General features: G+C 42.3%; 1 protein-coding gene across 7 annotated transcripts; it reads left to right on the plus strand.

The window, feature by feature from the left end:
- The first annotated feature begins 28,682 nt into the window (after positions 1 to 28,682).
- nlgn3a (neuroligin 3a) lies at positions 28,683 to 119,890 on the plus strand. 7 transcript variants are annotated; one of them, XM_041048025.1, is made up of 7 exons: positions 28,683 to 28,803; positions 29,877 to 29,936; positions 38,937 to 38,996; positions 48,755 to 48,904; positions 81,250 to 81,435; positions 108,487 to 109,276; positions 119,032 to 119,890. In XM_041048025.1, exons 1-7 carry the CDS (start codon positions 28,698 to 28,700, stop codon positions 119,888 to 119,890), a joined length of 2,211 nt encoding a protein of 736 aa, XP_040903959.1. In that variant the 5' UTR covers positions 28,683 to 28,697. The 7 variants fall into 7 exon arrangements, with proteins under 7 accessions (XP_040903959.1, XP_040903964.1, XP_040903963.1 ...); XM_041048030.1 differs by lacking the exon at positions 38,937 to 38,996 and adding an exon at positions 106,412 to 106,438; XM_041048029.1 differs by lacking the exon at positions 29,877 to 29,936 and adding an exon at positions 106,412 to 106,438.
- The last annotated feature ends 2,006 nt before the right edge of the window (positions 119,891 to 121,896 follow it).

Raw genomic sequence — 121,896 nt, forward strand, 5'->3', positions numbered from 1 at the left:
TCAGATCGTTTTGGGCTTGCATCTGTGATTAAAGAAATCACGTGTTGTCGACACAAGGCAGTGTGACCGTCTCTGCACCATCTTGTGGAAGTTTTGGCCTGGGGATCCTTTTTACTCATAAACTAAAGGCTACAAGCGACATCTACATAATATACAGTAAAGAAGGTTATGATCAGTTGTTTTAGCCTCAAAAGTGTCAGTGTAAACTGTGAATGTGTCAGTTTCCTGCTTGTGTCTGCTTGGTGCTTTCATTTATTATACAGAGCCTCTCCTCGTCTTTGGAGATCCCAGACATATTACTTTATTTAGTCCTTTGAGAGCACCTGACCACACAGCAGCAAGAGCCCAGGGCTTTATCTGTGATCACTAGCAATTTGAAGCTGCATTATCCTGCTCATTATGTAGCCACTTATCAAACATATTAATCATTCCACACAAGATATCGATTTTAATGATTTTATTACAAGCTGAAGTAAATTATGAGCTTCTGGAGGAAAAGGGAGTTTTTTTTTTTTTTTACCATTTGTACCATTTTTATATTATATATATATATTTTTTACAGTTACTGTAAAAGCCATTTCTGAATTGTTGTGCATGAAAATTGATATATTAGTCTTATCGAGGCAAGCATGTCAGTATTAACTATTCAAATAAATGTCAGGAATGCGGGGGGAGGACACCAGCACAGAGAGACACACACACAGAGGCAGATAGATGTTTAACAGTAAAAAGGTCTACTGAAAACCACAGGCGTCACAAGACCCAGGCACAAGGCTGAGCTTGAAACAATAAACTCCATTGCTAGATTAGTAAATTAAACTCATCATAAACTCCCTACAGCTCTAGAAATACCTAGTGCACCTTAAGAGTGTTTCTATGACTAAAATAGTTTTAAAACAGGTGAAAGAGAATAAGCAATCACTCTCGTGATTTAAAGAGGCTGAGTCATGAAATAAGATTAGCTGGTTAACTTTGGGTTAATCTCAGGTTTTCTTTGAGCATCACAAAGATGGTTCACATTTCACTTCTGTAGATCACTGTGGTAGCCCGTGCTGCTGGTTAAGTTCAGGGCAGAGGTCAAAATCTGGGGAAAGCCTGCTTTCTAACCCATCGGTTCTTCAGAAAATCATAATAATTCTCGCAAGGCTCTGATGTGGATGAAAGCAGTGCAGTCACATTAAAGTGACAACAAGCCCATAGCAGCGGGGCATTGTAAAATAAAGCGTTGGAATCACTTTGCTTTCTATGATAATTCATCAGGGATGTAATAAATGTCAGAAGAACAGGCCCGCTCTTTCTATAAAACATGCTTCTAACAAATAGCAAATAGTTGACCACAGCCTGTTAAAATTGTTCTCTCAGCAGTGATTACTTCACTGTAGCCGCTGCCGTCCTGTTCTATCACTGTGCAACACGAGGAAACTTTTTGAACACAAAATCTTTTTCTACGCAGTTCACGATTGTGCTATACCCACTTTACCCTCACGACAGGCTGTGATGAAGGGGAAAATCATCGGCAGGCCGCACTCTTTTGATCAAATGGTTGTTTTTTTTAAAAAAGTGAATCACGTTTTTGTTCATTAGGGATTGTCACAGGCGCAGAATGTTTATTCTAGGTTTTGAAGTTTTGTTTTTCGTCCTGGGGCCTAAGTTCAGCATAGGCTGTCTCTGCATTACCTGGCTTCATTAAGGCCAGAACTGTGATCCCAGAGCCGGTTTACAGATTGCTGTTTTAATTCAGATTTTTCAGTTCAAGTCCAGCACTGTTGAATGAAATATGATAAGCCATCTGTCCTCTTGATGAAGTAATGTTGCAGCAGCTAAAGAAAGTATATTATTAACTTAGGTTACAGATAAACATACTGTAACTGAACATTATAATAGTTCACAATAAAAACAATAATGCTACAGAGGCAAAGAATGACTGAAGAACTCAGCTGGAGAGTAAATAGTGGTCTAAATTTGCCAGCTTGAGTTTCTGGTTTCTTCTAATCTGAGCATCAGAAGTGTTGAGAATGTCTGTGGGGGTTAAGACATTAAAAAAAAAAAAAGTAAAACAAAAGAAGGCTCATTAAGATAAGGTGATATACACCAAAAAATGATTTAAGGAACATAATGATATCACTGGACATCATGTTGTTGCCTGGGCACTGTTTTTGTTATTTGGTTCCTTAGGAGGACAGTGTAAGGGCATTGTCCCCATTTGAAGACACTATCAAGGTGCCAAACAAATGGAAATGATGGTCTTATCTGACTAAATTTCATAATGCTCTAAATTACTTCCTTTACTGTGCGGTTGAAATGATTGATGATTGACATACAGTGGTGTTCATGAGAATGTCAGATGTCCTCTTCGCTGTTGTGCTGATTCTCTCGTCCTGCTGACCTGTCTTATTTATTTATCTTTTCCTTCTTGCGTTTCCTGCTTGACATTTTGCCTTAATCTTGACTGTACAGTATTTGACAGATCTGAGCTTTGCTGTTCCATGTATGGTTTTTCTTGGTGCTCTGCTTTTTCTGCTTTTCTACTGTGCATCTTGTAGCTTGTGTTGCTATGTACCTTTATGCTTCATGACTACTGTTGTTGCCATTTTTAACACACATCATTTTAACTTCCCCTTTAAGCATCTGGCCATAGACAACTAAAAAGATGTGCCATTTAGATCTCATATAACTCCATCTCATTTACATATTTATTGTTCATTGGTGGCCACTGTCCACAATAAACATGATGAGAAATTCTAATACATGGCATCCAAATATGGAATTCTTCCTTAGCAAACAAAATTATTTTCCTGGCAGTATGTCCTTGTTTTGTATGTTATTTTCTAAATGGTATAAAAGCACTTTAAAGTAAGAGCAATTTCACCATCAATCAACCAAGAAGCAAAATCACTTCCAAATTTATCCACTACTGCACCCTAGAAAGTATTTTGCATCTGTAGTCAGTTCCACCTGTTTCAAACGTTCTGCCCTCATGGGTGTTGTGTTGATTGATTGAACACTATAAAACAGGCAATTTTTTATGGGTTAGATTTTTTTTATGATTTATGATTAGGATTTTTTTCTTCCATTTTTTTTTGCGCTCACAGATCCTTGTTCTCACTTTCCTCGTGGGCAAATTAATTCGGGCTTCGTGTACAGCAAATTTAAACATCATCGTTCAGTGTTTTAAAACTTAATACTCTAAAATGCTAGATTTCATAATGTGTCAGAGAAAGGTTGCGGCACAGTGAATGGGGAGCTGACATGCCTGCATTTTGAGATTGCGATGCACACACTGACTCCGAAGGCATAAATATTATTCTCCAGCATGCTTTTGAACTAACCCATCCAGTCGCCTCAGGCATGGCATTCATCTGTTTGTGACTGAGCTGACTCTCTCCTTGAGAGAAAAATTTTCCTTGTGAGTATGAGTGACTCGCCTGTACCTACCTGTAACAACCTAGGCCTTAACACAACCCACACGTTGCTTTTGTGCCCCTCAACATTTGGCATCAAGGCCTAGGACCACTTTTGTATACCCCTGCAGTGTCAGCTTTTATTGTTTTGTGAGTTTGTTTGTGACGCTATTGACTGTCGATAACTCCTAAAGAGTATGACTAAACAACCAAGCTTTAAGTCAAAGCAATCCCTGATGCTTGAGCTGTGACACTTTCTAACATTGGAGGCATTTCCTTGTATAAGTGAGTAGTCTCTACACAGACATACCACTAACAGTCATATAGTGTATGTATGGTGGTTTGTGTTCCAAACACTACATTTGAGTTCAGTGATAAACACTCTGACACTCTAACTTAAATGGGGTGTGAGTGGCAGCAATAAATGGCTGGTTTACAAGGACCCTAGCTCTGTTTTGACCTGTGCTGGACACTTGTTATGACTTTTTTTCTGTGGTATATTTTTATATATAGTTTAGTGGTTGAATTGTTTGCTTAAACCTTAAATCATTGTTGTTATCATTATTGCATTTAAAATGTCCTAAAATGCATTTGGTATAATGAAGTTTATTTTATCCAGATCTTGATGAAGAGCTCCGTTTAACTCTGCAGGTAATTTAAAAGGCTAGCTGTGTAAATTCACTGCAAAAGCGGTGTCAACTTTGTATGTAGAAGAGGATGTTTAAAAACAAATGGTGCTGACTAAATTGCTGGACAACTTGGGTAAACAGACGAAAAAAATGAAGCACATCCCAAAAAAGTATAAACATAACAGAGCAGACACAAGAACAATAGAGGAGCCACGCAGAAAGACAAAGCACTGATGATACAGTATCGATTTCAATTGGATTTAAAGGCCAAGGAGAAGAGATGGGTTTTCAACCAAGATTTTAAAATGTCAATATAGGGAGCAGACTTATATAGTATGGAGGGATAAACTGTTCCATAGTATCATGTGGCTACTACAGGTTTAAAATTACATGTTACAACATGTTACATATCCACAATGCAGTGCTGTTTCAAGGAGCTATGTTCATAAATGTCTGAGAGCTGTTTTCATATAAATTACAGAAAGGTTAATTAAAACGTTTCTTTAGTCTGTATATAAGATGATTACATATCTGGGCCTTCTTGTCTCTCTTGTCTCTCTCCTGATGTTTTCCTCTTTTCCCTCCATTCGAGTTCTTTTTTTTGTTGTGGAGTTTTTCCCATATTTTAATCAAGGACCAAAAAGACAGAGGGTGCCATATATTGTATAGACTGTAAAGGTCTCTGAGGCCAAACTGTGATATGTGATTTTGTTACATAGATGAAAAAAAAAAAAACTGACTTGAAAGACTGAGGGTGACATAGGTTTGGACATTGGTCTGACCCTGTTTCAAGACATAATGCTCCTGTTCACGCTCTGGCACTGGTAAAATCAAAGTGAAGCTGACTATTTAATAACACAAATTCACTCTATGTAAAGTGTACTGAGACTGTCAAAAATCAAGCACAAAAGCTGTAATATAACGATTTTAACAAAACGTCTGAAAACCCAGATTATCCCCCAACTGGCTGATGTGTAATCCTTTTATCTCACACTCAATTTTTAAATCAATTTGACATTAAAGGGGCACTTCACCAATTTAAAGGCACAAGGAACAGTTTGCTAGTCATGTGGAGTACCACTCAGTGCATGAAAACGTGTATAATGACATCTGAGAAAATTACTGTAATGATCAGTCAAGAAACCGACTTGTGTTATGAGAAATGTAGGATCTAGTGTTTTTAGAGCCTGATGCACACTTGGGACAGAAAATCTCAATATCTCTGCAGCTTTGACTTTTGACCCCCAACTTTATGGAGGGACAGCACATCATGACTGGTGTAAGCTAAGATGAAAATGCTTTTGGAATAAAACTCATTTCTATTTTCTCACCTATATTGATGAGTCTCATGTTGCTGATGCCGAGGAGTCAACTGTGACTGGCATGTATCCCATCAGGCAAAGCCTTGATTACTTTACATTTCTTTACTGGTTCATAAGGTGACCATGAACGTGGAAAATAACGACTGTAAAGTAGCTTTAAAAGACTAAAAATTATTCACTGAGTGAGGAATGCAAGATCAACCTCAAACTTCATTCCTGCAAAAAAAACTGCTCAGCAGCTTATTAGGCCTTTTAATAGCCTATTCAGCATTTAAGGAACTTTTCTACTGCCTCTTTTACATTCATTAATTTTCCTCAGCCTCATAAAAGCCCTCCTTTCTGCTCTTAACCTTGTGTCATCTCAGTAAATAGCTTATCTTGAGTAGAATTTATTCTTGATTTTAAGGGAACTTAGTAGAATTTTTTTCTTTCTTTTTTTTTCTTTTTTGAAAAGAACCACATCTTAGCCCTGAGAAGAGTGATGCCTTTCAGAGAATGATATAGGGTTTGTGATGTAGACACTAAAGTGTGGTCCATCATTGAAATATTAAACGCCCATTTTTGATGAGCTGTCAAAGAAGGCAGAGGAGAAGGGCAGAGCATAGTCGGAAGACATAAATCCTTCGCTCCTTCTCATGTATGATGCGTGTGCCCTTGGTTACCTAGTAACTCTCCTCTCAATATCCAATCGGCGCTCCCGAATATCCAACCTCGGGATCGAGCTTGCGCGCTCCCGCGAAGCTCGTGTTGAGCCCAATTAAGAGTCAAGGCAAAAGCGTCAAAACGCACCAGGACTAGGAGGAGATCTTCCCGCTGAGAAAAAAAATAATAACATGGGAGAAATCCATTGAAATGACAGCGGAGCGAGGATAATGAGAGCCGTTATTGCTTCACAGGAAGGTCATTTCCGAAAAACAAGCAGTGCGCAGACTATACGGATATTTGGAGTACATACTGACTGCAAGTGAAAACCCCGAAACAGTGAAACATTGTCCCGGCTTTTTATTTTTGCAGAAAACGAGGCATGGGGGGAATTACATCTCGACAAGGCAGGTGAGTCATTTCATGATACTTGATGAGCAGCTGGGGGGGAAAAAAAATCTTAAGGCTGTCTGCGTGGTGAGTGACTTAGGAGGTTGCAGGAGAAATAGGCGCATCGGGCTACTTGGATTAAAAATTATAAGACATATTTGTATTGTTTTCTAAAAAGATAAATTGTGAGGGTATTATTATTATTATTATTATTTTTGTGTGGCGCTACATCGACGCAGCGCTGCAAACCGGCAACGAAGCACGTATACTTCCAAAACGCATTTGGATTTTGTGACTTGAACGGACTACCCCGAGTCTTATTAGAGGCAGGGATTTGGATGCTGTGTAACAGTGTATGTGTGTGTGCTTGTGTGTCTTTTGCCCACACGGGCATATGCAACGTGTTACAACACCACTGTACTGCAAACGTCAATGCAGAAAATAAAAGCTTGTGATAATTGTTTGTTCAGAGCACTTGTTACTTGGGCAGAAAGACATCTTGTGTGCGTGATGGAGCAGTGACGCGCGAGCTCTCTCTCTCTCTTTCTCTCCCCTCTCTCTCTGTCTCTCTCTCTCGCATTGCTCCTCTCCTCAGAACAAAAATGAAATAGCCCGTTGACTTGCTTTTGTCCAAATGAAATTGCAAGCTCTAAAGTTTACCGGAAATTAAAGGAGGAATTGCTGAATCAAATCGGCCAGGATGACACCGCACCAGATCTTGGATTTTTTTTTTTTTTTTTTCCTTTGGTCATGCGAGTGGGATCTGTCACCAGTTTGTAGCAATATATACCTCCATCTGTTGTGCTGAGGGGCAGAATAATCTGCCACAGGCATACGTGGGGATCCCCATTTAACGATTCCTTTCTTCCCCTTTAAGTTTTGTTCATGACTTGATTTCTTTGGAAGTTTATGGATGAATATATGGCTTGCTCAATGTAAATGCCACATTGTGATACATGAGCTTCAGTGAGAGCTTGCCTGGTTATTCAAGGGTGTTTCTTTCTGTCGTTTAGAGTGACAAGAAGAGTGAACTCAAATGAATATATTTTATACGTGCATGTAGGGATTATTTCCGTGTGCATCACAGAAAATTCTTTCAGATGCAGCAGCCTGTAAATCTATCTCTTTTCATTACATGATGGCATTGATCTTTTAGACTTATCCCATGACTCTTCTAAAAAAAAATGTAGTAAACAGCCTCACTTTTAAACCTTTATAATTCCCATGAAAGCTGCAGAAAACACATGCAGAAATTGCTTGTGGAAGAGAAGGGTTTAGTGCTAAATTTAAAGCAGTGTAATGATCCTGCAGGCCACTCATGTCTCCTTTCTCACATTGTGAAACTCCTGAACACATGGCGCAAGCCTAGAGATAAATAGTCTCATTGTAGTCAGTGGTAGACAGAATAATTAACTGCGAGAGTTGAATTCAAAAAGGGAAGAGGGAGTAAAAATGTAAAGCTGGAGTTGTCATGGTGATTGGTTGAATAAGAAATGTGTCCCTGAAACCTAAGCATTTAGGAAACAATCCAGCATTTTTATTTTGGCTTGCATACCACACTATTGATGAAATAAGTCCTTAATGGGTTATAATAACACAGACACAGAATTCCTAGTTTTTGTTGCGCACATTTAAAACCCTATGAAATTTGATTAGGATTCTTTGGATTTTGATTTGATTTGCAGGCAAATTGTGTTCATTTATATTGTATGTGCGTCTTCAATATCATGTGAAGGATTATGCATGCTGCTGCTGCTGCTACTGCTGTTTGTGAATTCTCTCTCAGACCCTTCAGTGTTTGTATTCCAGTCCAGCAAAGTGATATTTTTCAAGTTCCCTGCTGTTTTAATATCCATTCTTCACTTTTTTTTTCTTTTTTTTTTTAATTTTTTGGGTTGCATTTGAGCTGTTTAACAATCACAGCGGCTTAATTTGTGATAAAAACACAGTTGTAGAATAATTACAGAGAACACTGCCCGCTGACTGTGTTCATTTGCAAGACAGATTAGACTCGAAGGGTTGGGACATCAAGAAGTGGTCAACACATGATCACTGACAAGCACCACACGCTAACACACTCCTACACACACACATTTCAAAGTGCAGCATTGAGTCTGTTGTTTACCCTGTGAGTCTTAGGACCGCTCAAGAAAAGCTCCATGAGACTCCCTGTCTGCTGCAAAGGTCAGCAAGGCTTCTTCCTGACCTAACGTGAATACACCTGAGTATGTCTCGGCCTGACTTAACATGGATGAGCTTCTCATTGGTCTCTGGCCCAAGAGGCCTCTTGTTCTTTAGCCTTCAGTTTCTCTTTTCGGTGTGCTCTCGTTATTGCTCTCACATCCAGACGCATGGACCGAGGTGTGTGAGAGCGTGTGCTCCTCTGTGTATACGAAGAGGTGTGTTGTTGCACATATGAGAAAGGCCGTGGAAGCTTATTTGTGTTTTCTAATATTCTTCATTGTGTTTGACGTGCTGTCTTGAAGCAGCAGGAGCAGGAGCTGAATAATTTCCCAAATGGATACCTCTGACCTTCTGAAAATATGTCCCATCCCTATATCCTGCAGCCGAGGAAAAGCCTGTCATTGTTCTAGCACTGCTTTCATAGCTTTGCAATGTCATATGCACGAAAACAAATAGGCAGTTGTGGAGAATTTGGATTTAATGCAGATTAGATTCCAGCACATTACCAAGCAAACAAGATGATTGCGCTGGCCTTGATGGCTGATGTTCATAAAAAAGACACACACACAGTTTAGAAACGTTTTACCAAACCAACATATAGTTTACTGACTTTCTTTAAACTGTCTCTGCCTCTGTTGGTGCAAGAGAAGAGAATTAATTTAGAAATTGAATCCAGTCTTTATGTCGTTACCACTTACAATGTAAATGATTCAAAGTCCTTCAGGGTCTTTTGTTGCCCTACACAATAGCAGCCGCGCAGAGAACTCTGAAAATTGATGAGGCAACAAACAGCAAAATCTTTTAAACCAAAGTCAAACTGTGTATCATGACTTGTCAGCTGAGTTCTTTCATAATCTCCCTATCCACAGACTCAGATGTACAGTAACTAATGAAGGAGGATAAAGCTGCCTCTTGATATTTGCTCAGGAGGATGAGCTTTCATCATCATTAAATCACACCTTTTGTGGCAGAATTGCCGAAAAAATACCCAGATTGTCCTTTTGAATATAACTCGGGACGAGCGACAATTCACTAGATACACTTGTGTCATATTCGTTTTAATAATGAATAAGACGTATTTGTTAAATCTGTGAATAGATGAAAGTGTCTTTGTTTGACGAACAAAATGGTTTTGGCCTGAGGCACAAAGATGCGCCTCAAGACTACTGCACATAACATATTTAACAGAGATTTTACATTGTTCGTGGCCCAAAAAACATCCCCCCTGACTAACAGGTTTCCCTGCCAAAGACCAATGTCTGCTTAGTAAACAAGATTCTTTTGGACATCGCCATTCTAACTACAAAGCAGATGTCACACAGTATGTCTCCACTCACTGTCTGCCAGAAGTTCTGTATTAATTATTTATTTATTAATTAGATAATTTACACGCAATAACACACAGACCGAGGACGAAGCCGACTGAGTTAAAGTCAGGGACGTAACCAAATATGCGACAGCAGCGGTGAGGAGCTATTTTTGATTGTTTTCCTTTTTAAAGGAGACTTTTTAAAAATGCATCACATGGAGAGAAACAGCGAGGGGGGGGGGGGGGCTGTCATGAGAGAGAGGGAGAGAGAGAGAATGTGTGTCTCTCAGCTGCAAAGCTGTACTTTAGACTAACATAAGCTTAGACTGGGATAAAACTCACCATTCATGTGCAACATGCGAACGACATGAATGACCTTTTTATCTCTGGAATACAGGAATCAATCCATTCAAGCAGCTGGTGCAAGTTTGTTTACCTTTAATTGATTTTTATTTTGTGAAGTGTTGCCGATATTTGCAGACTATTGCTATATATTTGCATGCCGTGGTGTTATTTGCTTTCTGCTTGCACATGCGGTATGCTACGACAAACAACTAACTCTCAGTTTTTATGTACAGATCTATGTGCATTTGACCGAGTCCTGTACTTTCTGTCCTCTAAAAGTCCACATCTGTAGCTCGCAGGCTGATTTAAATTTTAAAGTGTCTGTCAAAAAAATATTTAATGAAAGTCTGACAGGAACAAAGAAACAGTCATTCTGTCCTGACTTTGTGGCTGACAGGGGTGAAGCCTTGCCTGTTTGTTTTTGCAAAGTTCACCTTAATCCGTATGATTTAAATTGCATTTTATTTCGCTTAATCCACCCTGAAAATATACAGACAAGTGACAGGGAATCAACACTTTTTAAATCCTGGGGATGAACGTTACTGTCCAGGTAAAGTTGATGTGGCAGAGTGTGCCTTTCGCCCATCAATTCTCCAGCTTCTTATCCAACTAAGCAATCACAAATCCCTTTTCTCTCCTCGTTTTCTTAACACGGAGTGAGTATTGTGTGGGTCTGGCAGGACACAGAAGCGAGGGCCCGTCTAATTCATGGGGTAAATTAGTGGAGATAAGGCCTGAGTCAGTACCTCCAGCCTACCATAGATCCCCTGGGGCAGGCTCTTAAGGAGCTTAGTAAAAGCCTGTCGTATGAAGACATGACATGGAGCTGGCTAAATGGGCTACGTTGGAGTGTCTTCCATCAACCTAATATTCATATATGGGTCACTGTCGTTCAGGCTTTAATCCCATTCAATTTATTCATTCTTGGTTATTAATTCAGAGTTTTAGGAAAATATGGCACTATGTGTAAGAAAGGTGAAAGAGGGCATATTAGTGAGGCTCTAATGCAGCTGTTCGCCAAACTGACAAAACACTTAGGCCCACTCATAAGACCATGTTGTGTAAGACTATGAGTCTGTGCCACCAAATCAATAATGAATGCTGGTTTACTCGTAGTAAAAGAACAAGGAAGTACTCCTCCAGAGTCACTGGGTCACATACGCTGGGGAAACAATTAGAAGCTTCCTTGTGCTTCACAGTGCCACAGCTTTTTTTTTTTTTTTTCCCAGCTGCACGCATTTCCCGTAATTTTTCTCTAGGGTCCACCAGCATGTCTCTGCCACTGCTGAGAAATTGCAGACACCGGCCACAAAGTCTTTTCCAGCCAGAAATACAAAAGGCCATGTCAGGTCCTTGTGATATATGTGGGGCCATGTGAAGTGGAAAGCATGGTGACGGATAGGACACCAGTCTTGCGGGTGTGTGTTAACCTCATAATGCTGACAGATTACAGATTTAAATATTTTAAATCTCACAGAGCACATGCTACTGGTGGTGAAGAGAGTGGGAATGACTGCAGTAATGCAAGAGATTAGTAGAGAGCCTTCTACTCTCTCTCCCACACACACACACACACATACACACGCACACACACACACACACACACACACACACAAACTCATCACTGCCACCAGTTGGCCATTGTATACTCACAGACTCCTATGCCACAAGTAGCCCCTTGTCTAGAGTTGCTCTCTTTTGTGTGGTCTCTTCTTTCCATTGTCTTCTTCTTTTCTCACTGCCCTTGCCTGTGTGTGTGTCTGTGTGTGTGTGTGTGCAAACGGACACACATCCACCTCCTTGGTAAACAGATACCGAATATTTTTTTTATATTTTAGATTTAGCCAAATCAGTGCTGACACTGAGTCCAGCGTCTGTGCCAGGCTGCTTTAGCTTTCTTTCTATCTCAAGGCAAGCTGTAAATAATGTAGAAGTGTTTATTTATATCCTTTTTTAAAAATCTGTTTTTAGGTAGTCTGGCACCACACTTTTCACCTGTATCTGTGAAAATGTGTACACAGATAAGGCATTAGGTACAGATGTGAGTTGTTCAAAGCTCTGGCTGACTGAGGTATTGCCTATCTAGCTTTCATTTTTCGTCTTGCTATTTTGACTCCTGAGGATCCTGGAGAACAAATAAAATATTATGTGTACCATAAATGTAAAGCACAGGATTGTGATGGCTCAGTCATTTTTGCCTCACAGCAAAAGGGCATTCAGTTTGTCCCTGTTGTGGATTACGTTGTTTTTCACTCTGGGCTGTAGCCAGAATTTTTATAAATACTGCAACCCTATCCCCTTTAGAAGTTTTGACTAGTTTTTTTTCTCTGTATTTTCTTTCTTCATATGTGTTAAAAAATACAGTACATACAGTACATTATAAATGAATTTCTTTTGAAGTGTTGTTTCAGAGCCTTTTCCCCTATGAATGCAGATACAACTCCCTCACACAAACTAAATTGCTTCATTTTTCAGAATATAAAAAAAAAATACTAGACTCAGCCGTAAAATCTCATGTGTGTAATTTATGTGTAATTGTAGACTATATAAACTCCTCCTCAGGACATTAAAACCCCCAAATTCCCCAAAACAATAGTGCGGACATGTCCTTGGTGTCTTCAGTGGTAGCTGCTGCTCAGTCTTTGCTAGAGCTCACACTTCCTCCCACATTCCACATACATGCAAATCAGGTTGACTGGAGACTGAATTGCCTGTAGGTATGAGGCTGAGTGTTAGTGGATGTCTGTATGTTAGCCCTTTGATGGGTGTCCACTGTGCCCTGTTACAGTTGTAATCTCCAGCAACCTGAATAGGAATTCATGCTACATACAGACACAAAACAATATATGGATCAGTAAATGGTAAGCAAGCAAATCTAATCAGAATCTCTTAATAGCATTAGTGTTTTACAGTGTGAAGACTTTTTAAATGCAACTTAATGGCACTGTAAACCTGCTACCTTAATAGGATAGCACCTGCTTTGGGATTAGTTTATTTTGGTGCTTTCATGTAGACCTGCTCCTGACTGTAATCTATTTATATCTCTAGCCAGTTTGCCAAAGTTTCCTGATTGCCTTTGGGGACAGAGAAATTCCTCCATCAAGCTCAGGACCCATCTGTGCCCATATTCTACCCAAAAAGAGCCATCCTCCACAATTATAGCTTTCTTCCAATGATACCATTATCATGCCATCACTCTGTGTAAGAACAGGCTCCAGGAAATTGACTTGATATTAATCTGACAAAATTACCAAGAAAGGAAATTAGACAGGGGAATTTTCCCTGGCATTGGTTGTGTTTTAAAGGTGGGATGCACACTTTGGCAGCTAATAGAAAGAAATAATAGAAATTTTTGCTTATTGATGATTCGAAATATTCTCTGACAGAACACGTCAAGCTTTAAAACCCATGTTAAATAGTTTATGTGACCCAATATGTTCTGTTTGACTTGCTGGAGCTCATTACATTGATACGGATCCAGATTCACCTGAAAATCTGGGTCATTACAGAAATAGCCTTGTGGCTTACTCTCCCAAGATGGCAGCTCTGATGAATTGGTGGCTGTGGGTCACTATGATAATGGATTGAAGGAAAAAAAAAAGTGAGCACGAGGGGAGGCGCTCAAGGTTTTGATGAGTTTCCTTGTTGGTTTGAGGTTTTTAATCTTGAAAAAGTTTTGTTTCTGTGGAGTTTGGTGATGTGGGCGAACACATAAGACCAGAGGGACCCTCTAGGCGTTTCTCTGATCCTTTAAGTAGCACAGATTTGTGGGTTTTGCTAGAACTGCCCAAATTATGTGCCCAAGAATCCATAATCGCATATTATTTGTGGAATGAATTAACTATGTGGGATGCTATTTGAACCATGATTATTAATATACTGTATTTTCACAGAGTAAAAGTGACATTTTGAATACATCTTGATGTCTTTCTCATCCAGTTGAAGCTGGGACTTTGACACATTTTGTCTCTTGAGTCTCAACAACAGGAAGGTAAATTTGGGATGAGAGACTCCAGAGTTGTAGTTTCTCTCATTGGCCCTTTTGGCCTGTGCCCACTGTGAATATCAACCGGGTTTAAGAACAAGTGTTGAATGACATAATAGTGGTGGGCAGTTCGGTCCTGAAGCTGAAGAGTGAAATGATACTGTTAGATAGAAATGGTTCTCTGAGTGTAGCAGGAATGGAGAAGGGATCAGAGAGGATAAGAGCAAGGACAGAAGGAAGAGGTGAGATTGAAAAGAAACAAGAGGAAAATGGTTAGGTTGGAGAAAGGTAAGCCTGGATAAGCCTTTTGACAAGTGAGCTCTGGGCTGGAGAAAGCCAGTCAAACAAAAATCTGCCAAGTTTGTTTTATTCATGCTGTGGACAACTACAGCTTTACTATCTATTTTTTACAGCGATACACAAACAACAAGCAGAATACAAATGCTACTGAATTGTATCCTGGAGTTTTCTGCGCTCCCTCTTTTATGTTAAGATTTTTGATTGAGGCAGATCTCCCTGCCATGTTGAAAATTGCTAAATGATTCAACGTTTTCTGACACCCCAGAATTTACTGGCATTCTCATCTCTTATTCTCTTTAATCACATCCTCTTTCAGTCCAAACCTGCTTCACACACATTTCATGCATTTAAAATTCCCCAGAAGCCCTAACTCCACAGCAAACAGCGACAATAAGCATTTATTGTTGAAGCTTTTTGGTAGCCTGGCACCAATATGTTAACTAATGGGATGTCGAATGGAGTTATTTGCTTTTGCTGCTGGAGAATAACAATTCACCAAACAGGATATTGAATTTACATTCTTTGAGAGCCTCTTCTTGATTGGTATGACCAAGCTATCTCCCAAATCTACAGCTAAAATAAATTATTGAAAGGAAGAAGTATTGTGTGTTTTGCAGTCCAAAATATATCAGAACTGTAAAATATATTTCAGTAGGGCTCTGAAATTGCTCTACTACACATTATTTGATTGGATGTTGAAAGAATACCTAAAGGAAAGTCATTAGCCAGCACACACACACACACAAATTTACGCGCTGCACCCGAAGACTCCTCGGGGTTGATTCTAATGATACCCATGTGATTTATCCAGCAGATCCATGATCAGTGTGTAAAAAGGGAATCCAGAACTGACCTAATAAGCCATATCTTTGCCTTTCTCTCCCACTGTGCTTTTTGAAAGAAGACGTTAGGAAGCACAAATGAAGAAACCTTATCACAAAAGACGTTGGAAATGTGACATATTTCCTCGGGGATAATTGTGCTTTGTGCCTCAGTGGCCCACTTTTCCTTCATATTGATGCTTTGCTGCACACGAATGACAAACAGCTGCATCACATGTAAAGGTCTTTCTAGTTAAATCCATTAGCAAAGGTCCAGAGCAGAAGACTTGAGAGCACAGTATCCTCCATTGAGGAAGTGTTGACTCTTTGCGTTTAATTGTTGAGCACAGTGTGAAAGGACTTGTCAAATTGGGTTAAATGAGGATCCTCAGTTTCCTTTTTAATCTGAGACTTGCACCCCATACCCACGAAAAAAGAAAACGCTGCCAAAGATAAAAAGCGACCAAAACAGTAGAGCTTGGATATAGTGGTGAATGGCTCATAGAGGATATTTATGTAATCTTGGGGCACCAGGGCTGACTCAAACCCGACTCAGAGCCGCTGTTGCAGAGAGAGGCCCAAGGACAGTAGCACATTTTCTAAATCCCTGGTAGACACAGAAAGTTAAAACAAGCAGTGTTGCAATTAAACAAAGCCCAACCCATTTATCTGAGCATCCCACACAACCCCTGGCCCAGATTTACAGCCCCGGGCATCCAGAGCCACCAAATCTTTTGGCAGCCACCACCGCAGATATTGATAGGAAGACAGAGAATCCCACCAAGGAATTCTGAGCTGGAGGGACTAACTTCCCAAAACATGAGCTGTCCCTTAATCGTTCAGAATCACACACTATACACACCAATAAGTACGATATTAAGCATTATATACTATAATCACATTGTAAATCAGAATGAAATTGTTTCTCATTGATTTTTGCCTTTTCCCTGAATTTGTCCAGCAAATATCTCCTTACTATGTGGCATTAAGAGTTTATGGATTGTTTGACAAAGCCAGGTCTTTGATGAGCATTTGTACCCTCCGGAGACAGAACACAGCCGCTTTTCCATCAAGAACAAAATGCCTGTTTGAAAACAAATAAAAACAGGCCCTCTCTCATCATCAGATCTAAAGCACTTAATCCTGCGCAGAGGCGGCTCTCCTCTTCCACTGAAAACCTTTTCTTTGTATCCATCACCTATGGATTTCCTTGGTGGAGTATGTCTGCATACCAAGTTGCTGACACTAACCTCCGAAAGTTGAGGGCAGCTGTCGCCATCATGGCCCTTTTTAGGTTGCCCCAAGGGTGCGGCTACAGATGCTTTTTAAATTATTCACAAGATTTTAAAATAGTGGCGAAAAGGAGTCTATCACTGAGATAGAAAAATACATTAGTCGTAGTAACAAATGCTTTTGTTCCTGAAAACTTGAAGCATTGCAGTTTGGTTCTGTCATACGTACAAGCTTTGAATAAAAGCCGTATTTTACTCCTGCTGAGTGAAAATCTTCTCTTGATTTATCTCACCCTTTTTTCACTGCCAACTCATAAAGCACAAAAGGGATAATAAAAATCACCTACACACACATAAACACAAACTGAGACACACCTACACCAGTATTTGTGCCAGCCAGTCTCTCTGTTCACCTCAGGGGTAAATGTTGGTAATAGGTGACGTGCTACGTGGGCTCTGAAGGCTTTGCTTTTAGTGCATATGAAAATTGTTGGAAGGCCTTGTAGTCACATGAAATTTTACAGCAGGCATGGAGGCACTTTTCATTGTTGTGTTTGCTCCTCGCAGAAGCTCCAAGGCTTTCAGTTAGAAAAAAAACAATGGCCTTCTTGTTCCGTCTCCTCTACATTCATGCCTGGTAAAAGGAACATAAAACTCTCTTCCCCTCTGCGAGCCCCTGCTAGTTGCACTCGTATCGGCACAGTTCAGACACAGAGGAATAGTTTTCAAAGTGTCACCGTTTAGGGCATGGTTTGGATGTCAGCAGTTAAATGAATAAATAATGTGCCCTCAAGTTGCATTTGATGTAGCGGGATCTGATCTGATATGACTATTCATTCAAGCTAGCTAACATCCAGATGTTAGAGGAAAACCCTTTTTTTCCCCCTCAGGTTGCTAATGAAACATGGAACAGGGAGGATGTTTGTAGTTGTTCCACTGACAAAAACATAAAGAAGAAGGTTGAAAAAAGGCAGATAAGAGCAAAATTGATTTGGAAATGTTGCACTGTGTGCACATGTAGATGCATGAATCACACAGTGCAGAGCATGAGTGCATATACCATATCTATAGTATGTGTTGTGATTGCTCTTGGCTTCTTTGGTGCAAAGTAGGTACAGAATAGGAAGGCAGATACAGTAGTAGCTTGCAGTTCGCGTTGTGTGCAGTTTTTGAAGAAGTGCAGACAACCCGAGGCCAAATTTGCCTGCAGTGGTTGGACATGGCCTACTTCTAAGCGTGCAGTCATTAATGTGGTCTTCTACTCTGTTTAAAGTACACAAATGGGATTTTAATTCAAACCCAGAGTTCCATATGCAGAGTGTCTGTGCTGTGTCTTTTCATTCCATTAAATCCAGTGCTGTAGTTTAAGATAGTGTATGATCTGGATAAAATATTATGGATTTCAGAAAGTGGTGACATCCTGTATGTGTGGCGCCTCGCTGTATGACCTTGAATACCCACAGTAAGCTGCAGTGTCTGAGGATGTGTGTGTTTGGTACCGTAGTGGCCTACTCTTGTCTCATGGACTTTGTAGCGCCTGTGCGTGTTTGAATAATGTCCTGCAGGAGACACTCTAAGTGCAATGTCTAGGACTCAGGCGTCAGCAGTAATCTCAGGGCAACCTCTCCTCTCCTCTCCTTTGTGTGCAATGGCATGGGGGATATTACAGCATTAGAACGCATGAATTATAGCCATATTGTTAGCTCAATGTCAGGGGACATAGATGTGTTTCTGGTACCACCATGGCATCAGTCAAACGCTAGAAAAGGAGAAATGGAGATTATAAAATGTGTTTTAAGTATATCACTGTGCACACTGTGTTTGGCTGTGTTGATAAATTTAAGCCAATTTCACTCCATAATACTATATTGAATAAGGATGCCACATTTGTCACAAACTGTTGTGAGCTTAAGGCAGCTCCCCTGTTTGATCTGAAGGCTGCTGTGCTATTATAGCACCAGGTACGACTGAGCATTCTGTATCATAGTAAATGGATCTGTGCATTTCCCAAAGACGTGGTGGGGGGGGGGGGGGGGGGGGGCAGGGGGTGGGGGGTACCAACCGGTGCAATAACAAAGGATGCATTACCTAATAGATTTGGCAGAAATACAGAGTTCAGGGCGGTCTGATAAAGCTGGGTTACAGTACTTTAATCAATCACTAAGAACACGAACCAATTTAGGAAGAAGCCTGACATTCAAGATAGGCTTTCAGACAGGATTAGAAATAGTGAATGGAGAGCAGACATATCTGCCAGGGCGAGCCGAAAGGACTGTTGTCAGGGGACAGTGTTCCCTCCTCCATGTGTGATATTGAGGCATGTCTCTGCCTCACCCGCACACCCAACCACAACCATCACCCCCCACCCCCCTTTATATTTGAAAAGTCACATTCTGTCTACCCAGCCTTGCCCCTCAGTTACACTTGTTTTTGTTTTTTTTCCATGAATGCAGATGAGAATTAGTAACAAGACAACGTTGGTTGCCTCTGTTGTTTACTCTCTCCCTTCAAGAAAGGGCACTGTCATTTAAAATGTCCCTCGGAGCTCATCATCAGCAGGATTCTCTGGCCTGCCTAATAATATCTAGAATATCAATGTGAACATGCATTAAGCAGAGTAAGACGGCTGATTTTCTAAACAGACAACTGGGAGATGCACTGGAGGAACAACAGCTGCTTTCTTTCCCTCCAGGACATCTTTCTGGTGTCTCTTTTACCTAGTCACACACAATCCAGCCTGTTTATCTAGTCTCTAGCACTTCCAAATAACTGGATTCCAGGATCTTGGTTGAATTTTCGATTAGTTGTTTTCAGAATATGAGGATGAACCTGACTCAATCCTCAAATTTTGAAATGAAATTATCTATTTTCTGAAGCTTAAGGATCCCCTGTAGGGAAATCCTAGCCTTTAGCTCTAGCTCCAGCCCTATAGCCTGTGCTGGATCAATGGGGAAAGCAGCCAGGGACTGTGATGGTGCTGGATAAGGGGATGGTTCAGCTGTGGTGATTGATATCACCTCACTAATCCCTCTACATCTCTTCTAAATCCACCTGGCTGTAGCTCTGAATGAGCCTGTAATGTGATAAATTAAGATTTAAATCCTCAAAACCACATTTACATTTCCGATTTTTAAATGCAGATTATTCATTATTGAATTGAAATGAAAGAATTCAGGATCATTTTCTGGTATTTTGTAGGTTTTTATTTACATTCATACATCTGTATTCAGCCTCTCCTGATGCTGAGTACGAAGCATCTCCTTTTTAGGATTGGAGCGCACACCCCAGCCAACCACACTTCTCTGAAATGTCAAAGACTGTGCGTTATATAGTCCTTTGAAATATTACAGTGCTATTAATTTCTTAAACTCCTCTTATTAATGGCTGATAGAGGCCATGTGGTGCAGCATGTGTTTGTTTGGTCTTTGTTTACACTGGAGATGAAGGTCACCCCCTCATTAGTGCAGCAGCATCTTTTTTGATGTTGTGATATACATAGTAATCAAGTGCGGCTCACATCGCTGTTTACTGTTGACCTTTAGTTAAAAGCACATCACTGTTGGGTCGGTTCGAAACTTAATTATGCTCCCATAAAACTCCAGGCATCATGTACAGTGGACAGACCTCATTTAATCTGTTGTCATTAGGCTATAGTAACCCTTTGCTCCCTCTGTAAATAGGGCCCACACCATAATGCTCGTGACTCCATTATGCCTTTTTTTTCCCCCTTTGTATAAAAAGTAGATGCTGTGGGTTTTGCTGTGTCAAGCGCACTCGTGTACATCTCAGCTTTCAGCTATGTATTCAGAAATCCTGCTTGTCACACAACAATACACTTTGGCACCTCTCACTTCTCTGCAACTACAAGGCATTTGCATGTCAATAGCATCATTCTACCACTGTGCTTTTGGCATTTGTGAATACCCTGCAAGGAAGCCAAGTAGTCGAGGTCTTTGAAAAAGAAACATCAGAATAAAGTGCATTGCTGCATGCATTAACACGTTATTTTTCTCAAAATCCGTTTTGGCTTAATTGATCATCAATCACAATTAAGGACTCTTAAATCTACGATTCGGGGCCGTTTTAAAAGTACAACATTTAAGTGCATGCCTCAAGGGAAAAGAAGAAGCTACAAAACTGCTGTACTCGATGCAACAGAGTTCTGCTACGGAAAAACACGCTGTGATACTTTTAGATCAGAGCAAATTAATTAATTTGTGTTCTTACATGAAGTCTAGAGTCTAACACCATATTTTACCTGAATGTGGAATATCTGTGTTTGCACATTAGTGTTACTGCTAAGGCACCTAATGCATTATTAGCTCATTAATTTTACAGGCAGCATCTGGGTCATGTCTCTGCTTGGTATATGTGTGCTTCTGTGGAGCCCTTTCACACCGAATGATAAAGCTGATCTTTCAATTTTCAGTGAGAACTGCAGCCTACTTACCTTAAATTAGAGATGTTATTTAGCTTATTAGGCCATGGAAAGATTCATTTTCTCAGCATACTTCCAGTATATATTGTACATGCCCACACATACACATGTGCAAAGCTATTACATTTCACAGTACAGTCCCAACAGCTTTCATTTTGTTGTAAAAAAAAATGTAATTAAATTAATTTCACATTCTTCTGGACAAGTTGATCTGAATTTTTAATCTTTGTCCGCAGAAAACATAATTCAAAATGCAGTGGATGAAAGTGGTGAATTACATGCATTCAGTGCAGGGCTCCGCTGCTTTTTGAAATGATGCATAGCTAAGTGTTGTCCTCAGGATGATCAGCTCTTCAAAGGTCTGGCTTTGTATGGTTTATGAGGATGCTTCTGTTTGTGTTTTAGTTTCTGTAATGGGGGTGGTGTGTGGCAAGGAAATTACAGCTGCAAGAATTACTTTTCTCTGTTCCTACCAGAAAATTCCCACCAAATTGTAGACATTACTGCATTGTAAATTACCCACATAATCCCAGTTTTAGATGTATGTTCTATGCTATTCTTTGCAAACACATTCTAAATCATGTTATCTTGAGAACCATTCTTCAGGGCCAGAGAAACTCTCTTTGCTCCTTTTAAATAATTGCTCACCAGTGTGGGTTACTTTTAGCTGCGTATCTGCATTTGATGCTGGCTCTGCAAATGGTTCTTCAGGCCAAGGACAACTGCATGGTCTCTTTAACCCAAAGTAAAAGAGTCAATACTAGCCATAGGACCTGATCCATCTAAGATTTTATAATGCAGTGCCAATGAACTTGGAACCCTGATTGTGAGAGTATCAAATCCCTGTTGTAATTACCAACCAGACCTCAATTAACTCACAGCAAACCCTGAGTTCAACTCTATATATTTGTAAAGTGTCAATAGCTGCTTTAAGAAAAATGTTTCCCCCACTCCCATCCCTGTCGTTTCTTTGGTATTTGTGATCCACTTCGATCAGTGTTCAATGCATTGCATATTGTTAGATACCTTATTTAAAATGACACACTTTAAGCATTGAGTATAGCGTTTAAATTGGAAATAAACCATATATTCCAAACTATACCCTCATTAATCTCACACTACAATCAATCTGTGTAAATGTAAGTGAGTTCTGTTTTCAGGCAGTAACCCTGATAATTGGCGGGGAGCTCCATGACAAGCAGCATTTAGACCAAAGACTGCAGCAGGAGTAATACACAGCAGTTCACATTTGAAGTGATTGTCATAAACTTTGATTTGCTTTATATACGTAGTGCCATGCCAGCACTGTTCAGGTTCCATGCACTTGCCTGAATTTTATTAGCGATGCATCCCAGAAGGCTAAAAATCCATCCTCCTCTCCACTGTAAGCCAGAAATTGATGTTAGTGCTGCCATGTTATACGTGCTGTCCTCACAGTGGAGGAGATGAGAGGAGCTGCTTGAAATATTTACTGAATTCTCCTTGGTAGGCTTGAGTGTATCCTCTCTAGGAATTCAATCATGTTTCACATGTGCTTACCAAGTCCAATCAAATGTGTTGCCACTTGACAGATGCAGGATGATTTGACCAACAACTAGGAAATGCAGTATTCAGAAAGGTATCTGTGTTTGTAGTCCTTACATCAAAAATCTGATTCAGCTGAATTGGCACTTGTGTGATAATACATCTGATGAATATGCTCTTTTAGTCTATATATATGCAGTCGCAGTGCTGAATATAAAACATGCAGAAGCCATAGAAATTCTTGTCTTCTTCTTTACTCTTTTTTTTTTTTTTTACTCTTATTTCTTACAAGCACTAGTAGCTCTGTGAGGCTGTAGTTAAGCACTTGGTGCCTTTAGATAAAAACTAAAGCCAGCAAGCTATCGTGCTCATAATGACAGTGTCACCATGGCAATGTTTATATTAGCATGTATTTGCTAATTAGTTTAGCTGATGGAAATTTCATTAGGTTTTCTGGTATTTTATCACAAAACAAAGTAAGTTAGTAAGGTTCATCTTTTGAGGATCATAATGACTGATTAGTCAAAAATAATTAGGCTGAAATACATAATAAACAAATACAGAATTTGTTTACTCTAATTGAAAATGTTTGATTGCATGATAGGTCAATGGATTGTAAGCAGCTTCAGACACTGCCCAGATGAAGGCAAGATAGTTAGGTAAATAAAGCATGGTGTACTATAGAAGAATTGTGCAACGTGTTTTAAATTTGTGGAACATCGATGGCTGTGCAAAATTTTTGGTAATCCATGCAGTAGTTGTTGAAGTATTTCAATCCAGACCAAAGTGGTGGACCAACCATCAGACCGACAGAAAGGCATAGCCATCCTTAGGCTAAAAATCCTCCGAGATACATGACATATTTATGTTCAGAGTTACTGTATGGTTGAGAACTCCAGTAATGTAATATGTGTATTCAATTGGGAACGGCGTTATGAATGATGTTAAATGTGTAATATAAACAAACTCACCAGCTTTTAAATAGCCTTGTTTATGGTCAATGATTTCGTCATTTCTCCCTCATTGTCTTGTGCTCTTTGGTTAGCCACACTTTAGAGCTGTGCTGGCAGGGTGATGGAAATTAAACACAAAACACTTCGTCAAGAGAACAGATTCCACCCTGCAAACGGCATCTGTGGGAGCCTGGATAATGAGTATGCCATGTGTAAAGCCGTAATGTGTTTACATACGGCTAGATTAGAGACGGACCCAATACTTGCCCCTGCGGTTTCTCAAAGAATCCCTGTGGGCTACTTGAGTGATTAGCTACTTTGAGTTTTTTCAGTAGGAGTGTCTAGTGGGACTCTGCAGTGGATCAATAGGCGTTTGGATGATGAACTGTGGGGGAAATTTCTTTATTTATCATTTTTTAAATGTAAGCTCCTCAGTACTTTTCCATCTAATTGAGTCAGTTAGATTTGATTAATATCCTCGTACCCCCACATATTGTATTACTGCCTAAACTGTATCTGACACTCACAAGCATGCACTCCCAGTCAAGGGAAAGAGAGGCAATATAGATGCAGGAATGGGCCGACTGCCTCGAGTTGCAGCTTTAGGACTTCTAGATCAAATCTGTCCCTATCATTTTAGTCACAAAGAGCAAACAGTTGTTTCAAGCACCGTCAGCAGTTAGCAGAATGGCCATTATTTATTTGCTGTGCAGTCTCAGAATTCATCTCAACATGTGCTCACCTGGAATCCGTCTTTATTTGGCCTGCCAAGCTCACCTCTCCATGTTTCCTTGGCCGTTTGGCTGGTAATGATACACAAGCCAGCCTTTATCCAGCACCCAGGAGAAGGGGTGGAGACGCAGCTTAGCAGGCAGCCACAGCAGCAGCACCGTCATTTCTCACCATCTCCCTTTTGCTTCTTTAAAAATATGTCAGCATCACCGTGGTGATTAGCAGTCAGAATGTGCTGCGTCTTTGTCCTTGATTTAATGCCAAATCTCCTAAGTAATAATGACTGCACAGGCTCTGAGTCTGACGAAAAAGGCAAAGAAAAGGAAGATCTGGCCCTCATCCCTCACTGTTATAGTGGCACTGGTTCCCAGCAGGAGCCTTGTAACGCCACAGTTTGGTTTTGACATTTTGTGAATGTTGTTTCTGAAACATGCCAATCTCCTTGATTTAAAATGGCGTGCTGTTGTTCATCAAGCCCAGGAGCTTATATAAAGAGTGTGCCTGTGAGGGGAGAGGTGCAGTATGTGTGTACATTCATTATTGATTTTACTGTATGTTGAAATCCACGTTTGCCTATTTGAAATGAGAACGTGTAAGCATACAATTAACAGATACATCCTCCACATTATTGACACAGAGACCTTAGAGCAAGCCTATCATAAGTTGAGCTTATCTCAAAATGGAGTCTTTGCACTGACGCAGATTTGTGTCTTTCTGGAGCACAAATGGAAGGCGAAGACACTAAATTAAGTTTTTGCCTTTGCCTCTCACATTTTAATGAGTTCAGCTGAGGTAACTGCCCGAGTACATAGGTTTCTGTCTTCTGCTTCCCGTCTTGTTGCTTGTCTCTTATCGTTTCTATAATGGCGCTTTCAGCCTTGGTTATAATGTAACAGCACCAGAGGCATTTGTAATCAGTGATTACACTCTCTCAGGTCAGGACTGCTCACTTCATTTGAAGTTAGATGTTCTAGTGGACTAATGCAGCTTTGTGAATGCCTTTGTTGCAAACTAGCTACTATAATAACAGAGTGGGGAGAGTCAGAAGCTCCATCTACTCAGAACTCTTATTGGTTCCTTTTTTATCAGAGTCCATTCAGCCTCTCTCTAAGGGATGTTGGGGCGTAGGAGTACATTTGGCTCTGTGCTCAGACTTTTATTGCGATGCAGAGATCTCTCCGCTGTAGGAGAACAAAGGGTCTTCTACAGTAAGTGTACATGGCTGTGGGCTCAGACCAAAATAAAGAGGAGGAAAGTCTATGTATTTTCCTCTAAATATGGGAAACTGCATGGGGACAACTCTCATGTTGTACCATTGGTGTGCTTTTGAATAATGATGAATAGGGACTGGAAGTTCAGAATTTAACATGTCCTATTAATCAGGGACCGGAGTATTGGAGAGGAGTGTGTTTAACTGTGTGTACTTGGTGGACTGCACCTCACCCACCACCCAACCCCTCCCTCCTCTCTTCCCCTCCCTGCTTCCATCACCCCAGTTGTATTTATTATGGGCTGCAAGGCCACGGTGATGAGACGATCAATATTTCTGGGATGATGAGGGAGAACTCATGCAATCTCTCTCCCTCTCTCTCTCTCCCTCTGTTCCTCCCTTGGCAGCGCTTCAGCAGGTAGAGAGATCAAAGCAGAGAGGACCTCTGAGATGGTGTTGGAGGGGAGACTGATGAAGTCCTCTGTGCTGAGTGTCCTCTAAACACACACACTCCATCACACTGTCCTATGTCCTTGCTATGTCCTGATTAAAAAGTTTGACCTGATGTATTTTATCTTGACTAGAATTAGTGTTATCACATTTATTCTGCTGCCGTGTGCACAGATCTAAACAGAAATGGCTTCAGCTAAAATAGAAATGGAAAAACATGTATCTGTGTATCTGTATCTACAGGGAATTGTAAGGTGCCCTTTTGAAACAGACATCTTTCTCTGTTGAGGGGGATCAATATGCGGAACTCTTCACCCACAGATCTCATAATGGATCATAAATGTGATCAATTTGAATTCAAGCTGAAACTGTTTTTGAAGAGGCCCTGGGCAATCAGGTGCCTTTCATTAGGTTTTACTGGTGCTTTTACATTCACCTAGTTAAAACTAATGCAATCCAATACCAGAGTTATGTAACATATCCTACCTTTATGAAGGCCATAATATGGAGGTGAGTTTTTGCTGAATATTTTAATAAGATTTAGTTACTGATGTATTGTAAAGGGGGTGGACAAAATATTAGAGACACCGGTCAGATTAACACAACACAATTCAACAGCACCAAAAACTACAGCCTCTAAAATGACAATAAAGTTGAATCAACACCTACCAGTTACAAAAAAACTGAACATAACATAACCTTCAAAATAGTAGTATATAGTGCTGTGTTGTTGTATTACACTGAAGTAGTTTTGTATGTATTGTATTACTGTTTGTGTTTTATGTTGTTTGAAGTTGTTTTCTTGTTGAGCTGGCTGCGTGGATTGTTGGAAAGGTCCATCTAGGTTCAAGCTTTTCACAGTAGCTGAGTCTTTTAAATGCTTTTGTATGTGGCGCTGGCAGATGCTCTGTGCTCGTCTTATATAAGAAACAATCAGAAATGAAATACTTCTAACACTAAATGGCACAAATGTGTGTTAGGTTTTCTGCCTCAGCTAAAGGGATCCTAGTGAGCTAGGAAGGGACTTTGTCAGTGTGACTTTTCTAGCATTTTGAAGCCTTTGCCAGCCCTTGGCCCCCAGCAATGCATGCCTTTTAGTCCCAAGATTGGATATGGATGGCTTTTCATGTATTATCACTTAGCAGGTGCTCAGTGTGAGTCCCTGAACAGAATTATCCACCACACACGTTCACATTTACACAGGTATTGGCAAAGGTGGCCTCGTCTGCAGTATTTACAAAATGTATATATGTGTTTATGATATGAAGTGAGGTCTTCAGCGTATACATGTGCATTCCACTGGCAAGCCCTCCTCTGATCCACGACTGTAGCAGATGGAAATAGCCGCCTAGCAATAACAGCACCTCCAGGAACATCAGGATTGCTTTCTCTCAGTGGTTAGTGGCCCTCCAAAGGCTGCTGATACATTATAAATCATTTACACAGTAATTTTGGATTGCAATATCCTCCTCTAAATGCAGGCTTTTCTTCTCCATTGTTATTAGAGGGTACCCTGCAGTGGGAGCACAAGGCTGAGGGGGACCCAAAGCCAGAGAAATTGAAAATTGATCAGGCAGTGTGGGAAGGTGTTGTCGCGGGCACCACTGGTTCACCCTGGGACTGTTGATTAGCATTTACAGCACTGTCACTGGAGGCTCCTGTTCTGCCTGTAGCTACATCCTCCTCTGCCCCTTCTTCTGTTCATCCAAAAGTGATCTCTTGTAAGAGCAAACAAGGGAGCTGAAATTGAAATTCTACTTTGTTCACGTTTCTACCAAAGGGAGATGTAGGGAAAATGCTGCATGACATTAAGCGGGACATTAAACTTTTATTATGTTATTATGTTCTTGTGTTGCGACTTAACAGTGCTATTCCTGTAAACATTGCTATTCTTTAAATATTAATGTAAACATTAGCCTTTGAAGTAGAGAGTAATTAGTTACTGACAAATGATGCCTTTCACATTTCAATTATCCCATTACCATTATTAGGCACATCTTGACAACTTGTCCAACAGTTAATTGTCATATCCAAGTCAAAGGCAGGTTCTTGATTATGTGGATTGATGAGAGCACTAAGAGCTCTGTCATGTTTATGTGATCTGTTTTATATCATGTCAGAAAAGGACTTCACAAGTCAATAAAAATGACTGACTAAAAATGGGAGTAAACTGGTGTGCTGTCAGGGAACTGTCATTAATTTTCCTGTCCTCTTCTGTTGCAGCACGGGCTAAAAGATCTGACGAGCGGAAAGAGGACAGTGAATAAGGACCTCGCTGCGGAGAGGAACTGCATAACTGTGACGGTTTCTCCTTGTCTGCAAGCCGGCGGGCTCCAGTATCACAGCTGATGACTGTCCCTCAGGTGGCTGGACTGCAGGGCTGAGTGGGAAGCCTGTGTGTTTGCTGAGGGGGCGCCCCGGCTTGTATGTTGGTCACTTGCAGTTGCACTCGCTCACAAGGACCATGTGGTTTTCTCCAAGGAGAAGTCGTCTCCCCTCGCAGAACTGGAACGGTGCCCACGGTTGCACCAATTTCAGCGTGTCCTTGTGGGTATTAAGTTTTTGTTGGTGCTTCGCAGCCGTGAGAGGTCAGAACTACCACCCCACTGTGAACACGCAGTATGGGAAACTCCGAGGGGTGAGGGTGCCACTGCCTAGTGAAATTTTGGGGCCGGTGGACCAGTATCTGGGGGTTCCATACGCCGCCTCCCCAGTGGGAGAAAAACGCTTCATGCCCCCCGAGCCTCCTTCTTCCTGGTCAGGGATCAAGAACGCCACCCACTTTGCTCCTGTCTGCCCCCAAAATATTCACAATGCTGTGCCAGAGATCATGATGCCAATATGGTTCACCTTCAACCTGGATATAGTTACCACATATATACAGGATCAACACGAGGATTGTCTTTATCTAAACATCTATGTTCCAACAGAGGATGGTGAGTGTGTCGAGTATCCAGGAAAAAACCAAACCTCTTTTCCTCCTCCTCTCTGCCTCCTTCTCTTTCAGTCTTTTCTCTAAAATTTTGTGTCACCTCTGTATTTTGCGCGGAGCATGACCTGTTGTCTGGCGCATGCTGTGTCCGTGTCCATCATCTCAACCTCCCATCTTGACTTGATCTTTCATTTAGTCTTTTCATCAACTCTCCCCTTCCATGCCACTGTTAGAGGTTCCTCTTTTGATGACTAAATGACTTATTAATATGACTGAATAAAAAAGAAAAAAAAAAGAAATCTAATCATACAAGAAACAGATTGGAAATACTTGGTGCACCTTCCTACCCTCACTGTCTTGACTGTTCTGGGGATATTAGCCATTAGTGATTAGTAGCCTGCCTCATAAGTGAATGATCTACTGTAGGGTTGGTGAAATATTCTGTCTGGTACACGAGAGGCCTGTGGCATCAGCCTGACCTATGTAAGACCCTTTACTCTCCTGGCTTTGTCCAGTTTGTCCTTGCACAAAGCTGAATACAAGAGCAGGTTTTGTGCAAAAGGCAAACATAGATTGGGCTCTACCATGACTCAAAGTCCTAAAAAGTTTTAAGATTTCTATGTTGACTCTCTTAAAAGCACCCCCATTATTTGAAGGAGACACACACAGGAAAATGGGCTTGAAACATTACTTGCTCTGAGAATCAAATGGGCAATGTCAACTAACACTTCCACTATTGAGATTAGAATGTGAACAACAAAACTTTAAATCTGTAGTCTCTCTGCCTTCTGTGTGGCTGTAATGGGTCTTAAATAGAAGTGCATGTGAATATGGGCTTCCTGTGTCCCAGGATGCAGCAAATTCATTCCACCATTTTGGAATATTTCTGCAGCAACACCCCAGTTACTTTCTCAACAGGTCCTCTGTTGTTCTTGTTGTTGATGATGACTGGGAGGGCGGGAGGAGGAGGGAAAGAGGGTGAAGAAGGGGGTCTGACTCAGTCTGAGTTGTTGCATGTCACATGCGATCTTTTCCAGAGCTCTCTGTTATTTTGTAGTTTTTCCATTCATTTTACAGTCAAAAGAATATCCAAGGAATGTGCCAGGAAACCCAACAAGAAAATGTGTAGAAAAGGAGGTATGTAAAACAAAAAAAAAAGAAAAAAGAAAAGAAAAAAGCCAACATGGAGCGAAAGAGAGGAATTGAAAGAGTGAAAGAGAGAGGAGAGTGATGGGTGCATCCTCCCAAAGCCGCCAATATCACCACCTATCAACTCCCAAATCAAAGTGCTAATTGGGATGAACGTGGGACTTGTGACTCAGATCAACCTTGACATGAGTGTGAGAGATGAGTGAGTAGTTTTGTTGCGTGTGTGTGTGTGTGTGTGTGCGTGCGTGTGTGTGTGCGTGTGTGTGTGCGTGTGCGTGCATGCTGTAGTGTGATTTCACTAGCAGAGTGAGTGTCAAGGAGCAAAAATGCAGGTCCCTAAATAAATAATGAAGCTTTGTAAAGCAACAGATTGCAGTGTTTAAGAGTAACATGTTTTTGTTTTTGTTTTTTACTTTATTGTATGGCTTGTTCCTGTTTACTGTAAGTGTTAAGATTTTAAATTCAAATCCAACTGTTGATTAAATCAGAGGCATGAGTGCTACTTTGAAATACTAGAACATAAAAATTGACTTGGTATGCAGAGAACTTTAGTCATGTTTCAGACTGCTCTGACAGCACTTAAGACACCAGCTTATTGGAAGTATTTGTCAAACACGACACCTGAAAGTGTCAGAGCCTTAGCCGTTGATTAAATTTACACTAAAAAGTGGAGGGCCGCCTTTCTCTTAAATTTATTATTCACAATTGTTCAAATAAGGAGGTTAGTGGGGTATTTTATTGGCATGGCAGGTTTTTATCTTTCCACGTGGCAAAATGCTCAAACACGCTGTGATAGGGAAATGCAGTCCAATTTCATTTGCAACAGCAAAAAAAAAAAAAGTCTCACTGTTTGGAACAACAGAGCGCTAATTTTCTAAGCCTGCCTAAAGGCACTGGAGGACTTTAGAGTAGCCTTAAGACTGTGATCCTGAGCATATCTCACTGCACAGTGTAAGATTCAGTTTCAGCTTTGAGACCTCTGCTGTTGATTTCCACGGAGGCAGAAGGCAGCTATTGGCCTCACTCTGTGCGCTCGTACATTCTGCTTTGGTAAAGCAATTTTTGTTAGAGACAGACTGGCCCTCCAGGCACTTCTGCTTCTGAATTAGTCCCAGTTGTGGAATATACACAGAGATATCTCTTTAATATTCCCCTTCCACTTGGAATTTTTTCAATTATCTTCCCCATGTTTGGTAATGAGAAAATGGTTTATCATAAGTTTCATATGTTGGTTTTGTGACACATTATTGTGCAGAGAGGTGATTGTTGCCCGGTTCCTCTGTTGCTATGAACATGAAGGTTGTAATTTTCGGTCTCACTGGAAATTCTCTTTTTATTTCAATTGCACCTTTTTTTTTTTTAAACTGCCTCTACTAATCTTGGCTTATGTTGAATTAGCAGTGCAAATGAAGCATAATTTATCCTTCTTAGGCAATGTAGAAATCAACCTCTGAAGTATACTTTGGTTTTGGTTAAATGTTTCTAACAAGGAAGTTAAAGTCTTGTTTGACAAATTCAGAGTGAATTTAACAGTTCATCAGTTCCCTCATTAAAGATTTTAATTGGTGTCATTTCCATAGTTAGATCTGTTCCATAGAGTTGTAAACACTAATGGGGTTATGTGTTTTCTACTTAGAAATTTGCAGAACTTCCAGTAGAGACCTGTATAATGCAGCAGAGTCATACACACTGTGCATATTCAGTATTAATAACATCTCCACTACCAGCTTTACAATCTGTATCTCAATGAATGTGGTTCCTCTGAAGGAAAGAGTGATTAATTTAAAAAAAAAGAAGTATGATATTTGACTCTTGATGAAATGGTTGTGTGACTGTTGCCAAGCAACAGTATTCAGTTGTGACAGGAGCAGAGTAAATGGCCCTCTTGCCTGGCGTGAAGCACCTTTGTTGCAATGGTAATGCCAATCAAATACATGACCCATGAACCCGCACCACCCACTTGATCTTCATTAGGTTCTTGTGTCTTGTGGCGCACGAGTGAAGTGCATGTGTGAACACAGAAGAAAATCTTCAAGTCAGAAGAGTTGAAGTAAGAAAATATTTATAGAATTGGGTTTTAAAGGATTAATTCTAATCTTACAACTGAGGGAGTCTCTCTTATAGATCCTGTGCTATTAGCATCCTACTGGGCATTGTGCAGGGAAACTACTTGAAGCACTGATATCAAAGATGTGTCTCATTTTCCTCCATGAGCAGGAGGAACGCCTCGCAGACCTTAAACCACACAGTAGTGTCCTGACAAGAGATCAAAGACAGACTCATTCAGAAAGGGTTCAAGAAAAAATAGAAGTTTTTTTTTCCCCCCCAGTATGGTTGGGTGCTATTTTGAGCCAGCGTTGTTGTGTGGCTAATTTTGGCAGTCTCAAATCAGCAGAGCTCTGGTCTTAGTTCAGACAAAATTTGATGTTTCCACTGACTGAAATGTAATGTAATCCCTTCTCTAGCGCAGCACTGCATGTCCAAGATGTCAGAGCGGGTAGCACCCGAGGTCATGTGAAGGTGATCTAATGTGCAAGATCAGCACCATAGCCCTCTGCCCACTCTGGACTGACTGGCCTCACAGAGTGAGCACAGAGCACAGAGCAGTGACAGAGTTAGAAACGCTAGAGCCTTGGTTATATCACTCAGTCATTTTCTCTGCTCTGAGTCAGAGTGAATGGAGTGAAGAGAGAGGTAATGATGTGCGGGGACACAGCTAAGCACTGTTCAGCCTCAGAGTGGTAGATTGGCTTGAGATGGGTCAATTTTGTAAGGACAAACCCTGATGAGGTCAATCTTTATCTTTAAAAGTGGTTTACATTGTTAAATTGATTGACAAATTTAAAAGATGTCTATAAAATCACATGCTTTTGATGAGATCTTCATTGACGCAGAGTTCTGGTGATAAGGTGCCCTCATTGTGCTGCATTCTGTCTGTTTATATAATATGCACATTATTTTCTACAGGGTTTTACGGCATGTCTTTTTCACTGCTTGTAACCTGCTTGTAAAACCTGTCCTCAGAGTCCTTCACTCTGGTCTCTCTGAATAACACAGCTTCGGTGAGACACTCTGAGATCAACCTTACTGACTCCTAAATTCGTCCCTCATCATGAGTCTATTTGAGATAAGTGCAGAGAAATCTGTTGTACGTTTTGGCTTGATTTGGACCACTCAGCTATCATTCCTATGCAGCCCTCACAGGCAGCAGGCTGCCATGTGTTATGCAGCCTGGTGCCAGTAGCGAACAGCCCCGATCAGTTGCCAAACCTGTAGATTAACTACCCCAGCAGAAACACTGGTCATTTTTTTTTCTCTTACCAGATGACCTCCAGATGCTAGAGAGCTGTGAAAACTGTGAGAGAGCCCCAATCCTGGTTAGACTGCGTCTGGGCCGTGGTAGACAGTAACACACCATGGTAATCCCGTTGGTTGGCCGACTCAACCCTGACTCGGGGAAAGGAGGGGCTACTCCCTGAGTGCTGCCGAGGAAATCTGTACGCCAAGCAGACAGGGCAAAAACTTTCCAAGAAAGCAAGAGCAAATATTGGCTTGTGCGATTGGAAAACAGAGCAGATGTCCGCCTTTGTTTGGTAGAAAATTACTTATATGATCTTCTATGATCATCTATCTGGGACAGTTGATGACCCCAGTGAGTGAAGGCTGCAGCCAGCCAGCGGCGGATCCAGTCACACTGAGTTGAGATGCAAGACGCGACCTAAGCAGGAAGTTCCTATTCAGAGGCTTCCTGCTGCTGTGCTGTCCAGCTTCCACAGTCAATCCAAGGCTCAATATCTCTGTTCTGTTCTTTGTTTATCCCAAACTAAAAAGGAATAGAGGACACAGCCTGTGGAGTACTAAAGCTCATTTAAAGGGGAAAACACAATTTATTGCATCTAGTATCTCTTCCAGTTTAAACCTAGCCTCTTGAGCCCCTTAAATTTAGCCTAAATTGGAGTGAATTATTCACACCCATGTTTTCATGGCTACACCAGAATATGTATCATTTTATACACATTTTCTTCAGCCTGACATAGTTGGTGTTTTTTGTAAACTTTATTTAATCATTAAGAAAAACATTAGGATTTTCAGTTTGCGGTTTTAAACGGTGCTTTGCCACGCACAATGTATTCGTAATGATACACCTGTCAGTGCATTTGGCAGGGATGAAGAGTTTAAAGGTGTCTTGTGGAGTTTTCCTGCAGACAAAAAAAAATTATGGTCTTTATTTCACACCAACAGGCATTGCATTGTTTAAATCCACGTTTGCTTGCTTGCCGACTTCTTCTTCACTGCCGTTGTCGGTGCTTTGCCACCTTTTTTGGTGTGTTATTGCCACCAAATGTAGAGTAATGTTAAACCAACAGCGGGATGTTTGCCCTTGTGCACCTGCAGGATGCAAACAAAGTGGGTACCCACTCATGAAAACACCACTAGTGGCAAAAAACACACCCACAGGGTGCCTTTAACCACCTCTGTCCATTGTGGTCAGTTTAACTTTTAAAGCATCTATGAGAGAAATATTTAAACTCTTGAAATTGTTCTCGTAGTGTAAGAATGAAACGCTACATACCTGCATTGTTCTTGGCTTTCAAAGGCTTTGAATGAGTCTGAAATCAGCAATGATGTGTATTCAAACTGTGGTGCAGCACTAATTTAAATAACTGTTGTTCTGACAGATGTTGAAGAAGCGTAAAGCCTGGTGAGTCTTGATTGTTTTTGTGAGATATTTGTGCAGTGCAGGCTTTTTCATTTAATATGGGGAGTAAATGGTCCATTAGGGATCAAGAGTAGAGGTAAGGGACCCCAGTGTGAAGCCTGTGGTCTCTGTTAAGCCTGTCTCTTTCCATTATTGAGCTGTAGACAGGCAGAAAGACAACTTGGCTGCCTTTTATTTGTTTTATTTTATTTATTTATTTTTTTATTTTGGGAACAGCTGAAGCGCAGTGTGAGTTTTGGCTGTCCTTTACTGCAGGATTACAGCCTCCTTAACCTTTTAGCTGCATTCTCCATCATTCTCTCTTATGTGTCCCTCCCAAGCTGTTCCTTAACCTCTACACTGGGAGACAGATTGAGGGAGATGGAGATAGACAGAGAGAGAGAGAGAAAGACACGGAGAGCAGAAAGACAGGAAGAGGAGAGACAGATCTCGACTCGCTGAAAGAGAAAAATGGCCACCTGAGGATTAGAGACTGAATATAACTGCTCTAAATTGTCAAGGCTGCAACATTTCACATTTCACTAAGTCCCTTTCCACATTCTGACCTTTCTGATATTTAACTCCAAGGCCCATCTATTGTCAGCGAACCTTTTTCCAGCAAAGGAAAGGCAGTTAACATTCAGCCCTTCCAAGATGTATTGAGTGAATTGTGGATTCAGTCAAGAAGTCTCTAGAGTCTGAGAGCACTCTATATCTGTATGCATGTGTGTGTGTGTGTGTGTGTGTGTACATATGTGCACATGCTTGGGTTTGCTCATATAAAGCTCTACAGCCAACTACTAAACAATTGTTTGCGATTTCACCCTGTTGAAATGTTAAATTTCAATACCCTTTATGTAACAAGTAAGCCCATCAAATGCTGTTTCTTTGAACCTGATTTGATAAATGCGACAGGTTTCTATTTTGCTTGTCAAGGAACATGAATAATAGCTGTTATTCTAGATGCCGCCTGTTTTGAAGTGATGCAAATGTTGACTCCTGGAGGCCGGCTATGCAAAAAGAAACTCATCAATTCATCGTAGTTTTATTTTAATGTCACACTCTTTCGCTGCGGCATCACTTTAAAAGATTCAAGGTCAAATATAGGCTCGTTTGCTGAGTCACTGCAGATGTCACATGTTTGCAGTGCCTATTATAGATCCAACGTCTGACACACACACACACACACACACAGGCTCGCAGACAATGCGATTCAAAGTGACAGAGCTTCCCTGTCGACACCTGCCATCCAATCTATGCCTGTCTGAAGCACTATCACTCAGTAATCTCACTGTTTTAACATGTCAACTACACAGTGAATGCTAGAATAACCGTGATCGCTAACGTGCCATAAAGAAAGCTGTCAAAGCATGTGAAACCTTTTTGTTTGGGTGCTGGCCGACATTCTGCTAAAACATTTATGTAGGTTCCCATGAGGCCTTCATGACAGAGACTTGAAGAAGATGCTGTTACTCACTATACCTCCCAAACTCTTAAGACAAAGGCCACTGCATGAAAAACTGGAATTCCCTCATTCACTTCAGTCGCTGTGTTGGCATCCTCGCTATGACAGCACAGAAGGCTCCCACCAAAATGATCCCCTGGCCACAACTTTCCAGAACTGTAACGGCCTTTACTCACACAATTATAAACCACTGTGCAGTGTTTTGGCATCTGATAATCCTTCACAGTCTTTCATCTTTTACACAGACTGGCCTCGCTGAATAATTTCTCATTTCATCCTCTTGCTGTGTTTTAACCAGTGTTGTTTTCAACCGGTAACTGACATTAAATTGAGATAAAATTTACAACACACCAACAGCACTAATTTTACCCACCAATGTCCACATGAGGGATGTCTACTGTTTGGGAAACATTAAAAAAAATTTTTTTTTTTTTTGGCCCGATTGTCATTTTGGCAAGAGAATATAAACGTTTTATTTATTATTTTATTTATTTTATTAATTTTCGCACCACATGTTGTTAAAGAATTTAAAAATTAAACATTTTATAAATTTTCATTACATTGACCAATGACTCCACAAGAAGTTCCACAGCTGTATTTCAACATCAGTCCAATAACCTCTCATTGCCAGAGCGACACAAAAGTTGCATGCATTTCCACTTGACATTGTTATATTCATATGATTATGTTTACATATCTAAAGCTCATATAGCAGTCAAGCCTGTACAGACTGCATTATTTATTACATCCGATAATGCAAATGTGATGAACAGACTGAACAAGGTCATAGTGCAGGCTGTGGAAACAACAGATTCAAAAAGCTTCTCCACTTTGGAGCTTGAATGTACTCAGTAAATGTCATGACACTCAGCTTATTTCATTATGCAGTATATTGCATCTATCAGTTAACAATGGATGAGGGTTTCAAATATGGCAGTGCATTCATTCAGATGAAAGCTGTGTAACGTGTGCCTGTGCCGAAGAGATTTACATTGCTTCTGACTCCCGTGTCCATACTAGTGTCTCTCTCTGACTCCTCCTGACAGAATGACAGAAATAATTTCTTAACAAGAGTCTTTGTGACCTCTGAGCAGATTTTGGAGGCAGAGAGGTTGACATTGTTATTACTGAAAGAGTCTCTTGGACCTGAGTGCATAATGTGACTTCCAGTCTGGAATTCGGCCACTACAGCCAACAATTATCGCACACACTAAAAAGCCTTGTCTGTTGATGCTTTAAACATCCTCTAGGGACCATGAGCACTCACAACAAATTTAATGGTACTCAGGCGTTTAGCTGTCTTGAAGAAAAACTTGATAATTTGCTCTGGAGGCAAGTTAACTCAATCCTGATGTATTTTGTCTCATGATCAGTTTAGTTAGTAGATGATGACTTAAACAACAGCCACACTCATGAAATGTATGGCATGTGCTGTGCAGAATAGCGGCTCCACTCATTTATTAAGGCTTTATTTCATTAACCAAAAAAAAAATATTCATGATGTTGGCAGCGCTGGTGTTTGTTGCAGGTAAGGGTCAGGCTTCTCTCTGCTATAAAACACTGTAGGAAATGCTAGACACCTGATCTTGGAACCAGGGCTCAGTAAATCTCATAACAATCAGCCTGTTAGAATTTGATATTAATTCGTATTCATACTGGCCTAGTGATTGCACTAAAGGGTCCAAGTCCAAGGTCACCAGAGACATGAGGAGTTACTGTATCAGGCATTACTCAAGAGGAAAATCTGTGCTGACAGTGGTGCTATATGAAAGGTCAGGGTATCACTGAAAATTGTGAAATTCTCCAAAAATACCATGTACAGCATAAATGATTATACATGGATATCAAACTCTAACCAGTTTATAATGCCACTGTGTAACTGGTAGGTCAAGATAGGGCTTGTGCACTATATTTGTACATGGTGTGTAGTTGCCCTAGGGGGCTAGATTTTCACATTAACATGTAGCACAAGGACAATAGCACATTACTTACTGTTTGGGGGCAAAGGGACAAGCTGAAGTAACGGCACACATGACTGAGTATACATGATACACGCAGTCTTGTGATTTATTCAGATCTCAGCACCTCTGTGGAGGTTACAATTCTGCACATGCTTTTGCTTGTAGTTTAAAACCTGTTTTTCCGACAGTTTTCTGCATCCTGATTTTTTATAATATTTAGCTTGCCAGTAACCACACTTTCTGTTGATATCCTTTTATTTGCGTTTTTATGGTCTATTTCAGTTAAGTTAGAAATTGATGTCAGGTGCATATTCCAGAGAGAACAGAAAGTCAGTAAAGTCTTGTTTAAATACACTAAAACCTTGTTCAAAAGGTAATTTCCAAAATATAATTAAAAAAGAAAAATTCTGAATCATATGCTGTACAGTAGCTGTTCTTTTCTGCTGCAATCCTTTAAGCTATTGTTACCCAAATGTATAGGATTGAATTCCCTGTATTTTTTTTGATAGATCCAAGGATTTTTTTTCTGAAAATGCCAGTGGTGTATGACTCTGCTCCAGACTGATTAGTATAACAATGAAGTTTTGTTAAAGTTTCCTTCTGCGAGGTGTGTTTTTATTTTTGTTACTCTGTGTAGTGCTTTTTTTGTACATTATTTTAAAAAAAATATTTATTACTCTTTTCTCTGTCTTAATATGAACATTTTATGGAAATTACATATTTAAATGAACATTGTTATTATTCACATGTGGTCTCAAGTACTGCTTTTTATTGAATTGCCTCTTTTCCCCTCCCTGTGTTGCCAAAGATGCTATTTTGAATTTCCCTGTGCCTCTCTATGTCTCTCCCTGCTTCAATAACAGGGGCCCATGCAAAAAAACAGGGCGAGGATTTATCGGATAACGACGGTGATGAAGATGAAGGTACTTTCCATGGTGAACAAAGATGGTGCATGATTTTTTTTCTAAAAATGTCACTATTTTCTGATCACGTATGTTTGTTTTTTTTTTTGTTTTTTTTGTTTTTGTTATTTAGTTTTGTTTCTAATTGCAAATGCAATCATCAAGCACCCCTGTCACATTACAGTGTGAAGAACAATGTTGTCTTTGAGCAAGTGTAGAGTGTGTGTGCGTGAATGTGAGGTCTCCTGTTCCTAAGCATCGAAATTCAGGCGATGAGTGGAGTGTTTGGCTTAGGAGTCAGATGGGTTCTAGGAGCTGTCTAGATAACCAAGCCCGGTATGGGTCATTTTAATATCTCACACAGCGATTGGAGCAACTGTTATTACAAGGGCAGAAGCAGCGGTGAGAGCCCCTTCTTAAGGTGTGGCCAGCAGCTGTATTGGTGGCGATAATGGCAGAGCGAAAGTGAAGCAGCAGTGTAATATCAGACTGTTCACCAGGTCTGCCAGCAGATTTAGATGAGGAGCGGCAGTTCAGGAGTGCTGCTGGAGAGGATTAGAGGCGAGAGGTGTAGAAAATGGGAAGTTGCTGCTCAGCAATCGCATTGTTCACTTTCCATATTTATCTTGGGATATTCCTGGCTCAGGGTGGATCTCTGCCGAGATTAGAATGAGAGACGATTCTTGTGCTGCAACAGAAACGGCTTAAGTCTCTGAATCCAAATCAAACCCCTGATATCGCCCCGCCCTTGTCTTCCTATGCCACTGCAGCGCAGGTGAAACAAGCATGATGTTGGATGTCAAGGTAAAGCCCTTGATTACTCCATTTTATTTGATTACTCAGTTTTTGCTTGTTTTTTTTTTGTGCATGTCTGGAGCTAAACAGTTTGGGACCTTAGCACATGTTTAGGGCATATGGACCTTCTATTTGGCAGGAAAACTGAGATGTCACACTAAATTGCCATATCCTTTCACATATTTGTCTTGAATGTTGGCACAACGAAGAGCAGCTTAGCAGCAGGTCTTGCGTTGGGTTTTAAACCCAGCTGAGGCCGGCTGGCCAGGGTTCTTTCCAGATGTTTAAGGGTTTGTCGGGAAGCTCCTTCCTCTTTGCCAGTGGGCTTGTCTCTCAAAAAGAAGCCTCATGCTGGCCTTGATCACAGAACAGGAAGCATTGCCATGGCACCACTTTGACACACAGGTGTTTCCTCATTCATGCCCAGGGCGAGCTGTTGCAACTGATGCCAAGTTGCCTTCAGTGTTCGGCTTGACTGTGTGTATACGTGCGCACATGTGTATGTTTGTCTTCCTTCAAGCAAGCCCACATGTGTCAGTGTATGTAGCCCTAAGTCTGTTTAGAATTGCTGACAAGTGCCGATCCCTTTGTCTGGCAAGTCTTTGCATGCGTGCACAGTGGCTTGGTCTCCAAGCTGTTGTGCAAGACTAGCCTCACTGAAAATGTGACAAGTCTATTCTTTACTGAGCGCAACTAATGCTATTTACAGAGCATCACCGTACAAGCACAATACGGTCCCAGCAGAATCTCTGTCACAGCACTGTAACTAATGCATGTGTGACAGAGTTGGCCATCAATCCCTAAACATGATCCAGAAGATTTCCATTGTTCTGGTGAATGTGTCTGTTTTGAACTTTCATGGCCTGACACATGAAACCAATGTTCAGGGACACCCGTCTGTTTTTATGTAATCCCCCCACCCCACCCCCCGCAAAGAGAGCTGCTACCTCTATGAAAACAAGACTTTCCTCGCCGAAGGATGGTTGAGTGCACTGCACAAACACAAAGTCCTTGTAAGATGTCTTACATGCTACTGCTCTCGCAAGTGAGTGTACTATTATTGCAGAGAGTAGCAATCTCCTTGTCTACAGTAAATGCACTGCGTGCAATACCAATGAAAATCAAACATTTGTATTACTGGTGAAAATCAAACATTTGTATTCAAGTTAAAGGGCAAGTAGAATCAGAACACAAGCAGAACTCCCACTCTCTCACTCTTTAGCTGATGCACCTCTTATCCACATATTCTCATTCAGTTCAGAGAGCTGCTGTCTTGTCTGGTCTCTCTGTCTAACCCCCTCCATCTCTCAGTCTGTTCATCCCAGCATTACCATGCTGTCTCAGTTGGCAGTCTGTCTATCCTGGGCTAATTCCCTCCCTCCTTCCACCATATTTGAGCTGCCCCCCCCCCCCCGTTATAACTCTCCAGACACGCTCTTAATTCTAATTCAAATAAGTTTTATTGGAACAATAAAGGATTTCTCACATTGCCAAAGAAATGTAAGTAACATATGTAATGGAATAGTAATATATAAAATTATAATAAAAAGGGCTGTGGAGCGGCCAATAAAAACATTCAGCTGAGACGACGAGATAAGCAAAATGAAATATGTAACGAGAATATAATGACCTTTTTATACTGTATATCTCTTTCTGTCCACTGGCCGTCCCTGAGGCTCTCCCTCTTGCCTTTCTGTCAATTTGTCTCTTCCAATGTCTTGCTGTCTTTCCCTTTGTGTGTCCACCTGTCTGTCTGAGCAACAGTCAGCCCCCTGGCACCCCCAAAGTGCATTCAAATTCTACGCAACACTCCCTCCAGCAACAAGAGCGTGTGGGCCAAGTTGCTGTGATTTACGCCGGCCCACAATCAAGACTCAATTTTACAGAGGCTGTTATTGAACTGTAAAAGGGAACGCAAGCTTTCAATCACCTACCTGCGGCTGTTAGATAAAGGTGGGCATGTAAATAGAGGAAGTGAGGCTGCGCAGGACCTAAATCTCCCAGGTGGAACATGGCAGTGGTGCTGAGATACTGTGCCCAGTGTTCGGTGGAGAGAGTCAGCCATCCCCACTCCACCTCTAGAGTGTCTCACACCACTGCTGCCTCGGCCCTCTCCCACTGATGAAAAATAGATGTGTGTGTCTGTCATTTGGCTCTTTGAGACTCTAGCTCTAATCAGGAGGAATGCTTCCACCCAGGGTGAGTGTGCGTGCACACACAGACATGTGCACCCACATCCATTAAATCAGTCAAGCATGCACACATGCACACACTCGTACACGCAAACAATGCTTGCTTCCAAGCTCTAGGAGCAAGCACTGAAGAAGAAAACACACATACATACACACACATACAGACCCCCGCCCCCAGAGTAGCTCTCCATCGTTGCTGTGCCAGGGAGCAGAGCTGAGCTCCACCTGCCTGGGTATTACCATTAATTCCATTGCAGAGGCCTGACTGGATCCCCATCCAGCAAAGCCCTCAGCTCAGCTCATGCAGCCTGGAGAGTGGTGAATCGACAGCGGGGGCTATTCACACGCCATTCTCTCCATTCTGCCACTATCCTATTCTCTCTGATGTGCCAGGGATGAGGAATCATGCCCCTTGAAGCCCATTTATGTAGGGATATTTGGAATGCTGCTGCTCAGCTTCTTTCCAAGATAAGCATTGCTGCTAATGGCTGAACTACAAGGGCATCATTTGAGCCATTTCAGAGGATGGCAGAGCCAGACTGCTCCTGTCATCTCTTTTTTTTTTTCCCGTCTCCTTTACTCTTGAGTGGCATGAAATAATTGGCAAGGCAAAAAAAATGTAAAAACATGCTGCTTTTGAAAAATCTAGAGAATGGAACAAGAGTGGTGATAGGCTTTGAATCAGTTCACTGAGGCACTTTGACCCTTTGCTTACGGTTTTTAGCTGTCTGCACTTTTTTTAATGTGTTTATCGGTGTGCTGTCGTCAACCCTTCAGTGTGTTTGTACAGTATATCGTCAGCTTTTGTGGCTCGCACCAGGGACAGCAGGCTTCCCTGAAAGACTAAAGGGTTAGTCCCCTTTCACTTGGGGAGCAAACAGCTGTCTGTGAGTCTTAAGGATGACAGCACCGCTACAGCTTCCTCTTCACATCTAGATCCAGGCCAGCTGTACGAGGCTTTGGTTAATAGCCTTGTAGGCTTCTTACTGTGTCTTCCCTTTTATTTTACTCATCCAGTGTCTATCCCTGTCTCTCTTTTCTTTCTATCTTCTTACATATACACACCCCTTCCTGTCTGTCTTGTGGCCAACATCATATTAAACACGCAAACACACTGACTAGGAAGCAGGTCATCACCTTCACACAAAGGTCATTCCTCTCATTGATTCACAGTAGAGGCACACACTTTTTTTCATATGCCCAATTCTGTGTTTTCTTTATATACATAAACACATATCTCAGTAATTCTCTTAAATGTCAAGTGAACACTGTGGAGTCTGACATACTCCCAACTATGAGGTGCTCTTTTCCTGTCCATCCCATCACTCCTGATGATGTGCAGGCTCTGAAAGTCCACTGGCTTAAAATAGCAACATCTATTTCCAAAATAGAAAATTTCTTACTGTTGTAGGGCCTCCTGGGACTTCAAAGATGAATTCATTCATGTTTTAAACTGAACTCAACTTCCCAGAATTCCTCAGGTCTCACATCTTTACCTGGATCCAGCAACCAGCTACCATTGGTCACGAGCCATGACGTCGCCATAGGTCTCTCTCAATACAGATTACGCCAAGGTCAGAGTCCTGTACTTGTGAGTTTGAACTTGGCAAGTTCAACTCAAGTCTTTACTCCTTAGTACAGGAGGACTATTTGCATTTGGAACAGCAACATTCTTGCTAATATCAGCAGCTTGGCTCAGCAACGGTGATTACACTTCAACACAACTGTGCCTGGCTGAACCGTGACAAAATAATCTGAAAGTCCAACTGTCCAACAAGTCATGTATTTATTATATATTCAGTTTTATCTTTCTCACACAAACTAGTAAGAAAAAATATTATATTTTAACTCTGAAACCAAATTTAATTTTCCAAAAGAAATTTTAGAATATCAAAACTCTACAGACAACAGAGCCAGCAGTGAATTGCCAAAGGGCTTGCCCAGAAAAGATTGTTCTCCTGAGATGACCAGCTGGTTTCATCCAATCTTAGTGATACTCACCTGAAAAAATATGAAAACTTAATGAAGGGATTTGATAACAGTCCTAGGACAAAAATTGAAATACAGCTTTAAGCTTGGCTCAAAATCTCCACCACTGCTGCTAGTTGGCGTGTAGATGCCCCAGGTCCATACAACTCAGCTGGACTTTGTACTGGAACAGTGTTTTGCTTCTCTTCTCTGCAACATGAGCTGCCACTCTCTGACCTCTGACCTGCTTGGAGCAGACCTCTACACTCAACCTTTTCCTAATCTGCAGCAATGCAAGAACCTGTCTAAGGTTAAGCAGTAGCAAACAAGTTTAATTAAGCGCCACTGGCTACGACACAAAGACTGCCATCTGATTTTACAAGCAACAGGAGCCACAAAGCAGAGTTGGGGTCGAGCAGCTAACTCTGTAAGGCAAGCAAAGGAGCGATCAATGATATCCTCAGGAAGCACAGCCTGCACCCCACCACGAACCTGAAACTCACTGGACTTAAAGCAACAGGCCCGAAGACATCTCCCTCCAAGGACTTGGTAATGTTAACTGGGCACAACATAGCATAGCATAGTATAGCATGGCTAAGCACAGCAGTGTTTAACCTTTGTCAGTATACATGTATTGATTTGGTTTGATGCATTCACTGAGCTTTATTGTTATGAAGCCTGTCTTAGCTTATTGGATAGCCACACTGCTAAGCTGTCAGCATGTTTCACACCCTTATTTGTAGGATTGGAGTTAAATGTCTTGCATGTAACCAACTAACCTCTCTTTTAACCTGGCACTTTTTTCCTACACAAATTGGCCCTAAATGTAGACACACACACAAACACAGGAAACTCAAAGTTCCCACCTCATACACTCCGTTCTTAAACCTCACACACACGCCATATGGTCCCAGCTGCCACTTTGAAACAGCCATTTTATTTTGTTTGCTTTCCAACACACACACACCTGTATATAGGACCATTCATTAGGTTATATATTGTATGTTTTTTCACTTTTCTTATCCGTGAAATAAATGCGTTGGAATATACCTTCTGGTCTATTTGATGTTGCACAATAATGATTGTTGCCAACCTCTTTGGCCTCTACTTTGCAGAACTTCAACCTCTACTAGCTATTGATATGGTAATTTTTGTTTCAGTTACTAATATAACCATTAATCAGAGTTCCGTAATTTGTATTTTTTTTATTAGACTGAGTAAGTGAATTGGCTATCCTTTCCCTCTTTAAGGGTGATTTCCCTGAGTTGGATTTAATGTAAATTAAATCCTATTACTTAATGTAAATGAATTATTTCTGATTGTCAAACGTTGATAAGTTGTTCCTCCTCCAAAATGCTTACACTGTGTTTTCCTCCACTTTAGCTTTATTTCCTCAGAGGCCTGGCCACACACAGTGCTAGTTCATTTGACTCTGTATAAAGGGAATATTAAGCAGACATTCAGTGACATTCAGAATACTGTCACTGACTTGTACAACAGCACAAACTGCCGTATAATGCGATGTAATTACACTGCCTGTTTTGCAAAGAGCTTCCCAGATGAACTACATTCAGTTCTTAAACATGAACATGGCCAGTAATGGACTTGTCATGAGCGAAGCGTGAGGCTTGGCCTGACATGAGGACTACAGTAGGGTGCATGTCATGTCCTGCCACATCAGGACATTGTCACCCGTCCCCCCCACCCCACCTCAGACTTTACTGATAGCCGCTGACAGCCACCATGTTTCACCAAGTGTTGACACAGTGAATGCCACCAACACTATCTCCCCTCGCCTTTGTCCTGTCCCACTTCGGAGTGTCAAGGCCGGTTCTAAGGGCGCTTAACGTCAGATATATGGCTGACTGTTTTCAGTGGAGTGAGAGGCAAAGGACAAAAAGGTGGAGGTATGGGGGGAGAGAGAAAATAAGATAGAGGAGAAAGAAACGAGGGCTCCTAGCCCTCCTGGTGGGTTTAACTTGCTGCAGCAACACTTGGAGGCTCAGCTCAGGCCTGAGTTGCCTGAGCCTCCCACTGATACTCCAATCAGTCCAGAACCACTGTGATTCACCTATGAGAGGTTGTGCTCCTCAGGTCCTGCTAAAATTCATGCTCTGTGATGTATTTGTAGGTGTGACTATCCCCAGCCCTTCGATTTAACTGGAGTGAAGTGCAGTGAAATGAAAACCTCTGATTTATTTATTCATTTACGGGGCAATTTTCAATTTATTTTCTCTACTGCGATACAGTTGTTTGCTGTTCGTAGAGTGTGTGCTGGGAGTGTGTGAGTGTATGTCACTGTATAGTAGATGCTGCATGTTCTCACTTGTCTGGGTGAGACAAATATGTGAGAAAATGATGTGCTACTGTGCATAAATTATGCTTCTGTTCAGCTCACTCTTCATTGCACATCAGCCTTCATCTACATTTCTATCATGCACAAATTTTATTTTTGTTCATCTCCAAAACATGAGTTTATTGTCTTTTTTATTTTCAGCTCATTGTGCATGGAGTTGTATTGCAAATATACTTGTATGCGCATTAATGAACATGTCTCTGTTTCTCTCCTAGCACAGAGCTCTGTGCTACATTTCGATGCTATGAACATGTGTGTTGATGTAACAATATGTTTGCCTCGGAGGAGTAGTGAATCAGAAAGCAGCTTTTCGAGGTAGCCACTTAGTCACCTGTTTCACCAGATTAGTCCATCCACAGCGAGTGATAAGGCTTTGATCTGATTGGTTAAGAAGAGCTGCTCACCTCATTACCTCCAAGTCAGGCCATGCTGCAACCCAGATGCGGATGTATCCAGAAAGGGTTATTAATTCTCACCGTAAACCAAAGTCCAATTGGGATCAGCTGCATGCACATTTTCCTCTGACACAAATCAGTGTCAGTGAGAAGTGTATATCACATCTGTGTGACACCTCCCACATCAGATCAAGTCAATAAATAGATTAGAACAAGTGGAGCTTCAGCGTCTTGTATCGCTCTCCCAAAGGGATTTAACTGTTGTCATGGAGACACGATGTGAATCAACAAAAGAGGTGACTGATAACATTGACATGACTAATCTCTTTTTCTTATTTCTGCCCCTGTTCTTCCTTCTTCCTCTTTACCATTCTCTTTGTATCTGTGGCCCATTTGTTTGAGTAGCTTGTGAAGGATACCGTTGCTGTTTTTCTCCCTTTATCCCCCTGCCCCAGCCCCTTCCCCTCTCTGACTGTACCTCTCATGCTTCCTCACCCCATGCATCCTCTCCTCCTCTTGTCTAAGATCAGTGTGTGCATAGAGAAGTGTCAGCTATAAATCACATTTCACTGTGTAGCCTTCTCAGATACCAGCAAGATAAAGAAAGCCATAAATAAGGCCACATCATGTACAAGTTATTGCTTTGCTTTTAAACGTAACGGGGCCATGAATAACCAAGGGAATAATGAAAAGAAAAATGTGAATCAAGGCTGAGCTCTGCTATAGGGGTTACAGAAAAACCGTGTCTCTACAAAATGCATTTAAGTAGTTGTCCTCGGTGTTGAGCATGCTAATGCGATGGGGTGCATAACGATGAGCAGTGCCTGCAGATGGATGCAGATTGGGCTGTGCAGGATGTGGTCGCGATTAGCTGTTCTTGAGGATTTTGAATTTTGGCTCTCAGTCACCATAGCAACCAGAATACAATACCACCCTTTTAAATCTGAGCCCATTGCTCTCTCTTTTTTCTCTCTTTCTTTCTTTTTATGTCTTTATTCTTTCCTTTTTTTGTTTTCTTCCTTTCTTTCTTTCTGTCTTTCTTCTCTCCCTCCTTCCTTCCGGTCTGTTTTTGTGTCTCTCTCTCCCACTGTCTTCCTCACTCTTTTTGCCCTCCCACCCCCTCTCATTCTCACCATTCTCAGGGCTTGGGAGGGGGGAGAGGCAGGGAGTTGGACAGAGATGGAGGGAAGGCGGGAGAGAAACAGGGAGAGACAGGGGAGAGTCTGTGAGTGAAAGCGATACAAAGTGAGGGAGGGGAAGGCGAGAAGCTACACAGAACGCGGGGGGAGCAGGAGTGAAAATGAGAGAGAGTTTCTTGTCTTGTCTCCCAGCTCTAGCTAGCCAGTCAGTAATTCAGTCTATTCCTCAGACAGAGGCTTTTTTCTTCCCCCTACCTCTGGATGTGCTTTATCTGGCTGGAGTGTCGCTCCAGCTGGGTATCAAGCCCTGGTTCGGGAATAAAATAAACAACATTTTACCAAAACTGAAGCACAAATTTAACTGCCCGCAATGCCAAGCAAGACCGTGCAAATAAATTGTTGCACAGAGATAGGCCTGTGAAAAAGGGAGGCGCGTGGTAGCATTGTGTAATTAGCCGGTGCGTTTTCCCTATCACTGTCAAGCCAGATTAGCCTTCTCCCTGGTTAGGAGATGTGTCAGAGTACCTCTCTCTTTATTGTGTCTAATGGCTTCCTGTGTGTCTATATTGGGAAGTGGGTCTGCCTCCTGGAAGGCAACACAAAACCAAACACAACCCTAATAGTTTGGTTTATATGAGGTAAATGACAAGCAACATTTTCAGCTGAGATGGCCAATTACTATAATAGAGTTGAACTCTACATCATGAGTGGACATTAATTTGTTTCTCATGGAGCAGATATGATAGAATATTGCTTCCATTTCCATTAGGAGGCCAGCAGACTGTATCCTTACAGCTGGTATCTGGGAGGTGACCGTCAGCTTGTCTGTTTGTGGCCACCGTGTGCTGTATCTGCTGTATCTGAATCTGAGCTGACCCTTGATTGGAGTGGGTGGACGACAATGTGAATGTGTTAATGATGGCCGCTCTTGCAGACATACGAGACACTGGTGCCAAGCCCGTGATGGTCTACATCCACGGAGGATCCTACATGGAGGGGACGGGCAACATGATCGATGGGAGCGTCCTGGCCAGCTACGGAAATGTCATCGTTATCACTCTCAACTACCGCGTCGGAGTCCTCGGTAAGCATCTTTTCCTCTCTCTTTTTTTTTTCCTTCACCTCCTCCTTCAAGGACATTTTTCTGGGGCATCTTTGTAGGGCAGCTAGGTGTAATGAGCACTGCTGATTGCCACATGCACTCCAAATAAGGCAGAGGGAAAAAAACACAGCATCGTAAATACAAGGACTGGTTCCTTTGCTTGTTGTTGATGTGGTGCTCGTGTATCAAAATCACAGTAATTGAGTGTGCCGAATGTGGGTTTGTTGTTGTGACTGGGGTTTAGAATAAATTAAGAAATTATTGTAATGAGATTGAAAAAAATGATGAGATGGGCGTGATGCTAGAGAGATGGAGGAGAGGAGAAGAGTCTGTTAGAGAGAACGAGGGGTTCTCTTACTGAGTTGCGGTTGGTTGCAGATTGACTCACACAGCTGAATCCTCTTTCAGACACTTGTGTGTATGTGTGTGTGTGTGTGAAAGAGAGAGAGAAAAAGAGAGAGGGGGAGTGGAGAGGCAGAGAAAGAGAGAGAGCAAAAGAGAGTTAGAGCAAGCTCCATGGAAACAGCTGCAGCAACACAAAATGGAGTTTGTTAGCACACTACCCAAGCTTTGTACCTTTTCCATCCATCTCTCTGACACAGCTGATTTCCCTCCTCACACATTTTTTTACATTTAGAGTGGTTGTACCGACGACAACCACTTTGAATCTGAAATGAAATTTTCATGTTGTTGTTTGCGTTTGTTTTCATCCAAATTGTTTGCAACTGTTAACATACAGGATATTGCTTGGGTTATTCTGCATGTTTCTCTTTCTGTCAACAAATCCCATGACAAGACCAAAACCGACAGTTTCTAAGTCTTCTTCTCAATACTTTCAGACCTTCCTACCATGTTGGGGGCACTTGGTCTGAAGGCCATTGCTTCCAACGCAAGATATTTTTTTTTAAAAATGGGTCAAGAATATGCAGTTTAATTTGTTTTTGTTTTTCTTTTTTTAGCTCAAGTAATTAGCCAAAAAAAGCCAGGCACTGCAGGTTTTAGAGACTCAACGTGAGGCAAATACTACGTTTGTCCTAGTGTATGTGAAACAAGTGATCCAAGATAATCATAATGAAGGGGCACGTCACCCAGGGCAACAGTGTGGCTCAGTAGTGCTGATGTTTTTAGATGTTCTTGGAGAACAAAAGAGGTCAGTGGCACAAAGGAATAAGCTACAACCCCTGTGGGGCTATTTGATAAATCTTAGGGTCACAGGGTAATTAACAAGATCAGAAAGAACAGGAAATTTTTCTCAAATGGTTTCTCTTTTCTTGTATGGATAGTTTTACCTGTTCGAGTATTTCAGTTAATTCAAATGAAAACATTTGAGAGGGGGAATTTCTCTTTGGTTGAAGTTCTCACAGCCTGGTCTTTTATACAGCTTGTGATGAGGTATTATAACTACACGTGGCTTTGTTTTAAGGGGTCAAAAGTCCAAACAATTTGGAACCACAGAGCTCTGTCAGGCTTTGGTTGGTCTTTTTCTGGCTTCTGTTAACCATGAGAAAAATATAGAATATCACCAGCCTTATTTTTAAAAGAGCAGTCTGCCTCACCTTGCTACTCAAAGAGCTCCACATGTCAAGAGCAGGAGGGTGACAGAGGAGTAGTGCTGCTTTATCCTCCAGGACATTGAGATGACTGCTGTGGTTGAATCACAACTACAGTCATCCTGAGCTTCTCTTTTTGATGGAGATGAGAGTGCTACGGCCTATCGATTTTGTCATCAGGATTGCTCGCCTTGAATGCGCTGTGTTTTCCTCTGTCATTTTTGTGGAGTATCATTTTGAGCGTTGTAATCAGCCTTCAGGGTGGTAAGGTAGTCGGAGTGCAGCCTGGGCATGCTGCCTCGTGCTCCTGCTGCTGGTTTAAAGCTGAGCACGTAAGCCTAATACAGATTCATGATCATATTTCTTTCATGGCACTTCAATTATGAGTCAGATGTTTCTTCTCCCGCTGCCACATTTCGCTAAATGTCATTCTACATGCATGCACACACACCCTCAAAACAGCACATACGAGTACTCTGAGCATGTGCACGCTGACACACATGCCAGGATCCACACACAACACACAAACCACGCAGACACATACAGAAGCGGTCCGCTCACATGCATGAACACACACACACATAAAACATAAAACATGCACACACGTACACACAAATACAGCTCACAAAGCAGTTCGCTTGGTGAGCTCCCCAGCAGCCATTCTGAGAAATGACCAGAGAAGAAATGATGAATGTAGTTGAGCGATAATGTCCATCGCTGTAGCATGGTCTGATAATCTCCCCATGGTACGGCTTTAAACTGTTATTACAGACACACTCATATAAACCAAATGAAAACCAAGGCCAGAGAGAAATCAGACCATGATGGGCCAATTAACACTAAGCTGTCTGAAGATTTTCAGTCATAAAGTGTGAATTGCTGTACTCAGAACACGAATAATTGTAATTACATGTCTTCCTTTTATTTTTGTTTGCAGTTTTTTATTGAATATGAGTGTCGCTAACAGTTTCGGCATTAATCTAGTATAAACAGCATTAAGTGGAGCAGATTAACTGTTTGTGTTGGACACTGTACATTAGCCACTGCACTCATGGTTGAAAGCCACACGCTTGCAGTGTAATATCAGGTCATCTGACAGCAAGATGAGAGAAAATACTCCAGTTTTTCGCTTCTTCTGTGACTTAAGTGCTGTACAGCAAGAGTCCCTTCATTTAAATAATGAAAAAAAAAGAATCTTTAATTTAGATTCTGCGCAGGGGTGAAGCGGTTTCATGTAGAAATGCAGAATAAATAAATAAATAAATAAATAATAATGAAAAAATGAAAGCTCTTTTAATTAGGCTGCTTAAAGGGATGAGGGAATAATGGAGGCAGAGAGAATTAGACAAGATAATGAGTTTAAAGTGAAAGCAGACAAGGCAACTCAAACTACGCTTTCTGACACTAATATAGCTCCCCCACTGTCCCTGGGCAATCTGAATGTGGCATTAATAATGCAGTAAACACCTTTGAAATACACACAACAATCTGAATATTTAACTCATTTCACAGAAACAATACGCCTAAACTTTTAGGCAACAACATCCCTCACTAACAAATCTGTACTGAAAGCATTTCTAATGTGGAGAAAGAAAAACATTTTCTCTAGCAAATTTCAACAAATTGGACAGCACCGAACCTCAGTAAATGTCAGTGATGAATGTTTTATTTATCTGCTGCATTAATTTCATTTTCGTTACACAATTTTTTTTTCTTTTTTGCCATAACACTTTTTCCATTTATATAGAGCTTTTCAACATTTCACTCAAATGGAGCAAAATTATTGAAAGACGGTGCTCAGTGTGTTATGAAATATAGATTTAGCATTTGTTTGGTGTTTTCCAAAAGACAGGCTGCAGTGGATTTAATCTATATTTCAGAGTGGTTTTATAATATGTGCACTGCAGCTGCAGTGAAACACAAACTGAGAATAGACGCAGAGAGAGAGAGAAAAAGAAATAGACTGAGGAGAGAGGACAAATACTGAAGGAAAAAAAGAGGTAACATGGAGGAGAGTTGTACAAATTCTATTCGGAGACTCTGATGTGTCGAGCCGCAGCCACTCCTGTTCCAATTAAAGAGGAGTCCACTAAGTTTCTACTGCCGTTCTATCATCCCCCTGCAGCTCTTAGCCCTACGCTGCTGTAATGGTAATTATTGCTTCAAAGGGTGGACCACAATCCTCCTGAGGCGCCTTTTGGAAACTTTCATATCTCAACCTTTCACTATTTAGATGAATGAGAATTCATTTCAGATTTAATCTTTAATTACGTATTGACCCACCGCAGTACGATTATCACCAGATGAGATATGGTGAAAAGAGTTTCATACCGTCCGGACAGTCCTGTCAGGACTCGTCTCAGGTCAGGGACCTGAAGAGCAGAGTATGTTTACCAGAGAGAGACAGTGTTTGGATTTCTGCTCATGGACGAGTATGTGTGTGGGACAGAGAGAGAAAGAGACAAAGTGTGTGACTTGTCTGCCCATGTGCATGTGGGGGTGTGTGTGGTCGGGGCACATGGTGCGCGTGCATGTGCCTAGTTGCCGCACCTCTCTAATGATGTGTAATGAGTCCCAGTCAGAGGGGAGTATCTTGTATCACTGCTCTTTACAAATATAATTACTCACTGGCTCTCCAGAGCATGTCAATTTCCCAGTCCATTGGGGGTGGGGACTTAATTACTAGTTTCCAAATGCATTAAAAATTAACAAAGGCTGCCTCTCTTGCCAAAACCCAAGGTGAGAGTCTTCCTCTCAGCCAACTGCTCTAAAAAGGAGAATGGTCAAGTACAGTCTGTACTTGTAGAGAGTTTTCACCCTTGACAGGGTTTATTTGTGACCTCTGATGTCTATCTCCCATATCTCTCTGATCACAACCATTTTATAGTGGGACCACCTCTGCTGTGGACTGTCACCTCCGTCTACCCAAGTTATTCGGGCCTTCAAAAGAATAGTTTTAGATCTAATCAAAATAACCTCAACCTACTGTATGAATGTTTGTGAAGCAGCGCTGAAGCAGCAGCGCGGGTGATTTAGCATTGATTTGTTGAACTGCCAGAGTTATTCTGTGTGCGGTAAGTGACTCTGCCTTTCTCTGTTATGTCCCTCTCCTAAAGTAAAGCTGGTGACGGTTGGTAATTTAGCCAGGGATTTGGGGAGCGGAGGATGTTTGTGGCTGTGTGTGAACAACATTTTAGAGCAAAATATAGTCCATCACACAAGTTTGTATAGTTGTTGTTTTTTTTTGCTACAGAATAACAGCTGAATTCCACTGAGAGCTGAACAGCACCCAGTGTGTTCACGGCCTCCTGACCCGGACGCTGAACTCTGCTGGATGTTGGTTAAGTAGTAATACTATAGCCTGTCATCTGGACACTTCTTTCTGAGGCCATGTGCTATAAAAGCATCGGCTCCATTTACGCTTGTCGTTTCAAGCGTATTGTATGGAAATAAAATCTAGACTTTTATTTTCACGTGGCCATATATACAGAACTGCACAAAGGTTTTATGCATTGCAGATGTTTAGATTCTTATCCATCGCATCTTACCACCAGAGAGGCATCTGCTCGGTCCCAAATTAATCTGCATCATGACAGACAGCCAGAGTCATAAAGAACTATCTTCAGAGACAAGAAGAACAAGGAGTTTTGCAACAGATGGTCTGGCCCCCACACAGCCCTGATCTCAACATCTTGGAGTCAGTCTGGGATTATATGAAGAGACAGAGAGCACAGGGGCAGCTTAAACCCACAGGAGGACTGTGACAAGTAGCTTGAGAAACAGTGTGCAAGTGTAGCGAGGAGAATTGGTGCTAATTAAAGGCAAAGAGTGGTCACACCGAATATTGATTTGTTTCAGATTTTTTTCTGTTTGTGACACTTTGTATGAAGTTAGCTTGTAACAACTATTCATGGCATTGTTTTTGAAAGTAACCACATTTTACTTACTTACTTAGTGACTCAAACATTTGCACTGTCCTGTATGAGTCCCCTTTGCTCATATCATAAATCTGATTGCAATCCATCAGGGTTTTCCCAAGTTATGTGCAAATCCGGTTCAATCCATCTCCAGTTCAGAAGGTGTTTCAGAAGGAATGCACCTGGTGCTGTTTGGTAACTGTGGAAAACAGCAAGATTGTTCTGCGCTTTAGTAGTTTAGCTAAAAAAAAGTCACCAGTAAACGTTAGCTAGCTAACAACTATTCATAACAAATGCATGGATGAAGATGAAAGTTTTATGGTCTTCACAGTACTCCCTCATCCATAATAACCAGTGCTCTATCACCCACAGAGATCATTCAATGGTCAAACTCATCAGGGATCAGATAAATACCACTACAGCTCACAGCTCATTTTAATGTTGTATCTGGCTGCAGCAGAGCAAATTTTTCTTGAATGCTTCTTTGGAAGACTTCAGACTTAGTGCCCAAGACAAGACAAGTGTAAACAGGGTCGTTGTGGCCTATTTGTCTTTGGTTGTCCATCATTTTATTATATTCTTGTATGAAAAAATATATATTTTATATGAACTGAAGTTCACGTGCAGGATATAGTCTGACTGAGTGCATCTCATTTGTCACATCGGATGTCTGGGATCACAAAAATCATTCTCTGAGTTACTGCAGAATAAAATTCGACATGACAACCTCCTGTGTGGCGAGGGTGAATCGACTTAAAATAAACCTTTCCTATAACACGAGCCGCCTTCAGTAAGTGTTCCCAGTCTCAGTCATTTCAGTTATCATCTGATATATGAGCTCGGCGCCGAGCAGAAGAATTCTCAAACAGTAGGTGGAAGAAAAAACGAAGGCAGAGTGAGTTCTCTTTGTCTTCTATTATCAGGAGGGGGGCTGAGATGGATATTTACTTGTTTTCATTGCCATTTGGATGAATTCATCCAAATTAAGCAGAGAACAAAAACATTTATTCATCCTATTAATGTCAGGGAGTGAGGGATTGAAGTAATGGTTTTCATGCTCCAGTCTGCAGCAGCTTGTTGATGCTGCTCTCCTACAAATCACTGCCAGGAAATTAACTCTTAAGCTGCTCTTGCCAGACACACTGCAACAGACGTCTGGCTCTGCAAGACAGGGCCGAGATGGAGCCTATTGTTTCTCAGTGCTCAGCTTTTCACTGTCCCAAGAGGACGTTTCCTTTCTAGTTTAAAACTCTTGAAAACTATTGATTAAAAACTGAAAGGGGGATAATGCTGACTAGGACTGAGCCCCCAGAAATAATGGCATCATTGATGTCAACCAGCACTTACACAGCAGAATATTCTTAATATATGATGATGATTTTTAAATATAGCGCAGCTCAAATATTTAAAGGTCCCATAGCATTAACTTTGCATGGTTGTTTTTGATTACGTTGTTTCTGGAAAAACTTGTGTGCTCGGTGATAATTATTCCTGTATTTCTTCATTGCATTTGAAAATTAAGTTCTCAGTGGCAGCCTGGCGCTGGGTTTTGATTGGCACCCAGCACAATCTCCACCTCATCCGGAGAGTGTGTCGTTTCGAATGCTGGAGACCTCCCTGATTGAAAGAATGTAGTCAGTTGTTAAGGGAGGGGAACCAATCAAGACTAATTGTGTTTTCACAAGCTGATGGGAAAGTCCAAAATCTGGAACCACCAACTGGGTTGTCTCGCAGCATTGCCTTCATGCAGTGTTTTGTTGACATGAAACATAGACTGACATTTTGAAGCTTAACAGGCTAATGCAACTGAAGTTCTGATTATAAAGACTTTCAGGAAACCAGACCCTGTGTTTGATCCACTGACGTATGATTTAGGCTTTTTTTTTTTTTTTTTTTTTTTCAGCAGTAGCCGCCCAGTGTATTTATATTCCGTGATTACTTCACCATATAGTACTGGGTCATTTTTAGTGGTAGGGTCCACCATTGAAATTATCTGCCAAAACAAGATTCACAGGAAACAATGCATGTACATAATCCAGCATTACTGTTTCTAATATTATTGACATCATTGATATCGTCCTCCCTGGGTTAAATTACTGCTAATGCAAAGCAAATATTTTCTACAGCCATTAGCTCTTGCTAAAAGCACCTAACTAGCCAAACAGGGGGTGGCTTGTATGTGAAGCAGTCACAGGAAATGCAGTGTATTTGTCACCTAGATGTGCGCTGACAGCGATCATTAATCAGAAGGGCGCCTACATAACAAAACACTTTTGAAGGGGATCAGTTTTAAATGTGGTCAGGTAACATGACAGTCGGCATAGTGGATATTCTGAGTTTATTCTCCCAAAAACAGTTACCATCTTATCATGTTGAGCTGACAGCTGTGGAGAATTCATTTGTTTTCATTTGGTCTCATTGTCTGCATCTGCTGAAAATTCACAGTTGCTAAATTAGAAAGTGAAATGTGGATTCAGCCATGCAGCAGAATTAAAGAAGTCTTTTAGGTAACTTCTTTTTTTTTCACCTTTGATCACACACAGTCAGTGTTTATAGGGCTGAGTTTATAGATTTCTGACTCAATTCCAAATTTGATATGGTCAGCCCAACCCCATGGCTCTGAGACACAGAGATACTTAATTAATTTTTCCATTTTCCATTTTCTCCAACATTCAGATTCTTCTGATGTCAATTTCGAATCAGAAATGTTTTTTTTATTTTTATTTTAATATGTCCAGTTGCAACAAATCATAACCATCTGTGATATTTTGAATGACCGGTACATGAAATATCTTCAAGATGTTTTGAGGTATTGTTACCTGAAGTCTAACCACCTGCTCAGAACCATCATAACAGCGTTGTATTAAGAAGTCCTGCACTGAATGAAAAAAAAATTCCCCTCACTGTTGTGACTTGAACTCAGATTGCTGATGTATTGTTAATGAGAATTTGTCCTTCTTTTTCATCTTACAGCAAATGGAAACAGGAACAAAGCTCATTATCTTTCATAAGCATGACATTTCAGAAAACTGTGACATTAAGAAATCAATTTCTACGGTACTGTAGTGCTTTTCACTATGCAGAACAAGCTTTGCAGTAGCACTGCCCTCAGATGAAAACATGTTTAGATGATGCCAGTACTTTCACCAAAACAGTAAATATGCATTACAAAGACATCAAAGAGCTAACCCGACAATTACTTTCATCTGGTCAAGGGGTCCTCGGCAGCGTCTCATGCAAAAATGGAACACTTCACCCAAAGATGGCAATATGTAGAGCACAGATGGAACAGTTCGCTGAAGGAAAATGTCAACCATGTGTCAGTGTTTGTGGTTGAGATGTTTTATTGCTGGATGTTTGACCTTTACTGTTAGTGATGGAGGATGTGCTTCTTGTGATGCTTTCATTTGCATCCTCAACCGTTATTTCTATTCAGTCCAGTGGCACACAAAAATTTGAGTTTTGCGGGTAGAGATTTTTGAGTGGCTCCTCAAAGACAGAAGACTAATATTTACAGAGCAGCTATCTTGCTCGCGCTGACATGGCATGGTACAGCAACAAGAGATGGCATTTCCAATTCCACCTCAGCACAATCTGACCTAATACTGATTCAGGGCTAGAGCTGCAATTTCCAGGTATGACACTCGCTGCCAAAACTTTTTTTTTTTTTTTTCATGTTTTCAAGTGGCCCTTAAATTGAGTGTATTTGAGTGTGAGACTCAAATAAAGAATCCAACAGGCAATTCATAATGCAGTGCATGCACAGTGGCAGGTGTTGCCAATGCAGTGATTAAGCTGTTCTTTCACCTTTGGTTTTTGTGGCAGAGGCTATTAACTTGCACAAATAGATGTTGCAGAGTTTTGTGTGAATCCCTGGCTGGCCTTCGTCTGAGCTTTCAAAGCCAGATGCCCTTTAAATAGCAGCACCAGTAAATCCCAAAATATATTCACACCAACTGGGGCTTTTTTTGTGACCTCTTATACTTAGTCATGTGTGGACTGGTTTATTGCCCAGCTATTGCAAAATGACCTTGGTTTCTCAAGGATATAAATTAAAGGTCCCCTCAACCTTTAATGTGTCATTGCATAACATATCAGCCATATAACATCACGACTGTGAAACATGTGGCTGTTGCAGTTGATATGTTATCGTTGTCCCATTCTCCCTGGGTCACTCTAAACTACATAAATACTGAACTAAGATTTCTGCCTTTTCTGTCTGAAAAGTTTTAGATGCAAATAAAAGAGTAAATGGATCAAATTGTAGCATTAAATAACGTAAAATCATTAGCATTGCCAAGCTAAAGTGCATCGAGGGGCACAAAATGCCACAGAAAAAAAAACAGTGCAGTCTGGGTAATGGGAACTGCAAATTACTGTTTTGTTTTTCCACTGAGATATTGACACAGGGACCAAAAATCAATTAAATGAAAACAGTACATATCACTGTATCAAGTCTTTGAACAAATATCACTCTGTCAGAAGATGGCATGGGCAAGATATATTGTATACCCGAAGGTGAATATTTGTATTTCTGAGACTTTTATAACTTTAGTCTATTCCCAACTCGTATTGGGCTTCTTGTTTATGGCGCCTGAAAGATCTATCTGTGGTGATTCATTGCTTGAATGCTTTGTTTTTCTTTATACTCTGCTCTAGGAGGGAGTATGGGGCTCCTAATGGCAGCACAGCTTTTCTTCTTAGTGCATTTGTCCTTGAGGGATTTTTAACTTCACAACCAAAAAACACACAGGCGCTTCTTCTTCCTCAGGGCAAAATACATACAGGTAACAGCCTTATCGAACGGAAGCCAGCATGTACACCTTCCAGATGAGCCCAATGCGGCATGTTTGATCATTCAGAGAAGAAAAAAAAGTGTGAGAATCTAAAACTCCCTCCTTTCCAGTTTTTTTTTTTTGTCCTTTACAGCAGCATTGTGAAGGAATGGAAGGAATGGGGAGGATTAGAGAGCAGGTACATCAAGAAGGAGGACGGAGGTTAAGATTTGTCCATCATCAGGTGTGTCCTGAGACAGGAATGATGTGTGTAAGAAGATATATATTGGCCAGGCAGGTGGAGGTACTTGCTTCTTGTCTTGTAGAGGCATTAATCATAGCAGCGGCCAAGCCTAACCGCCAAGGTCAGCAGTCCTCACATGTGTGGGAGGCACTCTCCACAGCTGCCACCTCAAAGTGCTGCTGCAGAGGGGCTAACAGAGGCGGGAGGCAAGAGTCTGGAGAGGGTGAGGAGCAGGATGTTGAATTGACAAGGTGAAAGTAGGAGGAGAAGAACGGTGAGATGAATAAGGTTGGATTACTGATGGCCTCGGGGGCGTGGTTGGTAAAGAGTGGCACTTGAGGTGGTAGTGAAGGGGATTGCTTAGCAAAAGTAGGTGGACATTTTGGAATAATGGATTAAAGCGGGCAACACAGCAAGGGGGCGGCTGGGGGGGTAACAGCATGTGATGCACTGGTATGGAGGGTGGAACTGTACCAATCAGAGGGAGGAATATTGGGAGGGGAAGCATGTGAACAAGGTCTGGTCACAATGCTTTTAATCACAGCACTCAGGTAGGAGTTTGGTATTATTAAAATAGGACAGAAGTGAGTTATGTCCATTCAGGAAGAATCGTGACTGCTTGGAGCTATGAGCAAGATGCCAGATGATAAAGGTGCTGATAATTTAGCAGAATACCAAACCAGGTATCCAGTGTAGTGTTAATATCTGATACTTATATTGCGCATCAAGCAAGTACCATAAGTCTCCTACGAGAGCTAATAGGGTCATATGTGGTTTTGAATGTGTCGTAACCTTAAGGAGGTCTATCAAACGTGTGGGAGGGCATTTCCACTTAACTGTTATGAAGAAAATACAATAAGTCTCTGCTGCGGTTTGAAACAGAGGTGCAATATATCCTTACATTCTGTAGTGAAAGAAGCCGTGGCTGCAGTCCAACTCAGTCCAACTTCATCTCCTTTACTATTTAGGAGCCTTGATTGGTATAAAATTGATCCAAGAGGGATTTTCCACCATCTCCTTTTCCCGTCCATTCCTTTCAACCCCATGTAGAAGGAGATTCTCTGGAGGGAAATGTAGAGAATTAGAACACACTGGAAGGGCTTTGTTGCAGTAAGCCAGTGTACAAGGAATTCTTCGGGCAATACCTTTGCCTGACTGCCTTCTGCTTATGTAACTTTTGCAGTCATTTCAGGTGGGAAGGAGGTTGTAGTCTTTACTCTGCGCCTGTCTGTAGGCATTACAATGTTTTGTGCTTCATAAGTTTTCTTTTCAGTGAAAAAAAAAAGTGGATAGAAACTTTGAATCTGGCTTCCAAAGAAGTCCTTGTACCTGAATCACAAAATAGGTTGTCTGTCAGTGTCTGATAGGACAAAGCCACTCTAAACTGCCAAATTAAAGTTCAGGACAAATGACTGTGGTTATGGCTGGACATTATGATGGAGGTATGGTTACCATTACGCAACTAAATCTACTTGGTTAAGGTTAGGTACAACTAATACTCTACAACTAGTTAAAAGAGACCAAAATTAACTATTGATAAAGCACATGATGTAACCGTGGTTTTGGCATCAAAGACTAACAACATGACAGTGTTTCTTCTTTTGCCTTTGAGAGAGGCTGTTTGCATGTCACAAGAGGCCATTTGAACCATTTGAGGTTATTTGAACCAGTATAGGACTGGCACGTAAATGGCTCAGATGTCAATGCGTAAAGTTATGAGGGGGATGGTGGCTACTGAGGGGGAATTATTGTAGAAAAAAGAGCTCAGACTAAGAGGTAAAGAAATCCTTTGGGTACAATTCAAAATATATGAAAAGGAAAAAAAACATGTAAATAAGTATGTATGTAAATAATTTCCTCCACTTGGGATTTACAATGTGAATGTATGATTTACCAAATTAGAAGGCATTTAAGGCAAACAAAGATTCTTTGTTTGCTAAAGTCAGTTTGTATAATAAGTGTTCAGTCAATTTAACAGCTTTTTCTAATATTCGTTTTCTTTGTAAGATAAACTCAGACCAAGAAAATCTGCTGCCAAAATGAGAAAACTCATTGAACTGCTTCCATACTTGGCCAAATATGAAAGGAGCAGAACAAACCGAATAATTCTCTTACATGTGGCAGAAATGACCGGAGCTTGGTGGTGGTGTCTCCAAGAATCAGCAACTAGGAGACACAGAAACAAGGTATACAGAGTGGCAGCCCCAGGTTCAGCACCTTGGACAGCGGTCATGACATTTAGTGATTTAACTTCACCAAGTGGTGGCTACACGTTTGCATAAATTAAGATTGTAGGTATGTGGTAGAGAAACAGAGGCACTGGCAGTCAAGAATGTACTTGCATTTGATGCTTTGAAACAGGTCGGTGTTAAATGCTTTTGAGAGAGCTTTCAATATTTGATTATCGAAAGAAACAAGGAAATGCACTCTGTGGTCCCTCCATCTGTTCTTTCTGTCTCTATTAACTGTTATTTCTTCATATTCTGTTGATAATCTTGGTTAATTTGTGAATGTTTTAAAGTAAAATACTTATATATTGCCCCTGTCGACATATTGCCCCTCAGGAAAATTTTAAATTTAATAAAAATGTTGATTCAGAAAACACTGCACCAATTTTCGGAACCAGCAGAAAGTACTTGAGTTTGATAGTTTAATAGCTGTGCACAGCTACACACCTGAATCTCATTCTGCCTTTGGTGCTTCATGACCAGAATTTCAAATTTCTCATCAGTGTATTGCTGAGGATTGATTTGTTTTGATTCTAATGTTAGCAAACAACAACAACAACAATAACAAAAGAAAGTCAAAAGCAGCCCTGAAGAGGGGAGAATTGAAATTACAGCATGACAAAGCAGCTTACACAGGAAGGGAAGTAGTACAGATGTTTAATATCTAACAATTCATTTGAAAATTACATATTTACAGATTAAGTCTGACACAGTTTGCCTGTAAATAACCTGGAAAAAACAAAGGGATACAAATTAAAATACCATCATAGCTTTTTGTTCATTCAGTATAAACATAACACCTTTAAAAGGTTGGTCACCACAAACACAGCTTGCATTTTGTAAATTACAGTCTACAGTCACAATAAAAATGTTTGTTGATGAACTGATATATATTGAACCAGTTATCCAATTTCAAATAAAAATACAAGGCACAATGCAATGTAAAAATAGTAAATTACATATGCAGAATTCAACTTAATGGAAGAAAGACTTAAAAAAAAAACTATTTGAGTCAGACTTTCATGCTGTTGGATTTGGCTTTTCTTTTACAGTGTCCATTCTGTACTGATTTTTCAAAAACTGCGCAAGGTAGCTAATCAACAACAGGGCTTAATTGAGATTAGTCTGTAGAACAGAAAGAGGCTTTGTTCCTCACAGGCAAAAGAAGTTCAAGGGATTCTTGTAAATATCATGCGGGACTGATGTGAGCGTCAGGTGCTGCCGAATGCCAGTTTCCTCATGAATAATAGCAGTGAAATGTGTTGATAAATCCAGAATGTCTTGTTGGAGTTGTGTGGCTTCAGGTGTTGGCTGACATTCTCTCTGTGGAGCTGCCTGTCAAGCCGATGCTGGGCCTGTGGAGCGCCGTCTCTGTCTCTTTACCTGATATTTTTTCAATAGCACAGTCGTTGCACTTGAATATCCTGCCTCTCTCCTGCAATGCAAGTGTAATACTGAAAATCCACAACCTCACTAGCATACTGTACCAAGATTGCTCCCCTCATATTCTGAGACCTCATCTGTTCCTGTTTTGTTTACACAGATATGAGCCTTGCTGTGTTTTCCCATATCAAACTGTATTAGTTTCTGTCATCGCTAACACGACGTAGCAGGCTAATAAAAGCATCAGTGAAGTGTGCAGCACATGGCAGCCGCTCTGGGAATGGTCGCTCCAGAGTAGCAGCTCTCATCTGGTTTTGGAGAAGTGTGGGTCCTGCTCCCATATATTGGCCAGGAGCCCATGTGAGTTGTGACCCCATGCCACTTGTCCTTTACACTCACTGGCTGCATGCTGGCAAGTTGACCTTTATCATTAACCCTGCTGCGTGCCTGTCATTTGAAGTCTTTATTATTCACGCTTCCCTTTGGGTATATTGTATACCAGGGAACATGGAGGAGGGATGCAGAGCTAGTTAGCACATTTACACTCAGCAATTATATCACTTAGCTGCTGCAGAGAGAAACAGGCACAGAATTTTCAAGAAGCCAGAAACATGAAATAACAAAACTGAGCATTTTCTACCCAGTTACAGCCATCGCAACACACCAGGGGAAAAACATGCTCACTTTACTTTATCTTGTTTACCACTATGCACACCCACATACATTGGCTTGTGAGCAAGATTATACCATGCTTTGAAAAGAACACAAAAGTACAAACAAACCGAACCATCAACTCCACAATTTTTTTTATATTATTGATTAGTTCCATCTCTTTACTATAGTCACAGCTTCTTTCACACAACAACATTTGTTCCATTTTTTTGACTTTGATGTTTAGAGCTCAACCAGACTTGAGGCACACAGTGAGACTGAGGCGCTGGTGATATTCTTTGGAACACTCGTCTTTATCCACAGCAGCGTTAATCAGCAGCCGTTCTAATTAAACTCAGTTTGCACTTGAAATGCTTTAAAACATGTTCAAACACTTTTGAATGGCAACTGTTTGATAGGACACATCGTCGCCTCCGTCCTGTTCACAGGTGATAAGAGCAACGTGTGCCAAAGGAGTCGGCAGGGACATCTTTTTAAAGTGCAGATTGTCTGTGCGTAATCAGACCAAGTCAATCCAAGTCGCACACACCTCTCCTATGATATTATTCATAAATGTTTTTCACCCCGATCCCACATCCATTACATCTTTATCACGGCTGTTTTCATTATCATCCGACTCTGCCACTTGCCTTCACTCAGCCTCATTCTGCTGCGTGCTAAGTCAGCAGTCTCCCACAAAAAAAGTAATCCACTGCCTTTACTGATGGGCAGAGATATAGCTCTCATCGTTTCACTGCTGTGGCGACGGCTGCAGAACGTGACAAACAGGCAGTTGACACCCCGCTTCTGCTCCGTCAACTATTCAATTTGAACAGAACGGGATCAAATTGAATCCTATCAAATTACCTGATTATATTATACATCCAATTACAGTGTTTTGGTGCAGCTATCACCAAGGCATTTCCATTTGCGAGGGAGGTGAAATATCAACTTTGTATTCTGAGCCAAATGATTAGTTGTGCACACTGTTTGCATGTGTACTTGTTTGTAGTCATGTCAAAGCCCTAACGGTCCTGTGTACCATATTATGTAAAAAGTTAGCCAGAGGACAAATTACAAAATGCTTTCGCCTCGCAGAATTTTTTATCATTAAAAGCAGAGTGGAGGAATGCTATTCGGATTACAAATAGGAAAATTGCAAATGCGTGTTTTTTTTTTCTTCCTCTCTCCTTTACCCTGTCTGAATCAATTGAACAAACCGGCATGATATTTGATGGCCTGTGAGCTCCAATTATTAGAACAATATTATGGCTGGGGTAAGTCAGGGGCACTCCAGTGGAATTCCAATAGTGTTTGGAAGCTATTTGTATTGGTGCTAGTCCTTCAGGGCCTGGAGAAGGGCATACAGCTCAATAACTCAATTCTTAACAATTAGCCCCTGACATGTCCCCCAGAAAACAGATAGAGAGGAACCTAATGGATAATATTTTCAAAAGTATCGAGATTATTGTTTCAAAGGCCCAAACAGCATTGCAAAAGAAGTTGTGGCTCTGTTTTCAAATTATACATGCCACCTGATAAGATCGGAGTTGATAAGGACGTAATTCTTCATCTCTCAACAGTTTAGGTGGCTTTTATTTTGTCAGCATCAGCATGAAGCTCAGCACAAGCACTGCCCGCTCACACTGTACTGTGTAAAAAAAAAAACAAACAAAAAAAAAAAAAAAAAACGGCTACCTGTTCTCCTGGGTCACTAATTATCAACAGCACACTTGCAACATTTTAAATGGCACAGTCCTTATCACTCAATTACGAAAGTATTATAGTGTAATTGAAGGGGCTCCTGGATCGGGGAGCACATCTCATCTAACTGGCCGTGTGCTTGCTTGCCGTTCCCCTCCCTTCCTCTGAGCACACCTCCTCAGCCGTGGACCCGGCAGAGAGTGACCTTGGACTAGGGCCGACCTTGCTGCACCACCGCAGTCTGATGTTATTAGATTGTCGAGGAAGGAGAAAGGTTGAAAAAGCAAACGCAGTCCATCTCGCTTTCGTTTGGTCTTGGGTGCACTTTCACAGGGATAGGGAGAACAAATAGAGCTGTCTGAGGGTGTTTGACTTTTGTGTGTGTGGGTGCAAATGTGTGTTTGATGTTTGATTGACACAAGAGCTTGTGTCTGTGCAACCATATAAAAACATGACTCGCAGACAGACATGGAGGTGGCATTTGGAGTCGTCTGCTCAGGAGAGCGCTCCCATGCCTGAGGGGATCATACTCACTCGGGCTCTCCTTTGGGTTCTGATGGGCCGTGCGCCATGGTCTGATTGTAAAGAGGTCATAGCTTTGTGAAGGAAGCCCCAGAGGCCAGCTAGAACAATTAGAAATATGTGTTTCTGGGTCACTGGAGCACAGTTACAAGTCTGGTAATACTATTCTCTTTCCTGACAGTGGAGGCAGAGGAAGTGGCTTTACTCTGGCTTTTGTCTGATGCATGATGCAATATCTCTGTGCTGGGAACCCAACGAATGCTGCTTTGTTTGAACTGGTTTACGCTCGCAACAATGCCGTAGATTTTCAGGCTTTAACTTTATACAGTATATTCTAATCTTGCTCTCCCAAACCCTGTAGTCCTTAAGTCAACAGCAAGCTGTGCAGCAAACATAGCAGTGACAATACCAATGCGCCAGCAGTAACTCAGCTACAAGGGAGCGAGGCCTAATGTAAACATGGCCATCATTTTACATATGCACAGTACAGCATGCACCAATATATCCATGAAAATAGACCTCAGTATTCCATAAATATTTGATGAAATCAAAAATACAGGGTCTGTAGACTACAAAAGAAGAACACGTGAAATTTAATTCATTTTTCCTGTAACACTGCAGTGAGCCTCACGCTTTCATTGGAAGTAAATTGCCATGGGCGACATGCCTCTCTCTGAGGCAGCATATCTGGTGCTTAATATAGCAGTAAACAAGTTAACAATGCTTGACAGGGATTAAAATGGATATGGATTCGTGAGTGGCAGAAACTCAATGACACAGATCATATTAGTTGAACTGTTAAAATGTCAGACCCTGTAAGTTGAATTCAGATTTCAAGTTGCGTGTCACCGTTTTTTCCTGACTCATACAGGAACTGTGTAATCCTTTGACTTGAAACGTCAAGATCGCCGGAACTGGATTTACAAGGTTTTCACCTGACAGCACTAATATAGGGAGAATGTTTCTCCTTTATATTTTTCTTCATGAAATATGAAAGGGCCTTGGCGGCATGACTCAAGCTGTGCCTGTGATCAGTGGATCCAACTGTTATGTATGAGCGAGAATATGGAACCATATGAATTATCATAAGTGCTATAAGGCTGCATCAAAACAGATTATCTTCTGACTCAATAATTTTGCAGGGTTGTATCACACCAGTCTAACTTGATCATCGACCTCCATCATTTTAGACATGAATTGTGTATCAATTATCTCCCCAAGCTCGAGCAGGCTGGGTTCTGAGCAGAGCCCACTATGATTTGGTATCCTAATTCTGGCATCTAAATGCATGTTGCATCCAATGGTAACATTTTTCATGCAGGATTATAAAATGCTGACTGTATGCTCTGCATACTGCATGCTGTATTTGCATTTTAATGTAAACCCCCCATTTACAGTTACTAACAATACCACTGTGCTCAGAATTGTGGTTAAATTTATTATTAACGGTAATACCAGCAACTGGGTGAGAATAAATAATTTGGAGTGGGGGAAAAAAATCCCACAAGGCTTTTAAGAACAGGGAAAGTTCCAGCCCTCAGAGATAGAAAGCTAACACGTTTTTCTATGCAAACAAGTCAGGGTCCAGTGCCATTTGCTGGTAGCACCACTGTTCTAATGTCTGTTCCACCCCACGTTGTAAAAGGCTAAATTAGCCTCCTCTGGAGCCAATTTAGCTGAATTAAGGAGCTTAGAAAGGTCATACTTACATTTCATTTGAACTTAATAGACATTGCATTGAGAGTGCTTTTCTATGTTTGCCTACATCACCAGCAGACACTTTCAAATTTGATGAGACCAAATATTCTGTCATTACTCCTGATCCCTCATCATCCAGAAGCTTTACAGGTGGCTAGGGCAACAACCTCAGGTATCCAATATCTTCATGGCATTTTCCCAAATTAGGCCTCCAATCCACTGTATGTTTGGCCACTGAGCTACCTCGTTAAGTTAAATAATGAATGAATTGCACGGGTAATTATGAAAACTGCTCACAAGCGGGACTAATGCTTCTGCTGGTTTAATTAGAGCAGGAGCCTGCCACTCAAGGCTGCTCCCCATGCCAATCCGGAGGACAGAATCGTGGATTCTCAGGCTGGGGGAGATAAGGCTCAACTCAGGAGCTCAGTATGGTACAAATCTGCCACCACTGCACTGGCTGCTACAGGTAGCAAGGGTGCAGGATGTGCAGCCACACATAGGGATGTTACCAACAGTGAGCCGCAGCACACAGCCTGGTCCAGTTATCCTAGGCTTGAGACAGGAAGAGCAGTTAACCACCTGTTTCCCAACGTGGGAGCTATTGCAGCGTAGTTAACCTGTCAGAGATGAGAGGAAAGTATTGTAATCAGCATATGTCTTGATAGCACCACAGAGAGCATTAACAGATAGTGGAGAACATTATCCATAGCATAGCCAGTTAGTGGTGGACACTCAAGTGAAGGAATAGATGTGGGGTGGTAGGATGGGGGGATGATTCAATGAACACAATTGGCTTTATTTCTGTTCTGCACCTGCTAGCTGTTTGCTGCTGATGCTATCATAGAGCCAGAGGGGCTAGTGGAGCATTGACTGAAACAAGATGTCCTGCTAATAAGATTCAGAATCCTTCCTTCCATTAGAACATGTCTGTTTCCCTCCCATTATTGACATTGTTGTTGGGTCAGTAATCCAGCCTTGTAACCTCTAGGCAAGCTGATTCTTAAGGATACAGAGTTAACAACAAAGTGTGTCAGCTCGGCAATAGCGGGCGGCGGCCGCGAGACAAGGCAGAGATGCCCGTTCACTGAGGACAGACGGAGGAGAGGTGACATTGGCCTTGACTGCCCAGAACCACCACAAAGCAATCTGTATAATGAGTGGTTTCCCCTCTGACTGAGATGATTTGTCATTCCATTCATACGTCGTAGCGCGATACATCCTTCCCAACTCTAGTCAGCCTTCTCAAGCCTAAGGGGAGAGGAGAAGACAGTGGGGATGACATAAACACAGAAAAAGATAAAGAGTTCACCAGGGGGAAAGGGAATATACACTGTGTACTAAATATGAAATAAATTGTCAGATTGATTCAGTTTCTTTGATTGCAATTGCAGAGTAACCGTGTTAACTAAAATATGAGAATTTAGTGTTCTAAGTTTTTTTTTTCTAAAATGCTAATACAATTCCCTCAGCACACTTGGCAGAAATTGGCTACACTCATTTACGTCCTTGGTGTATAACAAATGTCTGAGCTCATGTTGTTGTTTACATTATGTCTGTTTTGAAAAGTATGAGCATGTGCCCCAGATAAGCCCACAGGCTTATGCAGCATGCAGCCATGGTTCAAACATACGAACCCATAAACGTCTGCTATCAAATAAAGCAAAAGAAACTCAATTAAGAGAAGAGATCTGGTGGGGATTGCGTCAAATTAGGTGACTGACAAGCCCAGTAATCTGGAGCATATAGCATTTTTCATCTAATAACACTCCGAGATGTCCTTGGAAAAATGGAGTATGTGGCGATGCTCAGCTGATAGAGAGGGAGGACAGTGGAGCTGCCGGGGCGGGGGTCATGTTCGAGTACAGTGACAATTTCTTCCGACAACGTCCCGTCATATTTTTGCTTCGTCAGCACACTCTTTAAAGCAGGGATGTCATATTTAATCAAATTACCTGCGAGAGCTGCTCCTTCTTTTATTAATTTATTGAGGGAGGAGGTGAGGGGAGTCAGGGTGGGTGAAGGAGCACGGATGAGCTCCTTTGGGATGAGTGTGTTTGTGCTCTCTGGAACGTGAACCAGAGAGGGCTGAGCTAACAGGAGCTGACAGCGGCAACCGCCCTAGTGCTCGGCTGTGAGAGGACCAGTCGGCTTTTTCGCTCGAGCCTCGTTAGGGAAACAGTGAGAAGAGTCATCTGAGGCTCAGAGACAGGAGCTGGGTCTGGTGCTGCTGCTGTTCAGAGAAAAAACGTTTGACTGTAGATGTCAAGAGTTTGAGGCTCAGAAGCTGTTATGCTAAGTGATGGTTAGGTTAGCGGGCTCTTATCCAATCCACATCTCCTTGTAGCGTGGAAAGATGCTGAATTAGCACTGTTGATGGACCATATATGATCGGTTTGTAGTTTAATCATTTAGCTCTAAGGATAAAACCTCTAATCTAATTGTCCATCAAAGCTGATTTTGTCAATGAAGATTAAAAGCAGCCAGTTAACAAAATGTGGCAATGACACAGGCAGAAAAATTAATAAGACTGGATGCCGTTCGGTCTCCACACCACCTCTTTCACCCCGCTCCCACTCTGCTTTGGCCTTCGAGCTCTCAGGTGTACAGTGCGTCTGGCCAGCCTATAGGGCGCGTGGAACAAAGCCATGGTGACATTTTATCTGACGGTAGCTCCTGTGGGGCCTGAGCCATGCTGCCGAACTGTCAGGCAGATTTTAGCGCAATGAGGAGGGAGGAAAAAAGCCAAACAAACAGAGGCCTGGCACAGTCTCCCATTGCCAAGCAGTGCAGACGAGCGCAGAGAGACGTCCCTGGGGATTGCAGGAGGCCGAGATGAAACAGAAAGCGAGATCTAACCTTTTTGTTGTTGCTGGAACCTAGTTCTTTAGTGCTGCTAGATTAAAAGGAAGAACAGCGAAGTGAAATGAAAAAGGAATCACTTCAGCTGTTTGAACGTGAAGACCCTTACTGGAAACAGGACTTCAATATCAATTGAAAGGGAAGAAAATAAAGCAAACATTGTCATCCTTTGTAGGACATGGGTACAAGTATCTTTTGTATAGTGCATGGCCTTTGTGTTACATGCAACAATACATGACAGGCACACTCCCTCTATTGTAGAAGTGTTATGGTAATCATACGCACTATTTCAAAAGCTTTTCATCCATTTTTCATTTCCCACTGTTCTCAGGGTGAGAGAACAGGCATGTTTCATCAACAAAGGAATATGTGAAGCCAAGCAAGCCAAGCACCCTCACAAGGTAGAAGGTAGTAAACTCTGCATATGTAGAAACCCAATGGTTTCAGTATCTATGAGACAGAAAGACATCATACTGCCAATACTGACATATTAAATATGTTCGGCGTTGGTTAGCATTGTTAACAAACCACACAATTACAGATTTCCATTCCCATGTCACCCACCTTGATTGCTTTTCTTAGAGTTGGTGGCACACCAGTGACATATCTTCTTTTATATAATGAACGAATGAGCTCTTGATCACGGCTCACAGAGGGGTTGCTGCACTGACACACACACACAGTAGTCTCACACAAGAACTGCAATTATGGAACTTCGATCTTAAACGTGCTTTGTTGTTTTTCTCCAGCTTCAGGTTCGGTGAGGAATCTTTAAAGTGGATTTAATGTGCTAAATGCAGATGTGGAGGGGTCTAATTAAATATGTGGCACAGTGAAGTCCCTCCACCCTCTCACTGCTCTCTATAGGGTCGGTATTAACCTCCTGATTCTTTCACCGGCAGATGAAGAGATACCTACCACTGATGTTAAGCTGGAAATAGAGCTGGAGCCCCAGGAGGCTATGATCAAATCCTCAACTTAGCGCTCCACTGTGCACTGCACAGGCCTCACGTGGCCCAGCCTGCCCTAGCTTATACCAAAGTGATCCTCTTGCACCATCTTCCTGGTGTGAAGAAGAGTTGGATCACCACAGAGAGCCACAGAGATCAGATGTAGAAGAGAGAAGGAAGGAAGCAGAAAGCAAGAAGGTGCAGGAGGAGTAAGATGGTGATTGATAGGTACTTTAGCATGGTTGGCTTGGAGGAAAGTCCACAGCATAGCGAGGTCTTCCAATGTCAAAGTTCATTCAAGACAGGCAGGAGTTTCAAAGGCTCACTGCCTCCGGTTAGCAGCATCAGACCTTCGAAAACTGGGCTTAACACTTCTTTTATAGGTGACAGACACTTTAAAATCAGCCCTGGCTCCATTAGTTAGCGGTGTCAGGCTTTTAAGATCAAGGCTATAAACAACTAGTGAGGACCTTTTATACCTGAACTCAGTTTGTCAGAATTGCTCCTCACTGTGATGGCTACTACAGATCTTGTACCTTTTTTCCACATGAGAGAGTAAATGCATGCTATTACCATTGGCCCAAGCAACTGCTCACATTGCCATCGTTCCGGCACTTCATTAAATTGATATTGTGGGAAAACACGCGGGCAGTGCCCAGTCTTTAGTTCGTAAACACACCCAGACTCTCTGCCAGTTCCCACTGGCTAGTGTGCTGGCCATAGACCTAGTCAGTGCGCTTGGCTGATATTATGAATGGTAATGAGTGACTGGCTGCTGGGACTGAAAGCAAAAGTGCTGTCATAATTGAGTTAGATTAATTAAAGGAGCTCCACTGTATTCTTACAGATCAGTGCATCTTGTTAGAGGGCTGTGCTATGGGTTGGGGCACCAGAGGGGGTTGCGTTTGTGGCCAAAGTGTATGTGTTTGTGCCTGTGTAACCTGCAGATTGTGGGTTAGGTGGGTTGTTGTGTGAGGAACTAATTGAAATGAGAGGCGATGTGCGAGTCTCAGCCAACATGGCCGGTCCATTTGTCAGGGTGACATCACTGCACTCACACCCCATCCATCTCCGCCCGGCGCCACAGAACCATGCTCCTCCTGGTGATTAATATCCATACCTCCCTCACCGCACTGCATAACCCGCCACCCCCCCCACCTGCACCTCCCACCACCCCAAGCACTTGCTGCTCCACGCGCGCACCCCCACAAACAAACAAATACTCACACACACTCTGTTGGAAGCCCTCCTCTTCACTTATGCACACACTGGCTGCACACTCACCCACACTCAGTTCCATGGCACTCCCATTTACTCTCTCAGACACACATGGACAGAGCCCAGAGCCACACCAGCTATACACATAAACTTCCTAATTGTTCCAAACACAAACTGTTCTTGCTCTTTGGTAGGTTAGGGTATCGGATTATACTCACACTAATTGATTCTCTTGGTTCAAATATTAGTTAGCTCATATTTTTAGGTAGGAAAAGAAACCAAAATATTTTGAAAACAAAATCCATCTCTGCTTGATTATTTTAGGCTTAGCCTGCTATCATGTGCCATAGCTTATTCTGTACTTTGTGATTCTTGTTAGTTTTCCCCCATTAAAATAATTTTTAAGCAGTGATTAGATTTTGCTGTATCACTGTACTGTCTTTGAGAGGCTTAAAGGATAAGGCTGGTGATATTCTGTATTTCTGCTACTGACAACAAATCCTATGAAAGGGCTAAAACCAACAATGTACTAGTTCATCTCTCAGTACTTTCCGACTTCTCAGCCCTGTCTGTGGCACTCTGCCACAAGCCTGTTCGTTCCTACTCAAGGAAACATCTGGGCACTAGTTTTTATCAATCGTCACTCAAACAAGAGCATTGCATGTGTTGTTGTTTTTTTTTTTTTGCTGTGGATTTGGTGCACTGAGGAGTAATCATGGCAGAAGCGTAGTGTGTGTACGCGAGATTGAATCTAAATAAATTACAGTGTTCACTGTAATGAAGGAACATGTCACCCAGTGCAACGTTGTGGCTGATTTATGGGTTTTTCATAGTTTTTGAACAACAATGGAGCTCAGTGACACAGAAAAATATGCTATATCGGTCTTTGGCTCCATAGGGAGTACATAGGATCAATTTATAGTTGGTTTTGGTCTTTTCGTGGCATTTGTTGTCAATAAAAAAAACCAGAATATTTCCAGTCTAGTCTTTTACCCTTTTTGAGTGCTTATTATGGTCTGCCTCATTGGAAACGCTGGACAGGTTCTTATGCGTAACCAGCGGTGAAGATAAAAGTGGAGCAGGTTAAAACTTTTCTTTCAGTATGTGAGGAGCAGAATCAAAAAGCACGTTTCCTAACAAATCCTTGCTTCTTGCAAATTTGGAGCCGGTTCCAAATCAGAACACAGCCCCACTGGCAGCAGCACCACTTTTTGTAGCCAAAAAAATATGATACCCTTCCGAAGACAAATAAAACATCACTCACACAGTAGACACCGCAGTGCTGAACTTCAGGAAAATACATGTTCATTTAAATTGCTGCCTTTGATTTGCAACTAAAGTTGGCAGGGTTTTACAACTGAACAAATATAAGAAGGCAGGATCTATAGAATCAGGAATAAAAGCTGCAGAAAGGGCTTCCCGGGCTTGTTTCACCAGTTCTCGTGAGGGAGGGTCAACAAAATGTAAGCTCATTATGGCCAGCTATCAGAGCTACTTCAACCTGAGGAGAAGAGGAGTTGGGCTTTGAAGATCCTCTAAATGATGACCTTTCTCTCCCGCTCTGCTCCACTGATGTGCTTTGATAAGCCGGGCTCTGATCTCTTCCGTGGTATCACAGCGCATCGCTGCACTCTGCCCCGTCCTCCCTGTGCTGGGTGGTGCTAAACTTTCTCACCACGCCCTCAAATTACATCACCCAGGCTTGATGTCATGTTTCACACCATGCCTTTGAACTTATGCAGCCGTGGGCCAAAAAGTGAGACAGAGCAGTGTTGTTTTATTCAAAGAAAGGATGGTGAATATACTGTAGGAATAGTTTTTTTTTTCTTTTAAATGTCAGACTTAAGTAAAGGCAAATTATTGTTCATAAAATTTCTCCCTACGATGCATGATCCTCCAAGTGGAACCAAAGTGCTGCTTAACCTCACAGTTGTGACTCTCCAACACCAATCTCTCCCTCTCCCTCTGTGGGAGCATGCAGGCCCGCCTCCGCACCAGCTGTGAGATGCAAAGCTCCCCTTAATGTAAAAGCATTTCGCTGTCTTTGAGAATCCACTGTCTGTGCTATTCACTGAAAGGAAAGATGCTGAGAGATACGGAGAGGAGAGAAGGTGATAAGTAGTGGAGAAAAAAAAAAGATGGAGGCATATAGAACAGAGGAAGACGGCGAGAGCACGGGGAGACAGGAGACATGACAAAGAGAACCCGCAAAGGGAGAGATGTTGAAGGAAGGGTGGGAGAGAGGCAAAGGGGAGCAACAAAGCTGAAAGCCGACAGCCGCTATGGCCGATGTGTGATTGATTGAGTGGCGTTCAGATGCCAGGGGTCATACATATGCAAACTGCTCATTTGTAGTTGCTGCCAGGGCTGCTGTTCACCAGAGCCCTTGAATAGCGTCGCCTGACCACCGGGACACATCACACAATCAGATTAAGCAGCCCCGAAGTCACATGCAGGACAACCAACAGCTGCCACGTGCACCACCAGCTCTGACTTACAGTGTCTGTTTTTCATCCCTGTCTGTTATAACAGGCCATTTTCTGTCTGTAAGAGATCTGGGTTTTAGGGGCTCAAATATATGTCAGATGGGTTTTGGTGTTTGTGCGGCTCAGATTTTCTCTCTTGACATTTTGTTGTTGTTTTTTTGTTTTTTTTCCAGTGCTTTGTTGCACACAAACCACATTTTCCATTTGAGTGGCTCAGTCTGTATAAAGCAGCACAGTATGCATGATGCTCTATCTTCAGCATCAGGCACCAGACTATTTAACTACCTTCCAGCGCACAATATAGCAGCAGTGTTGGTTCATGCTGCACACTCTGCATTTATCTGTCATGATAGATGCAGAGCGTCTGAGACTAATACTCCAGCCTAAAGTATTTGGGTTTCTGTTAGTCATCAGCCTATTCACATTTTCAGCAAAGACCTGCAGTTTATCGAACGTGTTCAGTGTTCATTCAGTTTGAACTCGCCCCGTGTCGAGGGAAAGATCAGATGACTTTGTTACCATCCAAGGCCGATCCGATATTTTCTTTAATTATTGATTCGTGATGAGGCCAGCATGAATCAGGGGCTCATACATAAATTCCTTTTCACCATTTGATTCTACAGCCATGATTGATTCTGCAATCATGTTATACTGATTCGTATGAAACCTGTCATTTCTACAGGTGACAATCCAAAAAAATTTTTTTTTGCCCCGCAAGTCTTTATTTTCTCTTCCATCAAAACAAGGATGTGGTGTTGGGTAAAAGGCCTTCAGTGTTCAGGCTGCCATAAAGAAGCTTTCTTGTGCTTGCCTGCACTTTGCTCTTTCTCGTTCTCTCTCTCTCTCTCTCTCTCTCTCTCTCTCTCTCCCTCTCTCTCTCTCTCTCTCTCTCTCTCCCCCTCTCTGTCTTTCTGTACCTATCTCTCTTGCCCTCCTGTTCTCAGATCAGACTGCACTCTAGCCATGCTATTGGGCAGCGAGCTGTAAACAGGAGCTGTACACTGATCCAAATGGCAATCACCTTCTTTCAGGCCCACCACGCCCCCCCTCCTACCCCCATCCCTTCAACCAGCCTTTTTTCTTAGATTTTTTTTTTTTTTGAGTCATGCCAGTGTGCTGAAATCTTCAAACCCCTCCCACCTCAGAAAAAAAAAGAAAATGATAGCTCTTCTGGGAATGACTCCCTGTATGGAGGATGAACTGCTGGGTATGTCCCTTGCTCATCGTGAGCTTGACACACAGGCCCTTTATGTGGCTGTATGGAGGGTGGCCCCCTTTCCTCCTCTGCTTCTCATCCACACCCCAGAGGCTCCCATTCAGCCCAGGCCTGGCTGGGGGGAAGTTGGAGCTCTTTTGTAGTGGGGGATTCTTAGGGGAGGCTGTCAAGGCTGCGACTGTGTGGGCCTTTATTTCCCTAGAGAAGAGAAGGGGGGAGAAAAGATAGAGGGAGAGGGCAAGAGGGAGACGGGGGGAGTACTAAAGGAGAGTTTGGACACAGACGGCCTTGTTAACCAGCAGCCCCAAAGAGGGAGAGGATGAGAGGGAGAAAGAAACAGGGAAAAGGCGAAGTAAAAGAGAGAATGAATCCAACAGAAATCTGAAAAACTTTCCCTCTGTTACGTCACACGCTGTTATTCCCATCCTCCTTCTCCCCCTCCTCCTCCGTCTCTTTTCCTCTACACCTCCCTATCCTCTCCCTCCATCTGTCCATGTGCAAGCTCACTCTTCAGCTCAATAACAAGCTTTTGCCCTCCCCCTCACCCCTCCTCGCCCCCTTCTCACCCTCCGCCATTACTTTACACACATTCCATTATCTGGGAGACCAGGCTAAGAGAGATGTCTAGGGTCGGAGCGATCATTATCATCACCTCTTTCCGCTACACTGAGTTATAGCCCACCGTATAGGAAACAGACATTTAAATCATAATCAATAGAGCAATATCAATGCTGAGAGGCATGGCTAAAGGAAATCACTGCCGCGGCTCAGGAGGAAACAGGGACGCACAGCTTAGACTGAGATAGCGGCATGTGTTTATTGACAAAATATGATCAAGCCACAAAATGCATTATGTGACATCACCCTCTGCACTGCTTTTCTAGAAAAATAAACTCTCTTTCACTGATATTAAGGTGACGCCATGATCGTGGCTGGTGTGTGAAAATGTGTGGAAACGGAGAGGTGCTAGATTTGAGCAGCGATTTCCTGGTCTCCGAACATCAGTGTCTGCTGCTCACGTACCGCTTCCGGCACAGTGGCTGAGGCTCAAACACTGCAGAGAGGGGACATTGTCAGGCTGTATACATTAACTGACCCTCTGATCATGTTAAGGTGACAAGGGCAGCTAAGTTCCTCACAGGGGGAGCTGTACCACATAGGCAACAATGTTTTGTCCGGCAAGGACGATGCAAGGTGACAGGTGCGACCTGACCCGGCTGCGAGCAGACCACGGTCACCGCTGCCACTCCGACTGAGATCAGGACTGAATCCCTGACTCTGTGCCTCCACAAGGAGAGAAAATACCAGTTCTCCATACAGCAGACGTGCACCACATCACTGTCAAGGAAGAGCAGCTTTGAGACGTGATACAAAAACACATCATGTAATCAGTCAGGACAAATTACAGCTCTAACATGCAAAGAAAGAGAACAGAATCACTGTGATTAACTCATACAGTCTGTTTGCAGTGAATAAGAGACGCTCTTGCAAATTCCACATCTAATCCATGTGCAGACAGGTTAGACTCCATATTTGGAGGTCTTTGTTTCAACCGTTGAGACAATTTGAGATGTTATTTGCTGACATGACCTTTTACAAGTGATGCTTATATAACCAGTTTTCTAAGCAGATCTTATTAAATACATTTTGGATTTGGCATGCATGATTTTAGAAGGTTGACTCAAATAAAGATCAGTTATTTGATTCCTTTTCTCCAGTGTAGTTCAATGTCAGGGCATTTTTTTCCTTTTCTTGATGCTCAACTTCCTTTGTCTAAACAAACCATTTCCCACTGAACCACTTGAGCTTGACATCCAAAGCAGCTTGTTTTTAAGAGAGGAAAACATCAGGCAAACCGTATATGACATTCGTATTCAACTTGTAGACATAAGGCCTGCATGTCATTATTGCAACTGAATTGAAAAATATCCCACAGTTAATCCACAGTTTGTTACAGAACTCACAACAGGCAGAATTAATAATGTCACAGAGAAAATTAAATTACTTCAAATTAATTGGGATGCACTTTACTTTGAAAGTATATGATCAACTTGAGCTATTTGCTGTTTAATGATTATTTTATGTGTGTTGAATTAACTTGACAGGGACACTGCATTTGTGCATACTGTTTGTGCCCAAATTAATTGGTCGGATCACTTAAAAGAGAATTTGCATATTGATTTGAATTCAGGCAGCTAACACAGATGAATATTATTTGATTACCGTTTATGATTTAATGCTTATTGTAAAGCAGCACCTAGTGTGAATTAAGAATCTCAGTCGAATGTCAGGTTGAGTAGTGCAGTCAAGCACAAGACCAAGTAGTTCAGAAGCACAGAGCTGCAGCCCAGAATCCCAAGGTCCTGTGTAGGTGTGAGCTGTGAACAGATAGTGCACTGCACATCACAGTTCATGTGCAGCCAAAGCCCACGCAGCGCTGATCAGACGGGGATCATCTGCTAGATCTGGAAATCTATAAACCAGTCCCTGGTGAGAAAGGAGAATTTTAGATAACTCAAACCAGAGACAAAGCGAAACTATATGGTGTATTATGGTGTGTCATTTTTTTGAGTAATCAGAGTGTGCATTAGGTTAATAATATGTATATTTTTCTGTGCGTTATTCTAGAAAAGCAGACTGAAAGCTCAGAGGTGATGCATAGGTGAGAGACGTAAAGAAATATCCACAAAACAAAAATTGCCAAACACCTTCAGAGCACATGCATAAAGACAATGGACTGCTATAAACATAAGAAATAGGGGAAAAAACTGTGCATAAAAACAATTATTTTGCTATCTTAATTGCTTTCCAAAGAAAATTCTTTCTGTCACCTTTCCAATTAAAACATAACCAGCAGCTATATTAGATGTATTTTTAAATGGTGCCTGCAGCATGTCTTGTCTGAGATATTGGATTCCACGTCTACATTTTAATGACCAGTTTCATTTATAGATGCAGAGGAATCAACGTGGCTAAACAAAAAGTCGCAACAGACTAGAGCATCGAGCAGTGTTTTATTCTGCCAGCTGGGGATCCAACTCTAATGATTTACATTTTGTCATTTAGTAATACCTCATGTTGCAGTGCCAAATGGATAATGTTTACTATATCTTTTCAATTAGGCTAACAGTTGCACAGAATCCCTTTTACATGCCAGTCTCCTGACATTGCTTAACCCATCTGACATACACTTGGTGAAGTGTGAACCATTTCACAAATGAGGGTTATTCTGGGAGAGTCACGTCTCCTCTCTCCCCACAGCACCGGGGCGAGGGTTGTAAAAGCTGTTGTCCTTTAGTTATGACGGAGCGCGAGGAGCAGCCGCAAGAGAAAAGGAAAAGAGGAAAAGCTCTTCAATTGGAGTCCTCCTTTCTCCTCTCTGTCTGTCTCTGTTCCACTGCCTGTCTCTTTCACTCTCTCTCTCTGCATGTGCCCTGCTGCTCTGTCATCCTCAGGGATGCGTCTGAAGGAGACCATCTGTTGATCCATTTGTCTCCTGCTTTGCTTCCTGTGCCACCGACTCTCTCCTATCGATGATCAGGCCTGGCCTTTCCCCTGCCCACCCTCTTTGTCGCTGCCAACAGGCACTCGGGGCGAAGCGGGTGTGCTGCCGGGGGTGGGGCAGGAGGTTGTGCCCTCCACAGACTCTGATTCACACTCTCACAAAGAGAAAAAAAAAAAAAAAAAACAGGCACTGGCAGACATGTGTCCTTTTTGTACATACATACCATAAACAGCTAATTAGCCTGAAGCATCTGCTTTCTGATCTGTGTTTATCTAAAGTGAGCATCACTGTGCTGACCTGAGTCAAAAAACACAGAGATTTGATCTTTTTTTTTTTTTTTTTTTGCAGTGCTGATATCAAAACTATCCCCTTTCCCCCCTTAGGACTTAAACACAGAGAGCTCATCATTATATGGAGGCATAGGCCATGAAATAGATGTTAGAAACAATGCTGAGAGACCATCACTGGAGGCTTGTGAACATTCACCACCAACACATTTATTGCTTGTGAAGTGTTTGGCGATATTGCCACTAAAGAGAGAGAGGTCTCGGTTTCCACGCATGTCTCCCAGCTGTCACCTCGTATGCATGTTCAGGAGTTTGATGGACACTGAGTCCACCGTGGGGACTTCAGGGATTGCTTGCCTTTGATCTTCTCCCGCGACTCTCAATTACCCATCATTCAGCAGGGCTTAGGCCCTGGAGAGCAGCTGGGAGAGGGTGGTGAGTTAACATGAGCTCTGATGTACCCAAGAGAGGCTCACTGTCCAACTCAGGCATCATATAGCAGATTACACAGACACGGAGGAAAATGTGCCCGGATAGTGTCTGTTGTGAATGTTTAGGCTGAAAGTATGTGGCACTACAGAGTGCGAGAGAGAATCCAGACACTGTCACAGGAAGATGGTAACCCTGATAGGAAATATAATGAGGTAGCAGTCCATACTGAGGCGTTTGCAGCGTCAAAATGATTGTAAGTCTCATTGCCACTTCTTTTTCTCTCTCTTCCCTGTCCGTGGAGTTCTCATAGATTCGTAAGGTTTTCATCAGGACTGCTCAATATATCTGATGATAGAGGTACACACCTGGGGAGATATGCCATTGATTTCCCATAAGGTGCAGATGACATGTGGTCACACACACTCCTATTTTACCAACAGCCGTGTCACCTAATAAGTCATGATTTCAGCGCTGCTGTCACCTGGCGTGATGGTCATTCTGTCCAAATCGGGGTGTGGCTAGCCATTGTGGATGACCTTTTGTGTTCCAGGTGCTCATGGAAAATAAACGCCTGCATTTGCAAGTTGCAGGCTATCTACTTGTCTGTTTCAGTTCTACACTGATTTCAGCATCTAAGACAACGTTTTTTAAGTGATTAGCCTGCTCAGTGTGAGTTTTAAATCCCTGTATGTGTTGCAGGTTTCCTCAGTACCGGTGACCAGGCTGCTAAAGGGAACTACGGGCTCCTGGACCAGATCCAGGCTTTAAGGTGGATCAGCGAGAACATCGGCTTCTTCGGCGGAGACTCCAACCGCATCACTGTGTTTGGTTCTGGGATCGGAGCTTCCTGCGTCAGCCTGCTCACCCTCTCCCACCACTCTGAAGGTACAGCACAGCAGGGAAGGGAAGGGGGGGATGGGTGATACAGCTGTGGAGCTCATGCCTGCTGGTGTGTAGGCTGCTTGATATTAGAAACTGGCGATGCAGGTCACAAGTTACTGAGTAATGTATTCTACTGTACTGTGCAGTATAGCGAATGTTGAAAAGAAGCAGGTGTTTGCATTTAAATTACTGTGACGTTCATTCCCATCAGGAAATTGAAACTCCACGGCAGATTTCAAACCACATGTGGGTCTTGATATGCTCTGCCGGTTTGCTAGAATCATGTATGCCAGAAATAAACATGTAGGAATAATGTGTCTTTGTAAAAGGACAGCGTGTACCAGGAAGAGCATTTTAGTGGCAGCCACAGTCATGCTAAGTGACATGTACACACTCACACTGTTCTCTTTGCGAGAAATGTTGTTTATCTACTGGCTACCTTAATGCTACTTCATGATGATTTACTGCCCAGGTTGGCCATGCCTTTAATACTAAATGCAGCACGCGCGCTTAACCTGGACATGTGATAAACATCCCTCATACTCGTGCTCCTCTCTAATGCATCATTGAATTAAGATGGAGCCCTGCTGCCTATACACAGGTTCTTGCAGGAAGTGCTTTTGGCTCATGTGAATGAACTGCTGCTTTGAGCTCCAGCCATGAATGTCAGCCTCCAACTGCACCCTGCAGAGCCAAATGGACACCGCATAATTCTTAACCTGAAATTATTACCGTCATTCATGTATTCGCCCATCCGTTTACAAGCTGGCTTTTTTCTTGCATGTAATTGATAGCAGTGTTGTGTACACAACAACCAATCAGGATATTGAGGTGTTGTTGTATAGCAACAATTATGTTTTTCCACATTGTTTATGTCGTGGTCATATTCCAAATGAGAAATCTTTACGTTCTGCCACGCTCACAGTAGGCTGCTCGTGAACATGTTAACAAGCCACAAACATTCTGCTTTGGACACACATGACTGGAAGTGTAACACGGGGCTTTTACTGTACATTACGTGGAAGTGAGCTGCATTAAAGAAATCACTCTTGCATTAGAGAGAGGCCTGGTCTTAGGCAATACTGTGGTCAGGAAACTTTTAAGTAGCAGAGCCGCAAACACCACACTCAGACTAGTAGACCAGCGTGCGTTTAAAAGAGGTCATTTGAGCTGTTCTTCTCTGGGCCCCATTACAGTGCCAGGGATTTGTGATTTGTTTTGCGTTCTCCAATTTGCATTAAAGTGTTACTAATTGCCTTGATTTCCTCCGATGAATGATGACTGCTTTTCGATTGAATTTTTACCATAAATGCCTTTTTTATTCATACTCCATAATGCTACGCTCCATGTAGCATGTTATTATACTGCCAGTGAAACCATCTCCTCTGCCTTCCAGTAAATTGGATATTACCGGGTCTGTTTTTTTCCCCTGAATGGAAATGTATGCCCCACTGATGGGATAAAAAAAAAGAGCCAGTAAAACTTGAGGGATCCTAGGAAATTGAAACAGGAAGCCTTCTATCACGCCAGGATTCTTGCTGTGAATGTTACCAATGGCAATCAGATTTCACACAGTCTCTCTCGGAGCACAGATTGTTGTAATTATATAAAGTTTAGGACTGGAGTGGGCTGCAGGATGTGACAGGAAATCCAAGTGAAGAAATGTCTTTTTGCACCTGCTTTCACAACCTCCGCTGTACTCTGCCCCTCCTCTCCTATAGTCATAACTGTTGAAGTGAAAACTGGTAGGATGTTCTTGTTGCCAAGACAAAGCAGTAAACAAGAGAGGAATCAAAGTGTCTGGATCCACATAGTGGTGAAAATTGAAGTAAAAATCTATAATCAAATGAATTATACAGTGCAGCATGAGCACACCTGGTTTCAGGTGGCCTCTAGTAATGGATTTGTGTAATGATTTCCTATCCATGTTAGCAGACTGTTGCATCTCAGGAAAAGCACCTTATATTGAGTTTCCTACTTTGCACTCTGAATGGAAATTAAGTCAGGAAGCAAAATTGTAAACAGTGCATCATGGCTCCTCCCTCATCTCCCTGATTTGACTTTTTGTTACGATGCGCTCGCAAATGAAAATTCATACACTCTCTCTGAAAACAGAGGTAGCCGTGTCACACTGAATGTGGTGTGCGTGAAGTTTTGGGTAGAATAAGGTGGGATATTACAGCATAGGGTAGAATTCATATTTCTACATACACACACATGCACCAGCTCAGACACCAACATTTTCCTTCACCTGCTGCTCAGATGTAGGAAAGCGAGGCCCAGGTTAAAAAGAGAAAGTAAATCAGCGTTGACACACTGTTCTGGAGCTCCCTGGTGTGTCGGTGTATTTAATGACAGTATTCCCACTCTTACTGTACACAGTCTGTCATCACTGCCTACGGTGCATAGACTTTCCATCTAACAGGGGCTCCTTTTATGCCTGTTGGTGGCAGAGTGACAACTTACTTCAGATGCTCCATGCTCCTCCTGAAGCCTATTTAATAAGCTGGATCCTCCTATATCATCCTAGCCTTCCGGCCTCTCTCTTTGATTGCCTGCTCCTCTGGCCTGGCCTTGGTGGCGTCTGCATGTGGGCGTGCCGAAGGGCTCCAGTCACGGGGTACATCCATCACCGAGCTTCCCCCTTCTGGCCTGTGTGGAGGCTGGCCTGGACGTCCTCCCGTGAGGGCTGGATTTTTTAGACCCCGGTCCGTGCCCTGCCTCCTCCATCTAATCTCCTCCTCACTGCACCCATCTGTCTCCCTGCCTTCACAGACAGTAAAAGCATGCAAGGGACACATGCTTTCTTTCCATGTGCCAGTGTGCGTCTCTCTCCCTTTCTGCCTCCCTGGGTTTCTGCTCCCTAGTTTGCAGCATGTGTGGCACGTTGCTATTAATAAGATGGCTGCCTTGTCTGCTATGTGGCAAGCAATCTAGCTGCACATCTGAGACTTTGGAAGCAGAATGGTCATTAAAAGCGCAGTCTCTCTCAGCAGGAGAGTGTTTTTGACCAGCTTATTAAATGTAGCTCAACAGTTGTGTTCCCACAGAGGGAAATCTCTGTCCCCATCTTCTTTTTCTTCAGCTTCAAACAGAAAACGGCTGAAGAAGTTCAGAAGCAAGGACATTAGCCAGTCCCATGTATTATCTATCTGGCATTGCACAGGCATTAATTGAACATGCAGATTTGGCTTTTTCTCTATCTCCTAATAATCATTATGATGTAAAAAGTGAGATGGCTTCTCGGCACGTGAACAGAATACCAAGTACCCAATGACTCAGACGTGTATTTATACATATATTCCTTCACACACTTGTATAAGAGAGTCGATATGTGCTTCACCCTGCACAACCTACAGGAAACATACTGCACATCTACACACGTGTCTGGATCAGTGTGCGTTTCTCAGTTGTCCACGCATGTGCGAGAGCAGCGGTGTCTATCCACGAAGCACACATGAGGGAAGGGCTAGTTGTAGAGGCACTGAAGGTCGTTTGGTTTCCTTTTTTTCCCCCCTCTCTCTTCCTGTAAGCAATCAGGATAAAAGCTCCGCTTCTGAGGAAGTGCTCCCCTTTTAATGGAACATCTTGGACATTAAAGACAGCTAGTGTGGAGGATCCTTCATGCCAATGTCAGCTTTCATTTTTATTAAGACTTCTGGGTTATTGAGGACCATAAATGTGCATGTTAAATGCTTGGGTTTTATTACAGCGGCGCAATGAGCACCAAGGCTTTTTAATGCAAGACACCACCTTTCAAACATTGAAACCCCTTGAACCATGAGTATTAAGAGGGCAGAGTGACAGGTACTCAGTTTTCAGGAAAGGGTAACAAGTTTTTGAATCTATTTAGTGTGAAGGATAGCATAGAAGGTGATTAAGTGAAGCAAAGCATCGTGGGATATGTAGAAAGAGAGGATCAGCGAGATTGAAAAAAATCATATGGCAAGGCAGGACATTTTTCTCAAATCAAATCCGAAATATTAACTTTATTAATGGCTGCTCTTCATAGTGAACTACTTGCTGTGGATTTTCTGACGAGAATTTATGATTCATGTAGTCTTGCAAAGGATGTGACTTGGAAATCATGGGATATGATGCATTACTGAACAGTTTCCTTCAGATGACTGGGTGAGAAACTAGAGCTTCAGTTAGAGTTGACTTAAATGTGATGTGATGACATGGAGACACAAACACTTTACTAATCTCAACTAAAATTACACACACATCTTGGTGAATGTGGCAGTACATTCACTGCTGTACATTATAAACAGAAATTTAGATCTAAGCTTATTAGAAGATTTGTAAGTCAAATGATAAGATGAGTTGATGGAAGTTTAATCTAATGGATACACGTGTTCTTACATTTTAACTTGATAAACACTTTATTTCGTAAACACACGTTTACCTTCATTTGATTAACTTAATAATATTTCATCATAAATCTATCAACATTTATCATTCGTACTTGTGTATTTTTGTTTTGTTTTTTGCTTTGTTTTTTCTAAAGCATCTGTACTTGTCAGTGCTACACACAGCAACAGTCATCACAGTTTTGTTATTTCTGTTAAAACACCTTTTTATCCCCAGCACCACCCTCCCCGGGACACAAGACTCCTTCCTGTGTCGTGTAAACAAAACAAATATTTCATATAGAAATAATACTGATAGACAGAGGCAACAAGTGAGTAGAAGAAGCAACAACAACAAGATTAACAATGATAATATTAATAACAACATGTCACAAATTAAAGGATTGCTTTAGGGTAAAAAAGAAAAATCATAATATAAATATATACTACTGAACCCCAAGTAAATTAAATTGTGAAATATAAGCTTATCATGTCATGTCAATTTGCTTCATTAAAACACGGGTACAAACACCAGACAAGCAGTGTTCAGATTCAGTCTGATGGTTCAGGAGTCATGCTTCAAAGAAGGACTAATCAACACATTCTTATAATAATATTTATGGTTCACCCCTCATACCTTGATTACTGGGGAATATAAAGTAAAGTGTGTTTAATTTGGTCATTTTTATTCACTTTAATCTATATATTAGCAATATATTACTGCGAGCACTACGTATAATGTTCAAAGCACTACATGTATATAATGTTTCCAGTATGTATGTAGAGCTGACATGTCAGTTAAATCAGTTAAATGTAATGGAAACTATTTTGATAATGACTAGATAATTTAAGTAGTTTTTTTTTTTAAGAAAAGATGAAGATTTTTTTTTTTTTTTTGTATTTTTTTTTTTTTGACATATATTTTGTGGACAGATTCATCGATAATGAAAATAATTAGTTTCCACCTTACTTTCTGCACTCCATCCTTCATCGAGGGGTGAATTATTCTTAATCATTTTAATAATTATATTGGAGATGCTTAATATTTGGAGGATTAATGGCATTCAGAGTGATTCCACCTGCATGACTTCACCAACTCGAGAGGAAGGTTAGGGAGCAGACATTCTTGTAATGTCTTGTCTGGGGCCCCTCTGGTGATTTCTCTGCACTATCTGTGCAAATGACTGCTGTGCTGTGTTTCTGGCATGTATTTAACTCATGGACCTATAGAGGAAGGAAATAAGACTGACAACAACGTTTATTGGACCTCGAATCAATCTGCCTCTGTCAATCTTGCTGATACAGTGCTCCCGTTGTGGGATTCAAAGCTTGCGTTGCCATGAGCACCTAACCTCTGCTCTGACAATCATTTACCATGTACGTGCAGGCTTGTAGCGGGACCAACACAAACTACTGTTATAGTGCTGCTGCTGCTGGGAATTGTGAGGATGTGTTGCACTTGAGAACTCGTGCACTCATTCATTGCCATATCTTGAGATATATCGACACATGATCTAAGGCTAATACAAATGCTACTCCAAATTACCCTATCTTACAGAATGGAGAAGGGAGTGTAACTCTACAACACTGCTTCAACTGTAATGTTACATCTTGCTATGACCTTTGAAAATAACACGTGTGAGTTGCCTCTCTGAAACGAGACCCATGGGAGGTTTTCCTTGTGGAATGGCCTAGAGGCCTGCACACCCCCCACTCCATAATGTCCCTATACTGAGCTCTCACCGTACAGATCTGGAGGTGCGATCCATCCACACTCAATGTCAACTTCATTTCTGTGGGCTCAAGTATCTTGTAGCAGCCATCCATCGCCTGTGGAGTTTAAGAATTAAATAAAGGCACCTTCCAAGAGCTGGAATGTGAGTTTGAGTCACCGGGAAAGATAGCTGCATAACCACATCCCTGGGATGTTATTCAAACACGATGCAGCTGCCATTGTTGTGCAAATGTCTTGTGCTTGAGAAAAACCAGGGACAATTGTCGACGTTGAATAGACCCCATTTCTCAGGTGTCAGAGGCATTCATCTACTCGACACTGTAAAGTTACCTGGGTGTTTGGGGCAACAGAGTGCCTCCATCTCAAGGTTTGATTTGGCTGTTTGCTGAAGGGTGTCTGTGCATCTCAGGGTGTGAAAAAGGCCTATGCGAGATGAGAGAATGGGGACGCGCCTTGTCAGGTGCCGTATTCTTCCACTGCGATTGACAAGAGCGATAATTAAACCAGGGGGATGCCATCTCTGTGGAGCAAGAATGCTTGTATTTATTTACGCTGACTATTCAGCTTTGTTGTCTGCCGTATACTGTGGCCGTCATTGTGTGGAAGAGGCAAACTGATGTTAACAAGTGGCCTATGTGGCATTTTTTCCGTCACTCTTTGAATGGCAATGTCTTTGACTTTGTATAGCACAGGAAAATTGCTTTATTTATACAAAACAAAGATAGAGGATTACCCACCTACTAAAAAGTATTGCTCTCTTTTGAACTTGAAAGAAATTGGAAATGGCCTAATTCAGGCAGCAAATAGGTTTTTTCTCTTCACTACTCAGAATTGCAAAGAGAAAATGAAGCCAAAGTTGTATTGAGCACAAGAAAAAAGGAGGCCCTGAGGAATAATGTGGAGGTGGAGGGGTGTTATTAGGGTAAAGATGACTCCACTGAGGTCAGATAGCCAGTTTGAGGTAACACTCTTGAAAATAATATCCTGTTAGGCTGTCCATCAGTGGGAGGCAGCTTTACCTATCCCTAGCCAGAAGAGAGCAGAGGAATGAAGAATTGACAAATGGCCCGAAAACGGTGAAGGCAGTTCATTCAGGTAGTCCAGCCATCAGTCTGTCTGTGCTTGCAGCAGGCATTTGAGCCTATAAAGCATGGAGTTATAGGTGTTAAAGAGCCGAGCAGCAGGTCAGAGAAAGAAGCAGGGGATAATTGAGTACTTTAGTAAATCCATGCCTCCATCAACCACGGTAATAGCTCAGTGCATTGCATATACCTGTAGCCCAGGATCCACAGCTGTACCAATGGGCTTCGGCAGCTTGAGCGACATGTGGCACACATGGGCTGTCTCAGCAATATTCTCCAGGACAATACAATGAGACCCATCTGGTGATGTATCGCAGAGATTGCTTTTGGAATCTAATCGTAGCTGATGAACGAGGTGACTACAGAATATGTCATCTGTTGATGACCTGCAGTCCCCCAGTGAAGACGCTGGCAAGTCATTAGTTCAGGTAGATGCCATCTATGAATCATTTTTGATAAATCATTGTCAAGGGCGCATTTATACACCTCCTAATGGACAGTGACAGTCAGTCATGGTGGAAGGGGAACGGTGGCTTCAGATCCTGGCTGTGCCCCACCATTGTTTGATCCTGTTGGGCTTTAGATCAATTAAACCAATAGCTGCATCATATTGCTCCCAGACTGTCTCGTCTGTTTCCTCTCTTGATTGGTATAATGACTTGATGGAGGTTTCTTTCTGTCTGTCCGGCTGTCTGTCTATCCATTTCCCCGCTCCAGTTGCCTCGACCCCACTGCCTTAATCTCCAAGGCATTTTCTTCAGCTCCTTTTCCCTGTTCCTCATAGCAGTTTCTTTCTTTTTCCAGTACCCACCCTCCCCCATGTCTCTCTTTCGTCTTCTCACCATGTCTCCCTCTCTCTGCCTCACTCTTTCTCTCTCTGGCACCAGTGTAAAGCATCCATTATAAAGCGATGCATGGGTGTCTGTGTGAGTGGGAGAGAGGGACTTGGCACTCCTCCTGCCCCACCTGCAGAGGAAGCACTGACAGCTGAGCACTGGGGGCTCATCTCTCCCCCTCCTCCTCCGCCCATCTCCACATCTCAACTGACCTCCCTCCTCCTCTCACACCTCCTCTATCTCTCTCTTTCTCTCCCACCCTCCCTTTATTCCCTCTTGTTCCACACATATTGGCCCAATTTCTGCCACCGCTCACTAGTTTCCCGTACGCTGTTTTCACATTTCATTATGTCCATCCATCTTTTCTTTTTGCACTGTCTGTTCTCTCTTTTTGTCTTCTTCACTGTGCATTTTTATTTGTTTTTTTATTTGTTTTATTTTTTTTTACCTGTGACTGTGTAAGACTTCATTCATTAGGCATTCGACACCAGGCAACACGGCTGGCTAGATGTTGAACCGTGTGTTGTTAAATAGATTGTTGTTTCCTTGTTTGTCTGCCAGAAGAACAACTACGGTGTAATTAGCTGAACTTTGCCCTTTAGTGATGACCACCGGCACTCTGTGTTTGCTTGTTGTTGCTGACAGCTCACCTCTGTGGCTAGCTAGGTCAGCCCTTCAGTGTCCGTACATCTGTTTATCTCTGCTGAGAGAAAAGCACTCAATGCCTCTGCATGAATAACAGACAGATACTGTGGAGCTGCTATGAAGCCACGCCATGCTTGAGAGCACTGTCACATTCCTCATCCGTTTCACAGTTTTGCATAACATGTGGTTTATATACATCTTCTGCAGTGGGAAGGAAACATTACCAGGTGTTTCAAACTGTTTTTTGTTTGATGTTTTTGAAACTTCTAAGTTATTTCTGAAATAGGAAATGTATGACTTTGTGCTCACTTAATTCTGGTATAACTGCTTCATTTGCATGGAGAGGAAAAATATTTGTTTACTGCATGATTATAGGCATCCAGGAATATATCATTTCTGTTTACGTAGTGCCTGCCTGCTACAGTCACTGCTTACAGACAGAGTGATTTGGAAAGAAAATTGTTTTTTCAATGTGTGATAAGAAGTGACGCAGAGGAAAAACATCAGTCCAATTACTTTGCTGTAGGACTAAGCTGGTGTGATTTGTTTGGTGAGAGCCTATAACAATGTGATACAGTGAACGGTATTCATGTCTGCCATCTGGATGGCGACCACTAACATAATGCTCTGTACATTTTAACTGTCCACTGTGTGTGTGTGTGTGTGTGTGTGTGTGTGTGTGTGTGTGTGTGTGTGTGTGTGTGTGTGTGTGTGTGTGTGTGTGTGTGTGTGTGTGTGCACGTGCAGTCACAAGCTGTAGCCTGCCTACCAAGACGTTCACTTCTGGGCAGTGCAAATGCATTAGCCTTAGCTGCGAAATTTGCATAGTCTGAGCACAATGAAATCCCCAATGAGAGGAACTTCAGCAAACATGCTGACAAGCAGAAACCTCGACTATAAAGGGCCAACATTGTGCAACCTGACAAAAAGACTAAATCTTTAGCTCTCAGGCCTGCAAGGCTGTAATAGATTTTTAGCTTAGAGAGGTAACATAAGCTATAGATCCCTTTCAGTGGTAAAAGAGAGTGACTCACCAAATCGAATGCAACTGTTAGAAAACAATGTTGCCAATGTGCTATTTCACAACCTGAAGACAATTTTCTTCTCCCGGGGAGGAAATTCCACATCAAGTAACCATGTTCATATTTGGTTAATATCTGGACTGAGAGGCCACCTGTTGCTACAGGCGGCCAAAAATGCAATTTGACTTGGACTTTAATAGACTTTAATAGCATGTGCACGTTACAAATCAAGTATTACTCGCAGGTGTGATTTTAACAAACTAGCTTGTGCAACCACTACGTGACCATCATTCAACCACAAACTTTTTTCCAGTATAGCTAAATTGGAGGTGGGGTGGGAGGGGGGCACTGTTTTTCCTTATCAGATAAGAAATGTCACTATCTTCTGTCTACAAAGAAATGCCAGAAGAATACCAAGCTTGAACACCATTAACACTATTACAAGATCAGTCCACAGAGGCTGACCTTAGAGAATCAACTCAACACTTGCTGCACCTGCTTAACAGAAAAAAAGGCTTCCTGAGTCACCTTAAAGTCGTTGAAGCTGAGGAACAAAGCTTATACGATCACCAGAATTATTTTTTGGCATGCTATAATTACAGAAAAAGTCTACAAATGGGTCAGCATTTAAGTTTTCAGTGTTTCAAACACCCAGTATCAGCATATTGGGTGTTTTGGTCTCACATGATTTCAGTAGAAAACAGACTCATGTGATTGGCACAGATTGATACAGCAATGAAGCAACAAGAAAAAAAGGTTTTGGCTAGAAGATTGACCCATGAACAGCTGGAAGGCTTTTATTGTGAAGCAGCTGTAGGAAGAGCTGAGGAAAGCGTTTGCTGACAAAGCACGGCAATGAAGTAGATCAGAAACCAGTGAGGCGTCTATCTGTTAGATAAAAAGTGAGAAGAATGTAGGAGTAAAACAAAACTCCCAAAGTGACACCTACATTATCCATGAGCTAACAAATGCAGATCAAAGCAAACACTAAAAGGAAATGTTTTCCTCGAAGCTGTTCACGAGGAGTAGTTTAGTATTCAAGACAATGGCAGAAGTATCTGTGTGAGGAAGGAACAGAGGAGAAACTGAAAAGCGCTCAAAACTCAAAACTCACACCTAAAAGCGCACCTGGCTAATTGCTGCAGAACACAAGTGTAGACTTCGAGAATCTCCCCACCTCCCACCTGAGCGGTGACAGAGACCCACGTTCAGATCAGCCCTGCATTTAAAGCACGCAGCAGTCTTGACAGCTAAAGCAACTGTTCAACAAAGGAACAAAAGAATACATGCAAAGTAAATCTTTACCCATGTATCATTAGAAGGTGACCCACGCTCCAGCAGACAGTCAAGACTTTTACAGACTCAACATTTAACCAAAATAAAATACTGTGGGGTTTTTTTTGCCAGCCAAACATAAAGCAGCATCATGTTTTTGTTTTATGTCTTTTGTTTTTTTTTTATAAAATGAAAAATAGGCATCACCCCTGAAACATTTCTCCTTGTTTAAGTTAAGGCTGTTTGGAGAGCATGCATCCTCCGCAGGCTTTCAGATGTTCACAAACCCATATGGCATGCCACTAATCTTGATCGATGCCCACCACTGTGAACACTGCTCACACTGTAGAGGATAATGAAATGTAGCGATGCAACATTTCACAAAAATCATCACAGTGATCTGTGTGTTATCCATTATGAAAGGCATTATGACTTCTGCCGTTTTCCAGTTGGAATAAAACAATGCAAAGGAGTGTTTACTTTCTAAACACAGAGCAGCACGGAGTGCTCATAAAAATGTCTGCGCTTACCCAATGTGCTATTCTTAGGGTTCCCCTTAGAGCCACTATCTAATTGGAGCCCTATCGGTGAAGCTATCCTCCACACAGACTTTTTTATTAGGCTTGTGAGTGACTGAGATTCCCTGTCTGGGTATCCGTGGTTTTTCTCTGGCATGTCCCGGGACTCCTGCACATCGGTGAGGGCTTCATTAGCCGGCGATGGGAGGTGGCAGCAGAGAGAGAACAGCTGTTTAGCTAACCACTTGCATTGTTAGCCAGCCTTCTCCGTATGCCTAACTGCCTAAATCCGTCCCCTAGCTGCTAATAGAATGCTCATTAGGAGAGGGGAGGGAGACTCGATGGGAAACAGCGCCACTGCGCTACAACATTACCAGCCTCTGCTACTCCTCCTCTCCCTCTGGTCTCTATTAAAGAGCTGTATGGAATAAACCTTCCCTCAGTGGATCAACTACCTATCCAGCCCATCTTGACCTCTGACCCTGACCTCTTGGGAAAGACAGGGGGTGTACAGGTACCTGAGTTTTCCTTGGAGACAGGCACCAGCCTCTGTGATACCAGAAACATGCTCCTCGCTTGAGATACACAAAGATACAAGATTACAAAATCCCAGAGGACAGATGTATGATGCCTTATGCTTCAAACCCTGAAGAGAGAGGAGGTTAGTTTGGTGCATTGTTTTTTGTTTTTTTTTTTCCTTTTGCAAATTCCCCCCCAGCAGTATTGTGTTAAATTATTCAAACACTGTAGATTGTGCTGCTGTAATTTGTCAGGAACCCAAAAGCGCAAGTCTGTTTCTCTGTGTCAGAACTGATGAAGCTGGCGAGGGGGACGGAAAGCTGCGACATCAGAGATGGCACTGTGAATATCTGATGGTGTTCATGGGAACAGCAATAGATCAGAACCAAAAACAGTGCACCCCCTGTCAAAGCCAAAACACATCCCTGGCCGAAAAAGGGTGGCCCATGTTTGATTAAAATTCAAACAGGAAAACATGTTACCATGGAAGTAGTTCACTGAATTCACACAGGCCAGTTGCAAACATTCCCCATGCAGAAATGCAGGCAAACAAAGTGCACAGCGAGGGGGGGGTGGGGGGGGCGAGACTGACAGAAATCAATGTGTGGTAGAAGTGATATGCTCCAAGCTATTTACAGTAAATGACAGCAACTGTAGACTCTGCTGTCATGTGGAAATTTACTCGGGAGCAGTGTACACACAGAATATTAAATATTCTCACCTGCAAAAAAATAACACATTAGCCCTTTAGTGATGAAAAATATGAGACAACTATGATGACAGTGCCCCCATGTGCAAAAGCTGTTTGCTGATAAACTATTTTGAAATATAAGAATAATTCCATATAAAATCAGGTAGACACATTTATATATCTTGCATCTTTTGAATTGAGGACAGGGAATATTATGATATATACTGAGAGACCAACTGTTAGAGATGCAATGTTGCAAATCAATAATCAGGAACATTTTCTGTCAAACTGCATTTTTATATCATCTTTGCATCCATTTGATGAAGTACCTTGATTTGGCAGGTATTTAATTTGCTAGATTAAACACATTCAAGTCTTTAGCAGACCCAGTGTTAGTACCTACTCTGCTCCACATGCTTATATACCTACAGTATAAGTCAATTACAGCAGAAAAGATGGCTAAAATTAAGCTTTAATAAGCTATAAGATAATGTTGTTCAGATCATGAATATTGTCAAATTATTGTAAAACCCCTTCTACTAATCTACAACATTTAAATATGTTCAAGTAATTAAAATGAGTGTATGTATTGTGTTAAAATGTCACCTTTAGCCTTTAATAAACCCCAAGTGAGTTGTTGGTGTTTGACAGCCAGTATTAATAAATATTCCCCACATGCAGAGAAACCTGTAATCAGGAGAATGTGTTATTTAAGATATTTCATATTTTCAAACTTAAGAGCCAAAGAAAGAACTCAAGTGTAAATTTCTAATCTAGGTGCAACAGACCAGACCTGTGTGTCATTTCTTTACGTGGTGATGGGAACTGACAATGACACATACTGTAGTAATGACAATAGGCTCACCGATGCCACTCTGAATGTGTGCTGGAAAAGGATGTCTGTGGGTGAGATATGTGTCAAGTGTTGTGATGTTAGTTGCTGTTGAATATGTGCTAGCTTGACATTGAGAAAGTGAAGCGTGCCAGCGTGCAGCCCAACTGATAGACGAGCACACTCAGTCGCATGCTCACACACTCACATATCCGCACACACACACATAAGTCATCTCCACCGCCTCACATCGATACTGCTCAAACATGTGCGTACGTGCACAAACAGTGGCATATGCATTCTGAACACACAACACGCACACACAGACGCACACACATGTACGTGCAGCCCTGGCCATAGCAGGTCCAGACCCGTGGGATTGACTGTCATTAAAGGTTGGCCTGCGTAAATATTCCCCCCTCCCATGCTCAGCTCACCTCAGCTCAGCTCTGCACACATGCAAACATATACACACAAATACACACACACACACAGAGTCCATGTGTACATGTAAGTCCACATACTCTCGCACTCCGGGGGATTTCATGTGGCTACAGCTGTGTGCCTACTGGCACTGGCAGCAAGAGACACAACAGAGAGAAGAGAATATAGGCGAAGATATGAGAACGGACAGATTGCAGTGAAAGGCATGTTACCATGGAAAAGAGGACAAAAACATGAGAAAGGAAACTGTGCACTCTCTCACACAACCATAATATTATTTCTTTCCTTTTTTTATTTTCTCTCCTCCAGTGCCTACAGCTTGGTTTGAATGTAAAAGACTGATAATCTGAAGTGTGACCGCTGAGGCGGAAAGGCGACTATTGAATGCCTTTCTTACCTCAGTGAGGCACACAGCTCCACAAGCAGCACGAAAAGCTCACCAGAATGCAGGCGTGTGGATACGCACAAGGACCCATGCAACATGAGCAAATAGAATGATGACGGCGAGCACGGGCAGCATGCTCGCACATGCATATACACACACACATACAGACAGACACAAATAAATAGTGAATGAGGCAGCCAGGGCGGGGACGCACTGTTCCTCACTATGGCTCAGCTCACAGCTCTCTGCCCTTGTGCCGAGACCTCGGCCTGTCACTCTGCGTTTTACTCCCTGCACCACCACTCCAGTGTAAGCAGCCAACACAATTTTGGGTATTGAGGTGGTGAAGAAACTGTCCACCACTACCCATTTGGCCTTTTCAGAGCTTGACAGGAAGGACCGGAGGTAAAAATACACTGCATTCTGTCCTGCCAAAATTGAAAACTGGCTGGAGCGCTGCTGTGAAAGGGGAATGTATATAGTCCTTGTTATTAGACCGGCCAGTCTGAAATGAGGTTGACACGGCGCCAGACATTGAGATGTTTGCTGTCACTTCTTTTTTTTTTTTTTTTTTTGTTTCATCTGAAATTCAATATGATACATTAATGTCCCAAATGGAGACTGCGCAATAGATATTAATTACTTGTCCATTACGGTTTGTGACAATATCAATCTGTTATCAGCTGGCTACACCAGTGATTGAAATTAACTGTCACTTCTCAATATCAGCCAAGTCATCTCCATGCTTTATTGCCTTCATTACAATATTCAGTTCTTAAATGGTATCCTCATGAGATTGGAGAGTAACCAAGGCGTTGGCAAACGCTAATACAAAAGACGGATGTCACGCCGTTTTTGTCAGCGCAAAGTGGGTAAATATCAAAGTAAATGTCAGTGTCAGTATCAAGCACCTTACAAGGAACAAAAATGTGTTGTGGACTTGAGGAAATAATGGGAGTGCAGCCATATCATGATCTCCTGAGGTTCATGTATATTTGATAGGGCCTGCCAGATGTGGCCCTGGATGTGTGGCTGTGTATCAGCAAGCAATCTCTCTCTCACTGAGCTCACAGAAATTAGATTTCATCTCGGACCCCAAATCTAATACACAGGCTTATATTTACTCACACTTGCAGAGCATCATAAGCCAATATGACCCTATAGAAGTGTGGCAGAGCTGCGCAAAATACAGTTAAATGAAAATGCTTTGAGCAAACTGTTCCGAAAGCCATTGAATCTTCTTAGCTGTGGACTAGCTCAGAATGTAGTTGTTTTTCCACTACATGGACTTAAATGCTCATAAAAATAAAGCCACTGAAAGCCTGATGAAAAATGAAATAACACCATTATTTTAAGGTTCTATTACTGTCTTAAGTTCAATAAAAATCAAGTAGTTGGTGAATATGTGTGACAAGAAAATAGTTCATATAGTTCTTCAATTCCAGCGATGAATGTGACATATTTCTCTAACCCATGTAGAAATATCTTGGTGTTAAGAAATTGAATTCAACCAAATCTCACACTGAAATTGTTTCAGGGCCTTTGTATGGAGCTGAAGAACAGCACACATAGGAGATGAAATGGTTGCATGAGTCATCCAGTGCATTGAGATGCCTGTGTCTTCCTCACAATGAATGCAAAGTCACAGTTAGCATGCGGAGTGCCATTTTCCTATGAAGAGAGCCTTTGCCTGCCTTGAATGCTCTCCAGGGACAATAGCACCCACTGAGGAATTTTAAGAGTCTTCTCTCTTTTTTCTCCCCCCCCTTATCCTCCCATGACCTCCCCTTCTTTCCTCCCTCCTCGCTCCGTCTGTGGCACAATGAGAATAGATGTCAGCAGCTTAGTTCATCCATATGTCTGTCTGTTTGTCCTGCTAAGATATATTTTCCAGTTTGTAGCGCAGATAAATGTGTAGTCAGCACACTTTTGTTCGGTGAAGGATCTCAGATTGATGAACCCTTTGGTCACCACATTTTTAATCTCTATTACTAAAGTCAACATCTCAGCAACTCGGTGTATTTCCTAATCAAAATAAAAACATTTGAATGGATTGATTTAAATTAGTTTTGCAGCAGATCGATGCTTCAGCGGCCGAATGCTGAGTTCAGATAGGCTGCACAAATAGCTCTTAATTGTTGGGATTTCCAGTTGACTTGATTTGTTCAAGTAGATATTCACGGAGCCGCTGCTGCCAATGGAACTTTTCCAAGCATTTTTTTTTTTTTTTTTTTTAAGGCAGGACATGTCATAACCCAATTGTCTCAACGTCCACTTACAGTAAATGGCCAGGGTGGCTAAAGAGTCTGCCACAGTAATTGAGTCAATGGGAGTTTACAGTATGAAGCATGAGGCAGGGAAGGCAAGCACAGCGCTCTCCGGGGATGGGCTGTTGTGACAGTGCTGCTATCTCTCCACTCTCAGCACACAGCATGCAAGGCCACTCACACACAAACAAGCACAAATGCACATATAGAAGCATACAAAGTCACATATGCTCCATAATTGCACAAACACAGGAGCCCTCCTCAGAGCAGGTAATTCCACAGTCACGTTCGTAGCATCCTCCCCATCCCAGACCTGAGTTTTGCTCTCAATCTTTAATGTGTGCCCAAGAATGAGGGCGAGGCGAGGGCGACGCATATCCATCCTATTTTTGTCTGCTGTTTGCATGGTGTGCCGCCTTGAATTAGACCGAGCTTCTGTGGCTTCTGGCTGCAGGGCTACTGGCACAATGGGCAGAGCAGGGAACAGTGGTGTCAGACGCTGTGAGAGAGGAACACACAGAGTGACATAGGCACAGCTAGAAGAATATGTTTACACTGCTGGAGCCCGCGTCCAGCCTGGCACATTTGTGCCTGGTACAATAGTTAATCAGCTCGGACTCGGCTGCTGGTGTGACCACTGACCCTAAAAGGCATCGGTAATAGAGGGAGTCTTTCTAATAGGAAGAGCACTATAATTTCAAGTGGGGCGCTGGAATTACATTGCATCAAGGGGAGCATTTTTTTTCTAACATGTCCTCTGGTTCTGGTTCATTAATGGTGGTTTAGATTAAAAGAGTTGTTGATGTTCTTGGTCAGAGAAAAAAGGTTGCTGCCTACTAGGTGCTCTGTGTGTGGTGCCTAATGAGCTTCCTGAATTATAACAGTGTGTGTGTGCATGTTTGTGTTTGTGTGCATGCACACTGGTAGCATTTATGTAGGTGGATAGTATAGTGTACATATATTACATGTTACTTGCAGGTATTTTGTGTGTAAGCCAGAGTAGGTTTGATTTGACTTCCCTGGAGAAACAGTTGAATATTTAGAGAATGCACATGTGCAGCCAGGCCAACATGTTTATGCTCTGTGTGTGCGTGAACACCATGCACATTGTTTGCCTTCGTGTGTGAGCTACAATCAGATGTAATCGGGGACATATCCTTTTTTGAACCAGACTCAAAGGCTTGTAAGCTAGTGATCTGCTGCACTGGAAGACTGTGAAAAGGGCTAGGGTAAGCAGTAAGCTTCCACCCACCTCCTGCTTTTAGCCGGGATGTGCATATCCATCTCAGTTTCACCTCCCATACCCCTACAGCTCACAGCTAATTTGTTTCTGCAAGACTTAGGCACTTAGACTGAGGTCTCTCTCTCTCCTCTCTCTCTCTCTCTCTCTCTCTCTCTCTCTCTCTCTCTCTCTCTCTCTCCTCTCTCTCTCTCTCGCTCTCCTCTCTCCTCTCTGTCACTCTTTCTTTCCTTCTTTGCTCTGAATCCCTCTGATTCCCCTCAGGGGGGTGTACACCCCTTGCGATAATTTGTCTGTCACAAATGCAACTGCGCCCTCTCCGTGGCTTTCCTTGGCCCAAAAATGAGTTTCAGCCATCCCATCTGGCTGTCACAGGCAAGATGTCGCCAAGAATAGAAGCTTCCCATCCTTCCACATTTCATGGCTGAATTGTCATATTTGTGTGTGACTTATATCTTTGACCCTCCCGTGCTAGACGTATTTTACATCTGATTTGTACTTATGGAGCTTTGCTTCCTTGAAGTCAGTGCACTCTTTGTCTCCAGCTGTCGCTGCTCACTGCATTTATAAAAATGAACCAGGCTTTGGGGCTGCTATACAATGCAGATGGGGTGTAAAACATGGTGAATATATTTAGAAACAACAGGAGTCAGATGTTTTTCACTGTTACTACACAGCAGCCACTTGCACCCTTCTCCCATGAAAACCAGTTTCCGTGGGAGCTAAAAGCACTAATCATTTCCTCTCAGCACACTGATCTGAAATCTATTTGTGGACACAGTAGGAGAAGAGAAAGGAAATCAGAAAACATCTTTAACAACTTGTCTCATCTAATGAGATTAGCAGAGCCGCTTACACAGTCATGACATGGAGATACACACAGATAACCCTGTAATAACTCATTATTCTTCCCATTTCCACATCGACGCCTAGTCAAGGCTCGCTGACAGTGCGTGTTGTTGTTGTGCGTACACAGCTATCAGGCCAATCTAGGCACTGCAGCAGTTTGGAGTGAGCCGGGTGAATTCCGCCTCAAATGCCACAGCACAAAGAGAGCTAGCAATAGAAGGACACGGACGCAGCATTCTCTGCTTTTCAGAGGCTGCAGCATTAGTGACACATGCATGAGTGCAAATGGGGAAAAAAAATCACTGTGCATGCTTTCTGTTTTTCTTGCTTTGGCGGGGAGGCTTTGAGGGGAGAGAAGGGCAGAAATCAATTCAGTGTGTGCACGTGCCAGCATGCGTAGTCATGGGTATGCACAGATAACGCCCCCCCTCAAAAAAAAAAAATAAAAAAGAAAGAGCAAGTGCAGTAAAGGGCATTTTTTGCCATGGTTTAAGTGCATGTACGATCAGTAATAACAGAAAATTGTTTAGTGATTTCCTCCTTCCTTTGTTGAAACTTTCCCATCTTGGACAAGACTTTCCCTTGATAACAATGGGCCTCATGTAAGAAACGGTTATACAAACAGATTTATTCTTAAGGGGCACGTGGGAGCGATTTAAAAGCATTTGTGGCTTTCAGCAATTTTCTCGTATTTACAATTTAATCTTAGCTACAAATAATATTCGGGCCTGTTGCACGAGTCATGAACAGACAGACCAAATTGGCTTAATCTGAATTAATTTGTTAAATATGATACTGAAATTGTTTTACATACATACACACATATATATGTGTGTGTGTATATATATATACACACTCACTTGTGCATTTATATATATATATATATATATATATATATATATATATATATATATATATATATATATATATATATATATATATATATATATATATATATGTGTGTGTGTGTGTGTAAAACAATGCAAGATCAGTATTCATCATCATGATGTCTTGTCAATTTTTAGATTCGATTTTTTAAATCTTAATATTTTTCCTGGCAGGTTTTGCCTCAGCAGCTTCGACATTTCAGTAGTTATTAGGAAAATTCTCTCACTCCTCTCGCTGCCTCAGGGTCTTTATGCAGATCGCTGTCCAGTATCATCACCTACTGTAAGCTGTAATATTCTAGAGTCTAATATCTCGGTGATTGCCATCCCCTTGACCGCCTTGCTTATTAGTCGGGGACAGCTTGGTTTTTTAGCATCTAATTTAAAGATGCTTAAATGATTCCCTCTTTATTTCTGTCACTGTGCAGCGATGCTTCGATGACACATCATTGACAGATACACTATTACCATTTTCTAATGGTTTTGCATCCTCTAATGTGACTACAGACTCCGCTAAATTGTGATATGGCAACTTTAGGGGTGCTGATTATGCCAATGATCAAGTCTCACAAATGTCCACCTCCTCTTGAGCAGGTGGTATTCACCAGTTTGAAAGGAGCCATTCACGACAAGTTTGTGCAGTTAAGAGAGCTTGCTGAATTCGACTTGGAGCGCTCATACAAGCAATGTTTCTATTCACAGATATTGCATGAATTGGATTTCTTTTACATAATTTTCAGAGAACATAAAACACAACTCTCAGTCACCAAATGTCAGCTAAAGAAAAGACAGTCTACTTTCACCCTGTGGTTGTTTCATCCATCAAACACTCGTCCATACACTTTTCTGGCAAAGTACTTAAAAGCTGCCCTAACCTTCACTTAAGTGTCATAAGATGGTTTTTAGTAAGTGAGTGGGAACATGCCTATTTATGCTTGTGCTTCTGTCTGTGGGCACCATAACTGGATCGCATGGGATTTTCAAATAAATAGCAGCATTATCCTGCTAAGAGTGCCAGATCCAATTTGCAATATTGGACAATACAACACAGAAGCACCAAAAACTTCAGACAATCACTGTGAAGTATTTGAAATTTCAGTTTAATCTGCTTTACTACAAATGACAACGCTCACTAATCTGAAATGTCCCGATGTGGTAAACCCCACGCATGCCCAATCCTAGGCCGAAACAAATTCAGAGAATTAGTCTACAAATACTGTTTGACTCAGGTGTGGTGTGCATGCCTGTGATTAGCAGCCAGACTGATGACTTCAAGGAGGAGCAGTGGCCCCGTTGTGCTGTGCGTGCAGACAGAGGGAGGCCAGCGTGCGTGTGATGATGAGGCCTGGAGTGTGTGGTATTGACCAGTGGATGTCACGTCGTGATTAGTAGGAGATATCACACTCGCCGGGCTCTGATGCACATCGATCCTGGAACCTGGGTACAGCCTGTCAATGGGGTCATTTTTATCCTCCTCTTCTCTCCTCCTCTTGCCTCCTCCCCTTTAGCCTCCTGCTATTTCCCATTTCCTATCCTCTCCTTCCCTCATACCTTCATGTTTCCTCTGCCTTCCTCTTGTCTCTCCTCGTCTCCTGTACTTTTTTTGTCTTTTCTCCCCTTTCTTCTGTGTCTCCTCTGATCTGCCTTCCCATTCTCTCTCTCTCTCTCTCTCTCTCTCTCTCTCTCTCTCTCTCTCTCTCTCTCTCTCTCTCTCTTCCTCTCCCCTCCATCCACCCTCATGGATCAAACTCTTTATCTGGCCTAAGCCACAGCCCGCAGGCAAGCAGGCAGTCTCTACAGAGGCTGGAGCAGAAGACCAACAGCTTCAAACAACATTATATAGGGCTGGCATGAAGCATGTCTCACACTGATAGATGAAAACACTGGCCCCTCAGACACTGCCTCTATATGAACATGATGAAACACGAGCAGGGCAGTCCTTCTGTTTCAAAGCCCACTGCTCTTCACTTAAATATTGCTACAACACCTCCTGGGATGTAAGACAGGCTAAAGTTTTGTAGAAATTAGAAAACAGTGCACTTTTGTGTTCTGATCCATGCAAAACAAAGCGGTGGGTTTCTGGGAGGAAGATGCATTTTCTTTGGCAGCTATCCTGTTGGATCATCTGTTATGAAATCAGTCCAGAGTAAATCTGGTTTAGGGGAAACATGTGATGCCAGGTAACAAGAATAGTTGCAGGCATAAAAGAGCAAGAAAACAAATCATGCATGCAGTAAATCACAAATTGTATTAAGTCTTATTTGGGCTGTTTGATGTCATGTTTCATTTTTAATGTTTAAGCAAACTAGTACTACACTTATTTGGATTAATGCTCACACACATACACTCACATGCTGCCTGGATGCTTTCGTGCTTTAACTTACAGTATGTCCCTGTAGCCTGAGGGACTCAAGAAGTGTGTCCAACGAAGCCGCTACTGTCTCAGAAATCTGCGGCTTGGCCTTTTCCCGATTCCGTCAGCATTGATCGTTTTGAAGTTGAAAAGTTCAATGTTCTGCAGAAATTTTAATGGAAGAGAAGAACAATATAGGTGTTGTTTCAGGGCTGCAAGACCAATGTGAAATTATCCATGGACTAATGCATGATCAGACCAGAGGCACTTGTGTTTAAGTGGATGCAGCCTGTGGTACTGTAGGCTGTAGTCATGGAGACAGCAGCTTTAACCCTGTGTTATATGACTGCAAGTGGCCAAGGATGTACAATTAGGCAAATGATATAAGTATTCATCTCCCAGCTGGCTATAAATATTTCAGATGGGAATAAACTACTTCATGTTCATGTCTTTATCATTTAGAAAAACAGTAACAGTAAGTGGATTCATGGAAATAGATGAGTGTTAAGAATAAAAGCAGCTCTGAGAGAGGAGGAAAACAAGAGCCTGAGCGAAATGCAGCAAGAGAGGCAGCACAACATTTATTGAGTGTGTGTCCAACTGAGTGCTAGCCTAGTTTGACTGTAGACGGAAAGAAATGTTTGCAACAGAGGGGGTTCTGCGTAGTCCATGGGTCTGTGGAGATTTGCTTACAGTGAAGAGATGGTGGAGGTAAGATGGCTCAGAGGATTCAGGCTCCGCTGAACGCAGGCTTATGTCTAATAATCAGCAGGGAGGGACTCAGCGTGGTCCCTCAGAAAAAGAGACGGTGTGAATGTGATAGAGAGAGAGAGAGAGAGGCAGAAAAACAGAGCAGAGGAAAAGATGGAAGGCGAGGAAAAAGCAAGTACAAGATCTGGAAGGAGTTGTGGGAGAGGGGAAAAAAAGAGAGAGAAAACGACATGTCCCTGTGGCCACGTTACTTCTCTCTTGCGATGGCTTTTATGCATATGAGAAGAATTTAGATAAGATTTTGCTGCTTTACATATTTTCACCCCTATTAGCTCTTAAAGTCATGTGGAATATTGTTAAGAAAAATGAATTTACTGACCTATAAAATGAGACTAGGCCAATCCAAACTTTCAAGGTCATCTGATAGATGTCTCATTAATGTCGTTAAGTTGGGGTTTTTTTTGTTGTTGTTTTATTTGGATGACATTGTTAAGGTTGTAGTGATTTTGCAGGATGCATTTTACTGTTGCGTATATATCTCAGGGCCAGACTGATAAAACTCACCGCTGATGCTTCAGTGATTTTTGCCAGCTGTTCCAGATTACAAAGTACACTCATTTATAGTGCTTACTGGCATCATCACCAACAGAACATCCTTGTCCATTAACACGGACTGAACACTCACACATGCCCATGTTTGCCACGTAATACATCAGCAGTGATCCAAAGCACGGCCATGTCATGTTACTCTCTCTCCAGTGATGCAGCGTTGGCTCGTTAATATCAGCATTTCATCCATATTGAAGTTGTCAAAACATGGCACTTATGTATGTTTGTTTGAGCCTGTGGGTGTGTTTGAGTGTGTGTGTGTGTGTGTTTATGTGTGTAAATTGTGGCTCTCTAACCTATGCGGTGGTCGTCATAGCCCCAAGGTCAAGTCTTTTTTTTTTATGCTATCGGCAGTGAATTATCTCCACGAGCCACTCCACCAATCCAGGGCCTGAACCGCATGCCCATTTAACAGGTGTCTAGAGAGGGGGCAGCACGGTCGAGGTCGGCAAACAGCAGCGAAGAGGCGGCTGCAGAGCGACGCGACAGCATTTTAGCAGGGGCCCAATGAGTGATTACCTCGGAGCTCCAGTCATAATTCAGCGTGACCTCAATCTGCCAGCAACGCTATGGTTTGATGGATCTGCTCACAGTTTTGGTGTCGGGTTCTTGCATGTCAAACACAGGCAGATAATGATAGGGCTATCTGTTGCTTTTACAAAGTAAAACATGCTAGATATGAATGTGACACACATGTTGATGGCATTGCATCATGCTCTTTCCCTTTAATTCATCTGGATATTGAGAGAGGAATTGTTCACTACGTAGATGTCAGAGTAGATGCTGGAGACAAAACAATGTCACAAATGGTTAACCCCCATCATGATGATGCCTGTCATCTCTCGGTCTATTCATCACTGCTGCGGCTTATCAATCAACGTCAACACAAACACACACACGCACTCACAGGCACACGCACATGCACCTCCCAGTGTGGATAATTAGTGGATTCCCTCAGTGGGTGATAGAGCCTCTACTCTTCTCTCCTCTCTCTCTGACCTTCCCCGGTGAGCTTCCTACCACAGTGGGGCTCATCACACACAGCTCTAATACATATTTATCGGTCCGATGACAGCTCATGTGTGCTGGATTTATATGTTTCTCAACAAACAATAGTAAAGCCTCAGTCACTCTTCCTCCCTTTCATCAACTAAAGCGGGAGATAAATCCAGTAGTGTCAACGTGGCTGCAGCCTCCTCAGCAGCGGGCCATCTGTGGGTTTGGGTGTACAGATCCACATGGGGACTGAGTCTAGTTGCATTCAATCCGGTCTCCTCAGTTACGGATTTGATATGCGTATGTCTGTCAAATCGCCTTGGCAATCACAGGAACTGCTCTGCTGGCAAACATTTTCCTACAGCGACTTCTGATCAAAGACTTTCAGAAAAGTGGCTGTGGCATGGCTGGCGGCATCGGGATTCAGGACAGACTCCCTGCACCATGACTGGCTCTGTTTGCACAGCGCAATCTGAGTTGAGATGTGAAGAGAGGCAATACCACTAAAGAGTGATGGGAGGGGAAGGGAGGGAAGAGGAGGAGGATAAGGGAGGGATAGTGGGATTAAGCCCCAGCCCCCCCTCTCTGCGTCAGAGCGGCCATCTTTCATCTTGCGGCTGCCCCCTCTAAAGCTTTCAAGAGGGTGAAACCCTCGACATCTGCTTCCGCTCCCTGGGACACGGCACAGGCCACCGTCCTGCAGAGACACACAACCACAGGACAGCTCAAAGGGCAGCGTCAGAGCAGGGCCACAGAAAGCTGATCTGAGCTGGTCTCATCCATGTAGAATGAGACACATGATGCAGAAACACAGAACAACACACACAGAAAACAAACATGGTCTCTTGCACTGAGGTTCAATCAGAAACTTATACTCAGACGTGTATTGAAATCTTCACTGTCAGCAGCTGCTTTCAGACGCAAAAATCATTGTTCAAGTACATAAATAGTGGCTTATACTAGGATACACACTCACCACAGAAACATTTCACAGTTCACTCACCCAGACACATTAATTCTACTTACTACTTGCGAACAAATAAATGTAAATAGCTCTGTAAATAAACACTTCATCTTCGCCAAGAAGAAATAAGCCCCCCGCCGCCTCTGATTAAGACTACCAAAGTGATATATCTGGCACTTAACTCTGCTGTTTACCTCATAAACACAAAGACTTCAACACAGCCACCCACAGTAATGCTGAAATATCACAAACTGAGACTGCGATGCCTGTGCGTTTCTCTGCTGGTCTTTGTGGCTCTTCAGTGTAGAAACAGCTAATGACATTTTTCTTTTTATTATTCTTTTTTTTATGCGTGCCATTTCGGGAGCGATTCATCCGGTGTGGTTTTCAGTATCACCAGTTCAGTGCAATCCCTTGACTCTGGCAGTGATATTGCCATGAGCAATCAAGCAGCATGGTCAAGTGGTAGGAGCTTTACCTCTGATTTTTCTCTGCGACTGGTAAAACAGCTCTTGTGGATTCAAAAACCTCATCAGGTGGACTGATGAGTGGTGATGTCAACACAGAGACAGCAAGGTATTGGCGATAGTATGAAGAAGAAGGCCTCACTGAGTCACCTTCGCTTCACTGTCTGCAAGGAGAACTTTTAAAAAAGGGGACACAATTCAATTTTTTTTTTTAAATCGGAAATGATGTTTGTTATTTGGGATCTGTTCCTTGTGGTGGAAAGTCGTTTTAGATTTCCTTTATACTGCACTGCAACTGAAAGGTAATTTAATTTGTGAGAGCACCCCCATTTGTAAGCCTTGGTTTCTGAAGCCCCTCCACCCCCACTCTGCCCCTACACACACACACACACACACACACACACACACACACACACACACACACACACACAAACACCTCTTTGGATTCAGATGGTCTGTTGACTCTTAGTGCAACGTGTATATTTCTGTGTTTCACAAGCAGGAGACCGTGGTGTTCTGTTCGGGTTGGTCTTCTTTCATTGTGTGCCACCATGTTGCAATTGTATTGCAGGGTGAATATGTGCAGCTTTATTTCCTCTGCAAATGTGGGGAGTAGGAGTCTAGATTTATTTATAGCAATCCGCCCACAAACTCCTGTAGAATTTAGTGATCTTTCAGGTGAAAAAAAAAGACTTTTAACTTACACAAGGCATAACAAATGCAGAGGTACTCTGTGCATGTGTGTGTGTGTGTGTGTGTGTAATGACTGCAAAAAGGAGCAGCTGTGTCTATAATTACAGTGTTTGAGGTTCATCCAATTCCAGCTACCTTGAAAAGTACATTAACAGGAGGAGGTCATGGGCACAGGGTTCATATATTCAAGAACACTTAAACTGGACTCTTTCTGCATTGCATATATGGAAAGGAGTTAATGTTTGGTATGGTTTAGTCTGGTTTGCCAGTTTTGATGCATCCACTATTTGCAACAAAGCCTGCAGAGCCACATTGGCAGCATCTGCTCCAGACAAACATACAGGGACTATTACCGATTGAGCATATAGAGATAGATGGAAGAAGGGAAGATGACAGACAGAGTGCTGATTCCCTCCTCTGTCTGCGAGCTGTCTGTGAGACCAGGCCATCTGCACATTCATTATCACAGCCATGATTCCATTATTGTTCTGTGTGGCAACAAGGACTTGTTCTGTCTGGCCTTTGTTATTCTTATCAAGTATGTAGCTGACAGCCCCCTTTTGATCATGGCAGCAACGAAATTAACAACCATCATGTACTATAGCACATAACTGAATTATACTCCATAATATCACGACACAGTAAACATCATCCTGTCTCTTCTTCCTGTGTCCTTGTGCAGGTCTGTTCCACAGAGCCATCATTCAGAGCGGGTCAGCCCTCTCCAGCTGGGCGGTGAACTACCAGCCGGTCAAGTACACGCGTCTCCTGGCAGAGAAGGTGGGTTGTAATGTCCTGGACACTTTAGACATGGTGGACTGTCTGAGGAAGAAGAGCTCCAGAGAGCTGGTGGAGCAGGACATACAACCAGCGAGGTACCACGTGGCCTTTGGACCCGTAATCGACGGCGATGTTATCCCTGATGACCCAGAGATCCTGATGGAGCAAGGTGAGTTCCTCAACTATGACATCATGCTGGGGGTCAACCAGGGCGAAGGACTGCGGTTTGTGGAGAACGTGGTGGACTCAGAGGACGGCGTGTCTGGGAATGACTTTGACTTCTCCGTCTCAGACTTTGTGGACAGTCTGTACGGGTATCCGGAGGGCAAGGACACGCTGAGGGAGACCATTAAGTTCATGTACACAGACTGGGCAGACAGAGACAATCCGGAGACCAGGCGCAAGACGCTGGTGGCTCTGTTCACCGATCACCAGTGGGTAGAGCCGTCGGTGGTGACGGCTGATCTCCACGCTCGCTACGGCTCACCCACTTACTTCTACGCCTTCTACCACCACTGCCAGAGCCTGATGAAGCCTGCCTGGTCAGACGCCGCCCACGGGGACGAGGTTCCCTATGTTTTTGGAATTCCTATGATTGGTCCCACTGACCTTTTCCCCTGTAACTTTTCAAAGAACGATGTCATGCTGAGTGCAGTGGTGATGACCTACTGGACCAACTTTGCCAAGACGGGGTGAGTAAAATTACTGTGTCTTATCTTTCATTAATTCTACTACCTAAGAATGAGTGTCATTAGGATTTTATTAGCACTGATACTCCGTATACTAACTGGCACTCTTTATTGGTACTCCTTTCTTAATTTTAATGAGATTAGAATTTATAATTTTAGGACCAATTCAGTAAATGCGCACAAGCATTTAGTTGCTTCAAAAACACATAACAGATCAGAGGCGAGTAAGTATTGGAAAATTTTATATAGTTTATATTTAATAAAATAAAGTAGAGTTGCTTGATTTTAACTATGCCACAGTTCAAATTAGTGCTGAAACTGTTTGTGTGAACTGTTGGTGCTGTGGAGTTGTTTCACCTCTTGTCCAGTGTTACCTTGACTTGAAGTCGACCTGTTGAGTTACTCTGGACAATGGTGCTGCTTACTAACTCCAGCTGGGGGAGGAAATAACCGACTGCAGACACAGTTGTTACACACCAGTGTTATACACACATGGTTTGGTTTATTTTTAGTTTGCTACAGTTAGCACAATCTTCAAAGTGCTTTAACCTGTCCACTACACAGACCATAAAACGTAAACTCACCAGCGAAGTAGTCACACAATGGCAGCTGTAGGCAAAATGAAAATGCCAAACATTAAATGAATAAATGAATGGCATTCAAATACTGATAGCAGTGCTGACTGCTCCGTATTATAGTTTTGACAAATCAGGAACCATTACCAATCTAACACTGGTCATCAGTATCCATTACTAATCCCAATTTAGATCAAACAGGCATTTGTACTACGGGTCTAATAATAGTAGCAACACAGCATATTCACAACAGTTAAACAACAGTACTCTCACATTAGTAAAAACAGTGATCTCACAATTACAAACTTGCTAAATTATCACTAGGAAGTAATGCAGAAACATCCTATTTCAGTCCTATTAAAAGTAGTCCCATACTATTTGGATAGCATGGGACAGAAAAAACATTTTTCAACAGAAAGTTTTTTTTTCAGAGGTGTTTTTTGCCTGGACTTCCTGGGTCTCAGTCTGAAAACCTGAGACATATTGAATCTGAGGAAGATTAAATGTTCCTCCAGAATGTGTGCTGTGCTATTCGTGCTTGGCTGACTGTTTGGGTTGAGTATCTGTGCATGGCTGTCTGCCTTTCTGTATACTCCTGTGTGTATGTGCGTGTTTCTGTTTGGCTGGAAATACTATCTATGCTCTATTATACTGAGGCCCAAAAGACACAGAGACTTATCAGGGAGGCATATCAAACTCTTGCCCTCGGCGGTATCGATTCCCTGAGCCTGGACCCAGTCGATCACTCGTGCCCTGGGTGACTCCCGCTCCCTACCATGCTCAATTTCACCCCCACCCATCAGAAAGCCTGGCCATTTTGTATGACTACTAGTAATCATTTCTAACAACTGAAATTTAATTTGACAATCCCCGTTACCAGAGAGGTATTGATCCCATCCTGAATGGGATGCAGTCTGAAATCTTGTTCTGTTTTTTATCTGCCTCTATATCATCTGCTGTCCAATCAGGTGGCATTTACATTCAGTCGTCTGGCTGATAGGATGAGCCCCGGGCTGCCGCCTCTGCTAGATCCTTGAACTGCTAATGGCAGACTAGCGCAGATGGACTGATGTCGGCTGTTTTGGCTCCTCAAGGAAAGCACTGAGGTCCATCAGTGATGCTCGGACTAAACAGCTGTCTCCTCTGCCTGGCAGCCATCTTGTGTCAACACATACAAAGCTGCAATTTGTAGACACAGATTGAATTTATTACTTGTCCTTCCAAGAATATGATCTGCTGTTATAAGAAGAGAGTATGTGTTTAATTTTAATGAGAAAAGTTTGAGGCCTGAAGGTAACAATGCACAGCGCTTATGTACTGTATCAGACTGAACTTGGATCTTGCCATGTCAGTGAAATTACTTCTGATGGACGATTACTTACGCCCGTTGAGATTCAACACAGCGCCACGGGCAGTGAGCTTGCTGTAACCTTAACCTGGCCATCACCCTCGAAAGCATGTCACTTTTGTAGATTTCCACGTCAGTGATTGATTAAGATTTGAAGCACAACAGTGGAACGTTAAACTGGTTCTAGATCCGTGTTCACCATGTCGCAGGTAGTATCCACCACATAGTGTGTCACCTTGGTGTAACTCCAGACAATGGGATTACAGGTAGGCCACAATTAGGCACTCAGATGGTTAAAGAGTCTGGAATTAGATCCCAGGATAATAGAAAACTCAGTATGCTGGTCCAAGGGGCAAGTTTACTCCAAACCAAGTAAAGAATTACTTTTTTTTTTTTTTTTAAAGGAAAGAGGGGAGGGAATGAAGGGGGAGTTGAAGATGTGAGATATTTCCCACAGATTCTGAAGTTTGCCCTCCTCGTTCAGACCACACTCAGGGATATAGATCTCTCCTCCAACACCACCCAACCCAGTCTGGCTCTAGAGGACATCTTTTTAATTAAGACCCAGTTGAATTCCCTTTGCCTTCGTGGCCCGTCCAACAGCCGTCTTCCCTGTATCTGTAAAGCAGCTCTCGCTCCCCTTCCAGATGTTCGTAATGAACTGACCCAGATTGCACTTCCTGCCCCCGTCTCTAAATCGGTTGTAGAAACATGTGTGACACGATGTTGAGAAACTTGGACTGCATGTCAACAGTGTGTATCATAGCAGCAGTAACCCCCCACCCCCACCCCCTGCCCAAAAAGCTCTTCCTGTCCTTGGCTCTCATGTGTCATCTTTACAGGGCAAATCCCGGCCCATGCACTTTTTTTTTTCCTCCATCAGTGTCAGTGAAGCATAAAAGCATACAGAGAGTGCACGCTGTCAAATCTTCTTAGTGTGTGTGTGCGCATGTGTGTGTGAGTGCGATTGTGAGAGTGTGTGTTTACACTATGAGGCTGTTCTTTCCTGAGAGTTAGGGATGTTTCAGAAGCCAGGGATTTACTCAGCTCAGAGTTATTTTTCTGGCTGCAACATTTGTTTTACTATTGACAGGCAAAATTGGCCTGCGCTTTATTGCTACAACAACTTCTTCTGCACAGTTTTTCCAAAACTTTTGCCACAAGTCCACACATACTGCAACTTCCACACCTTCTCAAATGCGATTGCAAGCACAGCCAACACGGGCTATACACAAAAACACTGGCAGAGCACTTCAGAAAAGGCAGCATGATGAAAAGCCAAGAAAAGATCAATCATTATATATCATTAGTGCTATAAATATGTTGGTCCATCATCCCGCTTCTTGTTTTTTTTTTCTCCTGCTGGCTGGTGCTCATTTCCCCTGTTCTGTGTGTGAGCTGTGCCACATGCTGTGCAGGGCCTTGCTAGGTAGTTAAAGAGCAGCGCGCTGTCATGTGCTGAATTTTTTTTCCCTCATTCTCCTCCACTGCTCCTCCATCCTCCTCTCTCTCATTATTCTGCACAAAAAAAAGAAAGTCTGCTCATGTATTACATTCACAACATGAGCTAAAATATGCAGTATTGATTGCTTTGTCTTTAGTGACAACGGCTGCCGACCAAACACTGTAGACAGAAGTAACTACAGTGTGTCTACAGTGAAGTTAAACAGGCAGCACTTTGATTTACAACCCCGCTAGTTGATTTTTTTTTTGTCTTCCTCTCCCACTTGTCAATCGAACAACCCTCCTCTGTAGAGTTAACGACAAGTATACATCAACTGTTTCTCCCGTCTGACCTCATTCATGCACTGCCTCAGCCTTTTTTTTTTTTTTTTTTTACCCCAGCTGTCTAGTAGTTACATCACTCATCCCTGATCCCCTGCCTTGTCCGTTCTGGGGCTTATCTCTGTTCCCTTTAGCTTCCTTCGTTAGGGCCGACTCGACCTGTACCGACAGTCTGTGGATGCTCGGCATTGTGGAACAGCACAGCTCCAAACAGCCACCTACCTACTCCATTAAATAGGCACTCACTTGATAGGAGATTTGTAGCCAATATCCTGATTTGCATTAGAGAAGGTAAGGAAGTGGTGTGGCTTGTTAAGGGGCCTGGATGCCATTGATCGGTTTCCATGCTGTGAGCTGAATGTAATGAGGAGGACAGCAAGGAAAGGGAGGTGAAGAGGAAGAAGATCTGCATGTGTACATCCATAAGTAAGTGGCTCTCAGATCAAAACTGGGATAAATCTTAATAACATTAATGATAAATTATCAAAAATAGCAATTTAGAAGAAGCAGAAAGCTGCTAATTGGTTAAAAGAGAGCGAGAAAGGGAATGTAAGGAAGGTGTTGGAGGAGGGGGGAGGTGTTTTGTTTGCTGCCACTCATCTAATCAAACAAATCAATAGCATCCATAATAAGGAGTGGTCTGAGAGCTGTGTCCTCCAACACTTCTGCACGCCCCAAAGTCACAGCGCCTCGCCCTGCATCATTTAGCCTGCTGAACCGAAGGCTGCCATTAAATATGAACCACACATCGCTCAGCCCTCTACCCCAGCATGCAGCCACATGAAGGGTAAAAGAGCACAGCCTGATAATTTGCCCACTCAGTACTGAAGTTGCCCCCTACGCCATGCCAAGACTAAGTCTACAAAAACAGATTTAGATTGAGTGTATTTATTAAAAATTCACAACGCAAGGAAGAGGTGCTGGGAACCTTCTGTTGGAGTGAAAATTACAATTAGCTGCTTACTTTTTGTTACCTGGTAAGTAGATAAACAACTGCAGGGGATGAATTTGTTACGCAACAGTAACAACAATGACTAAAAGAAAAAAAAAAGAAAAAAAAAGAACAGGCTTCAACTTTGCATATTTTAGCAGCTTAGCAAAATGAGCACCAGTGCCACTGATTTAATTCGTGTTCCTTGTCTTACATTGAGAAACTATACTCAGCTGAGAATTCAGAGACCTTGAGTGTAGTGAAAATAGATTCCTGTCTTCTGCCTTAGGGCACCTAAACGTGTCTTTTCAGATTTGGTGATGGCTAGGTCTATGATCATTCAAGCGCTTCAAATTACATCAGGATGAAAAGGGGAAGGAGGTACATGGGAAATGAAAAAAAGAAAGAAAATGATATTCATTCTCCCCCCCCTTATCTACCTTTTACATCAGTGCTTGCAGATAGGGCTTGGAATAGGTAATGAGCTCAGGCCCCGTTCTGCCACATGTGTAGGTAGAGCTGAGAGTTGTGTCTGTCATCCAGAAGACGCAGAGTCTTGTAGAAGAGCTGTTTAACACTTACAGAAGGCTTTTTTCTTAATTGACTCTGGAGAGGCTCGTCATCATCACTACACGGCATGTACGGCTTTGTGAAATGTGACATGTCTTGTGTTCAAGTGCTGCACTTGTGTGGCCCCAGAGGTCATTACACCATGATGCCTCACAAATACAACCACACACACACACATACACACTTTCACACACACACAGGTGCACAGGGACAGACCCATGATGAAGCACACATACACTCACACTCATACAAACTCCCAGTCAATTCACAGATAAAAAAAAAAACACATGGGAGCACTTAAACACGCATGGCAGACCAAGGTTAGCAGGGGTCAGCAGGTCATTGTGGGGGGCTGGGTGGAGGAGGAGATGAAGGCAATGGTTTATAGTACCACAGCCATATGAACACATCAGAGGAAATCTGAAAGGCCATTAAAACGCCTGCTTTTATGGGTGTAATAATCCCTCTCCTCTGCCTGGGAGTCCAGCCACAGCTCCAATGACCATCCGGATTAAGTGGGAGGTCTGACAGGAGGCAGGCTATCAGCTAATGCAGGGGAGCTCTAAGAGCCCAACAGGACCACAAACATCACATTATGCCAGAGCTGTTCATACAAGTCACCACGAGGCATTTGCCGTAGAGCTGAACACATACGGCGGCGCTCAGGAGGTGTTTGGACAACGACGTACTGTTCAGCCTTTTATCACCGGGCTGTTATAATATTTGAATGTGAAATGATGCGATGAGCACAAGGTTTGAGCGCGGAGTGTCAGCTTTAATTTGAGGCTATTCAGGCACATCAAAAGGCAAAGCAACCCCCCCACCCCCACCCCCAAAACCCCCTGCCCCTCATTTCAGCTTCCCAGAAGTTTTCTGACAGGTTAAGATAATGTTCAATAAGTGTTGTCTTTTTCTTCTTTCTTTTTTTCTTATTATCTCTAATGAAAATTCTTTACTTTGCGGTGACTTCTAAAGGTATTTGGCTCATCAAGATCAGCAGACTGTTGACATGTTATCGTCAAGTTTCCCCTTTCCTGCCCATTTAATTCTATTTTGTTTTGTCTGTATCTTTGAGTATTCAGCTGTGACTAGTCTCGGCTGTCTTTATAGCCATTAAATTGTTTCACATACAAATGAATAAGCGCACAGAGCCAAAACAAAATATCTCTATTCACACACTTGTGACGCTCGCTGTACAGATTAAGACATTTGCGTAGTAAAGGTAAAACAGCTTGGAAGTTTGTTTGTTTGTTTGATTGATTGATTGATTGATTGTTTGTGTGTTTATTATCTTCAAAGGGTGAACACAGTATTATTTTGGGAAGCTTATAATTTCATGTGGGTAAGACTGATATAATATAATACATAGTAATCATCATCATATACAAAAGAAAATCTGAAAGAAACAATTCAATATGTGTGACATTGTTGTCAATCAAACTTTGCAACTTTGGAAGGTCACTGCCAAATAAACATCATAAACAGACATCAGAATGCCACCCCCCCCCCCCCCCCCCCACAAGATTTAATCCTTTTTTGTGTTGTGTTGTTTGTCTGTTTGTTTGTTTTCCAGCATCTTTCTGGAACTGTTTCACCATCATCCATCCATGATGTACATCAACATCACATTCAAAAATCGACTATATTTAGCAGACATTGTCTGTTTTGAGTATACTCATTTATTTTTCTAGTGTGAACACACAAAATATTAAAAGAGTGCTTCGAATCATGTGTAGTATTGATCTGATGCACTGCAATGTAACTGTGAAGTTACTGAAAAGATAAACTGTGCCCTTTGCTGCTTTAGTTTTTCAAGTTATTTTTCTTCATATTCATACAAAGGGAAGACACAATAACACCTAGCTGTAAGATTTCTCAGCAACAAGTGTGTGTCATCAGCTTCACTCTGGCAGTGTTCATTACAGGACTATTGTATTGGATTATTTGCACAGGTGTCATACAGAGAACCACCTGTAATTTCCACTCAGAATTGAGACAGATTGCCACCTGCAGAAAACTTAAGCAACAATTATAGTAGTTTTACCATGTGGAAACAGCACAGCACTCAGGAAACATTAAATAGTGGATTTGACTACATTGCATCACACATCATCCAGCAAGCCCCAGTACAAATAGAGCAGGGTAACCTTGCAGTCTTCACCACAGTGAGTAGCAGAAACTGAGCTCAGATCACTCCCTCTGACTCTACAGCTCAGGGCAGGACTTCAAAGCCAGCAAGCAGCCCAAAGTTGAGCAGCAGTGGTAGAAATTGTTCAAAGGAATGTAGTCTGTTTACTATTGACTTTGCAACAATTACCCAAGCATATGTGTGTGTAATTAGATAAGGCAGCCAGTTGTTCTCTAATGCGGCAAATCAAATTAACTAAAGATGCCACATTGATTTCTTTGTGTTCCCTAAATTATTCATCTTCACTTGCTCTGAACCAGCCAGCCAGCCACCAAAGAGCTTTTCTAACTCCTCTGCACCATCGCTCTTTTGCTCCCTGCACACACTGATTGTTTTGTAAGATCTATCCAAGTACCTTTTCAATATTTTTCCTATCACAACTCAGCAAATTGACCCTCCTGAATGGAGAGCATTTTGCAGTGTTATGGAAATGCCCAGATTTCTCATTAACAGAGATGGCTCTAATCCCTGTCACTGTTGTAATGTGCGTGTATGTGTGTGTGTGTATATATATGTGTGTGTGTGTGTGTGTGTGTGTGTGTGTGTGTGTTGTGAGAGGGAGAAAATCTGCTTGCACACGCATGTGACGGCACACACGTGGCTGCTGTGAGAATTCATGAAGCACAGAGGCTGCAGACGACCACGTCTCAGGCTGCCTCATTGACGTCCTGTTCTCTGGCATGTTGCACACAGGGAGATCAATATGACCTTACCTCCACCACCCGCTCCTTTGAAACTTAATTACTGATATTCAGCTACAAAGTCATCATAGTCTGGCTGTCAATATTCATTGGGGATCATTACGGGCCTAATAAAAGAGGTTATTTACGGGCTGCTCTGCTGACACCGGCCCAGGTCCAGGGATTCAGCTCCAGCCATCTCAATTTGCTTTACCTCTCTTTCTCTTTCTCCCTCTCTCTCCCTCTCTCACCTCTCCCAGAAGCACTGACCTGAAAAAGAAAAATTGACAGCAGAGAAACGAACAGGGGAGAGGATGGAGGGTGAATTCTTCTGGCATGGCTTTTAATTCTCTTGGCGGTGTTTGGAGGTTTTTCAGCCCATGCCAAAAAAACACTGTAGCCGCCATATCCCTAAATCCCCAACTAAATTTGAACTTTGCCTGCCACTGACATTGCTATCAGACCCGCAAAGGGATATTTCATGACATTTAGAGAAATGTCGCGCAGATACTTGCCTTTTTGCAACAACACAGCTTTAACTTCTCTGTTCCAACATCAATTGCTGTATTTTCAAGGCTGCAGGGCTATTCTTCAGGTTCTTCCACACACAAAGTCAATTCATCAGCACCAAAGGCAAAACAAAAAAAACTCCCACTCCTGAAACTGTATGGCAACAAAAGCAACAAGGGGTTGTGTTATTGTGGGAGATTGCTATATGTTAATTCATTCAATAAATCAATAGCTTCACTGTAATTGAAATGGTTGGCCATCCGGTGTTGAAGCAATGTGTCGAAAAGTGAAAAGTGGAACAGTGAACTCTGTAGATCAAAAGAGGTACTGCATCCAGAGAAAAATCTCTCTCACACACTCTCACACATCCTCTTTGTCTCTCACTTTCAGTCTCGTACACACAAACACCCTTATATCCAAACACACACGTACACATGCGGCTCCTCTGCTGTTCCCTCTTAGTGTCTTGATTAATATGGTCCACTTTACATCAGTACACTGGATGCCAATGCACACTGTGCTGCCTTCCCTGAGCAATTAGCGGAGGGGCTCCACCAGCGTTGGATTATCAACAACAAGATGCCTCCTGACGCGAGCCCTAAAGCCTGCTGACTTATTCATATGTGTTTACTTTAAAAGCCTCTGCCCTGGTTTTTGTGGGTGGGCTGCATCAGAACCGAAATAAGAACATCTGGGGAGAGAGATGGGGGTGGTGAGACAGACAGGCACATTATACCCACAGAGAGGTGACTGAGAGAGGAGAGGGGACTGGGTCCTGTCGCATTGAGCTCTTGTGGTAGAAATGAAAAATGTACTCATGATTGGTGTTAGGAAGATAAGTAAATAGGAGAAATGAGTGTCATATGATGCAGTTACAGAAAGTGTGATACATACCACACCTGGATCAATTATTAACTGCAGTCTGTTGGTTGCTGTTGTGGGTTTGTGCATTTGCTGTTGTGGGTTTCACCGAGCAGGATCAATAAATTCTCTAGTAGTGGCAGAGCCCCTTTGACGCCAAAACATAAGCTGTGCCTGATACTGTTATGTTTTCTTTTTAGTGTTTTTATGTGCTTACCTATCTCCACATGAAAGCCAGAGCATGAATAATTAAATCTACTCCCAAAATCTAATTTAACACTATCACTGTCTGTGTCTTCTCTGTCTGCAGGGATCCCAACAAACCGGTTCCCCAAGATACCAAGTTCATCCACACCAAGGCCAACCGCTTTGAAGAGGTGGCCTGGTCCAAGTACAACCCCCAGGACCAGCTGTACCTGCATATCGGCCTGAAGCCACGTGTGCGTGACCACTACCGCGCCACCAAAGTGGCCTTCTGGAAACACCTAGTGCCCCACCTGTACAACCTCCACGACATGTTCCACTACACCTCCACCACCACCAAAGTGCCCCCGCCAGAGACCACGCAGAACACCCTGTCCACCAAGAGGCCCAATGGGAAAACTTCTTGGCCGTTCAACACCAAGCGGCCTCCCATGTCCCCAGCTTACAACAGCGAGGACAAAGACTCTTGGAGTGACGATGAGGAGACAGGGCCACTGGTGGTGGAGAACCCGCGGGATTATTCCACAGAGCTCAGCGTCACCATCGCTGTTGGAGCCTCGTTGCTGTTCCTCAATGTGCTGGCTTTCGCAGCCCTCTACTACCGCAAGGACAAGAGGCGGCAGGACTCCGGCCATGGGCAACCCAGCCCACAGCGCCAGACCACCTCCAACGACATTGGCCACCATGCGCCTGAGGAGGAGATCATGTCGCTGCAGATGAACCAGACGCACCATGAGTGTGAGGCAGGGAACAGCAACGAGGGGGCACTTCGCTTGGCCTCGCTGCCCGACTACACGCTCACTCTGAGGCGCTCTCCGGACGACATCCCCCTCATGACCCCCAACACCATCACCATGATTCCCAATTCCCTGGTGGGCATGCCCAACCTGCACCCTTACAACACCTTCACAACCGGCTTCAACTCCACCGGCCTGCCGCACTCCCACTCAACCACCCGCGTATAGCTTTAAGGAGGCCAGGGGCAGCCAACGCAGGCGGAAGGGTGGGGGGCAGTAGTGGTGGTGGTGGTGGTGGAGGAGGAGGAGGAGCAGGAGGATGAACGAACGGAGGAGAGGATTGTATTTTATAAATATCACAGGGAGAGGGAGGGTTGCGAGGGGGAGGGGAGGGGAAGGGCAGGAGTCGGATTAAAACGTGAAGAGATTTAACTAGACTTTTACAACGAGGAGAGTTGCTGAGAGCTCTCTATGGATGTCAAGTTGTGCAGAGCTGCCAAAATCAAACTGCTTCCCTTCTCCTGATCGGGGAGGGGGTCTTTCTGCAGTGTTTTTTTCTAAAATAATCATTTTAAAAGCCTTTTTAAGCAGACTGAGGAGATATCAACACTTTTTTTTCTTGAATTCATAACAAAAACAAAGAAAAGTGCTTTTTATTTCCCATCCCTTCCTCCTGCGGGAGACACATCTAGAACAATGGCCTCTACGTCAATATTTGCAAAATGTTTTTAATTGCTTCTTTGTTTTGTTTTACGTTTCAATGCCTTACAAAGCTTCTTCTTTTTTTTGTCATTATTTCTATTCCCTGAGACTATTCCAAGTGGAGTGTGTTACAAACAGATGAGACTCAAAGATGAGAGACTGAATCCAGGATGGGAACCTAGAGGATATGCAGATGTAGAGATTTTAAACCCATTTTTGGCAACTCATTTTTTTTTTCTTTCGGTTGCAAACCAATACGACAAAACAGCCACACAAATGGTATTATCTTTCTTTTTTTTCCCTTTTTTTTTTTTAGCTCATATAGAAATGATTCGCCTGGGACAGCTCTTACTGAGAGTTGAGGAGGCAGAGATAAATACTATGTTACTGTGATTGTTTTGTTAATAAAAAAAAGTGCATCTTTTACAGCCAATTTATCTGTTAAGCTATCTGATATTATCTCCACAAAGTGTGCACGTACACATGCTGCTTAGGGCACCTGTGTGTTTGTGTGCATGTGAAAATGATTTCTCATTCCTTGCGTGCAAGTGCGGTTTGGAGGCTGAAACAGAGGAAGAGACACATCGTCGGAACTTGCAAGTGCAAAGGCAGTGAGTCTGTATGTGTGTGAGAGAAAGAGTGAGAGAGAAGGGGTGTGGATGTGTGTGTGTGTGTGTGTGTGTGTGTGTGTGTGTGTGTGTGTGTGTGTGTGTGTGTGTGTGTGTGTGTGTCCGTGCACCTGTTTTTTTGTTTGTAGGTTGTATAATGTGGTTTTGGGAGGGGGAGGGTCGGGAGGGAGGGTTTGGGGGCTGAGTACTTTCTCATGTTGTTGATTTTGGTTCACCACCAGTAGTGTTTCTGCTGCGTCTCTGGGTGTCTGTCTTTGCGAAATAGCACTTTTGTTATTTTCAAAGTTATATATGTCTAATTTTGCTTAAAGATTACAGAATAAATCTATTATTTTACGTGTAAGAGAAAAAAATAGCTAAAGATTCAACTGAACTAACTGACATGATTCCATTGACTTTGTAAGAGTTTCTCTTCGAAAGCAGACAGTGGCCTGTTTGCACTGAATAAACCTACATCAGTGCACACTTGTACTTCTTTGAATATATATATAAATATGGGCATACATACATATATGTATAGGGCTTCTATGGAGATATCGCTCCCACTTACAAAACAATTAAAACACTGTTCAGACTGAAAAGCACCAACACAAATAATTTCTATGTATTCTTGTTGTCATTTGAAACATCCCAAGCCAAGACAGCTCTAGGTGTCTTTGTAAGAGCTCTATATGTATATTTATGTATAAAATATTTAATATTTATTTATGTATACCAGATGCATACATGCTGATTGTGCCATGTGCCAAATTAAAACTGTAAAAAATGAATATAAAGTTTCACTAAACTTTTCTTTTTCTCTCATGATCAAAGTTCTTTTCCTCCCTTTTCTGACTTTTTATGATTTCCATTTTGAATGAGTTAAAGAAGAAATACTCTTGCAGCAAGTGCAAGTCTCCCCCC

This window comes from Toxotes jaculatrix, chromosome 10, assembly GCF_017976425.1.
Source record: "Toxotes jaculatrix isolate fToxJac2 chromosome 10, fToxJac2.pri, whole genome shotgun sequence".
Taxonomy (NCBI): Eukaryota; Metazoa; Chordata; class Actinopteri; family Toxotidae; genus Toxotes; species Toxotes jaculatrix.

Coding starts and splice junctions, on each gene's coding strand:
- nlgn3a (XM_041048025.1), top strand. CDS start 28,698: ATGATGCCAATATGGTTCACCTTCAACCTGGATATAGTTACCACATAT. Junction 48,905..81,249: donor CTACCGCGTCGGAGTCCTCG/GTAAGCATCTTT, acceptor TATGTGTTGCAG/GTTTCCTCAGTACCGGTGAC. Junction 81,436..108,486: donor CCTCTCCCACCACTCTGAAG/GTACAGCACAGC, acceptor GTCCTTGTGCAG/GTCTGTTCCACAGAGCCATC.